Source organism: Gopherus flavomarginatus, chromosome 2 (genome assembly GCF_025201925.1).
Source record: "Gopherus flavomarginatus isolate rGopFla2 chromosome 2, rGopFla2.mat.asm, whole genome shotgun sequence".
In the NCBI taxonomy this organism is placed as follows: domain Eukaryota; kingdom Metazoa; phylum Chordata; order Testudines; family Testudinidae; genus Gopherus; species Gopherus flavomarginatus.
The window spans coordinates 208,553,809-208,697,987 of record NC_066618.1 but is presented as its reverse complement, the minus strand read 5'-3'; the positions used below and the strand labels follow the sequence as shown (position 1 = coordinate 208,697,987).

Here is a 144,179-nt window from a genome sequence, read left to right as displayed (position 1 = left end):
GCCTTTGTTTTAGGCCTCGGCAGTGTAGTAGGGGCTGTCTTGCAGGTGCATCTTACAGTGAGTATCATTGAGCAATACATTCTGTAATTACAGGTTATGAAGGTGGAGCTCCCCTTTGATGTGACTCTGTTGTTGCTGCAGCAGTTGATACAATTTGGCTGAAATATCAAATGCAGATAGCCATAAAATTTAATTAAGAAATCAAAGCTTTCATCTGGGTTTAAGAACTCAAGCCAACAGATTTCTTCAATCTAAAGAAATCATAGATGGGGTGGAGAGTAGAAGGCAGTGTCTTTGTAGTATATAAAATGTATAACCTTATTTTGATGATTGCTTGCAAAGATAAAGCTTTTAGCAACTGCTGTTCACTTCTGAGGCTTAGATCTTCTCAACAACTAGGTACTTTCTTAACTGTCATCTGTTTTATTTTAATCATTTAACTCTTTGTTGTTAATTCTTTGTTTATGGAGCTTTGGATTCCTTTATACAGTAAAGCATGTTTGCAAAGGTGATAATTTGGTTGTTGTCACCTTTGTGCGTGAAACCCAGGTTAAAGATTAACATTGACACTACTGCGTTCTCAAACCCTGATTCAGTTATGAATACGGCTAAGTATATCCCCTTTTCTAGAAAGTATTGAAGCATGTGCTCAACTTTAAGCATGTAAAAGCAGCAAAGAATCCTGTGGCACCTTTTAGACTAACAGACGTTTTGGTGCATGAGCTTTCGTGGGTGAATACCCACTTCGTCAGATGCATGTAGTGGAAATTTCCAGGGGCAGGTACATATATGCAGGCAAGCTAGAGATAATGAGGTAGTTCAATCAGGGAGGATGAGGCCCTGTTCTAGCAGTTGAGGTATGAAAACCAAGGGAGGAGAAACTGGTTTTGTAATTGGCAAGTCATTCACTGTCTTTGTTTAATCCTGAGCTGATGGTGTCAAATTTGCAGATGAACTGAAGCTCAGCAGTTTCTCTTTGAAGTCTGGTCCTGAAGTTTTTTCGCCAGAAAATCCTGGACGCCCCATCATCTTGGGCATTGGAACTCTCACTGAAGGACTGTCTGGATATGTGGACTCTCTACTCAGACCCTATGCCACCAGCACTCCCAGCTATCTCTGTGACACCACTGATTTCCTGAGGAAACTACAATGCATTGGTGACCTTCCAGAAAACACCGTCCTAGCCACCAAGGATGTAGAGGCTCTCTACACAAACATCCCACACACAGATGGAATACAAGCTGTCAGGAACAGTGTCCCTGATGATGGCACAGCACAACTGGCTGCTGAGCTCTGTGCCTTTATCCTCACACACAACTATTTCAAATTTGATGACAATACATATCTCCAGATCAGTGGCACCGCTATGGGCACCCGCATGACCCCACAATATGCCAATATTTTTATGGCCGACCTGGAACAACGCTTCCTCAGCTCTCATCCACTCATGCCCCTTCTCTACCTATGCTACATTGATGACATCTTCATCATCTGGACCCATGGGAAGGAGACTCTAGAAAAATTCCACCACAATTTCAACAGCTTCCACTCTACCATCAACCTCAGCCTGGACCAATCTACACGGGAGGTCCACTTCCTAGACACCACGGTGCAAATAAGTGATGGTCACATTACCACCACCCTCTACCAAAAACCTACCGACCGCTATGCCTACCTTCATGCCTCCAGCTTCCATCCTGGGCACATCACACGATCCATTGTCTACAGCCAAGCACTGAGGTACAACCGCATCTGCTCTAACCCCTCAGACAGAGACCAACACCTACAAATCTCCACCAAGCATTCTCAAAACTACAATACCCGCACGAGGAAATAAGGAAACAGATCAACAGAGCCAGATGTGTACCCAGAAGCCTCCTACTGCAAGACAAACCCAAGAAAGAAACCAACAGGACTCCACTGGCCATCACATACAGTCCCCAACTAAAACCTCTCCAACGCATCATCAGGGATCTACAACCCATCCTGGACAATGATCCCACACTTTCACAGGCCTTGGGTGGCAGGCCAGTCCTCACCCACAGGCAACCTGCCAACCTGAAACATATTCTCATCAGTAACTGCACACTGCACCATAGTAACTCTAGCTCAGAAACCAATCCATGCAACAAACCTCGATGCCAACTCTGCCCATATATCTACACCAGCGACACCATCGCAGGACCTAACCAGATCAGCCACACCATCACCGGTTCATTCACCTGCATGTCCACCAATGTAATCTACGCCATCATATGTCAGCAATGCCCCTCTGCTATGTACATCGGCCAAACTGGACAGTCGCTGCGGAAAAGGATAAACGGACACAAATCAGATATTAAGAATGGCAATATACAAAAACCTGTAGGAGAACACTTCAACCTCCCTGGCCACACTATAGCAGACCTTAAGGTGGCCATCCTGCAGCAAAAAAACTTCAGGACCAGATTTCAAAGAGAAATTGCTGAGCTTCAGTTCATCTGCAAATTTGACACCATCAGCTCAGGATTAAACAAAGACTTTGAATGACTTGCCAATTACAAAACCAGTTTCTCCTCCCTTGGTTTTCATACCTCAACTGCTAGAACAGGGCCTCATCCTCCCTGATTGAACTACCTCATTATCTCTAGCTTGCCTGCATATATATACCTGCCCCTGGAAATTTCCCTACATGCATCCGACGAAGTGGGTATTCACCCACGAAAGCTCATGCTCCAAAACGTCTGTTAGTCTATAAGGTGCCACAGGATTCTTTGCTGCTTGTACAGATCCAGACTAACACGGCTACCCCTCTGGAACTTTAAGCATCTGCTTAACATCCATTGAAATCAATGGGATGTAAGAATGCATTTAAGGTTAATCATATGATTAACTGCATTGCTTAATAGAGATGGCTTGCTCAAATGGGTCTTAGCCTTTATGTCTGCTTCCCACCAACTAACACTGAGAGGCAACTTGATCTAGTGATTAAGCACAAGCACAGGGAATCAGGAATTCTTGACTCTGACTCTGTCTACTTGCTCTGGGCCTAGGGAAGTCATGGAGGGCTGGTTTCTCAGACATTCATTTCCATGGGTTCAGTTTATCACAGACTCATAGAAATGTAGTGTGTGGGACCCGGAGAAGTCATCAAGTTCAGCCTCTGGTGCTGAGGCAGGACCAAGAATACCTATACAATCCCTGGCAGGAGTTTGTCCAGCCTATTCTTAAAATCTCCAGTGATGGGGATTCCACAACCTCCCTTGGAAGCCTATTCTAGAGTTTAACTACTTCTATAGTTAGAAAGCTTTTCCTAATATCTAACCTAAATCCCCCTTGCTGCAGATTAAGCAGATTACTGCTTGTCCAACTTCAACGGAAATGGAGAACAATTGACCACTATCCTCTTTATAACAGCCCTTAACATATCTGAAGGCTGCCATCAGGTTCGCACTCAGTCTTCCTTTCTCAAGACTAACCATGCTCATTTTTTGACCTTCCCCCATAGGTCATTTTTTAAAAACTTTTTCTCATTTCTGTTGCTCTCCTCTGGACTCTCTCCAGTTTGTCTATGTCTTTTCTAAAGTGTGGCATCCAGAATCTGACATAGTACTCCAACTGATGCCTCATCAGTGTTGAGTTGAGTGGAACAAGTACCTCCTATGTCTTACTGTCATACCTTTAGTCCCAGATTTGGACCTTAGCGTCCAAAATATGGGGGTTAGCATGAAAACCTCCAAGCTTAGTTACCCGCTTGGACCTGGTACTTGCTGCCACCACCCAAAAAATTAGAGTGTTTTGGGGCACTCTGGTCCCCCTGAAAAACCTTCCCTGGGGACCCCAAGACCCAAATCCCTTGAGTCTCACAACAAAGGGAAATAATCCTTTTTCCCTTCCCCCCTCCAGGTGCTCCTGGAGAGATACACAGACACAAGCTCTGTGAATCCAAACAGAGTGACTCCCCCTCTCCGTTCCCAGTCCTGGAAACAAAAGCACTTTCCTCTTCACCCAGAGGGAATGCAAAATCAGGCTAGCAAATCCAACACACACAGATCTCCCCCTGATTTCTTCCTCCCACCAATTCCCTGGTGACTACAGACTCAATTTCCCTGAAATTTCCCAGAAAAGAAAACTCCAACAGGTCTTAAAAGAAAGCTTTATATAAAAAAGAAAGAAAAAATACATACAAATGGTCTCTCTGTATTAAGGTGACAAAATACAGGGTCGATTGCTTAAAAGAATATTGAATAAACAGCCTTATTCAAAAAGAATACAAATCAAAACACTCCAGCACTTATATTCATGCAAATACCAAAGAAAAGAAACCATATAACTTACTATCTGATCTCTTTGTCCTTACACTTAGAAACAGAAGATTAGAAAGTAAAACTACTTCTCCAAAGCTCAGAGAAAGCAGGCAGACAGAAAACAAAGACCTCAGACACAAAATTCCCTCCACCCAAAGTTGAAAAAATCTGGTTTCCTGATTGGTTCTCTGGTCAGGTGCTTCAGGTGAAAGAGACATTAACTCTTAGCTATCTGTTTATGACACTTACATGCAACATTCCTGCTAATATACCCCAGAATGAGAGTGACATTTTTGCAACTGCACCACACTGTGGTCTCGTATTCAGTTTGTGATCCACTATAACCCTCAGATTCTTTTCAGCAGTAGTGCTGCCTCACCAGTCATTCCACATTTTGAAGCTGTGCGTTTGATTTTTCCTTCTCCAGTGAAGTACTTTGCACTTACATTTATTGAATTTCATCTTGTTGAATTGAGACCAATTCTCCATTTGAATTCTAATGTTTGCAACTCCTCCCAGCTTAGTGTCATCAGCAAATTTTATAAGCATATTAAGTGTATCTTCCACTCCATTATCCAAGTCATTAATGACAGAATTAAATAGGACTGGACCAAGGACTGACCCCATGGGACCCCACTAGATACTCTCTCCCAGTTTGACAGCCATTAATAACTACTCTTTGAGTTCGGCCTTTCAAGTAAGTGTGCACCACGTTTATTGTTGGCATTTCCCTAGTTTGCTTATGAGAATGTTAGGTGGGACTGTGTCAAAAGCCTTATTAAAATCAAGATATATCATGTCTACTGCTTCCCCACTCCTCCCTCCTCTTCACATAATCCACTAGGCCAGTAACGCTGTCAAAGAAGGAAACTAGGTCGGTTTGGCATGGTTTGGTCTTGACAAATCCATCCTGGCTATTCCTTAACTCTTCTATCCTCTAGGTGCTTACAAACCCGATTGTTTAATAAGTTATTTCAATATCTTGTCAGGTATTGAAGTTAGGATGACCAGTCTACAATTCACTGGATCCTTTTTGCTCCTCTTTTTAAAGCTACTACTATGGTTGCCCTTTTCCAGTCCCCTGGGACCACACCTGTCCTCCATAAGTTTAGGTTATTTTGATGTGGAATCAGGGACTTAGATTTGTAAGTGGGCCTAAACTGTGTGTGCAAAACTTCTTTTGGAATTATTTGCACCTCTGAAAATGGAGACCTAATTAAAGCCAGGCTGCAAATTTGACTCTTAGCTTCTATATCACAGTCTCTTCATCTGTAAATGGGGACAATAATGCTAACATTTAATACCGCCTAGTGAAGTTGTAACAATAACATTAGTTAGATCTGGAGACTGACTGCCTTATTCACATGAGTCGTTCAACTGAACTCTATGGGATAACGTTACTTTTGTGAGTCAGATGAGCAAGATTTGTGCCCAAAGGCAGGTCTACACTAGAAGTGCTACATCAGTGCAGCTGCACCACTGTAGTGAGTGTGGTGAAGAGTTGTAGTAGTCCTCAGAAGAGTGTCCCCCGCTGACATAGTACCAGTGTGGACAGTACTTAGGTTGCTGTCACTTGCATCACTTGGGGGTGTGTGTGTCTTTTATACCTCTGAGCAATATAAGTTAGATTGACTAAGTGGTAGTATAGACCTGCCCCAAGTACTTGCATACTTTGGATAATTACTAGCGGAGATCAGATGGGAGAAGAATAAAAGTGCTGGCCAAATCCAGAAACGGTCTCAACAGCAGCCTTGTTAGAGGTTACTCATCCAAACAAACATAAAAGTGTCCGCCAAAGGGAGGGGAATGGAGAAAATTGGTAACAAGGGTTGGTCTCACTAAATAAATTTAATTTGAATCCTGATATCCACTTATAATGAAGTGTTACTGAGAAATTGTTTGACAATGTGTTTAGAAGCTGAAAACATTACAATAAAATGTTGTAGAATACATTTAAAAGTATGTCCTGTGGCATAGTTGAAAGAAAACTGACCATTATGCTCAGAGAAACACTTTACAGTCCATCAGTTTGACACTCCAAAGATAAAAAATGCTCCTTAGCATGGCATGAGTAAACTCTAAATAGTTATTGAAAATAGAGGGTCTGCTTTTCAGTGAGTTTCTAGGTGCAGATTTGTGTTTGTGTCCTACAGAAGAGAGTACCAATCTTGGATTGGCTCACACATTCGGTGGTACAGAAGCCCAAGAAGCTTCCAGTACCACTCAATTCACACACACAATTCTGAAAAATAAACTGTTGAACTATCTCGTAGCAATGGTGTCAAAAACTTTCAAAGGCTGCAACTGGAGTCAAAAGTTTAAAAAAGAAGAGAAAAAGTATTTGCCATCTTTTGTGTTTAAAGTAAGCAAATTAACTTCTTGACATTTGCACTACTAATTTTGATGCTTTGATACAGATAATTTACTTTGAAGCCCTAAATTTCACCTCACAGGATAAGAAGAAAAGAGGAGAAATTTCAAAGTGAGTAATTACCTGCTGCTGCTGCTATTTAAAACTTCTGGCTGAAGATTAAAGCCAATCTTTAGGCCGTTAATAGCCTGCAGTAAACAACTAATGAATTAGAGAACAGAAGTAAAAGGAACTAATGCTGAAGGATAGTCCCATTAATACAGAAGGCATAGTTGCAGCATACTGATACCCTGTGTAATAGAATGAAATACCTTCATTTGATACCATGGTGTAAGAGAGTGTGTAAGTAACATATATGGTACCAGTTTTCTTCAGTGGCTGTTGCAGCTACTGCTAGTCCAACGTTCATATGGTGAGATGAACAGAATTTGATCTGATGTCAAGGGCTGTGCCACTAAGAACTGTAGCTCATTAAGTTGTGGGAACACTGTGCTCCCAGAGAAAGGGACCGTAAATAACAAAAGCAAGACAAAGGAGAGGAAGTGGAAAGTAAAAGGGAAATGACTGAAAACAAAGAGCTGTGGACAATAAATCCTAGACAGGGATATCTAGGATGATATCTGTTATTGATCAGTTGAGAAATGAGAGAAAGTATTTTGAGAAAATGAGAGAAAAAGGAAAGCAAGCATTTTTATGGGCAAAAGACTATTTGAACATTGTATGTATTAAATGTGCTTTGTCTAATCCCCTGATAAATGAAGTATGGGCTTATTCTGCAGCCCTCACTCGCACATACAGTCCCGCTCACTTTGTTGGCACTGCCCATGTGAGTAAGGGCTGCAGGCCCTAAATTATTATAAAACACCAGTTAATGCTGTTCCGAGAGATATTAAAAGGGGGAGTGTGTGGCCACTTGCTTTTATTTAAATGAACAGAAGTGGTGTTCATTTTTTGAACTTTATCTTTTTCATTTTTATGGAATAAACTTTTCCCTTTAACAGGAATTTAAGCAGTAATATAGCAAACAAGAGCTAAATACACTGTAGGTTTGAAATCCCTTAGAATGTTATTTAGGGGCATTAGGATAAGTGACTCTTCATCTCTTATCAGCCCCAGGCTCTTTTAGACTGTAGATTCACATGGCTACATTTGGAATTTCAAAGCGCTGCCCCGGCAGCGCTGCAGGAGCGCTGCCGCGGCAGCGCTTTGAAGTGTGAGTGTAGTCAGAGCGGCAGCGCTGGGAGAGAGCTCTCCCAGCGCTGCATGTAAACCACATCTCATGAACAGGGTATAAAACTTGACTGAAAATATGGGGACATAAATGGCATATAGACAGTGTGGAATGTAAACATTCATCAAACATCATAGAGTCATCACAGAGTCAAAGACTTTAAGGTCAGATGGACCGTTATAATTGTCTAGTCTGACCTCCTGCACAACGCAGGCCACAGAATCTCACCCACCCACTCCTGTAACAAACCCCTAACCTATGTTTGAGCTATTGAAGTTCTCAAATCATGGTTTAAAGATTTCAAGATGCAGAAAATCCTCCAGCAAGTAACCCGTCCCCCCCACTTCTGAGGAAGGTGTAAAACCTGCAGGGCCTCTGCTAATCTGCCCTGGAGGAAAATTCCTTCCCAACCCCAAATATGGTGATCAGCTAAATGCTAAGCATGTGGGCAAGACTCACCAGCCAGACACCCAGGAAAGAATTCTCTGTAGTAACTCAGATCCCACCCCATCTAACATCCTATCACAGGCTATTGGGCATATCTACCGCTAATAGTCAAAGATCAATTAATTGCCAAAATTAGGCTATCCCATCATACCATCCCCTCCATAAACTTATCAAGCTCAGTCCTGAAGCCAGATATGTCTTTAGCCCTGTCATAGTATAATTCCCCACTCTGAACCTTAGCGTGCAAAAGATGGGGTACCAGCATGAATTCCTCTAAGTTCAATTACCAGCTTAGTACTTGTAGCACTGCCACCAACCAGGAATTCCAGTGCCTGGTACACTCTGGTCCCCCCAAAACCTTGCCCGGGGACCCCCAAGACCCAGTCCCTCTGGATCTTAACACAAGGAAAGTAAACCCTTTCCCCCACTGTTGCCTCTCCCAGGCTTCCCCTCCCTGGGTTACCCTGGAAGATCACTGTGATTAAAACTCCTTGAATCTTTAAACAGAGAGGAAAATTCACCTTCCCCCCTCCTTCTTTCTCCCCCTTCCAGACTCTTCCTGAGAGAGAAAGTAATCCTAACACAGAGAGAAATTTACTTCTTTCTCCCTCTTCCCTCCTTTCTCCCCACCAATTCCCTGGTGGATCCAGACCCTGTCCCTGGGGTCTCACACCAGAATAAAAAAAAATCAGGTTCTTAAACAAGAAAAGCTTTTAATTAAAGAAAGAAAAAAACAATAAAAATCATCTTTGTAAATGTAAAATGGAATAGGTACAGGGTCTTTCAGTTATAGACACTGGGAATACCCTCCCAGCCTAGGTATACAAGTATAAATTAAAATCTTTTCAGCAAAATACCAATTTGAACTCCTCCCAGTCAAATACACATTTGCAAATAAAGAAAACAAGCATAAGCCTAACTAGCTTTATCTACCTAGTACTCACTATTTTGAATTTATAAGAACCTGTATCAGGGAGTTTGGGGAGAAACCTGGTTGCACGTCTGGTCCCTCTGAGCCCCAGAGTGAACAACAACCAAAAACTAACAGCACACACAAAATCTTCCCTCCCTCAAGATTTGACAGTATCCTGTCCCCTGATTGGTCCTCTGGTCAGGTGACAGCCAGGCTCACTGGACTTGTTAACCCTTTCCAGGCAAAAGAGATATGAAGTACTTCTGTTCTATTAACTCTTACTTATCTGTTTATGACAAGCCCCCACTACTCCCCTTGGAAAGCTGTTCCAGAACTTCACTCCTCTGATGGTTAGAAACCTTCATCTAATTTCAAGTCTAAACTTCCTGGTGGCCAGTTTATATCCATTTGTTCTTGTGTCCACATTGGTACTGAGCTTAAATAATTCCTCTCCCACCCTGGTATTTATCCCTCTGATATATTTATAGAGAGCTATCATATCTCCCCTCAGCCTTCTTTTGGTTAGGCTAAATAAGCCAAGCTCTTTGAGTCTCCTTTCATAAGACAGGCTTTCCATTTGTCAGATCATCCTAATAGCCCTTCTCTGTACCTGTTCCAGTTTGAATTCATCCTTCTTAAACATGAGAGACCAGAACTGCACACAGTATTCCAGATGAGGTCTCATCAGTGCCTTGTATAACGATACTAACGCCTCCTTATCTCTACTTGAAATACCTTGCCTGATGCATCCCAAGACTGCATTAGCTTTTTTCACGGCCATATCACATTGGCAGCTCATAGTCATCCTGTGATCAACCAATACTCTGAGGTCCTTCTCCTCCTCTGTTACTTCCAACTGATGAGTCCTCAGCTTATAACAAAACTTCTTGTTATTAATCCCTAAATGCATGACCTTGCACTTTTCACTATTAAATTTCATCCTATTACTCTTACTCCAGTTTATAAGGTCATCCAGATCTTCCTGTATGATATCCCTGTCCTCCTCTGTATTGGCAATACCTCCCAGCTTTGTGTCATCCGCAAACTTTATTAGCACACTCCCATGTTTTGTGCCAAGGTCAGTAATAAAAACATTAAATAAGATTGGTCCCAAAACTGATCCCTGAGGAACTCCATTAGTAACCTCCCTCCAGCTTGACAGTTCACCTTTCAGTATGACCCATTGTAGTCTCCTCTTTAACCAGTTCCTTATCCACCTTTCAATTTTCATATTGACTCCCGTCTTTTCCAATTTAACTAATAATAATTCCCCATGTGGAACCATATCAAATGCCTTACTGAAATTGAGGTAAATTAGATCCACTGAGTTTCCTTTGTCTCAAAAATCTGTTACCTTCTCAAAGAAGGAGATCAGGTTGGTTTGGCACCATGTTTTTGTAAAACCATGTTGGATTTTGTCCCAATTATCATTGACCTCAATGTCCTTAACTACTTTCTCCTTCAATTTTTTCCCAAGACCTTGCATTCTACAGATGCCAAACTGACAGGCTGTAGTTACCTGGATCACTTTTTTCCTTTTGCATCTCAAAAAAGAGCGGATATTTTGAAGGGCTAATTGTCCAGGAACTGTAAAGAATCATTATTTGTTTATTATGCATCAACAATAGTCTCATGCTGTACTAAACACAAACTATAGCATCCCTTCCCTGAAAGCTCCAATGTTGCAACACACTGTGCATGGATGCATTCTACTGAGCCTGTGAATCACAGGACCAGCACCTTAATAGGAACTATTTATTCTGAAATCGCTACTGAAGGAACAATATTCCAAATCACCAGAGCTAAATTAGAGATGGTTAAAAATTGTACTTAATTGCTTTCAGAGAAGATGCCCTAAATTAACCAAATATGTTTTGATATGTCTATTTCCTAGTAGTTATGAAGCATGATTTTTCAAATTATTTCTCTGCTACCAAGGTTCTCTTCTGCATCTATGTTGGGTCATTGCTTCTACCTAGTTACCCTTCTCTTATTGGTACAATTCCCATTAGAATATAATTGGTTCTTATCTCAGCTAAGGGTCAGTAGAGTGAACTTAAAAAGAAGTATCCTCAAGGAAGCTTGAAGGACATGGAATGAGGGAGTGAGCAATTCATTGCCAGCTGCTTTGCAAAAACGCCAAATGCAATGTGTGGCTGGGGGAGGCACCCTTCCTTCATGACAGGGAATTGCCATACAAGGCTACAGGCTACAGATGATTGTTAAGGGGATGGTGTACTTTTGTTTAACTGATGACATTACTGCATACTGTGTCTGAAAATTCAAAACAAACAAAAGGCGCTTTTCCCCTATAAGTTTTCCTTTTATAATAGGAATAACATTTGATTAAGAGCTGGGAGTATCTTCAGCTTCACCTTTGGTACTTGCTTTTTGGGCTTTATCTCTGAAATTACCATTTCCTAAATGTTGAGCTCCCATTCAGGAAAAAGAAATCCCAAATGAGCAGTCACTCAGAGTAGAGGAGAGCTTTAATACCACATAGTGGGAGTAAATGGGGTAGGGGCAGTTGGTTTCAGACTATGATATTTCCTCTCTTTCTTACTTGCTTTGATGAACAGCTAAATAATAAACAATGTGATATTTGAATTATCTACTCTGGCATATGAATGAGCACCAGTTGAAATAAATGAGGACATTCTGGGCTGTTGTTCCGGGTTCTCTGCAAATTCAGGCAGACATCTCTGCATTGGTTATACTTGGGTCATGTTTTCACATTCATGTTTTTACTTACATACGTGTGTGCACATAGACACATACAGAAAGAGAGAGAGAGAAAAGCGAGACTCAGAACAGTTGAGTTAAGTCCGTTTGCAATTCCCCAGCTACCACTGCCCCATACTTCAGAAGATTCTGCTATAAATGATGAAGTTCTCATCAGACATGTGTTCAGTTAAAAGTTAGCTGACTAAATCTTTCCCCTCCCTCCCATTTTCCTCATCCTTTTGGAGTTTAGTCTGACCACCTCTTTTTACTGAGTATTTTATGATTGATTTTCAGATCTCAACAAAATATCTTATTTGTTTTTCCAATCAATCCTAGTATTATTTATTCTTTGTATTAGAGCAGTACCTTAAGGCCTATTGTGCTAGACTGTACTATAGATGACTTTTTTTTCCACAAGCAGCTGTTTGTGTTAAGATCCAAGATTCAGTCTCACATTGACAATCCTGTCTTTATGTTCTTAACCATTATTCAGCTTAATGTGTTCCATTTAGCACTATCATAAGAACATTCTCTTATTTTTGGAAAATGTATTATAAACAAAAACCAGAAGATGTAGAGATTGTCTTATTAATGATGGCATTGATTATTCACAGAATGTCATCTCAAAATTTCCTTGTGTTTGGCCAAGAACAGGACATATGTTAGTAATTGGTAATGTGTGTTGGGCATCTCCACCATAAACTGTTGTTTCAAAATACAATTAGTACTAAAAGAAGTGGGTTCTAGAGAGCCTGGGAAAGGTCTAAAATGAGATGCAGTTTCAATCTGCTATGTGTAGTAGCCAAATAGCTTTGATTCCAAAGTTTTTCTCTGCATGTAAAATCTCAATCCTTGCCACATTTTTTGCTTACACTGCAAGATGGGCCTTCTCTTTGGGTTAAAAGGAAGCTGGTTAATTGAGATTTGATATGTTCAGTTTAATGCACTTGCCATGAGGAGCTTAGCAGTATTATTTCAGTGGCACGGCACAGTAAACCTCTTGTCAAAGACATGAAAATAACAATTTTATGAAATTTTACAAAATTGTTCATATTGAATGTTTCTCTTATTTTGTTTTATATATCGCCACAGATGTACATGGAGAGGCTCAATTGTGATCTTGCATCAGTTTTGCATGGGTATTAATTCACTAACTTTAATGGAGTCCTGACTGTCACCAGCATGATCAGAATAAAGCCCAATGTATCTACCTCAAGGGATTTACAGTCTAATGACCTGATCCTCCAAATACTGACACAGGTGGAGAAACTTAGTTTAGTGACATTAGCAAGACTATTTGTGTAGATAAAGTTACTCACGTGCATTCATGTTTGTAGGATTCACCCTTTAAAGTAGGCCAACCCCTGTAGCAGGGAATTCACCCCTCTTCGGCTCTGAAAGGATTAAAAGCCAGCCCTTGGAGAGGGCTGGGGCTGAGAGCCAATAAGAGTGGGCCTGAGGCAGCCAATCAGGGCCCGGCTCAGCCAGTATAAGAAGGGCTCCTGGGGAGCAGGCAGGGATTCTCTCTCTGGAGAGAGAAGGACCTGGCTGCCTTGGAGCGCAGGGTACTGGGAGCAGAGTAGAGCAGGGCTGGGGAAAGGCAAGAGGAGCTGGGGAGCTCCAGCCTGGCAAATCCCCAGGCTGCGGGCCTTGCTAAAGGCCAAAGCTGGTACAAGGGTTGCAGAGGGGCAGCCCGAGGTTAGGCAGAGGCAGCTGGTCTGACTCCCTTGCCAATGATGAGTGGCCTTTACAGACTGCAGTTTGCCCCAATGAGAAGGGGCTAGATGATGACTGGCAGTAGCCACTGAGGCAAGGTGGGTGAGAGGGTTGGGGGTTCCCCTGGGAGGAGAGACCCAGCAAGTGGGGGTACTGCAGTGGGCAGTAACCTGGGGTAAGGAGCACCAGGGTCTGGGAGGGACACAGGAGCCCTAAGGCAGGCAAGAGACTGGCCTGCAGAGGGCGCTCTGGGCTGGACAAGAGCTAATTCCTAAGATGACCATCAGAAGGTACCCCACCGGTGAGTCTGCGTTTGCTACACCTCCCCTCCCCCCGCTAAAACTATATAGCAGATGGTGGACAGTAAGGGCGGCCTAGGGAGAACAATAGTGTTCAAAAAGAGGAGGATGCCATCCTTTGGGAGTGAAGTATTTCCTGGAGAAGTGAGTTAAAAGCTGTTTGGTTTATCGATTTCATGTTAGTAACTTTTTTAAAAAATCACTTTTTTGTAAATGTTTATCCAGGTATCTTAGATTGTCAGTAATAGTGATGGAATATTGTTGCCAGGCTTTGCGGAAGAAGTGAATTTTAAAGAGGGAGCTGAATGAGGAGAGGATGGTTCCTTGGCGCAACCCAATTGTAAATCCTACAATCCATCTGATTTCTTTATTAGAATAATTTCCCCCTTGATAACATTAGTGAGCATAGTTGGACTTAGGTTTTAAAAGGGCTAGTGCATAGTAGGATACATGGGAAGCTGATTAGCACATTTGCAGCAAAAAGGTTTGACAGCTTGACATGGTTTGAGGTGCTTGTCAGAGCAAATTTGAGGATAAAAATCTCCAGCTCAGATATGGATAGTGTGTTGTCAGCTTTCAAGAAGGAAAAAGGTTTGGACAGTTGTGAAGGTGAATTGGGTCATGAGCTTGCTACCATTGGAAGGGACCGGGGAGGGATGGGATTAAAATTTCACTTTCAAAGTGGTGATTAGGTCACAGTGCTGAGCCTACAGTAGCAGTGGGTGTGGGCATGACTTGGAGGGAAGGGAGTGGATGTTATTTTCAGACGAGAAGCCCCCAAAAGCACGGTGTCCTGTGCAACAGCTCAGTTTCAACATTAGAGGTGACCCGGGTAATGAGTTGTTCCTCACTTGTGGGGTGATTTGGTTTGATAGTACTTTTCAGGAGGCTTCATTCCAGATTCTTTCTTGCAATGCAAGCACTAGCAGAGAGCTTGGGGATATTTTCATCTTTCACTATTAGTTTATAAATGGATCTTTAAATCTGAATTTATTTAAATTTTAACTATGTCTGAATGCCAGACATGTAGTTGTGCATATTTGATTCTGAATGTTGAAAGCATGAATCCATTTGGGGTGTGAGTATGTGTAGAGAAATGCATGAGGGCTACCTACCTTCCACTGGCTCAGTCTGGATAAGACGGGGGTAATAATGATATGTTGGGAAAGCAACAGGAAGATCAGCCCCTTTGATTGAGGGTGTCTCTGTACCATTTGTTATTAGAGTTTGCAATCTGGAGATACCATTGGATCCTTACCTACTCTTAGACAATCATATAGAAGCAGTGACCAGCAGCAGTTTGTCATCTTCTACTTTTGGCTAGGATGTTGCAACAATTTCTTTCAACGCAGATCTGGCTACTGTAATCCATCCTTTTGTCACCTTAAGACTAGGTTACTACAGTCCACTGGTTAGCTGAAGATAGACCATTTAGTGCAAAATGTGATGGGCTACATGCTATCCTTCTGGGAGCACATGACACCAGAGATTCATGATTTGTTCAGGGGGCCTGATCCAAAGTCCATTATAGTCAATGGGAGTTTTCAATTGACACCAATACCCTTTGAATCAAGCCGTTGGCTGCCTTTGCCTTCCAAAATGCATTGGTCATAAGTGATCTGGGACCTGCCAGTTTGACAGTCTGTGTCTCTCCCTTATGTGATACTCAGATGATGGTCAAGACAATCTGCTGCCCCAAGCAAAACTTCAGTGGGTCACCCTGTCAGGGACTAGACCAGCTAGGATTTGCTGCTGGCCTGCTCCCTGACTAACTGTACTGCTAGGCAACCAATGAGCCCAGCAGCACTGCCTTGGAACTGACAGTGGACACAGCCCCAGGTTGGCTGCTGGCTTAGCAGCCCTGCTTATAAGCCCGGTGCCCACGGCAGATCAACGACTGCTCAACACTTGCCATACCTGCAGCTGCACTTTCCCTTTTTCCAGTCCTTGCTCCTACTTTGTTCCAGCCTTGGTCCAACCTCTTCTAGTCACGTTCCTGCTTGTTCCAGCCCTTGTCCCGGTTTCTGCTCCAGCCCCTGCTCCCCTCCACCTTCAAACTTCTAGCTTCGATCTCTGGCTTATAACTCTGGTTCACCGTCTGGTTGTAGCATTTGACTTGTCTCTCTGGGACTGATCCCTCACTCTTCCTCTGGCTTATGACTCTGGTTTACCCCTGGGATCTGGCATTTGGCTTCTGTCCCTCTGGTACTGACCCTCTGCTTGTTTCCTGGACTCTGCCAACCCTGGACCCAGTTCTAACTGGTAGGCTGAACTCTCACTTCTGCCATTAGGCCTGATCAGCTATAGATTGACCAGTCAAATACAAAGACTGGGGTCCACATCACTAGCATGGACCCTACTCAGGCCATTTTCCCCCTGTCAGAGTTGTTGGGGGTGGGGTAGGGGAGGAGGGTCCATACAGAACTTGCAGGTGCAGGATGCAGCCCTACAAGCCAAGGCAGCATCACTGGCAACCCCAGCTCTTATTCCTGTGTGCTGATGGTCCTGCTCCCAGACAAGTTTAGTGGTGACTGTGGTCTGATTCGAGGTTTCCTAAACCAATGCTGGTGAGCACCTCTTCTCACTCTCTCCCAGTTGTTCCTAACAGAGCAGGCTTAAGTAGGGCTCATCGTTAGTTTGCTCACAGAGGAGGCCTTGCCCTTGGCCTTCCTCCTTTTTGGAACAATCTAGCTCCCTCCTGGGACTGTAGGAGCAGTTCACTCAGGCCATGCCGGTTATCTTTGGTGACCCCCCCCCGCCCTCCAGTGCAGCCCCACACTGATGAAGCTGTGCAGCAAATACCACAAGAAGGGCATTGAGCAGCTGCGTAATATGCTGCAGAATTCTGTTGCCTTTCTGTGGACACCAAGTGACATGAGGGCACACAGCATCATCAGTTTCAGATTGGGCTGAATGATATAAAGGATGACCTGGTGCAAGTCAAGCCACCATCCTGTCTTGACAACCTGATTGACCTAAGTATCAAAGAAATGACGACCATCTTATTGAGTGCCACCATGAATGTGCCCCCACCACTCAAGCCCTGACAATGCCCCAGCCTGCCACCTGTTGACTGCACACCCTGGTCCAGGACCCAGAACCCAGAAATGTTGACAAAGCCTGCCCACACCTGTCTGAGATTGAGAAGAACTGACTTTGAACTTCAGGCCTGTGTTTGTATCATGGGGACATATCTGCTGACCTACTGGGTGTGGTGCAAAGTCTGTCTATTCCCTCAGGCATTTGGGGAGGAGTATTTCTGTGAGGAGCGGGGTACTGCTTGTATTGATTTTTCATTTAGGGTTGATTATTTGTTTTAGAGAAGAGTGGTTGCTGGGTTAGTTTTGTTGGTGGTGATGATGGTTTCTTGTTTAGTTCATTGGTACCTTCTAGTCTCCAAACCACACAAAAAAAAATGGAGGATCTGATTCCTGTTCCACTTGAAGTCATTGGCAAAACTCCCATTGACTTCAATGGGAGCAGGTTGAGATTCAGAATGTGACTTGCCATGTGAGAGTGTATTTTGTGATTTGTGCACCGTACATGTAGATGGTCAAGCCAAAAAGAATTGTTCTCTGTTGGTGAAGTCGGAGTACTTTCTCTAGCAAAGTTCAGGCATAGGAATCACTGCCGTGAGAGTCTCTTAGAAGCCAAAAGAACTATTCATAGTAGTAAGCCTCAGTACTTCCAGGACTGAGCCCTTAATTTTCAGTTTCACTTTTCAGGACTTGTTTCCTTTCAATGCATTGTCAAGAAAACTGGCATTTCAAGCAGTTGTGCAAGATAAGGAAAATAACTTCCCAGGCTTTTATGGTCTCTACTCCTGAAGCCAATCCCTTTAAAATATATATACCAGCAACACATAAGCTGATTTTTGCCTACAAGCTGTATTTTCCAACAGAAGTCAAATCACTGTAAGTTATGCTGTTAATTACAGTCAAATATTGAAAACATAACTATTGACAGAAAATAGACTTTGTCACTGAAATCTCCAACATATTTGTTATATTGCAAATGGCTCCAGCCCTTGCTGTTTTTGTTTATTTTGATTGCTTTGCAACTAGGCAAATTTTTTTTTTTTTTTTGCAGTTGTATGGTAATATAAGATCAGCAGTAGACTAGGTTGGGCACTGGATTAGAAATCAGGACACCTTACCACCATACTTGGCTTGGTGACTGACCTGTTGTGTGACCTTGAACAAGACTTAGCTGCTCTTTGCCTCAGTTTCTCTATCTGTAAAATGGAGTAAACTTACCTTTTGTAAAGTGCTTTGAGATCTACAAATGAAAAACTCTTTATAAAGGAAGTGCTAGGTATCACTGATGATATGTCGTGTTCTTATATCGTAAGTATGCCTAACTGGGACATACTGATCTATTTTAAAAAAAGGCAACTTTGTATTTTATCAAGATCTCTGTAGCAATTCTAGTTCTATTGTGCTTCTCTATTCATCATGAATGTCAGGTCCTGTAAAAAGACGTTTCTGATTAAGCTGTGCATTCTGTTTTTCTATGTTTCCTGTCAATCTGGTAGTAGCAAACTTTTATTGTCTGTTTAGTCAAAAGATTAAAATGTCACATTCTGTTTTATCAGAAATCCTTGCTGTGGTTCTGGCATTTGACGGTTACTATTTGACTCTGCATTGTTTACTTGACGTGCAATAAAAAGAGGAAAAATAATCACTCCTTTTTCTTTTTAACTATGATTTTTTTTTTTTTAGTTCCTCCTCTGGTGGCTTTAAACCAGTAAATCACCAGCTTGGCTGATATTTTTGCTACATAGTAATTCTGCTTCAATATGAGCAGAATCTGGCCCCATCCGCCATCAAAGTCACTTGGGAATTGAAGTCAAGTATCAGTGGGGTAGCCATGTTAGTCTGGATCTGTAAAAAGCAACAAAGAGTCCTGTGGCACCTTATAGGGAATTGAAACCATCTTTCAGGCTCTAAGTAAGCAACCCACATTGATTGATCAATGCTGATTGCTTGCAAATAATGTGGCAGAAAATCCTGTTGCCCTACTTTTCACATATTTTGAGGTACAATCAGACTTGTGATGCCTCAGATTTTTTTCCTTTTTTGAATAATATTCCACATTTTAAAGACAATGCTCATTAAAACAGAGGCCTCAGAATGACCATATTTGGGGCTTTAATTTTTCCCAGATGAGAAATTTCCAGGCTAATTTTAGCAGCCTGATTTTTACTATCCCAGTTCCATCAAGACAACCCTAGCACAACAGCAAATTTAAAGTACAAGACTGGTTACTTCATATGGCATTTGGAGACATCCGATATGTTTTTGCAGAGCCTACCCTGAGGCTTCAGAATCACATGTTGTTTATTGCTACGTTCCATTTGTTATGGGTTGGTAGAAATTAAGACCTTGACAATAAACTGTCATTGATCTCAGTTGGAGGAACAAAGGGGGAAATACTCACCAAGATAAAAGAACCAGGTCACATTGGTGGGGAGAAAAGCTTTTTAAGTAATCGATAAACTTCTATAAAAAGTGCAGTCATTTTGTTTTAATTGCTGCCTCTCAGGTGTTCAAATGGAAACAGCAAAACAGATGTGGGGGAAATGTGCTTTAAAAAACATGGGTATATCTTCTCAACCCCCACAACAGTCATCCACTTTTCCCCCCAGCCCCCTTTCAGTTGTTCTCTTGTGATTCATTAACATTCTCTTCACCCAGACTCATGACTTCATCAATTACTGGCAGCCAACCAGGCTAGAATGAGAAAGAGAAGGAGTGGTGTGAGGAAATGGCAGAAGGGTTTACAGCATAAAACTCTAACAAGGAGTTTTCCTTTTTTGTTTAGTTTTATTTGATAAACAGAGATTTGTTTATTGGTAAAGATTTTTCTTTAAAGAACAGAAAAAATTCCCTCCTGACACTCAGCCTGCTTTGGAGCAGTAAAAAGTGCAGCTTCTATGGAAACAGAAGTTCTAATATGAGTCCCAGTTCTTTAGTTCAGTGACATACTCGGTGGCACAGCTGTCTTGCCATATTTCATACTGCGTTATTAAGACTGTGGAATGGTCTTAGAGCTATGAGTACAAATGGAGTTTGATGAGTGGCAATGATGTCATACCAGTAACAGTAATCCCATGTAAATTCATGGGCCTGACCTTTTCCTTTACTTTGTTTTGTTTATAATGTCTATTCCATAACAGTTATGAAAAACTCCAGGCAGTGCATTTCTCTAAAGTACTTGGGTAGCTGAAGTCTCTCAGCCTTTAGCCTTGTGCCTCACTATAAGACAGTTAACCACCGAAATGTCTGTCATGTCTTACTGCTTCATTGATGAGTCTTGGATTTCTCTGGGGACAGACACATTTATGTTGGCTAACATGGGATAGAACGGTACCTCAAGATCTAGTAAACCATCACAACAAATAAAAAGCTTTTTTAAAATTTGTTTTCCTAACATTGGTATCTGCACAGTACATATCCCATATTTTTAACTGAACCCATTCTTAAGACTTATCAGCAGAAGCAGGAATGCTAAGCAGGGCAGATTCTTAGCTGGTGTAAATCCGCATATCTCTGATTTACAGCAGCTGAGGATTTATCCCCCCTTTATGAAGCAAAGCTTTAGCCAATGTAGACTTCTTGTACCCGTATCATGTTTGTAGAACAGATAACTGAAGTTGTATATACAGTAGGTCTGAAGCTGTGGCTCTTTGTCTTTGTTTTTAAATGCATTGTTATTGTGCTTTTGCCTCTTCCAAGGTCATCCACTTGGAACCAAAGTGAACAGTTGCTTTCTGCCTCCACAAACTGAGGAATCGATTTGGTTAATATGATGGTGGTCAGCAGCTAGGGGCTGGAAAAACTATATGTGGAACAAACAAATTAATCAAGTACACCAAAACAGACAAAACAAAGCCTTTCCAAAGTGTTTTTCTCAAGGTAATTATTTAAAGCTTTCATGTGGCTTTCACCCACATTGCATGACATGGGGCATGACTGAGGTATACAAAGACATCTAGGTACTAGATCAAATGGGGAGCATGTTCCCCAAATTTAGCAGAAATCACTAGATATTGTTCATTGATAACATCTGCTTGTTTCCAGTGCTATACCACAAAACCCCACTGGGTGGGATGCAACATGTGGGGCAGGTTTCCCCCTCCTGCATAAAATCCCAGAGGAAGGAACCCTGTGAAAGGAAATAGGGCTTTCTTTGAGTTCTTTCACTGGGAATGTGGGATGCAGAAGAGGTTGGGGTCTTGGTCCTCTAATTTTCTGAGATCTGAATGGATCTTAAGGAAATCTGCTGACAGTACAGGTCCATCAGTGTGAAGATTCTGTGCCTGTGCACTGGCTCTAAGGGCCCCTCTCTCCTGAGCAGCCTGGCAGTGTGGCTCCACCAGTGCTTAGCTAGAGTTTGGCTGCCCTGAAATCCTCTAAGAGTGTTTCACAGCTCTGAGAGAGCGACATGAGAGGACTACATTGTGCATGGATTCCACATTGGCTGCTGTGGCAGAGGAGGAGATGGGACTCAAACATATGCAGATTAACACCAGCACAGAACTACCTTAGAAGAATGAAGGGAAGAACTGACCCATCTTGCATCTGCAACTGTGATTCCAAGGAATCCAGCCATTCCAAACCTTCTTCTCAGACTACTAGCCACTGATTCAGACTGGTTTACCAGTAGGCTGAATATGGGATGCTGCATCATTGGCTTTGTTTGTCTGTTCTAGTGGCCTTAGTCAGAGCTCAGATACATCAAGAGCCCTACATAGGGACAGAAGTCAAGGGTATTAATTAAATACAGGACAAATCCTTGAGCAAAATGAGAAGAATTTGGCTTTGGATTTGACACAAACGTAAACTTCTGTTGCTGATCTGTCAGCGGACACGAAATGCTAACATTTTTGTTCTGAAAATAGCTTCTCGAGTGTCATTAAAGATTGCTGTAGCTCTGGAAAGCAATAAAATACAGCAACAAGAAACAGGACAAATCCAGTTCCGCTGGGGATGTAGGAAAGTTTTATTTCAGAATGTCGGACTGTTGACTCCTCTGTGTACTTGGACAGTGCATATGAAACTAATTATGGTGAAGGTGACTGATGGCTGATGGACAAAGTTTACTGGCTTGTGTTGTACAGTCCAGAAAACATTACATGACCATTCCCAGCTGTTTTTCCAACTGGGTACCACCAGCTGTCACATCAAATCACATCACAAAATAAGAATAAAGAAATCCCCCCACATACTCCCTCCCTAAAAAAACTTTAAAGCCAGTGATTGATTTTTTTTTCATGAATGCCAATTCATCTGATTGCACTTTACCTTCCAGGAAACAGATGGTAAACACTGGGCAAACTCACTCCAGCATGCTAACCAGTAACTCTTGTTTTGAAAACTGCATTTAAGTTGCCAACTTCATTTGGGCAGCACTTGGCTTTGTCCAAAGATTCCTCAGAATACAGATTTTAAATATGTGAAATACAGTAAACATGGGCATTAGCTGAGCACTCGCTTAAGGGACGCTTTCCTTTAAATCCTTTTCCAATCCATTTTATCCAATAACTAAATCCCTTCCAAAATGAGAATCTGCACTGGACATCTTCCACAAGATAGTTGTACTAAACTGTGACAGTATAACCTAACCCCCCTGCCCTGCCCTCGCAGGTTCCAGCAGCCCAATCCAGGTAAAAGAAATTCTTTGGGGCTGCACTGTGTATAATTACCACCACCCCCCTTCTGGTCAGCTGGAAGGGCAGTCCCCCCGCACCTGGTCCAGCTGCTTCCTGCTTCTACCCAGTCTGTCTGGGTAAACTTTTCTCTTCCTACCTCTCTGCTACCAGTTGCCCAGGGAGCCATTAAAAAAGCAACAACCTCTTTTCTTTCACCTAGGTGGCCATGGACCCATAGCATACAGCTGCAGTGAGCACTTTACAAGTACAGCTGGTCAAATATATTATTCAGAAAATTGTGTTTATTTACATAAAACACTTCAAGTGACAAATTATGTTTTGCAGTATTCAGACAGCTCTCTACGCTGATCAAATGCTCTAAGCACTCTATAAGAACTTAGGGTTTTATTAATATTATCATATATAATGATAGTATTTACTGAATATATTATTTGAGGACTGTTTTTTCTGGTATTTGACCAACTACAGTATTGCAATCATCTTGAATGACTGGGCTCTAATTGCAATTTTAAATGCAAGAGTCATTTAGCTGCACAGCAATGCTGAGTTTCACTTAGTCAATAAGACTGGATGCTTTAACTTGGTATTATCTGGGTCTGATTCCAGCTCTTAGGGGGCCCAGAGAATGAGGCAACTATATTCCTGTCTTTGATCAGAGAGTTAAATGGAGTGATATTTGATTTTAGCAAAATTACAACAAGTCAAATCCTGAAGCTGTTCTTCAAATTAGACTCTGCAAGCCTCCCTCATGATGCCAAGTATTTACTCAGTTTAGATGAATACTCATGTGAGTAAATGCTCACTCACATGAGAGATGCTTTCATGATCCTGAAATCAGTTTTTATTCAGCGTTCACACTGACATCAGTGAGAGCTTTGCCTGATTCCTGACCGAGTGTCTTTATGAGGACATTGAGGTCTGGCCCAGCTGAGAAAAAATATTCCCTAACACTTAAATGCTCTGGACTTTCCTGAACTGAACTAAAAACAAATCATATCTCTTAACCTAGAACTGAAAGTGATAGTTTTCCTGTGCAGTATCTGAGGAGGAAAGGTTGGTGGCTGATGTTTTGAACTTTTGCCTAAAGCTGCTTCTGATAGTATTGGGAGGGATATGGGGGGGTTTTTTGTGCCAGGCTGTGCTGGCAATCATTACACAGTCTCTGGTATTAGTATGGAATTATTCACTTGACATCAACATTGACAACAAAGGCTGCCCAGACAAGAGATACTGTGCTGGAGACAGACACAAAGAGCATGGTTTATGGGTCCCCAGTGGCCATCTGCACAACTAAGAAAAGAAGATAAATGATATTAGCAATGACGCACCAACTTTAGAGGCAGTTCCAGTAACAGTCCTGAGAGTATCAAGAGGAGATAAGAATTAGTCATTGGCTCCTAGAAACTCAAGAGAAAAGTACATCTAACCTGGGTAGCAGATTAGTAGGGGTATAGAATACAGATGAAGCCTATTAGGAACTAAATACGGCAGTACTGGGAAATACAATGAGAGATTAATTTAGACTTCTATTTTGTGATAAGGGCAGGGTTGAATCCAGTTAGGTCCCACTACTGCTGAGCCTCTAATATAGAGGTTCCCAATATGTAGTTGTGGGAACACTGGTCTGCAACAAACTGTCTGGTTACCTGAATATGGTTCACCTTGTTTCCATCTGCTACATCACCATATTGACATGCACTACTTTCCTGTATTGGTTTTGTACAGAAGCAATTATTGGGAATGAGAGAGAGTCTCTCTGGTCAAGTCTGACAGCAAAGCATTGACTCTTCAGAAGGACACGGCACCTACTATCAGACTGAGCTACTCAAGGTCACAGAGAATTCTTTCCCAGGCATCTGCCTGGTGGGTCTTGCCCACATTCTCAGAGTCTAATTGATTGCCATATTTGGGGTCAGGAAGAAATGTTCCCCATGGTCAGATTGGCAGAGACTCGGGGTGGTGAGGGGAAGCGTTTTTGCCTTCCTCTCTGTAACCTGAAGACCTTAAATCATGATTTGAGAACTGGAGTAACTCAGCCAGAGGTTAGGGGTCTATTACAGGAGTGGGTGGGTGAGGTTCTCTGGCCTGCAATGTGCAGGATATCAGACTAGATGATCACTATCCTTTCTGACCTTAAAATCTATCAGTCTGAGTCATATCAGCATGATCTACAGATAAAACACCTGCTCTTTGGCCACCATGACACGCCTTACACTGATATTATGGGGGAAATTTTCTCTCTGAGTTAGGTGGACACTGATGGATACTGAGGTGTCTCATTGTTTTGGCTGCTGTTTGGTTTGTGGAAATGGTGGTAGGTACCACAAAGCAAGATCTGTAAAATATTGAAAGGGGATGAAGTTATTCTGGAGATTGTCTTAATTGGGACAAGTTATGCAATTAAAAAATGTGTCTGATTTTTGTAATGTTTTTATGGAAAGTGATAATTTTATATTTATATACATATAAATAAAATGGGAGGAAATGAGACCATTTCACTGATGCATATGTGAGAGTGAAAGTATGTAAATGTATAAGTGCATCAGAGGGAGGGCAAAATTTAAGCTCTCCATAGTCCACATCACCAAATCTTCACTCTGGGCTCAATTCTACCCTGGGATGTGCACAGTGGTGCCCTAGTTTGGGAAAGGCTTCAAGACCATGTTTAAGCATGTGCTCAAGTCCTATTGATTTCATATGCTAAAGTGCTTTCCTGAATAGAGAGGCTTTCCAGATTTGCGGCACAGGTTCCCACTGAAGATAGAGAGCCTCTGGTATATGCATCCAAGAGCAGAATTTCTCACCGAGGGCCTGTTTCTGCAGGCCTCTTACCACAACACACAGTGGTTACTGCAGTGAGTAGTCCCATGGAAGTGAGTGGAATTACAGTAGTAAAAATTACACCTTGCAATAAGTACAGAATCAGATCCCTAATTCTTACACCTGTTTAACTATTAAAAATACACACAGTAATTTTGCTGGTACTTTTGGGCAGCATTTTAGATGTTGATTTCAGTATAGATGCTGCAGAGACCACCTACAAACTTTCATTGGTTTATATTAGCTTAAATATAAGACTTTGAAAATTTGCATCTTGAGTAGACTTTGCTGTTTGTGATCAGATACCCACAAACCCTTAGTACCATTTAAAAATTACAGGGTCTGCAGAGAAAGCCCCAATATAGAGTTTATTGAGAGTGTTTCAAAGAGACCACAGTTATTATGATATCTGATCCAAAACATTTCACATGTGGAAAAGTTTAGAGAAAGAACTGTTGAGCCATATAAAGATGTAATACCTATAAAACCAGCCACATAAGCATGAGGTAGTAGTTGAAATGGTCAAGTTAACAAGACATAGTTAGGGCTAACTTGTTTCCCCTTCCCACCAATTCAAAATACCCATATACGGTTTTATAAATAAGAAACCTAGGAGGAGGGACCCAGTTTGAATTTACTGTGTCCTGTTTAACGCCACCTTTGGAATGGCTGAAACTTTCCGCAACATGCTTATTTAAAAATCATACCTTTTGTATAATTGAAATATTCTTTTTCATATGAAATATTCTGTATCAGGTATCCTTTGCTTTAGAAAAGTGATCTATAATCACATTTCTAGGAAGACATTGATAGTATGATATTACCTTAACTGGATTTGAATTCGTTACAGAAGTAGTGCAGTAGAAAGTGCATATTTTATGCATCAGGCTGAAAAATATTTTATGAGAGCCATGGAATTTACTTATTATTATATTAATTCTTAAACTTAAGTTTTAAATACAGGAAGGTTCCCTCTTGGTCCTGGGTGCAGCAGAAAGATATGAAGAATCGCACATAAGACATTAATAAAAATTGAACTCCAGAATGAAAGAGTTAAAGCAAAGCTTACACCCAAGTTCATAACAAGATCTTCATGCATGCAACTCTTTATGCAAATTAGACTTAATTTACTATTGGCCATGTTCTACCCTCACTTACACCTGTGCAATCCCATTGCATGGAGCTGCCCAGGTGTAACTGAGTGGTAGGCTTTTGTATAGTTCCTCCCATGAAGGTGTTAAATGTAATTATACTACACTCACTATACTCAGTGAATCAAATAGCTGCTCCTTGAAACCATGCTAAAACCATGCTAGCAGCAAAAATGTTTAAACACTGTTGTAGTTAGTACAGTTCTGCTCTTGGTGTGGAAATGGGCAAAAGTTTTAGGACTTTTTTTCTGTCCTCTGTTATACAGCTGTGGCTCCCTATGACTTACATAGGTGTAAAGGGGGCAGAATTTGGCCCTAAACATATTATTTGAGACGGCCAGCCACACATACCTGGCGAACTAGAAAGTTAAGCCCCAGCAGCAGAAGAATTAAAGACCTTTGGAAAATGATACACTGATTGAACCTGACTTGCTTTTTAGCAAGGAAAGAAAAACAATGAGAAAACAGTGTAAAAGAGAACAGATTATTTTCTGGTAACAAACCTAATTTGTTAAATGAACTCTCATGCCCCTGTGAAATTTTTTTCTTTTACTGGGTAAAACTTACAAATGTGCTTAGATTCTAATTTCAAAAGTGACTTAGGCACTAAGGCTCAGATCTTCAAAGGTATTTAGGTGCCTAACTCCCACTGATTTGAATGAGAGTTAGGTACCTAAATACCTTTGAGGCTCTAGGCCTAAATTTCAGTGAAGGTCATTGGGACTTAAGCGCCTAACTGCCTAAGTCACTTTTAAAATGAGGACTTTGGCTCTTAAGTGAATTAGATGCCTTTGAAAAGTTTCCCCTGAGATGTTGTTATTAATGCCATCCTAGAAGATCATTTATAAACCAGGGGACATCAATCGTTACAGATTTCTTGCACATTTACTTTGCCTGGAAACAGACAGAAATTCTGCCAATAAGCTCTCTGGCAGAAAGGGATACCAGCATGAAAAGCATTCGAGCTGAACAGTAGCCAAAAATCTACAGCGAAGGAGAAATTGGCAAAGACAGCCACAGAGGAAGCGCAGGGAATAACAGTTGACCCAGCTGTTGCAATGTATCACAGCACTAATTAATAAACTCAGAAGTATGAAGGATATCAAATGCCAACAAGGTAGGGGTACAGCAAAGGGGTACTCAACCTGCAGTGAACAAAACAAAGCTGACCCTGTTCATTCAGCACTTAAGATGACATCAGGTTAGGGGATTTTGCCCACACAGAGGTGCAACATAGAGAGCAGCTGGCCACGCTGGGGAAAATCTCTGGGGATTTGATTCAGCAAACTACTTTACAGGTGGTGAAGAGCATTGAGAGCAATGGGGGGAATGGTAATCTGTTTTCTTAGCAGTTATGTTTTTACATGTAAGTTCTGCACTGAATATGAAGAAGAGGAGCAAACTGGCTCTGGCTGTCATCGCTAAAGGCAAAGAGGAATGAAATACTAGTAAAGTTCAGGCTTGTTATACAACAGCAGTTACTACATGCTTAGAATCCTGCGGCTGGGTCCTGTAGTTCTATTCTGTCAAAACTCCCACTGAAGTCAATGGGAGATTTTCCAGAGACAGGACTGCAAAATCAGACCTGCAGCAGTTTAGGTGGACAAGAATCGTTAGGTAACTGAATCTATCCATGGCTACAGCAGAGCAAAACCCCTTATTAGAGTATGTATAGCAGATTTCAAAACTCAGGACCAGGACCTTAGCCTGACTTCAGCGGTGTTATGCCTATTTACACCAGCTGCGCATCCGGCCATGAATTCTGAAACAGCAGAATGATGATCTTTCGGAGAGACCCTGCCTTTGTCTCCTGCCACCCCTTTCCTCTGAATTTCATTTACTCAATAGAAAGATTAAACTTTTCTCATTAATCTCAATGGGAATTTAGCTTTCCTGGGCCGTGCCTCCCCTGGGACAGGCAACTTAAATTGAACTACATGGGAGCTGGGTGCCCATGCAAAGACAGTTTGCATTACAGCCAAAATCCTCTGCCTAGCTCATCCCCTTGATTATGCCACTACTTCTTGAAGTCCCACCTCTGCCTTCCCATTCTCTACTGCATCAGACAAAAACTTTTGGTCTTTACCTTCAAGACTCTTCCCAGTTTAGCTCCTCCTTGCTTATCCCATCTCTATCACCATGTCATGACCGTCCCCCCACCCCCCTTTGCTCAGCCAACCAGAGAGACCCATTTCTCCTACAGGCCCTTTTGCACCTTCTTCCATGTGGCCTCTTACACAAGGCATGCCCTCCTCAAGTCCACAGCCACTAATCTGTCCTCCTCCTCTTCCTTCTAATCCCTGAGATCCACTTGTGCTGTCATGCTCATGGTAAACCACATTAATAGCTCTTGCCCATTTATTTTATTGAAAAAACACTTTGAAGGCTCCAAGTTGTACGCTTAGCTAAAAGTGATGTTCACATCCCTGTTCTCTCCCACACGCCATTGCATTCCTCAGGCTGCTGCATCTAGCTTCTAGTTAGCTCCTGTCTCAAAGTGCTTGCCATCTAGCTTTTATTGTATGTTTGTACAGAGCTTTGCACAATGAGGCCTCGCTAATGACTAGACACAACCAAACTACTAATCCTGCTGCTAACTACTTGGGCTCTAAAATAATCTGAACAGTGAGCAGTCATATCAAGAGCGTATGTCAGGATAAGACCATGAGCTCAGGCACTGCCCTTGAGTTAACATGGATTTGACTGTGAAAAATGTGCATTTAGGACCATAAAACTAGCTCATGGAATAGAAATGTAGAACTGAAAGGGACCTTCAGAGGTCACCTAGTCCATCACTTTGCACTGAGGCAGAACCAAGTTTACCTAGACCAGCTCTGAGAGAGGTTTGTCTAACCCATTCTTAAAAACCTCCAATGACGGGGATTCCACAGCCTCCCTTGGTGTAACCTATTCTAGAGCTTAACCCTTATAGTTAGAAAATTTTTCTTAATATGTAACCTAAATTTCCCTTGCAGAAGATTAATCCTATTAATTCTTGTCCCACTTTCAGTGGAAATGAAAAACAATTGATCACCTTACTCTTTATAACAGCCTTTCACATATATGAAGACTGTATCAGGTTCCCCCTCAGCATGGGTGGCGGGAGGGGGAGGCTAGCCCCCAGCCCTGTCCTTTCTGTCCAAGGCCCTGCCAGAGCCAAGCACCCCCACCCCACCGCAGCCACCGGCCCAGTCCTGTAGCTAGTCCCCCAGACAAAGGAGCGCCAGGAGGGTGGGCAGCACGTGGCCCCAGCCTAGGGGCGGGAAGGGGTGTGGCCCCTGTCCCAGAGAGCAGAAGGGTGGGCGGCCCAACTTCCCCAGCCTGGAGGGCAGGTGGTGCACGGCCCCAGCATCCCCAACTCCGGAGTGTGGGAAGGCAGGTGGTGTGCGGCCCCAGCCCCAGCGCACCGGGAGGCTGGATTCAGAGCTGAGAAGACTGGAGCCGCACCTGCACACAGGGAGCATCAGGGCAAGGGGTGGGATTAAGCCTGACTGTTTTAGGAGGCAATGCCTCCCCCTGCCTATGCAACTCACCGCTCATGCCCCTCAGTCTTCTTTTTTCAAGGCTACACATGCCCAGTTGTGTTAACCTTTCCTCATAGGTCAGGTTTTCCAAATCTTTTATCATTTTAGTTGCTCTCCTCTGGAGTCTCTCCAGTTTGTTCACATATTTCTTAAGGTGTTCTGCTCAATAGTGGACACAGCTTTCCACTGGTGAGGTCTCAGCTGCGGAGTAGCGTGGGACAATTACCTCCCATGTCTTATATACGACACTTCTATTAATAGACCCCAGAATGCTATTAGCCTTTTTTTTGCAAGTGCATCACATTGTTGGCTCATATTCAATCTGTGATCCACTTTAACCCTCTAAACTTGTCAGCTGAGTTGCCTGTCCAGTACAAGGGCTGGTCAGGAACGTGGACTTTTGCAGTCTATGACAATTATCCCATCCCCATGCTACTGGGGGAAGACTTGGCCAACCATGTGAAGCTGGCCAAGAGGGTGGGAATGATCACACGCAGCCAGGCCAAGCAAACTTCCACACCCATCCCTGTTCCTGAGCTGTCCACCAGGGCCCTGTCTGTGTTACCAGAGACCCAGAGAGAGGTGGTGGAATCGGATCTTCTATCCATGAATGCTACAGCCATAGTGAATCCAGTCCAAGAACCGGAATGGCAAAGCAACCAGCACCAGAACCGTTGCCAGCACTGACTCCAGCGCTTGCAAACCCATCTACAACCCCAACACCAGAGGGCACCAGCAGGCCTGAACTGGCAGAAACAGCAGACAACCCTACCCAAGAGCTCAGCCAGAGCCTGAAATATCACATAGTGCACCAGCGGAGAGCGGTTCACAATCAACGAAAACAACTCCATCACCTACCTCGCTTCCACAGGGACCATGGGCAGAACACCTGGAGCACCTGGAAAAAGTCTTTGAGCACATCAGGCAGGCAGGACTAACTGTTGAGGCTAAAAAGTGTCAAATAGGCCAAAACAGAGTGACTTACTTTGGACACCAGGTGGGTCAAGGAACAATAAATCCTCTACAGGCCAAGGTGGATGCTATCCAAAAGTGGCCTGTCCCAAAGTCAAAGAAACAGGTCCAATCCTTCTTAGGCTTGGCCGGATATTACAGGTGATTTGTACCACACTACAGCCAAATCGCTGCCCCACTAACAGACCTGACCAGAAAGACACAGCCAAATGCAGTTAAGTGGATTGATGAGTGTCAAAAGGCCTTTAACCAAGTTAAGGCGACGCTCATGTCTGACCCTGTGCTAAGGGCCCCAGACTTTGACAAACCATTCCTAGTAACCACAGATGCATCTGAGCATGGTGTAGGAGCAGTTTTAATGTAGGAAGGACAGGATCAAGAATTCCATCCTGTCGTGTTTCTCAGCAAGAAACTGTCTGAGAGGGAAAGCCACTGGTCAATCAGTGAAAAAGAATGCTACGCCATAGTGTATGCCCTGGAAAAGCTGTGCCCATACGTTTGGGGACAGCGTTTCCAGCTACAAACTGACCATGCACGCTTAAGTGGCTTCATACCGCCTAGGGCAACAACAAAAAACTTCTTCGATGGAGTTTAGCTCTCCAAGATTTTGATTTTGAAATTCAACACATTTCAGGAGCTTCTAACAAAGTAGCTGATGCACTCTCCCGTGAAAGTTTCCCAGAGTTAACTGGTTAAATTGTCCTTAAAATGTGAAAAATCATGTAGTTTTACATAATTCGTAGTATCTGTAAAGGTTGATGCGTTTTATTAATCTGTTTATTCTAAAGTTCTAGGAAGAAATCACCGCCAGTGTGGTTCCACACTGTCTGAGATTTGGGGGGCGTGTCATAAACAGATGGTTAAGGGTTAATGCCTCTTTTACCTGTAAAGGGTTAAAAAGTTCACCTAGCCCAGCTAACACCTGACCAGAGGAACCAATGGGGGAATGAGATGTTTCAAAAGGAAGGAGGGAAGTTTTTCCTTTGTTTAGAGATTCAGTTTCAATCGGAGTGAAAAAAAATCAAGGAACCAGCCTCTTATCAGAATAGTAAGTTTTAAAAAGGAATAAATAGGTTTATGTTTATTTCTCTGTAACCTGTCTTATGCAATTAGAGGTAGAATCAAACCAGGGAAAAAAGTAGTGCTTGGGGGATGGTGGCAGTGATACCAGATCTAAGCTGGTAATTAAGCTTAGAAGTGTCCATGCAGGTCCCCACATCTGTACCCTAAAGTTCAGAGTGGGGAAGGAACCTTGACAATGACATTGTGACCAATTAACATACTGTCACCTATGGCCAGACTGTAGAGGCCTTTCTCATGTTGGTTAGCACTTACTTACACAAGTAATCCCTTTGTTGTGTATGAGACTCCTTGTGTAAGTGCTCATCAATGTGACCACAGCCTCCACAAGCTAGCACATAGCATAGAAAACTATAGGTGTACAATGGCTATGATGGGTGAGATTATGAACCCTTTTCTCAGAGTGGTAAGCAGATAAGCCCGGATCACAAATGTATTTAGGCTCCTAACTTCCTTTGATTTAACTTAGTCACTTGAGTGGTCTCATTGCAATCAGTGAGTGAGGGGTTCCCATTCTGGCTCACTGGATTCCATACAAGAGGGCAAAATACTTTTCAGGTTGTGAGGAGTTCACGTCATCCTATTTCCTTTTGTTAGAAAATGATACGGTGAAATCATAATTTAAAAAATGTGCCAACCTTTATTGTATTTTCATCTTTTTCCTTATTCCTTCCCTTCCTAGTTTTTTAAAACTAGAGCTTATAGTGCCAACCACCATAATAAGAATCAGACATGCCATATTTAGTTTTAGTTAGTACTGTAACATAAGGGCTTTGGGAATTTCTTCATAGTTTTGGAAGACAACTACAGCATGAAAAGCTACAAACTCGACTGTTCTGTTAAAGATTCTGGAATGAAACCATCTGCTGCTGTTCCTTTCTATCTGTTATTGGTGCTGTATTCTACCGTCTCAAACTGTTTGTTGATTACTGGGGATTTTTTTTGTCTGGCATAAAATTGTTCAATTTTGATTTCATTTTTCATTAAGTCATTTAGGGCCAGATCCTGATTCCTTCCTTCACATAGAGTGGTAGTTTACTCTTCAAGTGTCTACATTGGTAATGGAACTCCTCAGGGAGTTATGTATCTCTTGACATAAGTAAGGGTGTCAGAATCTGTCTTTTCTTGGGTATTACAGAATTATCTTTCATCATATTTAGAAAAAGAAACAAACAAACAAATGTGATCCAGTGTGCTACCGACAGGAGTCAGTAAGCCATCTGTTGTGTATGAATAAATGAAATGCAAACTTTACTTGCATTTATCAGTTGTGGAGGACAAATAAAAATTTGTGTCAGCAGATGATTAAGAACCTGAGTTGTTGTAACACTGCAGTGCTGTGTGTATGTGTAATACTTCACAATTGTGTGCTTTTAGCTGCACAGAATGGAGGTAGAGCCAGCTGAACTGAGGTGCTGGAATCAAAATAAACAGACTTCTGGAGGTCATTATAGTATCTCATTAAAATAATCTTTTTTACTTCTATGCAAAGGCAGTAATATGTCAAACTGCTGGAGCTCAATTCTCCTAAAAGTGTCTGTGCATTTTATTTAAAGTACAGTACTCAGAGCACTGATTCTAAAAACGGTTCCCTGCAGACTGCGTTATTTAACTTATTTGGCTGGAATTTTGCATGAAAAAATGGGGGCATCTAACCTTCCAAACTCAAATTCTTGTGACTGATTATTTCTCTTTTCTTTTCACTAATTAAGGACCTACAATACTGCGTTCATGTGTCCCTCCTTGCAGAGGCAGGACATTAGGTTATGGAGGCTAGATTCACAAAGGGACTTGGGTATTGTGTCAGGATGCCTATCAGGTGCCTAGAAAATCAATAGAACAACACTGCAATTCACAAAGCTTAAGTTAGGCACTCAGGCTTCCCTATGCAATGAATGAGACCAGGTGCCTTAGAATGTGATTCACAAAAGCCAGCATGCTCAGTGGGGAGCCAGCTAAGCTAGCCAATGGAAGATGCTGATGATAGGGGTGTTTCCTTCACCCAGTCCCTCTTACAGAGATAGGCGACATAGTCTGGCTTGTAGGGAGGCCTGTCTCTGCCAGTGATCTGCAGCAAGGAATCCGTCTCCTGCAGCCAGGTGCTGAAAGTGTTTCTCAGGAGAATGACTTAGGCAGGTACCTAACTCCTCACAAAACAGTGGGCAGAGGAAGTAATAGCGGTGGGCCAGAGAGACCAAGAAAGTGTGAGAACGCTGCTGTGGTCTGGTGGCGAGGACACCCACCTGGGAGGTGAGAGATCCAGTCCAATGACCATTTGATTATTTAATCCAGTGTGGAACAACTTCAACTGGAAATATTGAGGGAGTCCAACACAGAACAACTCATGGCTAAGGCTATGATTTAGTCACGAGTATTTTTGGTAAAAGTCCTGGACAGGTCATGGGTAATAAATAAAAATTCACAGCCCTCTGACCTGTCCAGGACTTTTACCAAATATATAATTGACTAAATCTCTACTTCTGGGGCCCCACTGGGGGTGGGGGCCTGTTTCAGTGCTGGGGTTGACTATCCCCTGGTCTGTGCTCCCAGGGACCACTCATGATGACTTCTGGGCACCCCTGGGGCCTCTGCTGCTTGGGCAATCCCCAGGACCACTGCTCGGACATTCCCCAAGGCTTCCCCCAGTACTACTGCTTGGGCAGTCCCCAGGACCAGCTGCACCAGCCCTTGATCAGGCAGTGACTGGAGCCAGCTGCCTGGGTGGCCTTAAGTCAGCTGCACCAGCCGCTGCGAAAGTCACAGAATCTGTGACTTCCGCAACCTCTGTGAAAGACTCGCAGCCTTATCCGTAGCCCAGTGGCTAAAGCACACTTCTGACAGTTGGGGGACCTCAGTTCAAATCCTTTCACCTCCTGAGGTAGGTGCAAGGGGAATTAAACCTGGGTCTCCCATATCGCAGGTAAGTGCTCCCACCACTGGGCAAAAAGTTATAAGATAGAAGGCATCAGTACTGTTGCCACCACCACCGGATTTTGAGAGGGACCCAATCCAAAAGGTGACCTCTGAGCTCATCTATAGGATCAGTTCCCGCATGCAAGGTTTGTGTGTGGATGCCTGTCTTCCCCTGTTCAGAATCCCTCTGGGGCTCAAGTGGGAGATAGGCACCCAGAGAGCTAGAGGGAGGCAGTAGTGCCCATGCTCAGAGGCAGGAGTCTAGGTACCCAGTGAATTCTGGTGCCTACAGGGTTAATGAGAGTTTTGTGAATCACAGTGGAGCTTAAAACTGTGACTTCAATGCTTAAACCTGGACTTAGGCACTTACGTACCTTTGGGAATCTAGCCCATAGAGTGAAAAGTTATACTGGGTCCAACTCTGCTCTGTTACACCAGCGTATATCTTATGTAACTCCATTTACTTCAGAGGAGCTACTCTAGATTTATGCTCTTCTAACTGAGATCAGAATCTGGCCCACCATTGCTTCAATAGTTTCCATAGCACTCCTCCTCCTCCGCCTAAACCAGTGCCTAGTGCGTCTTTTTCTCTCATTGCTATCTTCAGGCTTTATAGCTACAACTTCAGCTGTAAGTGGGCAGATAAGACAATCTGTCTGAAACCGTTGCCAGTGGAGTTCTAACACCCACGAGCTCTCTGCAGCCAATTTACTTGGCAGCAAAAAGTTCCTTCAACACAGTCTTAAAAATTCTTTCAAAAAGTATCCAGTCTTGTTTAGAGCCTCGTCCTGAATTCCTTTGTGCATGCCAAGCTCTGAGGGCCTGATCCTGCTCTGCTGGCTCCTGTTGAGTACTTCCTGACCCTGAGATGAGTCTGCCTGAGAGCCGTGAGACTGCCCTGGTGCTAGCTGAAGAGTAGAATACTGCTTAGGGTGAGTAAGGGGGGCAGACTTGGGCCCTCACTAATGGCAACCGATGAGAGCTGTATGAGTGTGAGGAAAGCAGGATTGGGCCCTAAATTTCAATGTGGTGTTACAAAAGCTGTAAAAATTGGTAATGCATAAGGGCCACAATCTGGCCCAGGCTGTACAAATGAACAGGGGCATAGGGGCAGTAAGACACCCACCTCCCACCATATACACATGTGTGCAGCCTTCCTGGGGCTTGGATCTGAATGATTAGGGGGAAGAGAGTGCCACAGGGAAGCTACTCCCCACCTTCAGCAGAAGGGCAAGGAGTCAGTGGAGATGACTATGGAGCAAGTAGAGCTGTAGCTCCATGCCCCTCTTTCCAGCATGCCAGCCAGTGCAGCTCAGCCAGCTTGGGGATGGGGATTGCTAATATATTAGGAGGCTACTACCCTTGGTGCAAGAGGAAAGCAGGGTCAGAATCGTGTTTATCTTGGGTGAGCCAGAGGGTCTCTATCCTCTAAGCTGATTGTGTTTAAACAAAGTACCTCAAAGCCCAAAGAGAAGTGAAAAAGTGCTGCAGCATGTCCTACAAAAATCCAGGGCAGTGGAGAGACATTTCTTTAAAAATACGCCTGTAGGTTTATGCAAAATATGCCTGTCCCCTGCTTATGAGCTACATACTCCATTTAGGCAATGCAAACCGAAGATTAAAAATATTGCTGCTTTATCTGCCTCATAGTCTTCCTATTTCTACTGCAAACTAGAAGGCCTATTTGAGAAGTCACTTTCTGGTTGTATTCAAATGTGAAGATACCAGAAATTAACCCTTTTATAGTGTGAGATTTTTGTCTAGATTGCTCACTGATTTATTGCTGTGTTAGAAGGAACCTCACAGCTGGATTGCCGATATAGTGCAAGACGTTTAAATAGAATGGTGGGCTGGAGAAAATATACTCTTTGGAAAGGGCACTTCTAGCCATAGCAGTAGCAGCAGCAGCAGAAGAGTGGGTGGGGGGAGGTTATATGTGGGAATGGTTACAAATTTTCCTGGCATAGGTCCTGATTCTGACCAGGTCCTCCGTGGGTTCACTAGCAGTAGGATGCTGCTTCTTGCATCCATGCCCAGGGACTGTACTGAATCTCAACAGGGTGCATAGTGGGAATAGAATTTGGCGTTTCTTTGCACTGCTTTATTAAACTGTAGGAATGGGATGGAATTGCCAGCCAGCTAGAAGAGTCAAAAGGTCAGAATAGAAGAAAACACCTATTCTGTTTTACAGCATAGAAAGGCATTCAGGTTGGAACCCACCATTCTCCTGACAAATGTGGGGAATGGCATACCAACCTCCACCTCCTCAGGTGCTTACACATGTTACATCTGGCAAAATTTCCCGTATAGCGCTGAAGAGCTATTTTCATTAGTTCATAAAGTTACAGCATATTCCAGTTCAAGGTTGACCCCAATATTTCTGTGGTTCTGGGTTTTCCATCTGATGTGGTTTTAGAGAATACTAGTGAAGCCTGGAAAAAATCGTTTGTTTCTAACCACAACTCATGGATGTTTTCCAGGAAGAATGGCAAAATTTGCTCTGAACATCCTCCTTCTGCTTTGCATTAAAGATTGATTGGTCCTTCTTGGTTTACCTTCCATTTGAACCATAGTATTGGGGCAAGTCCATATTATATATATAATCAAGTCCTTGTACTGAACTTTCCTATGACATATTCCTCTATGTATTAACGCTGGCATGTTCAGGCACCACCCACTTGCGATAGTTGTGGGCAGCTAACAAGATGTTGAACATCTCATGCAGAGAGAATCACAGAAACTGTTTTCAGTTTCATTAGGTCTGTTATACATGTACTTTCCCTTCCGACTTTGTGCATTTAAATTCCACTGAAGAGGGAATATCAGCTTTCCTGAAGAGAAGGAACATCGGCTACTCACTGAGCAACAGCTGAAAGCTATCACTTTGAGTCTCAGAATTTTTCGGACATTGGACATTTTCTCTGGAAGACACATTTTCACTATAAACTAGTTCCACTAAACTTCCCACAGCAAATGGGATGATGAAAGCAGAAGCTATTCCCAGTTTACAATCATTTCTTCAAAAGGTAACAATAATGGCTCTGTAAATGGTATTTAATACATCAGATGTTGCAAATAACCACAGACCTATTGTCCCCAGGAGAGAAAGTCACTTCAAGTTTAACAAAGCCAACATGTGACATTTTCCTGTGGTCCCAAGTGTTAGCACAATCAAGAGAAGTGAAAAAATTGGCTTCCACTTGAAATTATTTTGCTAGTCATTCTGCATAAAAAAAGTATTACAGTTAATCTAAAAAGATTTTCAAATCCTTCTTCGGCAATTATCTTTTGCAAGGGAGCATCTGAAATAATACTACTTTGCCCTTACAGAGCACTTTTCATCTGGGAATTTCAAAGAACTTTACAAACATTACTTACTTAATTCTCTCATTGCCCCAGAGAGGGTGGGTAACTAGAATAGTATCCACATTTTGCAGATGGGGAAACTGAGGCATAGAAAAGTGAAGTGACTTACCCAAGATCGCACAGCCACTGGGAGTGGGAGAATCAAAGAATAGGCTCAGGACTCCTAACTCCCACTCACATTTTCTAACCACTAGATCACACACTTTCAATTTAGGTGTTTGGATATGTGATTTTTGGCAGCATGGACTCAATCCTCCCTTCATTGAAGAAACAGCAACTACTAATGAATTAGTGTGCAATGCAGTCACTGATTTTTCCAGCTGTGTGGTGACGTACACTAGAAGTTTGAGGAGAGGAAGGGGCTCTCAATTGTTTAGGAAAGATTGTCTATAGAAGTATTTCAAGCACATATGTTCCCGTGTTGTAGAAAATAGCATGGGGGGATCAGAGAACTTCAAACAATTCATACAAAAGTAATGTAGAAGGAAAGACACTTATCTTGCCATCATATGCAATTCCTGATCGCTGAACAAACAGCATTCATAGCTAAGTAAAGCCCACTGTACAGATGCCAAACCTGTGGTGGATTCAGAAAAGGAGTTGGATGAGCCAGAAATCCATCATGTGGAATTGTTGTGGCTGGGTGGGGGAGGAGGGGAATACATGTAATTTTTGGGAGACTTCTGCTCTATTCATTGGTTATGATTTCTCATTTCTAGTCTGCCATTCTTCTTCCTGTCTAGAAACTATATACAGTAAACTTAAGTGAAAGCATCATTTCTCTCCTAAAATGTAATATACTCTGTTTCTTCCATAGTATTATGCCATGCTCTGAGGACAAGATTCTGTTACTTTTACTCACATGGAGCAGTATCTTTGAATTCAGTGAGACTACTCTTCTAGTAAGAGAGTACTTAACGTGAGTAAGAGTAGCAGAATCTGGCCCTTAAGTGTTAATAATTGGTGGTTGTCTGTTCAGAGAAGGTAGTTCAGGGCCATTTTCCAGTTATTGTTTCTGAGAGGAGGGCTTTCTCAAAGAGGTGAGTATTGAATTGTGTCTTCAAGTTTGCTGGATTCAAGCAGAGTCTGATTTCTGGCAATAGGGATTTTCATCGCTGAGGGCCTTTCGCCAAGGAGGCTCGGAGGATACAGGTCTGAGATCCATAGATAAATAGCTAGATCTGTATCTGAAAGGAAGGGATGGGGAAAAAGTGTTTGGGCATCGCTGCTATTTTGGTGTCCAGGAGCAGTAATGAATCTAATGAGACTTGAACTGGCAGTCTCTTAGTGGACTGGCAGACAGATTACCTCAGTAGAGCGCTGACCTGCCAGATCCACAGAACTCTCCCTTGACTGACAAACTGATTCAGTCCAAATGGTGCTAAATGCTTTATATATGTCTAGAGTGGAAACACTGAGAATATTGGAATACCCAACAATCCTCATCTTTGCAGCACCTTAAGCCTGGTTTTCACATCTTCACTTTCCTCACTAAAAAGGGGTATGTCAGGAATATAGCCGAAGCTCTATGTTTATCCCCAGTTTAGATGGCCTGAGTGCAATGACATATGAAGCACAACAGGATGTTGGATTCCCTTCACTCCTTGGTTCACGTCCAGCCCAGGCTGTTATGGATTAAGGGTCACGTGTCTGGAAACAGAGAAACTTCAGCATTTATTCTGCTGTGTACTAATTTCTGCTGTTGATATGTAACCATATCTTGCAATAGGTTTTCCAATGTATCTGAGGCAGGAACTATTGATGTCTACAAGGGGTGGTGGATAGTAATTTAGTTTCCCCTTGACTGTCTCACACTCTACCTGACCAACTTTCCATTTTAGCCCTTTGTAAAAATCAGTCCCATTTAAGATGCCTTAAGTTGGGTGACAAAAAATTGAGGAATTGAACATCACTACTCACCTCTGTAAATCTTGGCCTATGATTTTGACCTCTGAAGATTCTTTAGGAGAGCTCCTTCAAAGAAGAAAAACAACAAAACATCTGCAGGAGCAGAATATACCATTTTACTAAGTCAAAATCTAAACTATAATTAAAACAACCTTTTTAAAGAAAAGGCAAATGTTAATAGGACTATTTTCTAATACCTAGTGCCCAGTGGAATGTCTGTATTTTATTTTACCATTATTTCTATAGCATAACATGACCAGATGTTCAGGTCTTACCATCAGTAACAGGTTTTAAGCAGAGAGCTGGAAATACATTTGTGTGTCAAAATGATTTACTAATTAATTCTGCCCAATAATGAATTCCAACTTTAAATAAAACCAATAAAAGTTCAGAAATGTTTAAAAATATATCCACTGAGATGATTCCAGGTCAGTCAAGTTTTTCCAACCTCTCCACTAATTGATTAAATTCCAGGTCTGGACAGTTTTAATTGTAAAGGTGCAGAGTATGTATTTTGAACCTCTGTTCAGTGTACTCTAGCAAAGTGTATGATAGGAAGCAGATCATTTAATATCTTGTCAGGACACTTTAAAAACCTGAACAGTTCTTAGACTCTACACTGGACCTCTACACTGGAATAAAAGATGTGTGGAACTGCCATGACTGGCCTGAATCAGTTGACTCTGACTCACGGGGCTTGGGCTATGGGGCTAACAATTGCTGTGCAGATGTTTGGGCTCGGGCTGGAGTCCAGGCCCTGAAACCCTCCCTCCTCACAGAGATCCCAGAGCTCGGGCTCCAGGTCAAGCCTGAATGTCTACACAGCAATTTTACAGACCTGCAATCTGAGCCCAAGTCATCTGACCCAGGCCAGCCCTGGCTGTTTAACTGCTGTGTAGACATACCCATAGACTTTTAGGCCAGAAGGGACTATTGTGATCATCTAGTCTGACGTCCTGAATATTGTAGGCCACAGAACCTCACCCACCCACTCCTTTAATGGATCTCTGGCTGAGTTACTGAAGTCCCCAAATCAAGATTTAAAGATCTCAAGTTACAGAGCATCCACTATTTAGTTTTGTTTAAACCAGTAAGTGACCCATGCCCCATGCTGCAGAGGACAGTGAAAAACACTCAGGATCTCTGCCAATCTGACCTGGGGGAAATTCCCAAATACAGCGATCAGTTAGAACCTGAGCATGTCACCAGCCAGACACCTGGGAAAGAATTCTCTGTAGTAACTCAGAGCCCTTCCCCTCTAGTGTCCCATCTCCAGCTGCTGGAGCTATTTGTTACTCACTGTCACAGATAGGCCACATGCCATTGTAGGCAGTCTCATCATACCATCCCCTCCATAAATATATCAAGCCCGGTCTTGAAATCAGTTATGTTCTTTGCCTCCACTGCTCCTCTTGGAAGGCTGTTCCAGAATGTCACTCATCTGCTGGTTAGGAACCTTGCTCTAATTTCAAGCCTAAACTTGTTGGCAATCAAGCTAATATTTTTTTATTGATTTTTGTTATCTTGGTTTCCTGGATCACTCTAGAAAAATCTAAGATTGTTCACAATTTATTTAATTATTAGTTGAGCTACATTTCTAAGGCTGTTATCCTTATAAATTAAAAACATGCTAATTTCCTTTCAGTGTTTGTATATTATCTCTTTGTATAATAAGAAAGTGTGAAATTGAATTGCTAGGTCAAGTTCAATATCTTAATCTGGGAAAACTACTTCTTGAATAACATAGTGCAAAGGTTTAAACCAACAGCTCACACATTCAGAATATCCGTACCATTAATATGATTTAATTCCTGCCTTTTTCCCAGCAGCTGATCTTGATATCAGAAGTCAGGAAGTGATGACTCTTTAAACAGTGCTTTCAGATTAGCTATTTCTTGATGACAGTTGCTTGTGATTTCACATTTCCAATAATAATATAACATTGATTTTAGTCATTAAAATTAAACAAAAAGTAGTGTTAAAACTGGGGGTTTCATCCTGCAGATCCCCATTACTCACAGAAGTAATGCTTACTCATGTGACTGGTCCCTAGAAAGTCACTACTTGCATGTAAAAAGCTTAAAAATAAACATTGATATTATCCATCAAAAGTATATATAAAAAAATTGCATTGTGCCAAGTCTAATTATATAGGATTAGAAAACAAAGCAAAAGCTTCCAAATTTAAGAATGGATACAAGACCTCATGCTTTAGGGCATAAGGCAATTTCTAAATGAAGAGTTTTATGAATGATGTGGGTGAGTGAGACTCTGTGGCCTGCGTTGTGCAGGAGGTCAGACTAGATGATCATAATGGTCCCTTCTGACCTTAAAGTCTATGTGGTCAGATTCTACCACCCTTACTCATGTTAGGAGCACCTTTCCGTTTGCCTTACAATGTGGAGATGTTAATTTAGACAAAATTCCTATTCAGGTCATAGATGGAGATTTGTAAAGGGCGATAGCCAACTGAGATCTAGTCAATTAAAACAAGAGCTAAAAGTAGCTTCTGGTGTTACATCTGTCCTGAATCTCCCACCTTCGGACACTGGGTAGGGGTGGGGAGAAAAAAACAGGACCTACCAGCAAAGGAAGGACCCAGCAAGTCCTGGCAGTAGGCTGTCTCCCACCCATGCCAATCCCTGAATGCCAAATATGCCAGGTCCTAAATCAGGTTGAATGCTGGAAACTGTACTCATGCCTTATGGTTATTAACGAAGGGCAAATCAGGGGTGCAGCATTTTGATTTAGTTCAGGAATTTATTCAAATATATTTGAACCTCTTCTTGTGAGATTTTGTGTACTTACAGCTTTGGGTCAAATTGCAAATAATGTGTGAACAGACTTTCTAATGTTAGCCCAGCAGCATAATTTTGAGGAATGAGACCAGCGCTAGGTATCAAATGCTCCTAGCTCTGTCACTGACTTACTGTGTAGTCATGGGTGACTCACTTAATACTTTCTGTGTCCTCATCTGAAAAATGAGATGACCATAGCTGATGGGTATTATTAACTACCTGACAATGATGCCAATAATTTCCAAGTCTTAGAACATATGGAGAACTTGGAACTTCAAAGTCCTGTACAAACATCAATTGCTAATGTCTGACCAGGGTTTTGAAGATGCGAAGTACTATATAAGTGCTAAGTATTACTATGACTTCAGTATCTTAGAGCCAAAACCAGCAAGTGATAAGGGACTCAAACATTTGAAAAGTTTACTGTACTTCAGAAATGATTCTTATTTGATTCTTGTTTGGGATGAGTTTATGGGCCAGTTTTCTTGTTTATCCTCCAAAACTGCTTGCATACCTAAAGTCTACACAATTTAACAGTGTGATCAATGTTTAAAAAAGATCATTCAGCCTGTTAGACAAATGAGACTCTGTATATGTTATATAGTTGAGGAGATTTGCTCTTCATTACTTGTCTTGAAAATTCTGTAACAATCTATGTGGATTACTCAAATGTGGTTACTGATACATTCCCTGTAAGATTGTGGTATGATATTAATGTTAGTTTTAGGGCATCACTATTGATATTAGCTGGCATTACTCAGAGCCCTTTAATCAGAAGGAAGAGGTGATAAAGACATCTTTATGATATGCCAATGTACGATAAGAACGAGAAATATTTTTTTTTGTATGGAAAAAGATTAAAGACATAACAGAGAAAAGGGTCTTTGGCCTGTTAAAATAAAGTTGACCAGATGTCCTGATTTAGGCATAACAGACCCTCTTTAACAAAAAAAAAAAAAAAAAAAAAAGACAAAAAAAGCACATCCCTGTCTAGGTTTCTAAAACATAATAATTCAGTTCTGACTTTTGCAGACTACCAATATTTTTTTATATTGCTTTAAGGACTTGCTTCAGCAAGCTAGTTAAGTATGTGTCTCACTTTAAACATGTGAGTAGTCCCACACATGGTAGGCATGTGCTTAAGTATCTTGCTGAATTAGGGTTTCAAACAGCATCTACCATTCCTTTGAGATCTATTGGACTGAACTGGATCCACTACAAACAAAACCCAGAATATTCAGTGTACCAGCAGGACCACAGTGAAGCTGGAGTGAGAATAAGGCAGTGAATTCAGCTGCAGTGATGGGATAAAGCTGGGCGTTATCTGCATACTTTACAAATACATATTGCGTTGTTAAAGTAACCATGGAGCAAGGACCCAGAGAAAAGGAAACCCTCCAGTGTCAATAAAAGACAATCCCATGTCCCTTGGGAGTTTTGCAGTTCACAGGGGACAATCCCTCCCTCCCTTCACCTGAAACTGCCTGTTCCTCTTTGAAGCTCTGACGATCAGGTCACCTCACAAGTAACATACACAGAGATACCTCATTAGCATGCAATATTCTCATTCCACCAGTCATTCTGGTTTAAGAAGTTTATAAAGGTTAGCTATAGACATCTGTCTATGAAACAGCCTAGGCCTTTACACATAAGCCCACAGTGTGTTTTCAAGGACTTCAGATCATCAGCCTATAGGTATCTGGAGCTAGGTGCTCTGCGACTGGAAGTGAATGACAGACCCGTAAAATAAAAACCTTGCCTCTCTGCATACGCCACGTGGGATTCTTTAAGATCACTAGTCTCTGATTAAGGGCTTTGTCAGTAGGGAGAAGGGCACCAGTATGATTACATATTACAATGTTAAAAGTAAAACCTGCTCATTGAGTAACTACTCTGCCTTTGGGTCAGGCACAGGTTGTGGAACAATCCCCATTAGGTTTTGGAACTTAAAACTGGCTCTTTCTCTATCAGTTAACAATATTTCAGTGAAGTTAAACTTAAGACTAGAATTTGAATATGTACATTTTCATAACTAAAAATGTGTGTTGCTAAAAGAGATGTTTTCCATTCATAGTGGCCTCAGCCCAGTGGTGCAGGTTTCCCATTTAGGGCAGATAAAGCCCTAAAAACTAGCAACACCTTTAAAAACTTCCTTGGTCTTTCTGGTCTGCTTGGAAATCATCTAAATACATTCCAGGTGCTAAAGATGAATAAATAATAATTTTTCTATGCTAACGTTTGGGGCAAAGGAAAATGATTACATTTATATATAGGAGGAGAATGCACTAGCAATGGAAAGCTTTTTTAAAAAAAGCATTACACCTTGGGTGCTCAGTGATAAACCTAATCCACAGAGTGAAATGGAAGAACATATAATTGGTTTATTCAATAATTTGCCGTGATTGTTCTTAATGTCTGAGGAAGGATTTTTAATGCATATTTGGTAGTTATCAGCTTTGATTTAGTTAGTGATATTTAAGAGGACAGGTGACCTCTGGGTGTGGAAAAAGTCCTCCAGGATGAGAGGTTACATAATTATGAGACCAGACTAGTATCTAATCATTTAGATTCTTCACTTCAGTCCAATGGAAAAAGCAACATAGATAAAACTTACAGTACTGTTATTTGCTGACTTCCATTTCCAGCCTTCAGGACCATGACCAGGATTATGGAAAGGGAAGGCAGGGTGCTTTCCTCATTAAATTGTGTGCCTCTCAGTAGGGTTTCCTGTTAAGATAAAGGGAGCGGCATAGTGTTCTAAGGCATACAGGAACAAGCCAGTAATAGGCCCAACCACCCTCACGTTGCATAATCAGGTACTGAGGGGTGTAGCAGTGAATTTGATTGTGAGCCTTCTTGAAAGTACAGCAGACATCTCCAAGGGGTAGATAAAGACCATTTGGCACATTGAGGTGTGGCCTTTCTCCCCTGACTACTCTCTCTCTCTCTCTCTCTCTGGACAATGTTGAATTGAATTTCTAGTTGCATTTTCCCAGTTTAAAACTTATTTTTGAGTTTACTACTGCTGGGGCTGGTTTCATAGGTGTGAGGATTAACAGAATAATGTACAGGGAATTAATTTCCCTTTTAATAACCAGGGTATACTGTAATTAACAAAACAAACATTTTTGTTTCATGCGAAGAATGGGTTTTCCAGGATATATAAATGACCTGCTACATTCTGTTGGCAGAATGTTCTTAGTGTTTGATGTTCACCAGGGTGCAAACACATTTTGTGGGCCAGCTACCATTCACATACAACAACCATTAAATATTTGAATGAAAAGTTAAATTTTCTTAGGAGGCGGCCAGTGTTGGAAGTTGTCTTGCTGGGGCTGTGTCATTTCTCTTCTGTTGTGCTAACTGCTGCTTCTCTCCTGAACCAGGCCTTTCTGTTATCATCAGAATGGAAAAAAGATGTGCACATAATGTTTGTAAGGGTAAAATTCACCCCTGTGGCTAAGGTACCACCTAAATTCCACTTAGGTCCTCATAATAGGACTTAAGTGGGACTTAAGAGGAGAAGAGATCTGGGGCTGTTTCTTTGCACGGGTGTGAATTTCAGGCAATATTGTTTAAATGTCTGTTCTGAAGAAAAGTCTCACAGGAGGGGAAGATGCATGAACTTGGTGCTTTAAGACAGCTGCCAAAAAACAGTTTAACAAAAATGCTGTATATGACCACCCAGCTGAGTGAAAGAGTCTGCCATCTTTCTGTGGGTATTAGTCCTAACTCTGGAAGAAGTCTCATTGATTTCAAAGGTACTGCTACTTAATGTGAGTAAAGATGGCAGAATCTGAACCTGAGGAACAAGAGCAAAGATCTTTGTTTTGCAATCATTTTATCATGTGGCGCTTGGGTACCTGATCTCATTTTTATCACCGTTGCTTAGCTGAACCGCAGACCAGCCCTCCATATCATGTTCTGCAGAATGCAGCCCCCTGCAAAGCATCAGAGCATTCCAGTTTTAAGCCTGTTTTGAAAAGTATTGGGTCTCAGAGAAGGTATAGTGGTTTAAAATGGTGTGAGATTAGAATTAGGCTTTCTGTTTCTAATTTGAACAATACTTGGTTTAATGTGCCCTGGATCAGTCTCCTTGATGGGACATAAAATCCAGGCATTGGCCACTTCCAGTCTTTGAAGAGTCCATGGCTCTTTTTGCATGATATGGGATATTGACTCTGGTGTCTTTGCCAAATTCCAAATTCGGCTATTGATCACATCCTGTCCATTTAAATTCTCTTTATTGCTTTAACTGGACATGGGTTTTTTTCTCTTCCTGTCTTGAAGCTGTTGTGTAGTTCTATAGTTGCTGAAACTGTTATGTAGCTCCTGCCTGCATGTGTCTCTCTCTAGACCCCAGGGTGAGAGGAGTAGAAAGTGGGCTGTGGGGCACAGTTAGGAAAGGTGGCTGTGCAGCATATTCAGCCCCACCACGTAGCTATCATCAGTCCCTGTGGTTAATTCTACAAGAGTGGCACTCTCCAGGCAATCAGGGATGCGAGCTTGGGAGCAGGGAGTTCAGTGGTCTTTTTCGACCAGTCCGTCAGAAACAAGGGAGAAGATAATAACTCTGCTTTGCATAGCAGTAAGTAATGCTCAGTGCTTTTTGAGCACTGTTGAAGGGCCAAGTGCATGCGCTTGCCAGGAGGCAGGTCCCAAGCATAGTACTGACATTGAGTCCACCTTACTGCCAGTGCAAGTGTGCTGGAGAAGTGGAGAGAAGCTGATGATATCTGTGCCAGCCTGGAAATCTACAAAATGGTTTCTGTCTTTTCCTATGTCCCTGTTTTTCCCAGGGCATGATGCACTGCAATAGTGGGAGAGAATAGCTACAGAATATTCCAAGTAAGTGTTCTCTTCTTTGGGTTTATATGCCAAAAGTGAACATGGTGTCCAACATGCACGTAGGCCCCAGTCCTGCTGTGAAATGTGCATGGTTCTGCCCATCTACATCATAGTGCAGGATTGGGACCCTCACTGGTAGCTGTGAAAGGCTCTACCTCAAACTGATAAGTAATAATGGCTGCCTTCCTGTAAGGTGACCCACACTGAGTGGTGTTGGGACAAGCAGCATGGCTGGAGTTCACTGAAGGCTGCTCTCCAGCACTTTTAAAATGGTTCAGTACAATTTAGAATAAGGACAGTTCAGGGAACAACTAGAGAAAAAAAATATACATCTCCTTTCCCCCGCCCCACCCGGGTTAATCTTGCTCAGGACACATGAATCACTGAACTAAATAAAGTTAGAAAAAGGTGTGTTAAAAATCCTGTGCTATGCCCTATAATTCAGCAGGGAGTGGAAAAAAAAAACATCAAAAGTCCCCACTTCTTTTTATGTTGCTACTTGGAACATTTTTGCCTTTTTTGTAGTAGACATGAATCTTCTCTTTGGTGTTTTTTTTGTTTGTTTTTTTTAGTCCCTTTCATTTTGTAGGGCTGGTACCATAAACTTCAAGGCCTAATCCACATGCAACAACAGTGATGGAAAATGCCAACAGACTGCCCTGTAGGGGAACAGGAGACAACAAAGAAGGCTTTAAAAAGTTTTTATTGAGAGCTCACGATGTACACATGAAAAATGAATTTCAGGACGCAAGCCACTCTTCAGACAGAGCCATTTAAATCTGGATAATGTTAACATTCCTGGTGCATGACAAAGGTCCACCACTCCCAGTGCTGATACTCATCCTGCTCTAATAATATGGCAATAATATGTAAGGATGAACAGAGACTGTGGCACCAAATCCTCCTCACAAGCTGCACTGACAGATTTATCTTGGAACCCCTTAGCATTCCTTTTCGGGGTCAATTCGCCCTTGAGGGCTAGGCTGGATGGCTCTAGTCCTTTGTAGGACTTGAACTATTTCATCAATGTTTGTGCATGTGTATGTATACTTTGGCAGAGGAGTTAGTGGGGGTGGAGGAGGAGGACAGGGGAAGTCCCTGCTCCCAAAAGGAAAAGTACTAGGATTTCACTGTTTAACAGGCATTGTATATTCAGGCTGTCTCAGAAGAAGAGAGCATGATTTACTTACACTGAGCCATAGATTCAGTCACTCTGTACATTGCCTTGTGCAGACGTGCTAATAGTGCTGTGGTTTGGCAGTGATGGTGGATGCGTGGATCATGCTGCAATGACAGGCAGTAGGAGGCGCTGTGATTTTTAACCTGTTGAACACTTGCGTTCTGTAGCCATCTGGGTGCAGAGCAACATTTACCGTACAACAAACCCATCAACTGGGGAAGACTGCAGATTCTCTTTCTTGATAACTGTGAACATTGCCCCGTTAGGTGAACTTTTACCAGGTAGATTAAGTGATTTACATTGACTCACTTGAAGGAAATTCCCTCAGTAAAATTTCAGACCTGTCCTGGTCTTTTAACACACAGGTCCAGTTTCTCAGCTGGACCTAGCTTCCATGACTGTAAACCATGCCAGCTGGCTATGGTGCCCCCTAGAGTCCATTCACCAGCTGGGAACTATTCCACCAACTCCTTCCACCCACCCACCCCCACCCCAATACACCCCTTGCACTGAAGTCTGTGAAGATGGCAGCAAAGGAACCAGCTCTATACATGCTGGGGACATCCTCAGCAGGGGATTAATGACTGGAGGTTTCGGTTCTCTTTATGTTGGCTGAGCAGTGCAAAGAGTGTGAGGCAGGGCTGCGAATCTAGCTTAGACTCAGTTCCTCCACCTCTGGAGTTAGGCTCCTTAATCCACAATAAAGACAAACAAACACAGCCTCTCATTGGTTAAAATCCTGCCCCCCAGCACACAGCCTCAGCAGCACTGGGGAGTCCTTCCAAGGGGTGACGGGAAGGAGTCTTCCTCTTCAGATTGCAGAGCTCTGTGCTCTGCAGCCACTACTTCAGGTCAAAGCTGGAGTAGAGTCCACACTACTTGTATACTGCTTACAGAGGGCCAAATGGCTGGTGGATCTGCAGCTCCACTGTCCCCAGTCCTGCTCCCTTCCCATCCTGTCCACAAATCCCAGCTGGCCATCCAACAGCATGAAGGGAGCCTCAGAAGATCTGAGGTTACACTGGGTGCCCAGGTGTTGCCCCCTGTAAAATGGAACCAGACTGAGAAAGGGTCAGTATTTGCCCTGTTGGGAGAACAATGGGCTGCTAGACTAACATTCCCTATCAGATCCTGGCTGAGTTCACACTTTGACCTAAGTTTATATTTATGTCCCATCTATACCACAGTTAGTCCATTTTGAAGTACAGCTTATAAAATCAGTTCCTGATGACATGATTGAGCAGGCTGGTGTGGATGAGGCATAACTTTATTAAAGGGATCCAAAAACTATTTATAAGATTGTGTGTCACCTGTGTTAGCAGAATCTGTTTTTAAAACCATTTTTCTTACATACTGGAAACCATAACACAGAGAGTGCCTGATTTTGTGGACCAAGTCCTTAGTGGTGTAAATTGGTATAAGTCCACTGAAGTCAATCTCCATATGAAAACTGCTAAGGAGCTTGTCTATTGCATTTGATGCTCTGATTTAATGTGTATCTATAATACTAGTGACGTTTGACATCTCCTGCTTGTGAATCCCCATAACTGTGTGAGGAATCTGAGTGTAATGTCCAGCAGCCAATTTTATTTGAGATGATATTTTTATACAATTTTTTAAGGTCAATGATAGCTGGAAACAGATAATTTCTGATAACGTTTTGGTTCATGAATATTTCAGTAGCATCAAGGCTCCATGGACAGTTAAGTACTACCCGCAGCAATTCCCAAAACTGGCTGTGTTCCACAAGTGGATCATGACTCCAGTGCACTGTATATAAAGCACAGTATTACCACTGCTAAAATGGCTTCTTAAACCACTGCACAAAAGTGCTGGGCTTTTGACCTAAAGACAAAGGACTCTAGGCCAGTTCATCAGCACGAAGCCCTGTGCTCAGAAATGCTAGTTACTCAATGCATTTTTCTTTTATTCTCCCTCAGGGAGAAATTGGTGGGAAGACTAAAGGGAGAACTGTTTGCTGTTCTTGTGCAAGGCAAAATGACAAATGACAGTCAAAGAAGCATGACAACACATGTAAACTAGAACTAATAGAAACGTACGTGCTGTCTGCCTGGTTACTCAGACCTGGCATTGTAAACAGCTCCCATCACAATATGAGGGTTGTTTGTTGTAACAAGTGTATCACAAAGGGGTGGGCAACTATTAAATGTATTAACTAACTTTTTATTTAAAAGCCTTTCTGACCCATCTAAAGCTGTACCAAGGAGACAGATAATATTAAAATACTAGCTGGAGTACCTGTGTGTTTCTAGTTTGACTGTGATACCCACCTCTTTGTAAAAGCATTCCAGTAAGTATTGCAAGAACTCAAGTTACTGTGCCAGCAAATTAACATATAGAGCTCTGGAACATTTATGATTTGACATCACTACTGAGTTAAAGAGATCTGGTGTGAAGAAAAAAAAAGAACAGTGCTGTCCCCCTAGTGTCTCCTTTCAGAGCAGAAGATAAAAGAAAGCCAAGTGGCCCATCAGACTCCAGGCCCCTAATAGCTCTTCTGGCCCCTAAACAGGATGTCTTTCATGTAATATAAGAAAGAAATGAGTAGTCATTCATTTTGGATTAAATTCATCCTTGTAGAAACCTAGCGCAAGGCCTCTTCACCGCTTACATCACACATACTCTCTGAGACCGGGGCTAACATTAGAGCACAGGCCTTGTGTTGCCCCTCTGCACAGTGGTGCATGGCATCCCTTACGCATACATTGGGTGTTTTCTTGAACTTTAGATGAATTTGCTGTACATGCTGCTTTGCCCTCATTAAAATAAACACTCTAGTAGTCCACAGTAATAGACCTATGGAGCCCACTACCATAATAGTTCATTGAGGCTTAGTGGGAGTAAAACAAGGATTAAATACATATATGGATAATGAAGAATTCCACAGTTATGTTAGACAGGATTAAAAAAGAAGTGTCCAGATTTCACTGGGAAATCGCTTGAGCTTTATGGTGGCAAGTAATTCTAATGGTTACAGTGTGGACTGGAAGTGAGGATAGCTCTGCTCTTTGTGTTGCCACCAACCATCTGTGTGGTCTTGGCAAGTCACTTAGCCTCACCAGGCCTCAGTTTCCCCATTTGTGAAATCGATATAGTACTTATCTACTTCATACGGAGGCTGTGAGGCTTATTTGTTTGTAAAGCCCTTTGAGATCTTCAGGTGAAAGGACACTGCAGACATGTCCAATATATTTCTGTGCTAAACAGATATTTATTATTGTAAACATTGGGTATTTATTCCACAAACTATACATTGAGGAGGGAAATCATGCCACTCACTCTGCAGCAAGGCAACAAGGGGAGGGAAGCCCATGCAGAGGTCTCACCACATATGTACACCTCAAAACTCTGCCTTGCGGCAACCCCAGTGCCAGTGCAGCTAAGCCACGCAGATCCACCAGCCAATTCCCTCCCCAGTGGCGTTGCACTAAAGCAATGGTGTGGCACTGATGCTGCTCTAGGGCTTGTGATGGGGATTCAGTCTCTCCTAATTGCTCTGGGGCTCCCCTGCACTGAGCATAGGAACTGAGATTTAGTCTCTTATGCGTATAGCACACTGAGATTTAGTCTCTTATGCATATAGTACAGCATTGTAAAGAACCTGCCAGCCGTGATATGCTCCCCACTTCTTCAGCAGCCTCACTAGGTTTGTGAGCCTATGGAGAACTTAATTTATTGTTATTTTAAAACATGTTTCCTCCTGGTTTTAAGAGACTTTTTGGAACAAAGTTTGAGAATTGGTATTTGGAATCTTGGAAACCAAAGAGAATGGTTAAAAGTAAGAAGGTGCTCCTGGCATAAATCAAAATAATTTATGGTTGGAAGAGTGGACACAGAATGTGCAAAAGAATTCAGAAGAGAGAAAGAGTAAACAGTTGGGAACCTTAGTGGAGTATGAAATGCTTTCTAAGGTTTACTTTCAAGGGTTTGCACTTTTCTTTGTCTGCTCAAGAGGTCCTTGAATTGCCTAAGATCAATTCATTCAGCATATGCACAGACATCTGTAGGCAAAGAGTGGCTCTTTCAGAAGGTGTCTACACTAGAACTCAAACTGTGTCAGTCAGAACTGTGCTTCAGCACTGTTCTTGCTAGCAAAGAGCTAACAAGGTGTGCTTGGCCAACATAGACTGGAATGAATTGTTTTACAAAGTTTGAGCGGAATAGTTATAACATGTATTTCCTACATATTTACAGTGGACAGAAACTAGCACCTTGCTAGTAAGAACCATACATATAAATGGTTCTGAAGCAAACAGTCTGAACCCAGTGTACACAGAGCTTAACAACCAGACTCTAAATCATCTAAGCAAATAGATCTTGTGTTTTTTCTTTCATTAGGGATCAACTGGGGAGGTTTCATTGTTATTCTTCTTCTGGAACACTGAGACACCTCTTCTTCTTCCTGCTCACCCCATAGAAATTTTTGACAAAACTGCCACCCACATCCAGAAAGGCTGGGATTATCAAAGATGCCTGAGAGAATCAAGCATCCTGCTTCTGAGAGCCTGATTTCCTTAGGCTCCTTTGAAACCACCAGCCCTAAATGATAGATGGTTTTCTAAAGAGATTTGGAAAGGTTGATTTCATTTTAATTTCTCTCTCAGATAATACTACGTCAGAAATGTATGGACTTCAAGATCAGCTGGTTACTTGCCTCTGGAGGGTTAAAGCAAATAAACCTCAATCATTATAAAGTAATTCCCTGTCTGAAAGACACCAGGCTCGATTCCTGCTGGCAAAAGAACAAAGCCCCATTCTTTCATATGTATTTTTTGGACTCCCTGGCGTCTCAGATAAAGGACAAGTATCTACTAGTGGATTAACATTAAGAAGAAGTCAGAATTAAAAAAAAATCAGTGAGGGTGTGTAACTGAAGCTCTGAGCAGTTAAAAAGCTTAGGCCAGTAAGCTCCTAGCCACCAACTAATACATGCTATGGTCTGACAAGGCAGCAAAACTCTAATAATCACGGAAGCATATGGAGTGAGAGAAAGGGAGACACACATGGTTATTCTGTGACAACCACCAGAGCTTCAGATGCAGCACAGAGGCCTATTAATTTATTCCATTGCCCTGCCTAAAAGTGCTGACCTCCCCCACTAATCCTGGCCCTTCAGGGTTCTTAATTTCCAGGATTGCTCAGCCCAGTCAGACTGTTCAACAATTTCTTTTCTGAATTAGTCTCTTTGAAGAGGCCCTATTTTCTGTTCAGTGACATGAAAGAGATACTGATGCTGATTATCAAAGGCATGTGCTCCAAACCACCAAGCATCTAATGCCCAAGGGAGGTAATATTATCTCTGCCTTCAACTTTTACATCCTCCCGCTGAGAAGGGCTGGGTGGTTAACTAGCACATCATTCTCTTTTTTTCTTTCCTACTAATTTTACATGAGATATTAAGCAGAGGGAAAGTGAATTAATATTTTAAGCTTGTAGATCACAGTAAGGAAACATAATCTTCTGAACTGGCTACAGGGGTGACTGTTGCAAAGACGATTTCACAGTAGTTTGCAGAAAAGCAGGTTTATCTACATTTTGCTACTGCACTGACAGGAAGTTTCACTGCTTTTATTTGGAGTCTGCATCATCTTTGCTTCACATTATTGTAAACCCTGTAGCCTGAAGCTATCAAGGGCAGGGCACTCCCTACTACCATCTGTTGGTGAACGGGGGAAAACAGAGAGATGCTCCATAGGGAAAGGAGCTCTCCACTACAATCTTTAGTGAACAGGGGGAGGAGACACCTTAGGGTTGTTTGGTTTCCCAGCTGTTTACCCAGAACTCCAGAAAAACAGAAGCTCCATAAGGAAGGAGCTCTCTGCAACCCTGTACTGGCAAACAGGGGAAGTACAGATTCAGTGACAGCTTCATTTGCATAAGCTTTCTACACAGAAATCCTCCAAATGACACTTTGGGGAGTCCCCAGAACTGTACACAAACTCCAGTTTGGTTGGGTAATGGGATGGAACTGCAAGGAGAGGGAAGGAAAAAGGTCTCCTGACAAGGACTCTGTTCGAGGGTCTTATAGGCTAGGGATCCTTCTTCACTACACACTGTGCAAAGAGTTGACACACAAGCCACGAGAGATGATGCAGCTTCACAGTCAGAGACACCAAAGAGGTGGCACTTTGCTGAAGCCACAGAGGGCAGCAACAGTACTGAGTGAACTCTGGTAAGCAACAATAAATTGGAAATCACTGTAATTGGGTTAGGTGGTGGAGCCTGAGGACCAGATCAGCCAACTCTTCCCCTTGGGGCTGGTGACAGGCCTGCCTGGGTGCCTTCACAGTGCCTGGGACTATGCTATCCACTGACACCAAACATGAGTGGGGTATAGCAGAGAAGACGAGTAGGGGGAATGACATATTAAAGGGACATTTGCTCATTGGACATTCCTACCAGTGGGTAGGGAACTGAGTTAAGGGACGCCTGCCAAATATGCTGTAGGGATGGAGGTTTTATTTATCATTCTTTTAAGTGTGTCGTCACTGCACTTTCCCAAGATGATGCGGTGTCGTCTTGTCCCCTGTGAAGTTTCTCTTATTTTATATACAGAGTCAGTGCTTGTGAGTGGGGGAAGAATTGTCTGTTGAAGATACCCAGAGAAGGTGTTTAGTTTTACCCAGCTTTCTGGGTGGGGATTTGAGCTGGAGGAGTTAAAGTAAAGTTTAAGAAAAACTCTTAGGCTTTTGAATCTAGCCCTTGTTGCTGACAACATCTGGCAGAAGGGTTGCATTATCTTGCAATTAAATGGGAAGAAAATGTAGTGTAGCATTTATGATGGATATTTTAACGCCCACACGTCCTCATCCACATATGCAGATCTTTTTCAATTACTCTGTATGATGATAAAATTTCTTTTATACACAGCTTTGACTGATATGAGAACATTATTATTATAATCATTAGTCTCGTTTCTTATTTATATTACAGTAGTGACAAGTGGCCCCAAACAGACTCAAGGCCTCCTTGTGCTAGCCATTGTATATACATAGGAAGAGATAGGCCCTGGCTTGAAGAGCTTACACTCTTGATGAAGGGTGGGAGAAAGGAAATGTTACAGCTGGCCCCGAGAAGGGGAATTGAGACTGAGTTACTCCTTAGGGAGCTGAACCTTGATCTCCTGAGTCTCAGTCCATTGCCTTGACCACAAGACACTTTGTCCTCTCTACAAGCATAGGCTCAATCGCTGCACACAGGCAAACAGATGAGGATGCAGGGGTCTGCTAACTGGAGTCAATTGCAGGATCAGGGCTTTGCATTTCTTTACTTTTGTACAATTAAAAGCTCAACCAGAATATCACATTAACATGGAGGGTTGTTTTTTTCCAATCTATTTTCCTTGGTTAATCAAAGCAAAACTAAACCAAACATACAAAAAACCCACAGAGTGAACATCTTGAAATAAGCTCAGCAAGACTGATTTCAAGGTGCTACATGAGAGCTTTCCCTGACTCGATAAAGAAAATGACTTACTACGTACATGAGCAGTTTTCTGTTTTCATTAGTTAATAACTACTTATTTCTTAACCAACATATTGTAACTCAGCAAATCATGCATTCCTCATTTATGAAGGCTATATAAGAACCTAGATAGATTTAGGAACATTTAAGGCTATAAAGCGGAACTATTTTTGAGTTATATGACCACCGAATAGTCACGTGAGACATGTCAATCATCCCTTTTCACATTTGGATGATTTAAAAAATGTCCAGATGAAATTTTACAAAACTTTAAAAATCACATCTGGACACTGACTAAATGCTTAGATAGAAGGAGATGATTTTAACGGAAATCATAGGGGTTTAGAATGAATGTATCACCTCAACCACAATGACCATGAGACTGTAGTACACAATGGGTTCAATTTTTCATACCATTAGCTATGCAAATGCAGGTGCAGTTACTTGCAGTTATACACATAGAAGAATGAATTCTGCATGTGCAATTAGTGGATTTGCATGAAAACCTGTTGAAATTGATGGGGAATCTTTCTATTGAGGCTGGTGGGCAATTGTTCAGGGGGCTGTGGATCAGCCCCAAATGCACAGACTCATTATGGTGATCATTAGTTGTTGGTAAAATCAGACCCAATATGCTTTTTCCGAAATGACAGGAATATGGTTTATGGCAGGATGAAAGTTTAAGGTTGTAAACTTCAGGCATGCTGTTCATTGTTATTTCACCAGCTTTGAAATGTAATTTGAGCACAGATTCTAAGTAAGCTACAAATAAGAAAGCCTCCTTTTTGGCATTATTTCTCTGTTTCCAGAATAACATTGCTACCCACCAGTGAATAATCCATTCACAATTATACTAATAAGTATTTATCAGGAAACACAGAAATAGCACACAGGAACAAATTTTCACGATGTTGCTTCATACAATGCTTACATTTGGCTTTCTGGAGCAGAAGAAAGATTTTTCTTCTCTTTATTGTCAAAGAAGATAAATTGCTCTAAGGTCTGGCTAAACTGCCAGAATTCCAGAAGAGGCTGATTCCACTCAATGCTGCACGTATGTATTAATGGATTACTGCAGTAAGAATGAACATTATGACCACTCTTCCCATTCTATCAGTGATAGCATTTAGCGCAGGGGTTCTCAAACTGGGGGTCAGGACCCCTCAGGGGATCGTGAGCTTAATACATGGGGGGGAGTCACAAGCTGTCAGCCTCCAACTCAAACCATACTTTGCCTCCAGCATTTATAATGGTGTTAAATATACAAAGAAGTGTTTTTGATTTATAAGGGGGGGGTCGCACTTAGAGGCTTGCTGTGTGAAAGGGGTCACCAGTACAAAAGTTTGACAACCACTGATTTAGCCCCATGCCTTTGGAACAAAAACCAATCTTGATGGCCAGTGACCGATGGAGTGCTTATTAAAAGAACATTCCGATGAGGTATGCACAAACAGAACAAAATGATTGCTTCCCACCAAAAAAAATTACTGTTCATTTTTACCTTGCTTTGAAAATTTTTTTAATGATTCATCATTTACATCAGACTTCCACTTTTTTTAAAAAGTGTATTTAATGCTTTTGAAAAGTACCAGATTATTGTCACCGCATGGTAAGCCCTTCATTCATCCATAAATCAGGCAGGGTATTTGTAGGGGTAGTAACAAATCTTAGCCCTACAGGCTGATATCTGTTCCTCAACCCTGTCCTAGAAGGACCATGCTAAGCATGAGTGGGTACTTTTGTCTCCTGGCAGGAACTGTATTTGGCTTTTCTGATGCCACACCCAACAAGATTTTAAATTTAACGTCAACTCCGCTACTGATGTTAGTTTCTGTGATATGGATACCTATCCACATGGAAATCGACTGAGTTACTTTACTCACTTCTCCTAAGCTGCCAATCAGTTATGGAATGACACAATAAATTAGATCTATGTTACAGAATATTTTCCTGGCTCAAATATTCTTTGTTTCAAATGAATAATAAATACAAAATTTTTAGGCTAAACCCTGCAGCAATATATAAAGTTACCTGGATCTCACCTAAGCCACCTAGTCTACTTATCTAACAGCAAAGCTACACAACTAGTTTAGTACCTACAGATAATGTCTTAGTATAAGAACATAAGAACGGCCATACTGGGTCAGAACAATGGTCCATCTAGCCCAGTATCCTGTTTTCTGGCCCATGCCAGATGCTTCCAAGGGGATGAACAGAACAGGGCAGCCATCAAGTGAGCCAACAGGTTTTTTTAGAATGTTTCTTTTAGACTAGCTAAGGTCATAGGTCTCTTACATCAGCAGCATAGTAACAAGAGGCATACAGTAGCAATACAAGTAAGTCAATATGCATTCACCCATAGTATGTCACATACATACAAGACTTACCCAGTGGAAAGGCTTTATGACACCAGCTATATCCTGTTAGTTTAAATAATCTGTTCTATAAAGCCCTGCTTTGAAAACTTTTGAGGGAGATTTGTGGTTTCAAGGCCCATGTTATGTTGACAGAAGTATTAATGAACCAGCACTTTAATTTCAGTGATATCCATTAGCAGAATACCATTTTGTTGCTACCTTATGCTACATAGTCTGTCCGTCCCCCTCCCCTGGCCAAACACATACCTAAACTGAGGTTGTGGGTAAAGAAATTCATGTAATCTTATGTTGTGTCCACCTCTCTTGGATTTATATAGTCAAAATGCTTTATATTTTCTAATGTATATTATAGCCAGTACACGGATTTTCCCACTGATGCAATTCCCATCACTGAGTTTAACCATTCTCCATAGGTAAGTATGTCTCCATCTTTTGAGTGTCCATGGATTAGATGGTTAGCATTAGCTATTGCTGTCATCACTACCCATTTTGCCAAAGTCTGCATGTGTTTGGGGATCTCTGAGTAGCCACTGAATAGACGCAGGCCGGGGGTCATTTGTACATTCTTCTCCAGAATGGGTTCATGTTTTTGAGAAATTTCTTGCCAGTCTTTTGCAAACCCGCTCACATAAGTCTGATTTTCCATTGCCTTACACCAAGAAGTGTCCCATAGACTATATCTGTATTCCTTTTTTTCTTGCTTATTGCCAGCGGTGATCAGCAGCCCACAGAAGACTTTGCTACAATTCTTGGGAGTTTTATTCTGATTTTTAAAGTGTAGAAGTTTTAGCATGGCACCCCAGGTGATAGTGACCTTGAATCTGTGTGCTATAAGGTTTTGCCATTTCTCTACTTTGCATTTTTAACTAATGTTCAACTCCTGTGAATTAATTTTTGTAGCCCATGTTATTAAAGAGTTTAACACTAGAAAGATTTGGGGACAACTTCAGTGTTAAAGAAACTCCATTAGCTTCAATGAAGTTATCCTGCATATGATAAGATTGTTTTTGTAGGTTGTTTTATTATGGGATATGCAGGTTCCCTAATTATTCTCTTTTTTGTAGTCAAAGTTGTAGACTTTTCCAGCATTCAGAGCAAATTTGGTATTTTTTCTGAATTGTTCATATGATGTGAATGTGCCACCATTAACAATTTCAGCTAGATGCCCTGTGTCCTTCTCATGCCAAGTCTTCCTGCAGATCTCTTTGCCTGCTATTTTTATAGGGCTTGTTTTGTTGGGTGCATATTGAGAAGCGTGTGAGCTGTTAAATAAATGTTCCATGTCCATAATATTACTGGGCATAGGTGTGCAAGACCCTTATGTTTTATTTAAACTTGGAACTGATTTGGACAGTCTTCTTCCTCCCACTACAGTATTCATCAGCAGCATAGCAATGATCAGAGAAATGCTGGTGGTCTTGACCATGGATCTGTTTTTCCAGTTGTCAAGCCTTGATTGGAGTGTCAATTGGCTCGATCATTCTTTTTCTGGGCAGAAATTCTGCATACAAAGCAACAAATGTATCCTGTGGTTGGAGAGTAATGTGTCCATTCTCAGTCAGCTATTTCATTATTATGCAATTGTCTTCCAACACTGCTGTGTGGTATGAGATGACACACACTTGGATGGTTTCAAACAGAGATTTGTTTGTGTCCATTCTGATTTTTGACACAGTTTAGGACCAGTACAGCAGTAGGCATGACAGTTTGGTGAAGCCAGTTTATAAAAATTGATAAAATAACAAACTGTTTATCAAAATCAATCCTCTATGTTCCACACCATAGTATGTACCTCTCAGTTATAATTACAACTCTTAAAGGAATAAACCACCAAATGAAAACACCTTTAATTTTTTCATTGGTTTTGTTGTTTGCATTTCTGTCTCCTCCCCCAAATACCTATCAGGATGAATGTAGGGAACCACGGAAGACTGTGTTACGGCCTAACTAAGGGTAGTTCCGCTTTCTCGGCGGCCAGTCACTGTAGGACACGGCACGCCAGTTATAACCCGCTTTTAACTGGTTAGGACCAGTTTGCATGGCCCTCGGCCAAGGGGCGGACACAGCCTGTGGAAAGCCCCTATTTGCTTATGTCTGAGCTGTGTTTGTATTCCGTATATATAGCTGTATGGTCCCAGTCCCAGTTCCTTGGACTCCGTACCAAGCCGAGCTGCGGTGTGCTGGGTTCCCCACCTCCATGACAGCAACGCCAGGAGTCCCCGTTGCGGGTGTGTCACATTACCTTCATTAAAGCCAATAACTCACAATGTGTGTGGGCCTCGTTCTTGCAGAGCACCCTGGGTAGGCCCGTGGCCTCCCAAGAACCCAACAATGATGGAATGGGGAAGAAGAGAGGGAAAGGAGATTATAGATAGGTCTGGCCAAATTCTTATTTCAAGGCAATGTGATCCAGTGATTAGGGCTCTGGACTGGGATACAGGATACCTAGGTCACTTGGTAAACTGGGCACAAGCAAACTGTGTGTTTTAATATGGCTTAACCTAAATGTGTACATCTAGAAACAAAGAATATAGGCCATACTTACAGGATACAAGATTCTATCCAGGGAAGCAGTGGACAATCAGCTGAATACGAGCTCCCAGTGCGAGGCTGTGGCCAAAATGGCCAATGCGATTCTTGGATGCATAAACAGGTGACTCTTGAGTAAGAGTAGAGAGGTTATTTTATCTCTTTATTTGGCACTGGTGTGACCACTGCTGGAATACTGTGTCCAGTCCTGGTGTCCAAATTCAAGAAGCACGTTGAAAAATGGGAGAGGGTTCAGAGAAAGATTAAATGACTAGAAAACATGCCTATGGTGAAAGGCTTGACAGATTTATTTAGAGAAGGGTAAGGAATGACTTGATTACAGTCTAGAAGTACATAAGAATAAATATTTAATGATGGGCTCTTCAGTCTAGCAGAGAAAGGTATAACAGTCCAGTTGCTGGAGGTTGAAGGTACACAAATTCAGAATGGAAAGAAGGCATACATTTTTACAGTGAGAGTAGTTAACCATTGAAACAATTCACCAAAGGATCTTTTATCATGGACAATTTTCAGATCAAGATTGGAAGTTTTTTCTAGAAGAGCTGCTCAAGGAATTATTTAGGGGGACGTTCTCGGGCCTGTGTTATACAGGAGGTCAGGCTAGCTGATCACAGTGGCCCCTTCTGTCCTTGGAATCTATGAGTCTATTCCTGGCATTGCTACTGGCTTGCTGTTTGACCCTGGGAGAGTCACTTCACCTCTGTTTTCCCACTGGCCCTTAACTATTCAGACTCTAAGCTCTTTGGGCCGGGGACTATCTCCTACTACATGTCTGTACAATGCTTTGTACAACAGGGCCCCAAGCTTGGAGTGGGCTCTAAGCACTACTGTAATACAAATAATAAATAAACCTACCCCCATGCCACCGCACTGATTTTCCCACTGATTAATTGAAATCCAGTGCTGCAGGATTAATGTCAGGTTGGTAGCCTTCCCCAAAGCTGGTTCATCGGCCACTGGTGCACAGTGACCTAGGACAGGCCTGGAGAGTCTGTGACTTAGGCCTCCCCTCTTCCCTCCCCCTTCTTGGTGTACTGTTCCTTGGGGAGAGCAGGAATGAGCAGCCCCTGCACACCCAGTGCCACAGGAATACTGAGTCTGCTATTGTGGAAGGCCTTTGCCCAGTTCTGTAGGGAAGAGGAGAGGTTTCCTGCCTGACCAAGCATGGGCCTCTCACGATCTGGCCCATAGCATTTGCCAAGATTTTGTGTTTTATTATGTCTTCCACCACATCTGAGCTTTCATTTCAAAACAAACCTGCCCTATGGCATTACAGAGATAGCTTTCACAATGTGCTGCTGCCAGGGCCGGCTCTAGCCATTTCACCACCCCAAGCACGGCGGCACGCCACAGGGGGCGCTCTGCCACTCGCTGGTCCTGCGGCTCCGGTTGACCTCCTGCAGGTTTGTCTGTGGGAGGTCCACCGGAGCCGCGGGACCAGCGGACCCTCCGCAGGCACGCCTGCGGGAGGTCCACAGGAGCCGCCTGCCACCCTCCCGGCAACCGGCAGAGCACCTCCCACTGGATGCCACCCCAAGCTCGCGCCCTGGGTGCTGCACTGTCATCTTACCCTGGCAGAAAACCAGCTGCAGTTAAATGTCTGGGAGTAGTAATAACTTCAAAGCCTATTTGGGAACCCTTTATGTGCTAATCTAGTAAGCTGCAGGTAGTTAAGAAGAATACACTCATTTGGGGTTGAAACACATATGTTGGGCAAAATTTGTCTCTCAGTTATGGAAACAAGGTGGGTGAGGTAATATATTTTAATAGAACAACTTCTGTTGACGAGAGAGACGAGCTTTCAAGCTACACAGAGCTCTTCTTCAGGTCTGGAAAAGGTCTCTCTGGCCTGGTCTACACTACACATTTAAACCGATTTTAGCAGCATTAAACCGATTTAACGCTGTACCCGTCCACACAACGAGGCCCTTTATATCGATATAAAGGGCTCTTTAAACCAGTTTCTGTACTCCTCCCCGACGAAAGGAATAGCACTGAAATCGGTATTACCATATCGGATTAGGGTTAGTGTGGCCACAAATCGAAGGTATTGGCCTCCGGGCGATATCCCACAGTGCACCACTGTGACCGCTCTGGACAGCAGCCCGAACTTGGATGCACTGTCTAGGTAAACAGGAAAAGCCCCGTGAACTTTTGAATTTCATTTCCTGTTTGCCCAGCATGGAGCTCTGATCAGCATGGGTGGTGATGCAGTCCCAAATCCAAAAAGAGCTCCAGCATGGGCTGTATGGGAGATACTGGATCTGATCGCTGTATGGGGAGACAAATCTGTTCTATCGCAGCTCCGTTACAGAAGACGAAATGAGAAAGCATTTGAAAAAATCTCCAGGCTGTGATAGCCAGAGGCCACAGCACAGTGCTGTGTGACAAGCGTAACGGAAAGCCAAAGAATCAAATGGACGCTCATGGAAGGAGGGAGGGGGTACTGAGGACTCCAGCTATCCCACAGTCCCCACAGTCTCTGAAAAGCATTTGCATTCTTGGCTGAGCTCCCAATGCCTGTAGGGTCAAATACATTGTCAGGGGTGTTTCAGGGTATATGTCATCAATTTACCCCCCCTCCACCACGTGAAAGAAAAGGGAAAAAAATTGTTTCTTGACTTTTTTATATGTCACCTTATGTCTACTGCATGCTGCTGGTAGACGCTGTGTTGTGGTAATGAATAGCAGCATCCTCTCCCCTCCCCTCCCCAGTGGCAGATGGTACAATATGACTGCTATCCATTTTCATTATCAGCCCTTGAGTGCTCCTGGCTGGCCTCAGGTGAGGTCGGCCGGAGGCGCCTGGCTAAAAATAGGAATGACTCCCGGTCATTCCCGGTAGATGGTACAGAACGGCTCGTAACCATCCTCATCATAGCAACTGGGGGCTGAGTTCCATCAGCACCCCCCCTTTCATGTCTAAAGAAAAGATTCTGTACTGCCTGGACTATTATAGCAGTGGGATGCTGGGCTCCTCTCCCCGCCATCATTTAATGTCGTGCCTGGACTATCATAGCAGCTGGAGGCTGCCTCCCCCTCATTTTTTTTTCATTGAAAGAGTCCTGACAAAACCTTGAAACAAACATTTATTTTCTAGGGTGGATGTCTTTGCAGCTCCTGCTTTTTAGGTGGAGAAAGTTTCCTCAGGCTAAGGCTGGGATCACATGGCAGCAGAAATCTTAGCAAATATTTGACTCTTTGAAGCATTTTCCACTGTATTATGTGATTTGATCCAAAAGCGGATTCGCTTCCTTACCTGACAAGTGCTGTACATTTGGGGTGACCAGATAGCAAGTGTGAAAAAAAGGGACGGGGGGTGAGGGGGTGGTAATAGGAGCCCATATAAAAAAAAGTCCCAAATATCAGGACTGTCTCTATGAAATCTTGACATCTGGTCACCCTATGTACATTAGCTTTTCATCTAGACTTGATGTTGAGCATGAACAGCTACTTTTATCAGCAGGTTATAAAGTCATGTGCCAAGGATCTCATCCTCACCACCTACAGAGTTTGAGAATTTCCAAAGATACCTTCTCTTTCTTCCACATTATCCAAGGATGATTAAAGGTTAGGACTCTTGTTAGGAGATGGGAAGTGAAATACAGAGGAGGTGAAAGGAAGTGGAGTAAAAGAATCAGATTTGGAAGTTTGGCTTGGGAAAGGATACATACAGACGCATGAGAAGAAGGAGAAAGTGCAGAGAAAGGGGAAATTTGGAGAAGGGAAGGGAAGAGGGAAAGGTGGAAATAAGGGACAGGACCTTTTAGATTGCAGACTTGTTACGGCAGGCACGTGGTCTGCCTCTGTGATTGTACAATGCCTGACATGCCAGGGTCCCAATTCTGATCAGGGCGTCTGGAGGCTGCCTCAGTGTAAGTATCTCATAAGACAATAGTGCAGAGGCACTAGTCGGAGAGACCCAGGTTGAGAAGGAACTGCTAATCCCAGATGTATGATGTTGAGCAGTTGGGCTTTCTGAAGGGGAGGTGTGATCAGTTGGCTAGGGAGGGGATGGTGTATCCACTGTACATGTTCCTTTTCACTATTTAATCCCTGGGGCAGCCAGGACCATTATTTCAGATGAACACGGTTGCTTGTGTTCTCAGGTGGAGGCAAGGCAGCAGAGTGTGAGCTGTTTGAGGAGAAGTGGCTCAACTACCATACAGAAGAGGAAACTAGTAACCCCTAATGAAAGGGTGGAGTAAAATCTGGCATGAACCCATAAGAAAATATGCCCTGTTGCTGTGCTGTGTTGGTAATTGAAGGTTTGAGGAGGGATTAAATTAGGTGTCATGATGCTATTAGTCAACTTCTTCCTGCTCAGTCCCAAGCACAGTCCTACATCAGCTCCTGCTGTGTGTTCAGCTTTAAAAAAGAAGCAAGCTAGCTGAATGGCTTGATACATAAATAAGGCTTATACACAGGAAGAAATGGTAACAACAAAACCTTCATCAATGGGTTCCAATCTATAATTGTCCAATTAGGAAAATAAAGCCATTTTTCAAACTGAGTGATACTAGACCTGAGCAGGCCAGACAGTTTGAGGGAGCGGCCAAGCCATAGCAAAGCAAGCCAAAGATATAAATGAGGCCAATGAAGCTGACTAAATACATAGAGTATGAAAAAGAAAATACATAATTGATATATGAGGTCACTGTGACCGCCAGGAAGTAACGCCAGAGTATTCTCGCTGGCTTGGCTTTCCTTGGCTGAACCTGACACATCGATGCAGAGTGGAGCCTAAGCCAGGCATTCAGCGCGAGCCTGGCTTGAGCTTTCATTGGCTTGTGAACCTTCCCTTGATAGGCTGGGTAAACTGTTTTAATTTCATAGACCTGATCTTCCAAATAACTTCTGTACAGATACAAACTTCGGAGTGCATAGTCCTAATCTGATTCCCCTAAACCTGCTCTCCCTTTGAATTTTAGGCTGCTGCAATAACACTAATCCCCAACTCTGATTTTTTTTCTTTGAGGTCTGATTCCTGAGAGCCAGAGCTACTGAAAATAGTAAAATCAATCAGGTTTCTACTTGTTTTATTTTTCTGAACACGGGCACAAGGTATAGAGAGCAATAGATTTGAAAAAAAGTACTGAATGTGTGATAAATGACAGCCTGTCTATTTTCACAGGCTTTTCCTTTAGTGGTGGTCAGAGAAGACTGAAGTTCTTGCAGAGCTAAGGATTTGATAAATTTTTTATATGAGGTTCTTGGCTGAATGCTTTAGCTGGAGTTAGATCAATTGCAACTGGGTATTTTGTTGATGTATTTTTGTACATATGCTTAGTGACATCATTGACACATATTATATATTCAAGTCACCAAGACCTGATGAAATACATCCTAGAATACTCAAGGAGCTGATTGAGGAGGCATCTGAGCCATTAGTGATTATCTCCGAAAAGTCATGGAAGACGGGAGAGATTCCAGAGGACTAGAAAAGAGCAAATACAGTGCCCATCAATAAAAAGGGAAATAAGAACAACCCAGGAAATTACACACCAGTCAGCTTAACTTGAGGACCCAGAAAGATAATGGAGTAAATAATTAAGCAATCAATTTGCAAACATCTAGAAGATAATAAGGTGATAAGATCAGCATGGATTTGTCAAAAACAAATCATTTCAAACCAACCTAATAGCTTTCTTTGACAGGTAACAAGGATAAGGGGGAAGTAGTACATGTGGTATATCGTGACTTTAGTATAGAGGTGCTGGAACAACTTTCATAGTAGGGGTGCTGAGAGTTATTGAACCAAACTGTAAACCCTGTATATGATGGAAACCACTTCAAGCCAGGAAGTGCAGCAGCACCCCCTGCACCACTAGTTTCAGCACCTCTGTTTTTGTAAGGTTTTTATAAGGTCTAGCATGACCTTCTCATAAGCAACCTAGGGAAATGCAAGCTAGATGGAGCTCTTATAAAGTGGGTGCATAACTGGTTGGAAAATCATTCCCAGAGAGTAGTTATCAGTGATTCATGGTCAAGCTGGAAGGGCACATGGAGTGGGGTCCTGCAGGGATCAGTTCCGGGTCCAGTTCAATATCTTCATCAATGATTTAGATAATGGCATACAGAGTACACTTATAAAGTTTGCAGAAGATACCAAGCTGGGAGGGGTTGAAGTGCTTGAGAGGATAGGATTAAAATTCAAAATGATCTGGACAAACTGGAGAAATGGTCTGAAAAAAATAGGATTAAATTCAATATGGACAAATGCAAAGAAAGAATAATCAGTTCACACATACAAAATGGGAAATGACTGCCTAGAAAAGAGTATTGCAGAAAGGGATCTGAGGGTCATAGTGGATCACAAGCTAAATATGAGTCATCAGAGTAATACTGATACAAAAAAGCAAACATCATTCTGGGATGTATTAGCAGGAGTGTTGTAAGCAAGACACAAGAAGTAATTCTTCCACTCTACTCCGTGCTGATTAGGCCTTAGCTGGAGTATTGTGTCCAGTTCTGCATGCCATATTTCAGGAAATACGTGGACAAATTGGTGAAAGTCTAGAGAAGAGCAACAAAAATGATTAAAGGTCTAGAAAACATGACCTATGAGAGAAGACTGAAAAAAATTGGGTTTGTTTAGTCAGGAGAAGAGAAGACTGAGAGGGGACATAACAGTTTTCAAGTACATGAAAGTCTTTTATTCTCCTTAACCTCTGAGGATAGGACAAGAAGCAATGGGCTTAAATTGCAGCAAGGGCAGTTTAGGTTGGACATTAGGAAAAACTCCCTAACTGTCTGGGTGGTTAAGCACTGGAAAAATTTCCTAGGGAGACTGTAGAATGTCCATCATTGGAGATTTTTAAGAGCAGGTTAGAAAAAACACCTGTCAGGGATGGTCTAGATAATATTTAGTCCTACCGTGAGTGCAGGAGACTGACTAGATGACCTCTTGAGGTCCTGTGAACTCGTACAATTCTGATTCTATGATATTCCAAAGGATTTGTGAGCCTTCTGCACACAGATTCCCCCCTCCCAACATCGGAAGGGAACAGCTGCTTCTGTAGTAGCACTTCACTCTTTTTATCTTAGACCTGTTGGAGAGGACCAATCCATATGGCAGTGACCAGATCACATTCCCTGCTAACTCTGGAAGGTGGAAAACCAAGATATTTAATGGCCATTGCCATAAATGTTGACCAGACAGTTTTTACCTGAATACCAGTGAGACAGTGGGTCTTCTCTTATATTGCCATGACTGTTGACGAACAATACACACATGCCTCCTTTTTATGTTTATTTGCACTTATGAGGCTCTCCAGCTACCTTCAGACCCTATCCCTTACATTCATTATGTCTGCTTGTGAGGGTGTTCAATGACACTGAAGTAGTAGATTACAAGAGTCCAAAACATTTGGGGCACTAGAAAAATGACCTGGATTATATGGGGTCTTCCCATTGCCTTCTTTGGGCTCTGGATCAGACTTTTTCAGAATTAGAAATAAGCCCAGGATGCAACATTTGGCTCTGAATTTAGATTTCAAACATCTCAAGTGGGGTGTTCAGGTCTGGTGCTGATATGCAAAACAAATATTAAAATTATTATTGTTACTTTTGTAATAATCATTTTGCCCTGCAGAAATAAACAACAATTGGCAAAGATCAGAGCTCTGACTGATCTTTTCGTTCTGTAATTACCTTTATGCATGCACAATCACATGCTTGGCACTTGCAATTGATACTGTTTTATTGCTTGCTTTTCTCTGCATACTTTGCCTTCAATTTCTTTATCTGAGCTGAACAATGTCTGCTGTTTTTATGCAAGAGCAAAAGACCCAGTGGAGGGTTGTGGTTTACTTGCTGGATAATTTCAAAGTGATGTTGAATAGAAGATAATTCAAAAGAAATTGGCTGTTTTGTTGAGTTGTTTTCATTACATTTCTTTTCTAAAAATGTTTTTTTATGGGAGAAGGGTAGGAGGACATTCAGAGAGACCTCATTGGCTTATTTTCCTTTCACATTAGAATTCAAGCATTTCTCCATCTGCTGTCAGCATTAGAAAATGTTGCTAACAATTGTAAATACACCTCTACCCCGATACAACGCTGTCCTTGGGAGCCAAAAAATCTTATAGGTATTATAGGTGAAATCGCGTTATATCGAACTTGCTTTGATCTGCCAGAGCATGCAACCCCGCCCCCCTAGAGTGCTGCTTTACCGCGTTATATCCGAATCCGTGTTATATCGGGTCGCATTATATAGGGATAGAGGTGTAACTCTCTGCTTATTTTACTGTGAGCCTGATCTGCATGACTGAAGTCAGTGGTGATTTTGTCACTGACATCAGTGGAAGCAGATCATGCTTCGTCTGGCAATGGGAAGTTAAAGTGTACTTGCACTCTATAGTCCTGGGGAGTGCTTTTAGTGGTGCTAAACACATGTCCAGCTGCACTTTTCCCAACCCCAGCTTACCCTTTACGGGAAAAAGGCAGGGACAGATCACAAAAGATGGGGGTGGATACTATAGGAGGATAAAGACATTTCCACAAAACTTAGTGCTGCTGATGCAGGGAGGGGGGAAGCAGGTAAACAGATACAATTTCAGGAAGATACCTACACCCATGACCCTCACAAGAGATGCAGAGAATCTTGAGCCTCTTTTAAGGAGAGGACTGGGGTTTGGTGTCTTAAATGTGGCTCTACATACAGAACATATAGCAATACAGTAAATGTGTGTCCCAGCATATTTACTAACTTCATTTTCCACGTTGACTTAACTACATGAAAAGACACTGGGCCTGATTCGCATTCATGCTAAGGTCCCTTTACACCACCCTGGCACTGTAAAAGTGCCCTAATTTGCAAAGTCTTCTGACTGGCTGTCAGATTCTTTCTCTTTATATCTGCTGCTCTAAATAATTCTAGCCTACTTCAAGAGTTTCCTAAAGAGAGTAAGGACAATATCCACAAGAAAAATGTGTAGCCCAGATTTCTTAGAAGGAATATTTTACCTTCATATCAGAGCAAGAGCCTTAATTTATAATATGCTGTTGGCTCCCAATGTCAGCAGAGAAAACTAGGGATGTAGACTGTGGCCAAAAACTTTGCTCCTCTGAAACAATAGAACCCTCTGCAAAAAGGGTGAAGCTCATCTGGACAGGAAACAAAACTTTCTACCAGGCCGGTCCAAGACTGTGGAATGAACTCCCCTCGGAACGAGGGATGACTTCAGACCTCACCACCTTCCACTCCAAGTGCAAGGCAAGGTCAAAGAAATGTGCCTTGTCTAACGTAAATACATAACTACAGGTATATTTATAAAACAAAACAAATCCGTACCAAACAAGACATTCCACTGCACATACTTCTCTTGGGAAGAGGATGATTGGACAAACAGCATGTGACAATGTTAGTTGTGTGGCTTGATGCACTGCTGGAAGAGGCTCAAGTGTGCCATAAGAACCTATAGAGAATAGATGTAGAGCAGAATAGAATGAAAAGACAGGATTTTAAACTATTGTATGTCCCTCTTGTTGACAATGAGGAAGATTTTCAAGAGGTGCCTAATTGCCAAAATCTCCCAGCAGAGCTATGAAAATCAACAGGGCAAATCTGGCCCTGACTTCCACATCCCTTGCCATCCTGTTAGCTCTGCCGTGGTCAAATGGGCTGCAAATCAGAGCAGGGACCCAAATTTCCTGCAGGAAGACACAGTAACTTTTGTTGACTTTGGGAGAAGCTGGCCTCAGAACTTGACCCTATGTGCCTGACTACCTTGATCCAGACACTGATCTCATTACCCTGCACATATCTCCTCCTGAGCAACTCCATCGCCGTCAGTGAAGTTAGTCCAGTTTACAATACTGGTGTCGAGTGAGATCAGAATCTGTCAACCTGAGTAAAGTTCTTTTGTCCTCAGCTACAGGTAGTGGGTTTGAATCTCTCTCCCTTTCCCTCCTTTCTCCCCAGCCAATTCCCTGGTGGATCCAGACCCAGTCCCCTGGGGTCTCACCAGATTAAAAACAATCAGGTTTTTAAACAAGAAAAGCTTTTAATTAAAGAAAGAAAAACAGTAAAAATTATCTTTGTAAATTTAAGATGGAATATGTTACAGGGTCTTTCAGCTATAGACACTGTTGGGAGACTTGTACCTGGGCATAAATGAGGACTAACCAGCCCTGCTAGGAAACTTTTGTTTCTGTACCTTATGGGCAGAACATGCCCTTTGAGTCTATGCATGGAAAGTGGGGGTCAGTTGCATCCACAGAGGAATTTCCAGCTTTGCCTTCCTCTTCTCCTAGACCTTGCAGAGGGCTGTCTGTGGGTCTGGTAATCTACATGTGAAGGGGGCAAGGGAAGTGAGGGGGGAAACCTGTATCCAGTAGAGATAAAGGTAGTTCAGTACAGCTAGAACCTGTATTTGCTTCCTCTGGGAGTCCCCTCTATGGTGAACGCTCCCTGCCCCCTTAAATGAAGATCCCAGAGAAAGATACTGGTTGGGAAATCCCAGGTAATATAATTTCGATGGAGCCACACGGGGTTGGAATCCACAGGGTTTGTGGGCCAGACCTTTGCTTTCCTCTGCAAGGACGGATTCTCCTCTCAGCAGAAGGATGGTGAGGAAACTCCTTGTGGGGAACCTTGGATTGTTTCCTGGCCTGTGGTGTATTCAGTCCAGCTCTGTGTTATTATTGCTGCTTTATATTGCTTACCTTTAGTCTCTCTGTATGTGTGTGTATATATATATATATGTCTTTCGCTCCCACCCAACATCTCTTCATCTGAAAGTGTGAATTATGATCCACCACATGAATATGGATAAAAGAAAAGCACATCTAAAATCCCAAAACATTCGGGGGAGATCTTATCTTTCGTTACATGGAAAGGAATCTTCAGTATGGTTCCAATAAAGGAATAACTTAAAAGGCAGAAAAATAAGCAGCAGAACATCAGCTCTCACTTTAGCATGTAAACTTTAGAAAGGTCACCTGTCAGATCCCTGCTGGAAACCAGCATTTTGTTTGGCATCTGGCTGATTGCCAGGATGAAATCTTGAAGTGTTTGGAAACTTGTGGGACTTTCTTCAAAAGGCATCCTTCCCCTCCTCCTTCTCTAAATAATTAAATTTTAAATGTGCTGACTTGCAGTTATGAAAAGATAAGGCACAACTGCAGGATTCTCTCAGACACACTAGCTAATAGTGTGGGATTTTTTTAATTATTCATTTTTGCGTTCCTTGCATGAAATATGAAAAGAGATCACACCAATAACGCCTGATGTCTGTCCATCCCAAGGAGTTACTATAATAATACGCCTGATTCTGACCTCAATTACACAAGTGAATCTGAAGTAATGCCAATGAAATCTGACACAACTTCAGTGAGTCAGTGTAGTTACGCCAGTATCACACTGGTGAGTGAGTCTGACTCTGATATGTCTACACTACCCATTGGATCAGTGGGTAGTGATCGATCTATCAGGGATCGATGTATCACATCTCATCTAGATGCAATAAATCAATCCCCGAACACACTCCCCATCAATTCCGGAACTCCACCAGGGCAAGAGGCGGAAGCGGAGTCGGTGGCCATCGATCCTGCACTGCGAGGACACTAAGTAAATCAATCTAAGTCGATTTATGATTTGTCGACTTCAGCTATGCTATTCTTGTAGCTGAAGTTGCGTCTCTTAGATCAATTCCCTCACCCCCCAATGTAGACCAGGCCTGATCTTCCTAACACCAGTTTTACCCTATCATGACTCAAATGTCTCAGTGAAGTGACTCCAGATTCCAGTGACTCAGTGGATGTACTCCAGATTTACATGATGTTACCAAAGGCAGAATTTAGCCCGAAAGCTTGTTAACTGGGACATATTTTTTCATACTAAAAGATAAGAAGAATTTCAATCAAGATTGTTTGATGGGAGGTGTGTTTTGTTCCAATAGTTCATTTTCACCACTTTTCTCTAGCATTACATTTTGTTCCAATGTGCTGCTGGAAGCAAGTTACCTCATGATTTTAGTCCTCTAATGAATGCAAATCTTCAGATTAACACCACCTGTTGTATGAAGATAGAAGAGAGGACATTGATATTAGTGGCTTTCTTTATGATTGTGATTCTTTAAGTAGCAGGTGCCCAGTGAGCTTAATCCAGACCCATCATACATGTGCAGGACTCCCAGCAAAGCCAATGAGAGCCACAAGTGCACTTCTGAGGACAGGACTGGGCCCAAAATTTGTATGTTTTCCCAAGGATTGTTACAAAATGAGACCTCAGCATTGTGCAAAATCTCTCTCTCTCATTGTTTTGCGTGAATTTAATGTCCATGAAGAATGCTAGAATGACTGCCTGAAGGGACTGATACCCAAATCAATAGGAGTTAGGTACCTAAATCCTTTGAGGATCCGGACTTGAAATTCTCTTTATCCACAAAGCACAGAATGGACAGCAGTAGTGCAGGCTTTCCCCGTTATCCCACCACCCCTATGCCAAAGTGCCTCACCTCTTCCCTTGAGAGAACCTCTGTAGCCACTTTGATGCATCACTATTAGGGATGAGAAGATAGTGTTTATAGGCCCAATTCTGCACCACTGTGATCAAGAGGCCCACTTTCTCCCCAGAATTTGCTGTCCATATGTTGCGTAGCAGTAGAGGGGGTAGCACAGCCTCCAGCATATGTGGATTGAGAGTGGCTGACCATGGAGTAAGGGAGTAGGCTCAGCTCCCCACCTAATGCATTGGCGAGCACAGTTGAGTCAGTGTGGTAGGGGAAGGACTCTGTACCAAATATAGGAGCAAGGTGGAATCAGATTGTGATTCTCTGAGTTCCTGGTCTGCTTCTGGGCAGCACACAAGCTGGGCCTTACTCGGGACTGGTGACAAAGCCACAGTTGATCTTAATGGGAATTTTGCCATTGACTCCAATGAGAGTAGGCTCAGATCCTACTTCCATTAATCCCTTGGCTTTTGTGCTAAGAATACCAGCAATGGTGCCAATCATACTTGTGATGTAGACAGATGTCCACTGGCAACTGGACTGAGTTCACCAAACTCATTGCACAGACAACTGAATAGCCATCAGATGGTAACAACTTGTGGTCTCTAATGCTCTGGGTAGGATTTTAATCAGTAACCCTGAGCTATAACACATGCATTTATCGCAAACCTTTTTGAAGCAATCCTGGTTTAGAGTCTTTTAGGATCAGAGGGATAGCCGTGTTAGTCTGTATCCACAAAAACAATGAGGAGTCTGGTGGCACATTAAAGACTAACAGATTTATTTGGGCATAAACTTTCGTGGATAAAAAACCCACTTCTTCAGATGCTTGGAGTGAAAATTATATATTATATAGGCATAAATATATATTGGCACATGAAGAGAAGGGAGCTATCTTACAAGTGGAGAACCAATGTTGAAGGCCATTTTAGTCAGGGTGGATGTGGTCCACTCCCAATAATTGATAAGGAGGTGTCAATACCAATGTTTAGGGAGATTGAAGCCAGTAGGAGAATACTTCAATCTCCCTGTTCACTCAGTAACAGATTTAAAAGCAGCCATTCTTCAACAAAAAACCTTCAAAAACAGACTTCAGAGAGAAACTGCAGAGCTACAATTCATTTGCAACTTAACACCATCAATTTGGGCTTGAACAGGGACGGGGAGTGGCTGGCTCACTACAAAAGCCATTTTCTCTCTCTTGGTATTGACATCTCCTCATCAATTATTGGGAGTGGACCACATCCACTCTGACTAAAGTGGCCTTCAACATTGGTTCTCTACTTGTAAGGTAACTCCCTTCTCTTCATGTGCCAATATATATTTATGCCTGTATCTTAATTTTCACTCCATGCATCTGAAGAAATGGGTTTTTTACCCAGGAAAGCTTATGCTCAAATAAATCTGTTAGTCTTTAAGGTGCCACTGGACTCCTTATTCTATTAGGACTAACCCCTGAAGTCCTTTCTCTGTTCTTACTGAGTCTGTTGGTGTCAATGGGAGCTTTGCCTGAGTAAGAAGTGAGAAAAGCCTTCAGCACTTGACTCTAGGCCCTCATTGTTTCAATGCTGGTGACACTACTATCATTTAAAATAAAAAAAAAACAGAAACAAAAAGAAACAAATGTTACATTGCCATAACTTTGGTTTAATAGCTTTTACGTGTTAACAAATTAGGAGGAAAATGTTATTCATTGGGTGCTGCCATGGCCTGCTGGGTTACTGAATCTTTGGGAGACAGAAGACCCTCAGGAAGTTTCCCTTTTAATAGAATCTTTTGCATAATCCTGGACTCCTTACTTGAGCAAAATTCCCACAGAAGTCAATGAGAGCTTTCCTCGAGGTAAAGTCTGCAGGGCTTCACTCACAATTATCTAATTAAACAGCAAATGCCTCCATGGTGAAAGCACGCACACCATGAATCATCCTCCATAGATTTTTCAGAACCTTTATACTCTGATCTTCCTGATTCCACATAGAAGGGGTCGGGGTCAGAGATCACCCATCTTCACAGCACTATTTTCCTCTGCCCCATTTCTGGATCCCACAAGAGGGTGTTGTGAGGTTTGGGGGTCTGCTCTGGGGAGGTTGTTTGGGGAATGGTGGGCAGGCCAGAGAACATACACATTGCATTGGGGAGAGTAGGTTGGGTACTGGATGTTTCCAATAAAGATAATACATCCCAAGCTGCATTATCTCTTTTGCAGAAGAAGTTGTAGCCAGTGAAAATCCCTGGTAGCATTGCTCCAAGGGAATTATGCTGCTAGTAAGCTGGATGCGATGCTGCAGGCCAGAGGTGGACTAAAGGTACAGGGTAGAACTGGTTGGAAATTCTCCTACAGAAAGGTTTATTGTCAGAGAATGCAGATTCTTCTAAATCTAAATGTTTTGCAGAGATAGTTCTATTCAACAAAGGTCCGATGGAACCCAGGCAGGGCTCCAACAAAACTCTACTGCCAGGCAGATTTTTGTTGCAAACCTGCCTGGTTTCCTGCCAGCTCCCTTCCCTGGCTCTATGACAGCCTCCCTGGAGAGCTTCTGGGGAGCCCAGGTTTCTGGGATCCCAGTGCTTTGGCAACCCACCTGGTAGGCTGACAGGGAGCTGAGATCCTGGAAGCCCTGAAAGCCCCAGCTAAGCCAGGAGCCTTGGAGCTTGGGTGATGGTGCTTCCAGGTCCTGGATCCTCTTCAGCCCATCTAGCAGAATTTTATATCTACTTTATCAAAATATTTCAATTCTATAAAACAGGGTTGTTGGTTTTGTGTGTGTGTGTGTGTGGTGTTTTTTTTTTTTTTGCATTCTCTTTTGGAGGAATTTTGAAATTCTGAACATCTCTTGTGAAACAGAATTGTTGTTCTCCAGAACCTCTGCACAGATGGGGTTTGAGGACAGGCTTTGTGGTCTATTCCATGAAGGGAAAACCCAGCACAAATGGAACAATAAGGAAGGAACTGTCTGAGGATGTTTCATCATTAGGGCTATGGCTACACTACAGCCTATGTAGATGAAACTTATGTCACTCAGGGGTGTGAATATTCCACTCTCGCTGAGTGACATAAGCTACATCGACATAAACATTCATGTGCACAGCGCTTCTCCTGTTGACATGCTGCTTGCAGAGGTGGGTTTCTTATGCTGATGGGAGAGCTCTCTCCCATTGGCACAGAGTGTCTTCACCACACACACTGCAGCGCTGCTGTACATATAGACAGGGCGTAAAATTTCCTCCTCCAAAGCTTCTTCCTTGGGTTTTACTCCAAAAGGGGATAGCCAGTGTTTCCTCAACCTTTTTGATACCAGGGACTGGCTTGCTGCCTTCCTAAACTGTGTCAGGGAGATCTCAGGGAGCGCTGCCAGTCCATGGACCAGTTATTGAGAAACACTTCTAGACCATTGCAAATGTTGATACAATTGTGGGAATTAGGGGGTCCAGTTTACGCTTTCCTGGAGTGGAGTCATTCTGGAATATCTTTTCCTCCTGCATACTCTGAAGGGCGTGACTGAGTACTGGTCCAAAGATATCAGGAGTACTCAGTTTTTCAAACCAAAATGGCATAGTCTCTATTTTCCCCGGACAAGTCACTCTGGTAAGTTTTCAGCATGCTATCATTTAGTGGCAACAAATCTATTCTAAGGCTTTACTTTTGACTTTGTACTAATAAGCAAGAGTATAAAGGCCATTTCAAACTGAATGCACAATCTGTGTATTAGCTAAAGCAGGGAGAGGTTTCTAAAAATAAAGTGGAGCAGCACAAAATAAAATTCAGTGGATGATTGAGGGCTGATTGATAGTGATCTGTACATGCATGTGATTAGCCTGAGTACTTGCACATCTTTTCTGACCTTTATGGGATCACACTTTGCTAAGCTTGCTAACCATGTGCCCCAAAGCCTCACATTCACAGTTTTCAATTGAACCATGTACTATTGAATTAAAAGGCATATTCTCACCACAGGGTGCAGGAACGTACACATGCCAGGGTGCAGCATGACTTGAAATTCATAATTAGTATTGCTAGGTCCTCGTGTGCTGTGTTAGAATGTGCACATCTGGCTCTCAGTATGGATAACTAAAATCGGACATGTGCAGATGACTTAACTCTCGCAGTTTTGGGATAGCAATGGGGTTCTGTGTTACCATGCCTCGTGAGTCTGTGGTGCAGGTTACACTGAAACTGACACTGTAACTCTTCATCATGTATACTGCTCACCAGTTAGACTAATGGATTTGGATGTCCAATTCCCATGAATTATAATGGGAACATGGCCTCCAAATCCCTTAGTCAGCTTTGAAATTCCCACCCTAAAACTCGGTGGAGTAAAATACAATGATATCAGCTGGAGGTGTTAACATACCATAAGTCCAACAGTAGATAAGGCACAACAGATCAAGTCTTTCCCTGCAGGGTATAAGTGAAGACTTGCTGTGGCAGACTCTATTTTAGATACTTGTATCCCCTCATCTCCCACTACTGTAGTATCTGAATGTCTCAAAATCTTTAATGTATTTTTCCTCACATCACTAGTGAAGTAAGGAAGGAATATTACCCCATTTGACAGAGGGGAAACTGAGGCACGGGAGGCCAGATTTTCAAAAGCACCTAGGCTCCTGATTCCCATTGATTTTAATGGGTGCTAGGGACCCAAGTGCTTTTTAAGATCCCACTAGGTGCCTAAATACCTTTTAAAATCTGGCCCAGATAAATTAAATGACTTGCCCAAGGTCATATGGGAAGTCTGTTGTGGAGACAGGAACTGAATGCCCCCGATGCTTCCTCAAGTACACCTATCTATGTAGGGTGACCAGACGTCATGATATTAGGCGCTTTGTCTTATATAGGCAACTATTAATGGCCCCCTCCCCCATTGGGGGCATGGATCAGTGGTCATGTCACACTCTCTGTCATTACCCGGCCCAGGCCAAGGAAGCTAATGATCCACCCAGCAGACCAAATTCGGTGATGAATCCTAGTCAGATGCTGCCTGAGGCACATTGTGCATAGACTAAGAATAAGAACCCCAGTCCCGATTTTTAATGCTTGCTATCTGGTCACCCTGTTTTTACGGCCTGTGCTTACAAGGCCTAGTTGAACCCTAAGTAAGGTTTTCTGTACGTCTGTAGAAGATAATAAGGAGACTTGTTGTGACACAGTTTGGAGTTGCTTCCCCTATACATTGTTTACACTATCAGATTGCTGAGTTAGTACTTGCTTAGTGGTGGGTTCAGGCAGTGTTGCCATTCCACATTTTTATTTTATAGGAGAGCAGTTTTATCCATTCCTTCTTTATTCTCTTTTTCATTGTATTTAATTAATTTGCTTTGAAGTATAGCTCACTGTTGCATGAGCTCCTTTTGTCCTCTTCTCTGTTCTTTTGAGCTGTGAACTGGTAACACATACAAGAGAGCTACATTGAGAGCCTCAACCTCTCTGAATGCGCTTGGCGCATTCTCCTTCTTTGGCATTTTTTTCTAGAGTAGCCTTTCAATTTTTTCTTCTCAGAAGCACTCAGCTGTTTATTGATTTCAAATTTATTTTGACTCTGTGCTTATAGAACTTCTCTCCCCCACACCAATTCTTTGGGTCTAATCCTGAAATCCTTACTCAAGCAAAACAACAAGGATTAAGCCAAGCAGGGTCACTAAGAGCCTGATCTTCCAAGATTCTGAACACCCTCCATCCCAATGAAGTCAATAGAACTGAAGGCTCTCAGCACCTCATGGGTATGTGACCTAACAAGGTTGGTGCCATTAGAGATAGCTAGGCATGTGTTAAAACCTGATCAAGAACAAAAGCAATGTTACATCAGTAAGACATAAGCCAAGGCACACATGATTTTGTACACTAGAATCAACTGACCCTCCATCTAGACCCGTATTCTGCAACTTGGCAGTGGTCATAGATGCACCAGAGTCAGAAACCCAAATCCATGATGCACCCAGCCAGTTGTGCTATATTTTAACATGGCAAAGGAAATGTTTTCCTGACCTCAGGTGGTGATCAGTTTATGCCCTGAAGCATAAAATTGATGCCCCCCACCAACTTATTTGTATCCTGGTCAGCATAAATGCAGATGGTATTCTTATTCTCCTAGGTGTCTAATCTTCTTTTCAATCTTACCAAGGTATTTGACTTATCAATATCCTAAAGCAAGATATTAACTTGACTTTATTGTACACTGGTATAGCTTTTAGTAAGTAGAAGCTTGCCAGGTAAGAGTAAATAACTCAATGTGACCATAGGAAAGCAAGTGCTCTTTCTCCAGCTATATACACTCCAAGTATACATATATTTCATCCCCTCAAAGTCATAACATAGTTCTAAGAAAGCAGGCTACTGATTTTATCTTCAAAAAACATTGGAAACACTTTTAACTCCAGGTGGAATCATCTATTTTAGCAACTAAATATAAACAAATGTATGGGGACAAATATTCATCCTGTCAACCACAGAAAATTGAATATAGCTTCAAAAAGAATGGCAAAGGAAAGAAAAGTGTGAGAGAACTACTAAGGCAAAATACTGAAGTCCTCCTCCCCTCACTCCTGTGCATGGCGGTTCTGTGCCAGCTCGATTGGGCCTGAGGATGGATGGCATTAGGGGATGGATCAGCACTTCAGCTACTCAACCGTACACACCTGTGAAGCGTAGGGCTGGGGAACTTGTGCATCTGTGCTTCCTGACCCTTCAACTGGCTGGAGGTCCTGCCCATTTGGCTGAATAAATCCCATGGAGCCGCAGGTTGGGGAAACTGAGGGATCTGGAGAGATGGGCTCAGTCTGACCCTACCAGTCATTTTGGATTGTGAGGAATTGGTGGGAGGTGCGGGGTGGAGGAAAAATACCTCCCTCCCCGACAATTGTCCTGGCAGGAAGTGTCTTCAACCCGGACGTGCTCATGGCTACTGGCTGGCAGCTCACATCAGAACTGTGAGCAGGCTTCAGAGTCTTGGGGGAAGAGGGTTTCCCAATTGCTTCAGTATCCTTCTGGCTCTAAGTCAGCTGCGGAGATCACACCTTCCAGTGGGATCGTGGGAGAGTCAGCACCTCCCCGGACAACATACCTTTTAGACCCACTGCCACAGATGGCCAGGGGATGGAGTCCTGCAGTGTACATCATGGAAGTGGGCAGGCATGGGGGAGTTCTACAGTCACTGGTGATGGAGAAGCTGCTTGGTTGCGAAGCCCAGCAGGCCCAGAACTCACTGTACGCTGTGCTGAGACTGGTATTTGGTCCCAGAGGAGATTTGTCTGAATAAGAACTGACTTAAAATGGAGCAAGGACTTCAGGATTTGGCCCACATTTTGTCAGATAGTCTTAAAGACTACTAACAGAGATAGCCATCACCAGGGAGTGGGCGAAAGAGGCTGTAGTGTGTACAGTAAGTCTTGTTCTGGAATCACACCAAAGAAGATGATTTTAGGAACCAGAGAACTATTGTGCAAAGTGATCAAAGCTACAAAAGACAAGATTTATAAGGAGGAAGGTTAGACTACAGAAACACACACAGTACCCAGCCTATCTGTTCATAACCTCCCACTTTCAGTACTTTGATTGCCTTATATAGTGCTGCCTCTTCTATCTCTGGCACATCCCCAGCAAGGAGACTCCTCTTCATTTCTTCATAATCTGGAGTTCCCACCCTTCTTTCTTCATATCTAGCTGTCATAAAAATACAAATAATGTAAAAACTTATCTGCAGGTTTTACTGGAAGTCAATAAACTCTTACAAAATAGAGACCTGAACCTGCTGCCTTCATTGTAGTAAGAGGTCCCTTGACTTGAATGAACCTTTCAGAATTCATAGTTTAAATTATCTGTGTTAAATATAACCAAATGTGCAATTTTAAGAAAATTATTTTTCTGTTCCTAATTCTGCATTACTTAAGAGATAGAGCCAACAGCACTTTCTTTTCAAATCAAATCACGATAATAAATTCTCTTCCAGAAAGCTAATCTCTTAAGCATACTGCTATTGTTGGTCCCTATTTTTTCAATTCTTTCCACACTACAGTAATTCCATCTCTTCTTTCCTTTATCGATGATCTAATTTTTTACGTTTCCTCCTACCGATGGTTTCCACTTTTCCAATCCTTCACTTCTCTGCTGACACTGTAAAATAATAGAGCTAATAACTGTAGTTGACTTGTTTTGTGATTTTAATACTCATGCAATGTGGTGGATTGACACACACCAAGAGACTAAAATTGTCGTCGCCCACAGACATGCAGTGTAAGGAGCAATTTCTCCAAACTACTAAACCACTGTGGCTCAACTGGACCTAGACAGGACACCGCTATGAGGTGCGAATGTAATTCATTCCCCTTTCTCATTCAGATTTTGACTTTTGCTGAACTCACAAGTAAGTGTGCCACTTGTGGCACAGACACTTGGGAAATGAACTGAGAGCATCATCTACTTTTAAGAAGGGCACCAAATAGCCATTAGATTATAACATTAATAATTGAATATTATTATTGTAGCTGGATCTGACAGCATAGCTCATTCTTAAGGTTGCCTTCCCATTGTAAGCCCTGTTTTCAGTTGCTTATACCTTTGCCAAACATTAATCATTCAGGTTTAAGGTTTCATGAGCAACTTTCATTCTGGCATTTCTTCCTTTTGACTGCTTGACTTCGCAACCTTAACTTTTTTCATATACCGTTTTGGATGTAATGTAACACTTACATTGCAGTAGTACCTAAACACTTCCGCTAACTTAGGCCTTATTGTAATAAGTGCTACACAAACATATAACAAATAACAGTGCCTCTCATAAAGAGCTCACAATCTAAGAGAGAAGATCTGAGAGGTGATAGAATCAAACAAGCAGGATGAGATGGGCAAAAGAGGGCAATAATTACACTTAAGAGGATGCGCACAATTCTTCACTGGCCACTAATAGTAATCACAGCCCTCCACATGCTTAGCCATAATCAGGTTGCAGTGGTTTTCAGTTGTATTTTATGTAATTTTTCCAGGGAATTTATCAGCGTTTATGACCACAACAAGAAAAACAGGTGATAATCAGTGCAAAAAACTATTAAAAATTTTTCTGGGTAAATACTGGGGTTTATTTTGGTGGATGGAAAGACAGAGGGAAAAAGTACTGAATAGATTAATGCTTTGAATTCTGTTCCTCAATGTAGTTCACAGCAGAACTAAAACACAACTCAAAATGCAATGCCACCTCTGAGTTTAAGAAAACAATATCTCTCTAATCCCCAAATAAAACTTTTCATCTGAATAAACAGTTTGTTGTTTTAGACTTAGAACTATTAGTCTGTAACTATTTACATTCAATAACTGGGACACACCATTTGCAGCGCATACACTCAACTTCATCCTTTTCTCTTGTTTTTGTTTTTTAAAACTTTCAAATACTGTACTTCTTTGTGTTCTGAAATGTATTCTGATATGGGTTTTCATTTTCTTCCCATTTTAGTGTGTCAGATCTTTAAACCATTATCTGCTCACAGTTTGAAATGTGTACATGGTGGGCATGAGATTCATCGGTACATTCAGATGCATACAAACTTCAGAGCTTGTATGAGTGCCTGTTGGTCTATTGGTGTATCTTCTAGACCAATATATAGCCTTACTTCAACAGGCAGCTTTTCAGATGCACACAGATTAATATATAATTGTAATACATATATCTCATGCAATGTATTGTATTTTCCTAATAAAACAAGTTATTTTTATATATTTGAATGATACAAAAGTAGAGTAAAAAATGGATAATGCTTTTTGTAAAACCCAGGACGTTTTTGGTAAAAATCAGTTTAAATTGAAAACAGTTTAAACTTATGGGTACATTAGGGAAGAAATGAGTTTTGAGCAAGGTCTTGAAGGAGGATGAGGTGACAGCTTTATGGATTTTGTGTGCCAGCTCTTCCCAGTCATAAGGGACAGCATGGGAAAAGGCCTGAAAATCATTGCAGGCAACGGAGGTTGGCATAATTGATGGAGTAAAGGCAGGAATTGTCTTTATAATAAGATATTAGGCAGGTACGGCAGGGTGGGGCTATTCAGCAGAGGTCTTCCTTTCAAAGTCAGGATAAGAAATCTATGTTTGATGCAATGGGAAGAAGGGGAACCAATGAGGGATAATCTAGAGGTGAAAGGCTCAGTAGTCCATTCCCAGTCCCCCAGACTATCCAGAGTCAGTACACAACTAGCCCTAGGTTATGATACAAGGAATACAATTGAGGCCAGCATGAAACTAGCAGGCTAGTTAATGACATATGCTGGTATTTATGGTCCACATTTCTATTTCAGTTGCACCATTGTAAATAAAGAGTAACGCCATAATTTTCAATGGATTGATGCCGATTTAGGAGCTTGACCCTGTGCCATTACAGTTAATGAGTTTTTCCATTGACTTGAATGGGAGCAAGATCAAGCCCTAACTGAGATCAGAATCTGGACCTATTTCATATTATAAAAGTTGTTACATGATTTGGAAAGGCAACATTTAGAATTACAAACTTCCAAACACCTGCCTGAGGAAATGTACTTTTGGGATCATATTCTAAAAAAAGAGAATTTTGATTCTGTTTTGTTTTTGAGGGGAATGCTTGAGGGATGATTTTTTTTCCCTGGCTTGCTTGCTTCCGAACAGCTTCGTCCATACCCATTGATGTTGAGTGTTACTTTCTAATGGGGCTACTCATGGAGCATGGCTCCACTCCCCGGTCAGATTGTTAGCCCTGCTACAGTTGCTTGTGCCACACCAACAGCACAAAGCAGCCCCATACCATGAAGTATTCCTCCTGTAAGCTAGATTTTCCTAGACACACTGTATTGGCTCTAAACCACGCACCATCATAGATCCCTGAAGTCGGGTCCATGGCCAAAGTATCCCTGATCCCATCTGCCCTTGGGATCAGGACTTTTGGCAGCTGTCTGCTGTAATTTATGCTGGGTACTGGACCAACATTGGGTCACCTCTAAGGCAGGAAGATACAAAGGAGGCTTAAAGCAATCTTTGCTGCTGCCATTTCCACTTCTAAGCTGCGCTGGATACAGGCAAGGATTGGGTCTATGCTGAGCAAGCATAGCTAAATCCGGTGCAACGTAAACAAAGATGAAACTTTAACTGTGCGTGTGGGAATATTAACATAGTACCAAATAGCTGGATAAGCCTATTAGAGGGATTTGTTGATTTATATAATACCTTTTACAAGTAACAAAGTGCTGTACAGAGTAACAAACTATGGACATGTAGGGATCAGATTTACCCTTAATTGTTTGTAATTCTTGAACATGCCATTGCCTATAACTTTTCTCCCTTATAGCCACTGTGGAATAGTGGAACATGAGCCAACCTAGCTTTGTTTCATATATTCCTTATTTACATATCATTAGTGTTAATGATGACAGCACAGCTCTGGGAAGAAAATGATCTCTCTTCTCTTTAGAATATAGCAACTACCAGGATCAGTCCACCTAGTCTCATGTCTTGCCTCTAGCAATGGCCTATAACAGGTGCTCCAGAAAAATGGGAAACTCACCACAAAGCATCGTCCCAATTTATGCAATACTATGGTGGGGGAGGGGAAGTCTTCCTAATCTCCAGGGATTATAAGTTTATATACTGCAGCATGATCCGAGCAAAAGTATTGCTCTGCAGTATTGTGTGAAATTTTAAAAAAATGTCTTTGTGCCACAGTGGGAGATTTGGATATAATCAGGAAACAGATTATAGCAGTCCTAAAGTCAGTTTTGGAGCATAAACTGCTTGACAATGTGCCTTTAAACTAAACAAACAAACCACAGGGCTTAAACGGTATTTTCACCATTGCACTTGAACCCTGAAACTGTGTAAAGAGTTCTTGTTTGGGTTTATAAACAAAAGGATCACCCTTTGAAGCTGTTATTCAGAGGTAAAATCTTCCAGGTTGTTTTACAGTTTGTAGAAACAAATGGACAACACTGACTGATTTGCCTATTGCAACATTACAGCCTACCTAGTGTTTAGCAGAAGAAAGGCCAGGAAAGAGAGGAGAAATATTTAAGGGTTTGATACTCCTAAAAAGGAAATACAAAGGAAGTGTCCTCATATGTGCAGATCTGAACAAATACATCCATTAATGGAAGACATAAAATGAAAGATTTTTGTTAACTGCTAAATAAGAAACAAATGTGCCATTTTAAGTTTTTTTTTGGGGGGGGTGCCCTCTGTTATCAGATATAATGTACCAGTCTTTCTCCCCACCCCATATAATGAACTGAATCTAGCTTTTTACTTTTACAGACTTGTATTAGTGCCAGAAGGAAATCAAATGCCAAGAGGCCTATTTTAATTGATGACATACAACCCTTTTATGTTCAGTTTTCACGTAAGTTACACAAAAAAGATTGCAGCTCTCACTTCTTTTGGTAATTTTACATTGAACTGGAATTTATCAACACAAACTGTTTGGAGAGAAATAGGGGATGCTTGTCCATTATTATGTCAGGATGGTAGAGATACTGGGGAGTAGTACAGCCCAAAAAAAGGGAGAATCTGATAAGGTGACAATAAGACAACTATTAAACAAACACTTGTTCACAAACAAACAAAACCATGTGATCTTGTCACAAAAGGTCAGTGACAATTTGCTCAGACAAAGATGACATTTCCCTGGCAAATCACCTTGGCATTGTTACCTGGGAAATCCTTTCACACACCCAATGTCTTTTTTACATCCTTGCTGCAATGTTTCAAGCACAAATGTGCTTTCTTTTCACGAGTGATGGTGCTGTGTTAGTCCCAATTACAGAAGGAAGACATACATGGCACTCTGTACACACAGTCCCACTGTACAATTGTGTTTGAGCCATCCTACCTACTGATTCCACATTCATGTAAAGAACTGCACAATCAAGACTCTAGACTAAAGAACAATGGGTGGTGTGTATTTAATCTTTTAATCAGCAGCTTGGAAAAGAGCTGACTAAGGGGGGAAATGCTAGAGGTCTATAAAATCATGACTGGTATGGAGAAAATAAATAAGGAAGCGTTATTTACTCTCTCTTATAACACAAGACCTAGGGCTCATCAAATGAAATTAATAGGTAGCAGGTTTAAAGCAAACAAAATGAAGTATTTCTTCACACAACACACAGTCAACCTGTGGAACTCCTTGCCAGAGTATTTTGTGAAGGCCAAGACTATAACAGGGTTTAAAAAAGAACTAGATAAGTTCATGGAACACAGGTCCATCAGTGACTATTAGCCAGGATGGGCAGGGATGGTGTCCCAAGCCTCTGCTTGCCGGAAGCTGGAAATAGGTGACAAAGGATGAATTGCTTGGTGATTAACTGTTCTTTTTATTCCCTGTGGACCACCTGGCATTGGTCACTGCCAGAAGACAGGATACTGTGCTAGATGGACCTTTGGTCTGACCCAGTATGGCAAGTCTTATGTTGTTACGTAATTCCTTCTGTGGAATAAAGCTGAGTTTCATCTTCTTTCCATGTGAGGATTTGTGGGGGGGGGGTCACATTCTGTTCAGTGTTCATATCTGTGTAATTGAGAGCAATAATCTGGCTTCTGGAGAGTGGGACCAAGGACCCATTCCCCATATGTAAGTGCAGTGACTTCAGCAGCAGAGGGCAGCAGAGTAGCTTTACCCTGAGTAGGTAATTAGCAACACAAAGAGCAGGCACAACTGTTTTGAAGCAGTCCTCTTGCATAACACACTAGCCAAACTCTATTTAGCTAACGCAAATGGATGGAAGCTATTTACAGGTTGGAAAATACAGAACACAGTGTCCTTTAAATATGAGAGCTTCCCCTTATATTGTTGTTAATAATAATACATTTTAATGTATAGGCACCCTGGCCAAAAACAAATTATAACAAACATTCAAAAAATTCCAAGAGGGAGCAAATAAAAACAGCAAACCCCCTCCTACCCAAACAGCAACAAAACAAGGGTCTGATTCTTGGTATAAAGGGACCTGACAGTGCAAATAAATACAATGTATAACTTCTTTTAGGCCTCTTTACACTGGCAAAGTAGTATAAAAGGGGATTTGGTATAAATGAGAATCAGGCACAAAGCCTCCAGGCCTTCCCAGAAGGGTAATGAGGTTATACTGTCTTCTGGTATAGATGAAGGAAAACATGGTGTTTGCTTTACCCCAGGGCTTGCATATTGTGTATCTTGTATGCATCCAGAGGCAAACCCCATCTAGACTATGATGTGTTAATCAGTGTATTTGTTGAAAATGCATACCTTGCAGACACGACACCTGTCTGGCCCCAACAAGGAGTCATATCAAGTTAAAGATCCAATCTTCGGAAGGGGTGGGAGGGACTGTTGGATGAGGCTCCACGTATGCTACTTAATTTTTTGTTAAAAAGACTTTGCAGATGAAATACAATTTTTTGGCCAAGGTAAATCAAGATTGGAATTCACAGAGGTCAACAAAATGTAGGTAGCTCCTGGAGAATCTTATTGACTTAGAACATTAGCCTCTGTCGTGCACAACAGCGATGCACAGGATTAACCACCAGCCAATCCTGAGACTATTTTGTTGGGTCACAGCTATGCTCCCTGTCACAGTAACGCTTCTTATGTTGCACAGACTATGTATCACCATCTCCCATGGAAAAAAAAATCACTCCAACAGATATTTATGTAGGACAGTGTAATTATTATGCAAAATTAATGAGTTTTGTCCTCTCCTTTTGACTTGAAGAACACAAAATCCCACTAAAAGGAAACAGATGGAGTTGTTTTAAGCATTTCCAAAGGAAACTGCAGTAAAATATAAAACATCACTATATAAAAGCCTTATGTGTCATGGAGATGTTCTGATATTGTTTTCATTTGCCAGCTGTGTGTAAAGAGGGGGCTTATGCCTGTGGCCAATAGGTCTTCCCACATCAGAGCTCTAACAACAACAAAGCTAGGGAAATATTAGGAAAATGCTAACTTTACCTCCAAATGCACTTGATTTTCCTAAACAAGGAACATGCATTAGGAACCAGTCCAAAGGAGAACAGTCAAGGTTTATGATGCTGTATTGAAAAAGACAATAATGTGAAGAAAAAAAACATTATTAAAGTGACTCGATCTGCAGTCAGCCTGGCCAATGAGCAAGATATCAGCATCTTACTGCTGCTGGTCAGCCTCTTCAGCCAGGCTTTGCTAACCTCTCCCTTCCCCAGGGAAAATACAAACTAGTTTCAGCTGGGCAAAAGAGATGCTGCATAATCCACTGGAGTCTTCATGGGACTGGAATTCAAGTAATCTGAGTTCTATTCCTAGTTCTACCATTATCTTGGGGTAAATTATCCCAATTTGTGTAGAAGTAGCACCAAAAGGCCATAGCCTCATTGTGTTAAGCACTGTACAGATAACCAAAAGAAAGTTTCTGCCCCAGAAAGTTTAAATTATTCAACTGCTCTGTGCCTCAGTTTCCCCATATGTAAAATGGGGGGGGGGAGTTATACTTAACCAAAAGGTTTCTTCAGCTCTAGTTAGGGCTTTGGATTTATGTTTTATCTGAAAATTGATATCCTCCTTGCAGCACGCTGCACCAATACTACCTTGAGGGTACATCTACACAGGGATGAAAGATCTGTAGCACAGCCATGGCTGGCCCAGGTCAGCTGACTTGGGCTCGTGGGGCTAAAAATTTGCTATGTAGCTGTTCGGTCTGAGGCTGGAGCTTGAGCTCTGGGACCCTCCACCCTTGCAGGTTTCCAGCATTCGGGCTCCAGCCCAAGCCCAAATGTCTGCACAACAATTTTTCAGCCCGAGAGCCCAAGCCCAACAAGCCTGAGTCAGCTGACCCTGGCCATCTGAGGGTTTTTTATCCCTGTGTAGACATACACTGAGAGAACAATGATTCCCAGGGAAGATTGCCATCTACTAAATCATTAAAACCTTCCTTGTTTTTCCTTGTACGGTCCCCTATCCAAGTAGTGACCTGGCCCAACTTAACCTTTCTGGAAAGATCAGATGAGAACACAGACGAAGGTAATCTGACTGCAAGCTGTTAACAGGCACATAAAATAACTGGTGAAGGCTCAAGGGTCTTAAAAAATGTCTTTGAATCACACACTGAACCATGCAATAAAACTTTACAGTTACTAACTTTTTATTAAAGAAATACAGAACTTTTGACAGTGCAAGAGATTTTCTTACTTTAAGTATGAGAAGACAGGATGACATAAATATATAAGATAAGGGGATATAGCACAGTTGATGAAGTAAATGCTATTCTTATTATAAATGTTATGGCTACAAGTGTCAAAGAAGAAGTCAATGGGAATCATCTCCTATGGGCCCCTATAAAAAACTCTGCTACATCAATGATTTATTTTGTATCAGTTCATGCCACTTAGTCCATTTCTCCTCAGTCAGTTGTTAATCTGATACAGACAGTAATTCCATTCATTCCATTTCCCTTCATTCTTTCAATCTGGCCACTTGACACAAGAGATATTTGAAGGCAATCCTACAACTGTGGTGTTAGAAAAATGTCCTGATTTTCTGAAATTAAACAATGCCACTTTTTAAAATGACTATCTGGGGAAGGAATGTCTGGAAAGAAATTTCTAGTGACCCAACAAAGAAAATATACCCAACAATGACTCTTTCAAAGGACAGACAGGTTCATTAAATACATATCATGTTCATCAAAATGCATCTGCAGTGTTAATAAAATACAGGAGGCCTGTTAAAACTTACCTGTTAAGGATTAGCTCTGCAAAGGAGGCTTTTGTTTAATACAATGTTGTTTTGCCTTTAACAGGTTTAGACACCTGGGGCGGGGGAAGGTGGAGAGAAAGGGAGAACACTCATTGTCTTTTTGTTTTCTTGGACTATTTTGTACATGACCAATGTACATCAAAGGAGATCAGTCACTGTGGTATAGAAGCCATTGATATTTCCCCTCAGATCTTTGAGAGCAAGAGGTGCGAAATGAGAAAGCGGGTTGGCAGTGGGAGGCCTGGTCTACACTACGCGTTTAAACCGATTTTAGCAGCGTTACACCAATTTAACGCTGTACCCGTCCACACTACAAGGCCCTTTATATTGATATAAGGGGCTCTTTAAAACGATTTCTGTACTCCTTTCCGACGAGAGAAGTAGCACTAAAATCGGTATTACCATATCGGATTAGGGTTAGTGTGGCTGCAAATCGACGGTATTGGCCTCCGGGCGGTATCCCACAGTGCACCACTGTGACCGCTCTGGACAGCAATCTCAACTCAGATGCACTGGCCAGGTAAACAGGAAAAGCCCCGCGAAATTTTGATTTTTATTTCCTGTTTGCCCAGCGTGGAGCTCTGATCAGTACAGGTGGCAATGCAGTCCCAAATCCAAAAAGAGCTCCAGCATGGACCGTACGGGAGATACTGGATCTGATCGCTGTATGGGGAAACAAATCTGTTCTATCAGAGCTCCATTACAGAAGACGAAATGCCAAAGCGTTTGAAAAAAAAATCTACAGGCTACACAGTGCTGCGTCACAAGCATAATGGGAAGCCAGAGACTCAGATGGACGCTCATGGAGGGAGGGAGGGGGTACTGAGGACTCCAGCTATCCCACAGTCCCCAGCAGTCTCCGAAAAGTATTTGCATTCTTGGCTGAGCTCCCAGTGCCTGTAGGTTCAAACACAGCATGGTTCAGGGTATAGCTCATCAATTTACTCCCTCCCCCCACCACGTGAAAGAAAAGGGAAAGAAATCGTTTCTTGACTTTTTTATATGTCACCCTATGTCTACTGAATGCTGGTGGTAGACGCGATGCTGCAGCAGTGAAGAGCAGTATCCGCTCTTCTCCCCTCCCTGGTGGCAGATGGTACAATATGACTGCTATCCGTCGTCACCATCAGCCCGTGCTTCATAACTGCTGAATACCCCTGGCTGGCCTCAGGGGCACCTGGGTAAAAATAGGAATGATTCCTGGTCATTCCCAGTAGATGGGACAGAACGGCTGGTAACCATCCTCATCATAGCAACTGGGGGCTGAGCTCCATCAGCCCCCTCCCTTTCCTGTGTAAAGAAAAGATTCTGTACTGCCTGGACTATCATAGCAGCGGCATGCTGGGCTCCTCTCCCCCATACCGCTTAATGTCCTGCCTGGACTGTCATAGCACCGGGAGGCTGCCTCCTCCTCATTTTATCTCACTAACAAGTCACTGTTTGTTATTCCTGCATTCTTTATAACTTTGTGACACAAATGGGGGGGACACTGCCATGGTAGCCCAGGAAGGTTGGGGGAGGAGGGAAGCAATGGGTGGGGTTGTTGCAGGGGCACCCCCGTGAATGGCATGTAGCTCATCATTTCTGCGGGATCTGACATGGAGCGGCTGTGCTCTCTGATACACTGGTTCTCCAGTACACTTGCCCCATATTCTAGGCAGGACTGACTCTATTTTTAGAAACCATACAGGAGGGATTGATTCAGGGAGTCATTCCCAGTTTTGCTTTTGCGCCCCCAGCCGACCTCAGACAGGGCACCCATGATAGTAGCAGACAGTACAGAAGGACAGATAACCGTCATCTCATTACCAAATTACACTGGCTGCAGATGGTACAGAACGACTGGTAACCATCTCTGCTATCATGCAAAAGCAAATGAATGCTGCTGTGTAGCGCTGGAGTATCACCTCTGTCTGTGGCATCCAGTACACATACGGTGACTGTAAAAAAAAAAGCTGAACGGGCTCCATTGTTGCCGTGCTATGACGTCTGCCAGGGCAATCCAGGGAAAAAGGGTGCGAAATGATTGTCTGCTGTTGCTTTCCTGGAGGAAGGAATGACTGACGACATTTACCCAGAACCACCCGCGACAATGATTTTTGCCCCATCAGCCACTGGGCTCTCAACTCAGAATTCTAAGGGCGGGGGAGACTGTGGGAACTATGGGATAGCTACAGAATAGCTACCCACAGTGCAACACTCCAGAAATCGATGCTAGCCTCGGACCATGGACGCACACCGCCGAATTAATGTGCTTAGTGTGGCCGCGTGCACTTGACTTTACACAATCTGTTTTATAAAACCGGTTTATGTAAAATCGGAATTATCCCGTAGTGTAGACGTACCCTGAGACTGTCAAGTTCCTCTCCCTTCAATGGATATTAGCTCTGAGAGCAATAGGAACAAAATTAACCCGGATTATCCTCCGTTCTTAAGGTAAATATGTCAACGGTGATGATATTTCTTATATACAATAAGGAACATTTAATCAGCCCTGTTATAAAATAACTCCTGAACAAACATACTATAAAGTAGCACTAATGAAAAAAAAAGGATATGTTCCCAGTGCAGTATTTTGTGTGGTTCACTATAATACAGATACTTGTTGGACTCTTCAGTCTAAACTCCCATTACTGTATGTTGGTGTTACCCTATGCAGCCTTTGTTCTTGTGTAACATTACTAGGGATTACATCCTTTGTAAGCTTCTCGGGCTCCAGCGGATAACATGATGAATCATACACACTTTACAGAGGTCAATACTGTAGCCTGTAGGAATGTATTTCCTCAGTCATTTCACAGATTCTGACATCATTTTTATAGCTCTGTCACTTATCATACCATAAAGGATAGAACTCAAATGAACCTGATAATAATTATAATCTGCTGTATAATATTTTATATAGAATATCAGGGTTGGAAGGAACCTCAGGAGGTCATCTAGTTTAACCCCCTGCTCAAAGCAGGCCTAATCCCCAGCCATATTTTTGCCCCAAATCCCTAAATTGCCCCCTCAAGGATTGAATTTACAATCATGGGTTTAGCAGGCCAATGCTCAAACCACTGAGTTATCCCTCCCCACTATTTGGGGCCAAATTCTTGGACCTATCTCAGTTTGCTTTGTGCTGTGTTAATAACAAGAAGTAGGCAAAAAGTTGCCTTAAAGGATTCCCTTGACAGCCACCTCTATGCCACTCATTCCCTGTGATGAAGTGGGACTGTGCTTAATGTTTCCTCTGAATACTGTGTGGGTGCCTCAGTTTCCCCTATGCATTTTTTAAGTCTCCAGTGTGCATAAATGGCCAACCCTCTGTATCCTGGCAACAAATGGCTGGGGCCTTCCCCCCCGCAAGGGAATAGCTAACGGTGAACAAAGAGATCAGGTGACCTCCTGGCCCGAGAAAGAGACAAAGGCCAGAAAGGAGGGGCTGGAGGGGGTTGTAGTTTGGAGCTGGCTGGGGATGGGAAGTGAGGGCAGACAGGGTTGTCTGGCTCGCTGGGCCCCAGAATGGACCCGGCTGAGGGGTCCTGTTCTCTGTACCTACAAGCTCTGTTTTAGACCATGTTCCTGTCATCTAATAAACCTCTGTTTAACTGGCTGGCTAAGAGTCACGTCTGACTGCGAAGTGGGGGTGCAGGACCCTGTGACTTCCCTAGGACCCCGCCTGGGCGGACTTGCTGTGGGAAGTGCGCGGAGGGGTATATGCTGAGTACTCCAAGGTCAGCCCCAGGAAGGTGAAGCTGTGTGAGCTTCTTGCTCTGAAGACAGTCTGCTCCAAGGGAGAGGAGGCTCCCCAAAGTCCTCACTGGCTTTGTGGGGAGCAGTTCCAGAGCAATGCCCAGGGACTCCGTGACATTCCCTACCTTTATATAAGGTGTATGTCGGGGCAGAAAGTGATCCCTTACCAGTGTAGCAGTACCTGTGGGGCTCCTGTAGCCAGCCTAAGGGCTGCTCTGCACCCCCTCCCCTCCCCACTGATAGAGGAGCAGAAAGGCTCCTGCTCTCCTTTGTTGTTCTAAGTGTAAACTTGGTACAGCTAAGAATCTGGCCCTGAGTTTCTAATACAATACTAAAGTTTAAATTTGGTAGCACATTACAGATCTTTTCCCTGTGCATATAGTGCTTGTGACAGGTTGCAGATTTGAGGGATGATGGTTGGTCGTTAAGACACTAGACTGAGTTTCGGGAAATTTGATTCAATCCCTAACTTTGCCACTGACTTCCAGTCTGATTTGGGGCAAGCCACAGGAATCTCTCTGTTTCCCATCAGTAAAGTTTGGATAACAACACTTCCCTATCTAACAGGAGTATTTTGAGGACAAATTAATTAATGACTGTGAGGGTCTTAGACACCACAGTGATGAAGTCACGTTAATTCATAAACAGATAAGACTCTAGATACTGGAGAGGGAAGGTACAAGACAAGCAACGCATGTTTCTTCCATCCCATCCCACTCATTAACACAGACCAGAAGACATCATTGCCAGAGACAAGAGAATAGCTCCTCTCCATGCCCATTCATTCCTTGGCCTCTGTACTGTGACTGTCAGCAATGATGCCAGCTCTGGACATGATCATTTTTGTGATGGGAAAACTTGTGCAATGTGAACAGTACTGAAGCCACCAGGATGGGCCACTGAATAACTATCAGGTGGCGATGGTTTTTGGTCATTATCAGTCTGACCTGGAATCACTGGGAGATTAAAAGACTCTTGTCACAGAGCAGCACGGGATTAAATCCTTTGCTCAGTCTTGCTGATCTGAGATAAGATACTGAGTGAATTCTATGGTGAATAAAAGAGAGAGTCTCTTTCCCATAACAACCAAATCTTGCATTATGTATGTGAATATATATGTGTATAAGGACACAAGGATTCTCTTAAATGTGGATGGACTTGACTAGGCATAAAAGTACCGTAGAACTAAATAGTCCAACCAGGGTTGTGTCTTGGATGGGTATGTCCTCAGCGTGGCTAGCCCCTCCCACTGCTTGCGCCACAATGGCTGCACTCTATTTTTAGCATGTTAGCTCAGTCAGAGCTAGCACTGATATGTCTCTTTGAGCTAGAATTTACACATTCCAGCTTTACTGCAGACATATCTTAAAAGAGGGACAGAATTTATGACAAACAACTAGGGCCCAATTCTGTCATGTCTTTTCATAATGATTACTCTACAAACAGTTCAATGGAAATCAAAGAAAATGTTCACAGAGGCACTACTCAGTATGAGTAAGCATAGCATAATCTGGTTCTTAATGGAGTTTTTTATTACCTTAATGACCCTTCAAGATTTACCTTTTTGCACTGGTCAATTTAATTGACTTCTCCTTAACACTTTATTAAGGAGTCAGAGATGAAATAAAGGCTGGATTCATTTCCTTGCACTCAACTCAAAGTCATTATTTATAACAATCAATTTTGTCCTTGTCCTTCCAGACACATGTTTCTGGTCAGAGAAGCACATGTAAAGTACACTGTCATGCTTTGATATTATCTCTTTTTTCCATTACACTTACCAGGTGGACATACTTTTCATTTTGTGCCAATAAAACTTTTAATGGCCACAGGGCAATTTTTCTTTTCCTGAAGCTTTCCATGGCATTTTTTGTCAGACTTCAAGATTCTACTAGTGTCATTCTGTGAAAAATGTTCTACATTTTCCATTTTATTCTGCATTAGTCTATCAAATTTAGAATGGTAAACCCTTTGTTGGCTGAAAGACTGGAACTGGTCAACGCCAAAAGAACAGAACTGAGTGTGGCCCAGGAGACGTGGAAACTTCTTGTGCTCCCCTTCCTACTCAGAATATGTGAATAGAGCAGGAGGAGAGCCCTATGTCCATCCATATCTTGTGGTTGAGGAGGAGGACAGAGGTAGATGCTAAAGGTGGGGACAAATCAGCCTGGGAGTTAAGGGCCCATTGAAATTGGAGTTAGGTGCTGAAATACCTTGGAGGATCTGGGCCTAGGAATCTAATGCTGACATGAAGGAAGCAAAAGTAGTTGTGTGGGAACTGAAGATGGGATAGGGTATTGGACATTTGAGTAGAAATAGGGGTATTGTAAGGCTGGCTGGGGAGAGAAGGCTTTGTTACTGATGCTGCTAAAGGAGCGTCAATTTGCAGCAGAGTGGATGGTTTGCAGCTGATGAGGTAGAAGAGAGGTTGAGCAGGAAGAGTTATGTATGAAGAGTAGCATCGAAAAGGTAATGGGAGGTGCAAAACCTGGGAAGCTGAGACTGTAGAAAGTGCCTGAAAGTAAAGAAGGTTGGTCAGCTGACAAGTTATTTACTCCAAGGAGGAACAAAAGTCAGTTACTCAGGCCAACATTTGCAGCAGCAACATAGCATCCTCCTCTCCAGAAGACTATAGTGTTTATCATGCCCCCTTCACCTTAGACCCACCTACTTTCCTCTCTACACCCCACAAGGCAGAAGATGAGTGAAGTAGCCTTCACATTGTTCCTCAGCAGGAACAGTATGCTACCCAGCTAGGAAATATGCACACAATTTCCAATGCTTGGAGACTTCCCACGTAACACAGCGTGCCAGAAGTATTGCTGTTGCTATGTAAAATGTCAGCTACTAAGCGAATTCCTGGCAGAGGACCAGTGAGCATAATAGAGATCAGTTATGTGATAATATGGCAACCTTGTTATTCAAAATATCAATTAATAATAGATTAGTAACCTGATTAGTTAAATCACTTAGGCCAAGACAACTGTGTTTGGATAACCAAGAATTAATAGACAGACATTCAGCAGAATGGGAAGACACAAGGAGCATTCCAAAGAAAAAGAGACTGAGATAGATGAGTAGTTGGGTAATCAGGATTCCACTGTACTAATATTTACATAGCACATATCAACCAAATAATCCTAGGTGCTTTACAAATACTGATTCAGTGACTTTAAACATCTGAGATTAAAGATTACCCTGGGATTTTCCTGCATGTAGGATCAATTTTGTTTTCCTTGTATTTTGGAGCAGTTTTTTTAATAATGCTAAGCCCTATTCAAGAGAATTTTTATTTTATTATCCTTTGTTTTAAAATAAAAATTGTATTGTACAAAAATGTGGTAAAAACCTAGGGCCAAATACCACATTCATTTATACCTTACACAACGATATTGACTTCAATAGGTTTGCACAGAGCAGAAGCCAGTACAGAACTTTCTCCATCATATACAACATATAGGGCCATATTCTGGCATACTTTGCATGCTCCAGAAAACCAATACACACAGATCTGTGCTGTTGCAACAGTGCATGACAGAAGTGCCCCAAACTGCCCAGTTTGGCTTTGCTGAAAACCACTTGGGAGCCAGCTGTGATTGGGCATCTCCAAAATGCCGAAGAGTATGGTTTGTATGTTATGCCTATGTGTATGTGCAGATGCATATGTAGGAAGCCTGACCAAGTCACAACTCCTGCATGAAGCCTCCATGCAATTCAATGCTATTCAGAGAGTTTGAAATTCAACCCCGTGCAGAAGGCCAGCACAAGGTTTACATGTCACTTAAATCCACTTAAGCCCTTGAGGATTTAAATGGGACTTAAGTGGTGCATAAACCTTGAAGTCTTAAGTGGGATTTAAGTGGCCCATGGGCCATGTGTTGGCATAAGGGTCAATTTCACATCCAGAGAACAGAATGTATACAGGACTTTTTTTCAAACTGTTCACAGCTAGATAAAATACAGTTGCATATGAAGGAACTGATCTTGCAGCTTGTAAACATATCAGGGAAGGATGATGCCTGTTTACAGTGCTGAGCAAGACTATGGCACATAGAACATCATCTAATACCTACTATGCTAATACAATGTTAAATGACTAGGTACTGTAGCAGTGCCACTCTGTAGCTAAGGTGTATCATCTTTCATACATAACCAATTCTGAAGGCTTCACTCTTCTGATTCTAAAAATCTCTAGCCTGAACTTAGCAAACAAAGTTTCAAACTAAAAGGGATTTTTTTTTTGTAATTTAAGAAAATATGGTTGAGATTGTGCTTTAAAGGGACACATTTTTTAAAAGGTCTATTTTCTAATACAGCTCCCTTTAAATAGTTTGTTCAGCGTTGCTAGGTTTTTTTTCTTAATCTCTTTAAAAAGCAGTGAGGGCCTATTGAAGTTTATAGGAATATTTTTAGCAAAGCGAAACTAACTGACTATACAGGGAAACAGTTGATTGTGCTGTCAGTTTCATAAAGTAAACAAATTGGAAAAATAGAGAAATAATTGTTTTGCTAACTTCTTTCAGTTCCGTATTACAAGGGACCATTGGTGACTATAGTAGGTACAAAATTTTCAGACCGAAATTTGGTTTCCAAGTTGCCTGTGTCAGTGTGTGCATTGCACCAAATGAGAGCTCTCAGCCATTGTGCAGGAGGCATCTGGAACTATCCAAGCATGGGGAAGAAAGGCCCCATGTGCAATGCCATATGCAACCATATATTCTGTCCTCCTCCCCTAAGATATTCTTTCTACCACAGGATTCTGTCCAAGGCCATCACGGTACTACCTTCTGCTCAAGATTGTTACTTCCATCTGGAGCTACTCATGCTGCTTGACCTTATTTACCACTTCTTCCATTGCTCAGCTGCAACATTCATCCCAATGGCTGGATAAACAGTTACTCAATCTATCTGCCTCAAACTCCATCCCTACTTGTTAGCCTAACTAAGCAAAACTCAGCACTGATAAGGAATTTCAGACCCAAGATGTGGGCTAAAAATCTTTCAAACACATATCTACCACACTCACCAGCTCCTTAAGCCACACAGATTTCCCACCTCTGTTATGTCACAGAGATTGTACTTCCCTTAATCTTTCCCCTTTGCAGGTGCACAGCAAGTATTAAGTAGTAAAATGTCAGAAAGAAATCCTCCCCATGCTGTTTTTAGTTCTAGCATCGTTTGTCTCTTTTTGATGTGCTGAGGCTGACATGCTGTAGGGAACAAAATGTTAAGTTCTTTGTGGTTCCTCAAAATAGATTCAGTGATTGTACCTCTGGCTGTTTTATATACATCCTACATTTGTAACATGGATTTATAGAAAATCCATAGTTGTACTACACATAGACGTATTTCTTTTTATATTTCTGGGACACCCATCTGAAAAAAATATTGGGATCCTAGGGAGGGTCCCTTGCAATAGCCAATGTGGGCAATGGCAATTATACATAAACATCGGGGAGCAAAATCTGGTCTCAAGTCAACATTTTCCGCAGTACTGATATGAATTTAGAGCTCCCACTAAAGGTCAGAGATAATCTTGAACCAAAATCCTTTATCCAAACATTTTTGAAATTTGGGAAAGTTTACATCCAAATCTGGATCAAAACTTTGCAGTTCGTGCCCTATCTCTGTAATCAGTTGAACCAAAAGCCCACATCCAAACAGCATCAAACGTGGCAGAAATTCTGATCTTAGCTCAGATTCAAAGTCTGGGGCGTAGGCCCATCTCGACCAATGCCTGCAGCCCTGCCATTCTCTGCCTTTGTGCATGCAGCTGGGATTTTTTCAACAGCACCAATTACTATAAATAAAAGATAACCCACTTGCCAAGCACAGCATGTAAAAAGCATAACAAATTAATCTTTTCTTGCTCTTTACCTTGCAGTATTGACCTGAATGAAAATATTAGCTCTTCCTTCGGTAATACATTGACCTTGCTTTTTCACTAACAGAAGTTGTTCAAGAAGAAAAAAAGAAAAGAGCTAAGATCATTAATTATCATTAATAATTTCTACCCAGCTGATTTTTTCAAAAGGAAATAATAGACTGTGAAATAATAATCTGCACTAATAATAATAAACTGCAATCCGGAGATCCCCTTGTTATAAGATTTCCCTCCTAAAGGGCCTGTAAATGAAAACATTACTTGCTATTTAAAGGTAGCTTTATATTTCTTGACAAAGAATATTTCTGAAGAAAACCATTTATAGTGACATCTGTCTAAAGCCACCAGTATAATACAGTTGCCTGCTAGAGGTGGTCTTAAATTTAAGGCCAAACAAAATTATACTAGAACCTTGGAGATACTTAACAGATGGAGTTGTCTGTTGGAGATGGTCAAGGGAAGATTTTAGTTTGGTTTTAATGTTTGTATTGTATTGGGATAATTTTCTTTTCCAATATATGTTCAAGAACCTGTCTATAATTATTCATGCTAAAAATAACTCTTTGCTTCTGATTGCAGGTTGTTTTTTTTTTGAACACTATACCTTCATTACATGGAAGCACCCAGGTGTTTCCAAGTCAGTGCGTTCTAGACATAGGCTACGTCTTCACTACCCGCCGTATTGGCGGGTAGCAATCGATTGCTCAGGGATCGATATATTGCGTCTCATCTAGACGCGATATATTGATCCCCGAACACGCTTATATTGATTCCGAAACTCCACCAACCTCAACGGAGTTGCGGAGTCGACATGGGGAGCTGCGTACATCGATCCCGTGCCGTGAGGATGGTGAGTAATTCGATCTTAGATACTTCGACTTCAGCTACATTATTCACGTAGCTGAAGTTGCGTATCTGAGATCGATTTTCCCCCGTAGTGTAGACCAGCCCCTAGTTGCAAAAAGATTGTCTTCCTTATTCACCTTGTCTCTCTCTTCTGCATGAAGACACTGTTCCTTTCTTGTGGCTGAAAATGTAGGATGAGATCTCCACTCAGCAGAAAGTCATAAGAGGGTGGACAGCTATGGAAGACTTCCCAGATCTTCTGCATCTGGAAAATAAAGCACAGACGCATATGCTAAAGCTCAAGAAGACTTGTAAAATTCTGCTCCCCCAGTTAGGTTATTTCTTTGATGGGTGAGTAAAACATGATTTGTTTTTCATTATCATCATCACGGTAAAGGTTTTGCCTGGGCTGGAACATTTGTATGGCAATTACTATTTATTATGTACAGTGTAGTAGTTCCAAAGGCGCCAATCAGATCAGGCCTTGTTTTACTTGGAACTATGCAAAAATAAGGGAAGGCATGGTCCCCTGTTCTGTAAAGTTTACAGTCTGAGATTGCAAGCCTGGGCTAATGCACATCCATTAAACCCTACTTGTGCCTGAAAAGGTACAACCCAAACCATTTTGAAATATCCCCTTCCCCTGGGTTCTTCCCTACTTTAGTAAAACAGGGAAAAATTTGGATGCATAGAGAAGGAGAGAGCATAAGCCAGCTGCCATAATTGTGGCAGCTAAAATCTGGGAAAAACTATTTAATAAAGGATGGCAGAATCAAACATGAATGGTAAAAACAGGAACTTTACATTTTTGTGTGCTTTTTTTACTGGCCTGGTTGAGCCAGATCTTGCATGTTTTATTCCAAAGCTTCTAACTTCTAACCCTGACTTTTTTTAAACACAAAACAATAATAGCCAGAGCAGTGATTTTGTATGGAAAGTTTAATAGCAAACAGGCAGCTAAGAAGATCTCACGACTCTCAGTTGCAGTACAATTTAAGTTAGGCTTATGTAATGCTAACAGAGCATATTGTTTTTGTTTAGTACTACCCTGGATTCTTCCAAATATACATTCAAATTGAGCCCTCTTGTGTTTGCTCAAGTTCATTACAACACCTTTAATGAAATTAGAAAGCCCTTTTATTGACCCATAATGTAGATTCATAGATTTTTAAATCCAGAAGTGACCATTATATCTGACCTCCTCTTCTTCTGTAACACAGGTCACAGATTTTCACCAGGTAATTTTGGCATCAAGCCCATAACTTCTGACTGAGCTTAGCATATCTTTCAGAAAGATATCTAGACTCAAGTGATGGAGAATCCACTATAAGTAAGGCTAAGATTTAGTCATGGGTATTTTCAATAAAAGTCATGGACAGGTCATGGACAATAAACAAAGATTCATGGCCCATGACCTATCTATGACTTTTACTATAAATACCCCTGACTAAATCTTAGCTGCTCCTGGGGCCTGGGCTGACTGCTCTGGGGGGATCCTGGGGGCCAACAGCTGGCCGCTAGTCTGGCGGTGGGGGCGCAGCTGTAACTATAACCTAGGTTAGTTGTCCAAGTGGTTAATTACCTTCATTGTAAAAAAATGTGTATGACTTATTTCCAGTCTGAATTTGTCTAGCTTCAACTTCTAGCCACTGGTAAGAACCATTATGCCTTTGTCTGCTAAATTAAAGGAGCCTCTGGTATCAGAAATCTTCTCCTCATGAAATTACTTACACTGTGTGCTTAGCAGGCACAAAGGTAGTCTAGGGCAATTATAAACTGGGTCCTATGTGCTTTCTGTACTGACATTTCCATGCAATATATTTTCTTTCCTAAACCCTAGAGTGGGAATTCCAAAAATGCCTGTGTGACTTAGGAACACAAGTTCCATTGAATGCCAGTTGTGCTTCTAAATCATGTAGGCGTTTTTGAAAATCATACCCACGATAAACAGCATAATGACTTACTAAGTCATATGACTAATATATAAGGAAATGTTTTTATTATGAGTGGGGATTTCAACCACACAAGTCTCCATTGACTTCGTTGGGAACTATATGGCTATAACACTGCGTGCTGCTTTGACAATATGGGGGTTTTGTGACAATTCAGATACGGCATTGCCCAGACACCATGACAATCAGAGTGGCATAAGAATATACATAAATCAGTACTGGAATGGCTATTCAATATCAGTGGCTAGTTTAACTCTGAGGATGTGATGCACTGGGAACATTAACCACTAGAACACAATCATGTCACTAAAAAATCCAGGTCTCATCACATCTTCACTAACCCAAGTAATCATGAAATAGAAACACATATAAATTCTAGTGTGGAAATAAACACAATCCTTGTAGTTGGAACACAAAGCAAAGCTGCCTGCTTTCATGCAAAATGTAATGACTACTTCCTATCACATGGCATAGAGCGTAAACATGAAGCCATGCACTAAAGATCCTAATGAACCATCTTAAACACGAAGAGGTACAATACAGAAGAGTTTGCCTGCTAAACGTTGGGCCCACTGAGGTGGTGCCATTACGGCTGAAAGTAACTTAAAGGACTTATTGGTACTCCAGAGTCCTGAGCAGGGGCGTGGCCTCAGCCAGAAGAGGCGTGGTCTTTCAAGATTTAAAGGCCCTGGGGCTTTGGCTGTGGCTGGGAGCACCCAGGGCTTTTAAATCACCCCGGAACTACCAGCTGCAGAGGCGGCTGGGAGCCCTGGGGCTCAGAGGTGAATTAAAGGGCTCGGGGCTCCGGCTGCTGTGGAGCTCTGCCACCACTACCCTGGGGTGGCAGAGCTCGGGTGGGGATTTAAAAGGCCCAGTGTTTCTGCCACTGCGGGGAGCCCTGGGCCCTTTAAAGCGCCACCGGAGCCCTGCCACTGCTGTGGTAGACTTCACCCAAAAGAATGCTCTGTATTGTCTTTCCTCCTCCCTATGTACTTCTGTTAACATTAATGGGAAGGATGCCCATGTATTTAGGAAATTTAGACCTGTAAGTGTAGTGATTGTCATTGTTGTTACTTTGGGGTGGGGAAATGATTGTTAATGCTTTGAACGTTAAAAGAAATAATTTAGGGGAATCAAGAGGCTGTTTATTCTTGTAATACACAACATTTTAAGTTGGTGAAATGAGTGGTCTAATCACAAATCAACAATATCCTTTCCGATGTCTGCAGCAAAGAAAGTGAATATGATTTTGAAAAAGCAACTTCAGTCCATCCGGTCTGATATTTTGCTATCAGCGCTTTCAGATCAGAGCATGAAATTAAGTGGAATGACATTAATGTGTTTAACACAGTGCCTGTTCTTCTGATCACTGTGATCAGTTGTGACATGTACTTAAATTAAGTGCCGCAGTGCAGAGATTACCAAGTGTAACTACTTATTTGGGGTGGGGATGTCCCAAAAGCAGCTGATTTGATCTGCTGGATTACTCTCACACACTATTTAACATTTTCCATTACTGAGACACCCTCATCCCCTTCTTTCCATGCAGACTTGTCATTAATCATGTGTCCCATATATTAAACTGTACAGTAGTAAAGCCAAGCAACTTATTTCATCAAAATAAGACAAACAGAGAGGAAAGGAGGATTATTTGAATATCAGTCACTATAAATATTAGTTTTATGAGGCGCATGTAAAATATAAAACTTCCACTAAAGCAAAACAAAAAAATTGGTTAAGTAGATACTATAGGAAAGGAAATGTAGCATATTTGCGAAAGTTTTATCTGTAGTTCAAAAGGTATTCACAGAGATAACACTACTTATTATTCTGAAGGATTCAAGCAGGCTATTCTGTTTTAACTGCTGGTCATCAGGTTTAATGAGCTGCGTATGATATATTGGTAGTTTATCACTATTATGTCAGAGAGGCTAAATTCCTGAGATCACAGCCTTCAAATTCTTGAATGTTGTTAATAAATTCCAGCATCTTGGTAGACAAAAATGTCTTTTGTGATCAAGAATACGTCCACAAGACACAAACTAAGAGCCCAAGCTGTAAGTACTTAGTATCTACACACTTTAAACGTTCATATTGGCAGCTGGTGCAAACTCATTAAATTTTATGGACCAACCAGGCACTCCTGAGCTAGGTCACTTAATCTTCCATTTAAAATAGTTCCCCAATAAGAAAACCGGCAAAAGACCATGGAAATTAGCTCTGTGCCTCTTGATTCAGTAAGAAATTGGCTTGCCCATTGAAATCCTGTTTTTCTTTTTCGCCTTGTTTGATCTGATGCCAAGGTGTTTCATCCCTTAGTTACAAACCTTTTGTAACAGCAGCACTGTTCTGTGCCACACTTGGTGACACGGCAGAAGCACTACTCCCCATCTAGGCAGCAGTGAAACTTACAGGACTTACCGGTACTGCCGGAGTCCTGAGGGGGGCGTGGCCTCATCTGGAAGAGGCATGGCCTCATCCAGAAGAGGCGTGACCTCTCAAGATTTAAAGGTCCTGGGGAACCAGCTGTGGCTGGGAGACCCAGAACCTTTAAATCGACCAGGAGCTCCCAGCTGCAGAGGTGGCTGGGAGCCCCCCAGGGCTCAGGGGCAAATTAAAGGGCCTGGGGCTCTGGCCGCCAGGGGGAACCCCGAGCTTTGCGGGGCTGGGGCAGGGATTTAAAGGGCCCAGAGCTCCTGCCACTGGAAGCCCAGACCCCTTTAAATCCTGGCCCCAGCCCAGCCGCCAGAGCTGCGGCCAGGAATTAAAGGGCTCTGGGCTGCCAGCAGCAGCAGGGAGCTCAGAGACCTTTAAATCTCAGCCGTGGCCGGGATTTAAAGGGCTCAGGGCTGCCCGCAGCCGCGGGGAGCTCTGAGCCCTTTATATCCCGGCGTCAGACCAGCCGCCAGAGCCACGGCCAGGATTCAAAGGGCTCTGGGCTGCCCGCAGCTGCAGGGAGCTCTGAGCCTTTTAAATTCCGGGTCCAGCCCAGCTGCCGGAGCCACGGCCGGGATTCAAAGGGCTCTGGGCTGCCCGCAGCTGCAGGGAGCTCTGAGCCCTTTAAATCCCAGCTGAGACCTGGATTTAAAGGGCTCTGGGCTGCCTGCAGTGGCGGGGAGCTCTGAGCCCTTTAAATCCCCGCCCCAGCCCAGCCGCTGGAGCGGCAGCCGAGATTTAAAGGGCTCTGGGCTGACTGCAACCACGGGGAGCTCTGAGCCCTTTAAATCCTGGCCCCAGCCCAGCCACCAGAGCCGTGGCTGGGATTTAAAGGGCTCTGGGCTGCCCACAGCTGCGGGCAGCCCAGAGCCCTTTCAATCCCCGCCGTGGAAGTCGATGCGGTCCAGCACGGCGTACTGGCTCTTGCCAGTACACCGTACCGGACTGTACCGGCTTACTTTCACCTCTGAATCTAGGTTCTGGTTTGGACTTGAAGAGGGTATCCCCTATTCAGTTGTCCTCAGCATTGTCAGTGGAGAGTGGCAAACTAGCTCATTTGAGCAACTATTATTATTATTATTTATTATTTTATTTTTGTATTGTGGCAATGCCTTGAGGCCCCAGCTGAGATTGGAGCCCCATTGTGCTGAGCACTGTAGAAACACAATATAAAAGACAGTCTCAGCCCTGAAGAGTTTACAATCTAAATAGGCAAGACAGACAAAGGAAATTTTATTCCCAAATGTACAGATCGGGAACTGAGGCACAAAGCAATTCAGACTCATATGGAAAGTCTGTAACAAGACTGGGAATTGAATCCAGATCTCCTGTGTCCCAAGCAGTGCTTTAATTACAAAACTACCCCATGAATTCTTTTCTGAGAGGTAAGAGGATATGCCTTGGTAGGAAAGTGGCACAGAAAACCTAATGTATCCTATCTGCCTGGATGTTTTAAAATTTTCCTCCAGACTATTAATAAAGATCTTTTAATCTAACAATATATTAAGTTAGAGATGGGCCAAACTCAAGTGTAGTTAAAATATTAATGTCTTTATAGCAGCTATTCTTTCATATGTAGGAAACACAGTTTTCTGAGATTTAAGAAAATATTAAATACTAAAATCATTTCAGTGGATTATGGAGGAGTGTCCTGCCAAAAGGTGACTGGAAAAAATGTGTTTTGTATGAGTCCTGAAACACCGTCATTGCCTTCAGTTAGATGCTTATATTTGATATGCAGACATATACTATTGTAGAGGAGGAAAGCTTCATTAATTGTGGAACCATGTTATCAAATCCTTTCCCATACTTTATTATCTGACAGTACATATGAGAGTGTGGGTCAACAAGCTTTAATGCTGATGAAATCTGCAAGATCTATTTCCTTTGTCTCTGATGTTGGGACTTAGAACAATGCAGCCCAGTCCTGAGTCAACCTTGCTGTCCACTGCACTGATACTGAATTTAGTTCAAGAATTGCAGACTTGCCTTGCAAAGCCTACAAAAGCATATCCACAGGGACAACCATTCCAAAATAAATGTTTTTTTTCCCTGAAAGTTGTAGAAATACAGAAGATTCCAAAGACAGCTGCCACACTGTTTGTAACCATTGTAACGTGCATAATTTGAGCTGTTGTGCACACATCCTGCAACTGTGCAGTAACGATGGTTTATGTATGCAACAGTTAAGGGAATGATTGCATTAAGTCACTGGACATGTTAAGCATTTTAAATCCATTGCAGTTTCTGAAGTGCACAGTGTGCAGAGAGAAATAGGCCTGTTTGTCACTCACTGAATACAAAAAGCCACAAAGTGGAACTCTGATGTTATGTTAAGATGCCTGACTAAAAATAAATGAGTTTTGAATATGCATTATGCTCAGGAGTTAAATGTTCCATTTCAGTGGATTGCAGCTGAGGTACACTTAAGCAATTTGAACAGTTAACAAGTGAAATAAGCACAACAAAGTTGTTGACAAAGGCACAGATACTATAAAGCTGAAATAGTAAACACTTTTTTCATCATCCAAAAGTATGGAGTCAGAAGACGGTTTTTATCCAGGACCTTCTTGGCTCAGAAGCAAATAGCTAAGAGGAGAAAACAACTATACAGAACCTTGTTGAACCAATTATGCTGAAGAACACTAATGGAACCAGTGCTTACAAATTTAAAGCTAAAAACAGAATCCATGTTCATTCCTCTGACAATCTGCATGGGGCAGTGCCACACTGTAGTTGATGAGATACATGATCGAAAGCATATAAAGACTCTGATTGATTTCGGTGGTGTTTATATAGGCCTTTGGAGAGGAAACTTAGACTTGTTTCCTCAAGGCTATGGAGCAGGCATTGGCATCTGGAAGAACCATTCATTGTCCAGTTTGCCAACCTGTAGGAACAGATAATCTGTATTCCTAATTTGACAAAAACTTTCTTTTTCCTGCATCTGTTCCAGGATCCATTTCAAAGACTATTCATTTTGAGGACCCTCTGACAGTTTGAGGATTATGTCTGTGTCAATTTATGAATTCTATTTTGGTTTTGTGAATGCCATGTGTCATAAACAGATAGCTAAGGGTTAATGTCTCTTTCACCTGAAGCACCTGACCAGAGGACCAATCAGGAAACCGGATTTTTTCAACTTTGGGTGGAGGGAATTGAGTGTTTTTGTCTTTGTTTTCTGGCTGCCTGCTTGCTCTGAGCTTTGGAGAAGTAGTTCTACTTTCTAGTCTTCTGTTTCCAAGTGTAAGGACAAAGAGATCAGATAGTAAGTTATATGGTTTCTTTTCTTTGGTATTTGCATGAATATAAGTGCTGGAGTGCTTTGATTTGTATTCTTTTGGAATAAGGCTGTTTATTCAATATTCTTTTAAGCAATTGACCCTGTGTTGTATCATCTAATACAGAGAGAACATTTGTACTCATTTTTCTTTCTTTTTATATAAAGCTTTCTTTTAAGATCTGTTGGAGTTTTTCTTTACTTCAGGGAAATTGAGTCTGTACTCACCAGGGAATTGGTGGGAGGAAGGAATCGGGGAGATTTGTGTGTTGGATCGCTAGCCTGATTTTGCATTCCCTCTGGGGGAATAGGAAAGTACTTTTTGTTTCCAGGATTGGGAACAGAGAGGGAGATTCACTCTGTTTGAATTCACAGAGCTTGTGTCTGTGTATCTCTCCAGGAGCACCTGGAGGGGGGAAGGGAAAAAGGATTATTTCCCTTTGTTGTGAGACTCAAGGGATTTGGGTCTTGGGGTCCCCAGGGAAGGTTTTTCAGAGGGACCAGAGTGCCCCAAAACACTCTAATTTTTTGGGTGGTGGCAGCAGGTACCAGGTCCAAGCTGGTAACTAAGCTTGGAGGTTTTCATGCTAACCCCCATATTTTGGACGCTAAGGTCCAAATCTGGGACTAAGGTTATTACATGAGTGGCAGCTGGTGGGAGATAGACAGAACCCAGAAGCCAGTAGAAATATTATATTTTTCTTTTCTCTGCTAAGGGCTTTTTAGCAGAGAGAAACAGTTTGGTTTTAAAAGGGAACCAGAGAGAAATTTTTTTTTCTGCTCTCTCTGGCAGTTTGTGGCTTGCATGTTAAGCAGAAGTCGTTAAGGACTATTAACAGTCTTTTGTCACACAATAGCACTCCCATTGAGAGTCGTACCAGCACTTATAGGCATGCAAATAAAGTGGTTTTTCTGGTTTCCCTTCATTGAACATTAGCTAGAGAGAGAAAAGGAAAATTAGCTAAAGGCACTGTTGCTAGGCAGACTTCAGGAGGCAACAGAGAACCTGCAGTTCAGAAGATAAACACCGGAGGGCACCCCAACACAAGAAAACAGGAATCATGACTTCTAAGGCAAAAATTGAGGCCCAAGAGCAAGTCAGAGAAGCTGAACACAGGCGACAACTGGAAATAAAACAAACAGAGATGGAAATAAGAGAAAGAGAAAGAGAGGCGGCCCACCGCCGAGAAATGGAAAAGCACCAAAAAGAAATGGAAAAACAACAAAAAGAGAATGAAGAGAAGGAAAAACAGAGAAAACATGAACTGGAGTTGGCAAAAGCTGGGCTGCATGTGCCAGCCAACCCTAACAACCCGGCGCCAAATATTGCTCCACAGCACAGGAAATTTCCCACCTACAAGGCAGGTGATGACACCGAGGCCTTCTTGGAAAATTTTGAAAGAGCCTGTCTTGGGTACAGCATTCCCGAAGACCAGTACATGGTAGAATTGAGGTCACAGCTCAGTGGACCTTTAGCAGAGGTGGCAGCTGAAATGCCTAAGCACCAAATGAATGACTATAAACTTTTTCAAACCAAGGCCAGATACAGGATGGGGATAACCCCAGATCATGCCCGTCGGCGCTTCAGAACCCAAAAGTGGAAACCAGAGGTGTCATTTCCCAAACACGCCTACTACATTGCAAAAAACTATGAGGCCTGGCTAACAGGAAACAACATTCAAACCTTGGAAGAACTGAACCTCCTCATACAAATGGAGCAGTTCTTGGATGGTGTTCCTGAAGACATCACACGGTACATACAAGATGGAAACCCCAAGAATATCGCTGAGGCGGGGGAGATTGGAGCCAAATGGATGGAACTGGCAGAAAGCAAAAAAGCTACTGTCAAGGGGAACGATTACCCCAGGGGGCACACAGACCATAAACCCTACAACCGAGGACAGCCAAAGACCCCACATACCACCCAAGTAAAGCCACAGATACCCTACCCTTCAACCTCACCAGTCTCCAGTAACTCACCTCGGCCCAGTGACCCATCAGATGGAAGATGCTTTAAGTGTAATGAACTGGGACATATCAAGGCCAAGTGTCCCAAGAACACCATGCGAGTGCAATTCATTACACCACCATCACACCAAAGATCCCCAGGCCCGGATGCCTCTCAAATACCCTTGCAGCGAAGGGAAAATTTGAGAGTGGGCGGAAAGAAGGTTACTGCGTGGAGAGACACGGGGGCACAAGTGTCAGCTATCCACCAATCCTTCGTTGACCCCAAATTCATCAACCCAAAGGCCCAAGTTACAATTTACCCCTTCATGTCACAAGCTGTAGACTTGCCTACAGCTCAACTGCCTGTCCAGTACAAAGGCTGGTCAGGAATGTGGACTTTTGCAGTCTATGACAATTATCCTATCCCCATGCTACTGGGGGAAGACTTGGCCAACCAGGTGAGGCGGGCCAAGAGAGTGGGAATGGTTACACGTAGCCAAACCAGGCAAGCTTCCAGACCCATTCCTGTTCCTGAACCGTCCACAGAGGCCCCGTCTGTGTTACCAAAGACCCAGACAGAGGTAGTGGACCCGGATTCCATGCCTACCACTGAAACAGCCACAGCATCTCCAGTCCCAGGCCCGGAACTGGAACAGCAACCAGCACCAACAAGTGCAACTACATCTTCAAACTCAACGCCAGAGGGCACCAGCGAGCCAGAACTGGCAGAAGCAACAGACAGCCATACCCAAAAGGCTCAGCCAGAGCCTGAAATACCCTCAGGTGCACCAGCGGAGAGCGGTTCACCAGCAACGGAAACAACCCCATCACATACATCGCTTCCAGAGGGACCAAGCCCAAGTCCACAGTCTGAGGAAGAACTGGTGACCCCAGCCTCAAGGGAACAGTTCCAGACTGAGCAGGAAGCAGATGACAGCCTTCAGAAAGCTTGGGCGGCGGCACGGAGCACCCCACCGCCTCTCAGCTCTTCTAATCGATCCCGGTTTGTTATAGACCAAGGACTTTTATACAAGGAAATTCTTTCTGGTGGACACCGGGAAGAATGGCAGCCGCAAAAACAGTTGGTGGTTCCAACTAAGTACCGGGAGAAGCTCTTAAGCTTAGCCCATGATCATCCCAGTGGCCATGCTGGGGTGAACAGAACCAAGGACCGGTTGGGGAAGTCCTTCCACTGGGAGGGGATGGGCAAGGATGTTGCCAAGTATGTCCGGTCTTGTGAGGTATGCCAAAGAGTGGGAAAGCCTCAAGACCAGGTCAAGGCCCCTCTCCAGCCACTCCCCATAATTGAGGTCCCATTTCAGCGAGTAGCTGTGGATATTCTGGGCCCTTTCCCAAAAAAGACGCCCAGAGGAAAGCAGTACGTACTGACTTTAGTGGACTTTGCTACCCGATGGCCAGAAGCAGTCGCTCTAGGCAACACCAGGGCTAACACTGTGTGCCTGGCCCTAACAGACATCTTTGCCAGGGTAGGTTGGCCCTGCGACATCCTTACAGATTCAGGGTCTAATTTCCTGGCAGGGACCATGGAAAAACTGTGGGAAACTCATGGGGTGAATCACTTGGTTGCCACCCCGTACCACCATCAAACCAATGGCCTGGTTGAAAGGTTCAATGGAACTTTGGGGGCCATGATACGAAAATTCATCAACGAATTCTCCAATAATTGGGACCTAGTGTTGCAGCAGTTGCTGTTTGCCTACAGGGCTGTACCACATCCCAGTTTAGGGTTTTCACCATTTGAACTTGTGTATGGTCACGAGGTTAAGGGGCCATTACAGTTGGTAAAGCAGCAATGGGAGGGGTTTACGCCTTCTCCAGGAACTAACATTCTGGACTTTGTAAGCAACCTACAAAGCACCCTCCGACACTCTTTAGCCCTTGCTAGAGAGAATCTAAAGGATGCTCAGGAAGAGCAAAAGGCCTGGTATGACAGACATGCCAGAGATCGGTCCTTCAAGGTAGGAGACCAGGTTATGGTCTTGAAGGCGCAACAGGCCCATAAGATGGAAGCATCATGGGAAGGGCCATTCACGGTCCAAGAGCGCCTGGGAGCTGTAAACTACCTCATAGCATTTCCCAATTCCTCACTAAAGCCTAAAGTGTACCATGTTAATTCTCTCAAGCCTTTCTATTCCAGAGATTTACAGGTTTGTCAGTTTACAGTCCAGGGAGATGATGCTGAGTGGCCTGACGGTGTCTACTACGACGGGAAAAAAGACGGTGGCGTGGAAGAGGTGAACCTCTCAACCACCCTGGAACGTCTGCAGCGGCAACAAATCAAGGAGCTGTGCACTAGCTTCGCCCCATTGTTCTCAGCCACCCCAGGACGGACTGAACGGGCATACCACTCCATTGATACAGGTAATGCTCACCCAATCAGAACCCCACCCTACCGAGTGTCTCCTCATGCCCAAGCTGCTATAGAACGGGAGATCCAGAACATGCTACAGATGGGTATAATCCGCTCATCTACCAGTGCATGGGCATCTCCAGTGGTTCTGGTACCCAAACCAGATGGGGAAATACGCTTTTGCGTGGACTACCGTAAGCTCAATGCTGTAACTCGTCCGGACAACTATCCAATGCCACGTACCGATGAGCTATTGGAAAAGTTGGGACGTGCCCAGTTCATCTCTACAATAGACTTAACCAAGGGGTACTGGCAAGTACCGCTAGATGAACCTGCCAAGGAGAGGTCAGCATTCGTCACCCATGCGGGGGTGTATGAATTCAATGTCCTTCCTTTCGGCCTTCGAAATGCACCCGCCACCTTCCAGAGGCTGGTAGATGGTCTACTAGCTGGACTGGGAGAATTTGCAGTTGCCTACCTCGATGATGTGGCCATTTTTTCAGACTCCTGGCCCGAACACCTACTACACCTGGAAAAGGTCTTTGAGCGCATCAGGCAGGCAGGACTAACTGTTAAGGCCAAAAAGTGTCAAATAGGCCAAAACAGAGTGACTTACCTGGGGCACCAGGTGGGTCGAGGAACCATAAACCCCCTACAGGCCAAGGTAGATGCTATCCAAAAGTGGCCTGTCCCACGGTCCAAGAAGCAGGTCCAATCCTTCTTAGGCTTGGCCGGATACTACAGGCGATTTGTACCACACTACAGCCAAATCGCTGCCCCACTGACCGACCTGACCAAAAAGACCCAGCCAAATGCAGTTAAGTGGACTGATGAGTGTCAAAAGGCCTTTACCCAACTTAAGGCGACGCTCATGTCGGACCCTGTGCTCAGGGCCCCGGATTTTGACAAGCCATTCCTAGTAACCACAGATGCATCTGAGCGTGGTATAGGAGCAGTGCTCATGCAGGAAGCAACAGATCACAACTTCCATCCTGTCGTGTTTCTCAGTAAGAAACTGTCTGAGAGGGAAAGTCACTGGTCAGTCAGTGAAAAGGAATGCTATGCCATTGTGTACGCCCTGGAAAAGCTACGCCCATATGTTTGGGGACGGCGGTTCCAACTACAAACTGACCATGCTGCACTAAAGTGGCTTCATACTGCCAAGGGGAACAACAAGAAACTTCTTCGTTGGAGTTTAGCTCTCCAAGTTATATTTCAAACTCCATTTCCAATTTAACTTTTAGTGTGACTTTAAGCATTGTTGTAGCAGGAACTTGACACCTAATGGAGAAACTATGCCTGGAAAGCAAAAGCAAATGGTTCTACCCCAATGGAGAATTGATTTGCTACCAGCAGGGCCAATTACTTTGAACAATTCTCTGCCCAGGGAGCAATGGGTGATGGTACCTAGAAACTCCACAATGGAAGCACGGGGAAGAAAAGGAGTCAGAGGCAGGGGGGCCGGAGGTTCCTAAAAGCATGGGGAAGGAGGGCCCACAGCACCTGAACTGTGGCTCCACTCCTTTCCCCTGAGGTCTCACTCTTGCACTACCCCTTCCCCCAAAGCTCTGCTCCCGCACTGCCTCTTCCTATCAAGACCCCACCCCCTGATCACGCCTCTCTCCCCTTCCCCCCCCATCGCTTGCCCTTATTGTCAGTAAAAAGTTGGGGAGCTATGGGCCCCCTGGTCCCTCTGTTCTGGTGCCCCGGGCAGAGGCCATTTAAAAAGAGGTATGCTCTCTAAGCCAAAAGTATGTTTCACAACTTGAAACGCCGCTGTAAGGAGTTAGGCAGGGAACAAGTTTTACTGGTCTATTAGCAATAATGTTCTACAACTAACAAGATCTAACAGAAGGTCTAATTGTATCTACATTAAGTGAAATGGAATGTGTGAGACTATAGTTTGTTATTTCCTATCTTATTAAAGAAAATGTGCATTTTTTCAGAGAACCTGGCCATTTTTAAACAAGTTAATAACATACAGCTCACCATCAGAGATTGTGATATGAACATTCCCAGATGTAAAATCCACTGAAGAGCAACAGCTCCATCTTATAACTTCTGGGTCTCTTCAATAAAAGTTATCCAGGAATATCCTGTTTCATTAAATACTATCCTTGTGTAAGCAGAGTCAGGATGAGCTCTACCCTGACATCTGGTGGTGAATTGTGGCAAGTTGTGGAAAAGAACTTTAGGGGCTGGTCTTGTTTGCATAGGCACACCAACCCTGCCTAGCATGAGCCCACAGCCGCCCAAATGGTCACTTTGGCTGCTGTGGGATCCCTAGTTTCTCTGTTATTGGGGCAGGAGAATAAAGTGTTGTTACCCTGACTATGTGGATCAAGACCAGTGGAACTGTTTTATGACATAGGGACTCACCATCAACTAAGTAGCAGTCGCTAGACAAGGGACATGGATTCCAAAACCCAGTGAATTGAGAGAGGCTAGGGATAGGTATTTGTATATGGTGGTGTGCCTCTATTCCCTTGAAAGTCTGAAACACTAATTGCACTTCTTTCTCTCTCCATAGTTAAATAGCAAAGCTAATTTTGATTCTAATTATAGGCTGCCATGCTGAATTCATTTTGGGCCACTGGGGCTCCCCTGCTACAAGCTGAAATCACTATAGAACTGAGATCACTGAGTGCTGTGTTAACTAGTGGGGAAGCCTGAAGATATATTACTAAGTGGCTGGCAGAGCAGTTGGAGCAGCCCACAGGATGGCGAGTGGAGTGGAACAGAGCAGTTTGCAGGATGGCTGGAGCAGCCCATGGGACGGCGAGTGAAGTGGGGCAGAGCAGTTTGTGGGACAGCTAGAGCGGCTCATGGTAAAGGCTGAAGCAGAACCCCATGGAGAGGCAGGGCAGTCAGCGTCAGACCATGTAAGGTGCCCCTTAACACCCTGCATGCCGCTCCCCTCATTTCCACCCAGGCTGGGGGAGGGGGAAACTCTGCAGATAAACTTTTGAACTCTGGGGCTGCAGTGACCAAGGACAGAGACTTTTGGGTTGCTGGGCTCAAGAGCCTTTTTGTGGTGATCTTTTGGGCTGCTGGACTTAAGATCCTGAGGGAAAAAGGAACTGCCAAACTTACTTGAGGGTGGGTCTTTTGCTCATGGTTTGTGTCATGAATCCTGTTTGTGGTGTTTCCCCAACATAATGCTGCATTGTTTCCCTCCTTTATTAAAAAGATTTTGCTACACTCAGACTCCATGCTTGCAAGAGGGAAAGTGTTGCCATTTAGAGGCACCCGGGGGGGGGGGGGGTGGTATGTAATTGTCCCAGGTCAAGCTGGTTTTGCATTGCGTTATTGAAACGGAACCCCTAGATACTGAACCTGGCCCTTGTTGCTACTAACTTGGATAGGCAGAAGGGTTACACTTGGAAATCTTTAGCCTGGTCATTCTAGTAATGCATCACCAGATAGTGCACATAAGTAATTTCATTTGGAATTGATCAGCTTTTTATAACCAGAGAACAGAACAGTGTTGGAAAATTAAAAGTGGGGCTGGGTACTTCGCAAATATTTCAGGTTATTTTATGCCTACAAAACAGCAGCTCTGTGATCTCACATTTCCATTCACTTCCTTACAAACACAAACATTTGTTGAAAGGCACAGTAACTAGGATAGGTCATTCTTTTAGGACCAAATTGTGTCCTGACTGCCATAGTTAGGGAGGAGATATTTCTTGGATCATTCTCTGCTATAGGAATCTTGGCATCCAGAACCCACTATACTCCTAGATGCTACCAGTTAATGCTTGTAAGGAAGTCATAACCTTTGAGGATGCTGTGTGCAGGATGACCCACTAGCTTATAAGCTTTAATATAACAACCATCACTATAGTCAGTGGATTCTGACTCTTATAATACTTCTGGGTATTAATTGAGCATTATCATGTGATGGGATATTTAGAATCCTGACCTACTCTTTTTTTTTGTTGCTATATAGTTTTTCTCTCTGGTTTTCCTTTAGGCTCCAGAGACAGCAATGATCCAGATGCAGGTCTGGAGAGTATCCATCTTCCTGGGCTTTTAATCATGGCTCTATCCATTCTATTTCCTTTACTCTGGCACGTGTCTGACTTAAGGGAAAGAGGGGTGGGGGGGAAGAGAATGAAGGGGGTTGAGTATCTGTGGAGCAAGGTCCAGAAGTAAATACTTTACTGGGGCCTGGCTGGACAGCAAGTAGCCTTGTTATATATCTGCTAACTGATTTTAGATTTTTAGAGCTGAGGAGGGCATGGTCAGGCAAGACGTGGCTTGTTGATGTCACCCCAGTACAGCAGGGACACAGCGAGGCAGTTTGCTTGTGAAAGAGACATGGCCATTGACTCCCAATTACATTGTTTTGGGGGTTGATTGGTTTTTTCGGTCTTGTTTTCCAGACAAAAGCCCTGCGGAAATTAAACACAATAAAGAGGGGAAAAAGTTATGTTTTATAAATGACAACAAGGACCAACGTAGGTTGACATTAGCTTTGTGTCCTTCCCTGCTACACCAGACTTCTGAGGAAGGGGCAGGTACCACCCTGGCAGCTGAGCTCCCCTGCCTGCCTTGAAAGGGAAGATGAGAGGCTAGGCAGAGCTGGCACGAGCCAAGACTCCTCTTGGATTCCCTGCAGCTGGTTTTTCCAGCATCAGCTGTTCCTTGGAGTGGTCAGAGGTTATCCTGCTGTGTGGCCAGGTGCACCTTGGGAGGCCCCCTGGCAGAAGGGGGACTTGAGAGGGGTTGGACAAAGGGAGCACCACTCCCCTAGCAGGTTTGGGAGCCCTGCCTGGGCGAAGACAGCCGCGGGAAAGGCAGCCAAAGGGGGATGAGGCCATAAGAGCCAAGGAGAGAGCTGGACAGACCAGACAGCCGCAGCACTGCCCCTGTCCCTGACACTGCTGCCGCAGGCCCCGCCACCAGCATCCGGGCTAAGAGTCCCCTTACTCTGCCCTGGGGTCGACGACAGGCTCTCGACACATTCTCGCAAAGCCCCCTGCTGCACCACGTGGGCCGCGCGCCCTAATCCCAGTGTACCGGGGCTGCGCGCGCAGCTCAATCTCCCGAGGTCCTCTCCCTGTGCCGCTGCCGTGCGTCCACCGCCTCAAAAAACCAGTAGCCCCGCCCCTTTATTTTAGAACCCGATTGACTCCGTCGTCTACCCGCGCAGGCGCGCTGGCGTGCAGCATCAGGTCCCGCCCCCTGAGTATCCTGATAAGCCCTTGCGGCTTTCCGTAGCTGGTCTTCCTTTCCTGACGCAGGCGGAGCGCAGCGGCGGTCGTTCCTGTCAGGTACAGACAGGCCCAGCGAGATGGCGGCGCAGAAGATCAACGAGGCGCTAGAGCACGTCGCCAAGGCGGAGAAATAGTGAGCGCGGCGCGGGAGGCCGAGGTCCGGCCGGGCTGTCCCTGCCCAGGGGGCCGCGGGCCGGGCTGTGTCCGAGCTGGAGAGTGGCTGCGCCGCTCGCTGCTGGGAGAGGGCCGAGGAGGGGGACGGGCGCTGTTCCAGGTCCCGGGCGTTCGGGGAGCAGCCGCTTTCTCCGGTTTCCCCGTGGCTCCGGGCTGTCATCGGCCCCAGCCTCCCTGGCTCGTTCGCAGGGAGAACTACAACTCCCAGCGTGCCGTGCGCGGGTCGGGAGCCGCGTGGGGAGGGGCGGTTAGGGGGACTGTGGGGTTCCAACGTGAGGAGGGAGAGAGGCCGCGCCTGCTCCCGGGAGCATGGCAGCCCGGGGGAGGGGCGCTAGCCAGGGGTTCATGGAGTTTGTGGTGGAGGAGCAGGGCCCTAGTGTGACCGTGGGCAAGTTGCTTGTCTGTGCCTTAGCTCCCCACCTGTAACACGGGGTGCTGTGAGAACAGCCCCATTAACAGTGGAGAGTGTGGTCACAGAAATATCGTGCGTGGATAGCGGGGCCCTGAGCTCTCAGAGTTCACCTAACTCTAGATGGGGGCAGTGACAGGCCCCTCAGCTAGAATGGCTGCTCACACCTACGGGAAGCCTCTTCCACTCCCCAAGAGTTTGAAACAGACACTAGAAGGCTGATGGAGAGAAAAGGGAAGCTGCGGCAGGTGAATGGGAGAACTAAGATGAAGGAGAAATGCGTCAGAAATAAAAACTGAAAAGAGATGAGGTAGGAAACTTGTGCTTGGCGTTTGTTCAAGCAGTTTCAGTGCTCAGGACAAACTTATTTTGAAAGCAAATCATTTACATATAGCTACTTTTGCTGTTTGTTTATATATAGGATGATGGCACCAGAAGTCTACCAAGCAAACTGTTGTGTTGAGAACAGTATAAATACATTAGATGTAATCGTTGTTCCAAAGAGGTTGTGATTTAAGTAGCCAAGAGAGACAGACAAACACTGTAGAACAGTGGTTTTCAACTTGTGGTCTCTGGGGGTCTGCAGACTGTGTATAAGATTTCCAAAGAGCTTCTCACCTCCTTTCAAAACTTTGTAGGGGTCTGCAAATGAAAAAGGGTTGAAAACCACTGCTATAGACAGACAATATACGCCATGGGAAGTACAACACGTGATAGTTAACTTTCAATTCCAAAACCTCCATCCTGAAACAATTTTTTCCACTATTGCTAAATAAAAGTGCTTTGCTTCCAAACTCCTCACTCAGCAGAAATAATTTGAGGCTTATCCTGAAAAGAGAGGGAGAAATTACAGAATGTCCAAAATTGTCTAAACATTTGTTCCTGGTCTGATCTGGATGGAGCAGTGGGGCCCAAATTGTTGTTCCTTACTTACCAACCCATAGTCTGGCAGTTCTCTTCCATTTCTCTGTATTTCACATGGATGGGTGAAGATGGCTTCTGGTGAAGTTTCAAAGGGGATGGGAGGCAGTGGCCCCTTGCGGGCCTGCCTCCTCTTCCTCCCACGTTGCCACTTCTTCCTGCTCTCAACATATATAGATTTGTTTCTGTTGTTTTAAGAAGAGGTTCTTGTTTCAACCATTTATTCATTATTGATGGACTTTTGATTTGCATTTCAGCCTGAAAACTGGATTCTTAAAGTGGAAACCAGACTATGATAGTGCAGCTACTGAATATGGAAAGGCAGGTATGTATGACTATAAAAGGGAATGCATTTTATAGGTTTAAATAATCCAGTAATTTAATCTTAAATAATATTTTAGATGTTGACATTTGAAAACATTGTCTGTAAATCTGTAGATAGTTATGAGGGCGGGGAATAAAATAAAGAACCAAATCTTTCTAATTTACTATGAAATACATTTCAAATTGTGCTTATGTATTTTAAATATTTATTTTAAATTATTAGAACTAATAACATGTAAACTGCATCTCAGTGCAAATTACAATTTTAACTAATTACTTGCAAAATATGGTTGAACACAGAGTTAAACAGACTTTTGAATAAAATTGAAAAACTTTTATTGTGAGGCATAGCTAGACTTTTTTTTTTCTTCTGTTTGTAAATAGTCTGCGTATGAGTGTGTGCGCGCGCGTGCATGCTCATGTCCACTCTGCATGGGAATCCCTGTTGTCTTCAGTGGGAGCTCCATGCCAGGAGTGGCAAAAGAGTTGGACTTTGAGTGAGGAAGGGAAACTCTTAATGCTGTACAGATGCAAATAGTGGAAACCTCTGCAGAAGTGGCCTTGACTTTATTCATTTTTTGTCCTCTTTATAATATGTTCAATACTAATTTATTTGACAGACTTGACAGAGAGAGAAAGTTCATATGCAAAGTTTATCTGTTGGATACTTTGAAGGTGCATACTATTTAAAGGGCAAATATCCTCTCTCTTCCTGCTCAGTTGAGGTTGATGAGGATGAAGGGAGAAAGCTATCAGATTCCTCAAGGTTAATGCTTTGCTATTGGCTCTCTGACATACCCTGCTCCATTTCTTAAAAATCTTTTGGAACCCTTGGACACAGATGGTGCTCTTAGAATCCAGTTGTGTTTATATGGTGTAACTTTCCATTGGTATGCAGGTGATATTTAGATCTGTCTTGGCCTTCCTATTGCAATGCCATCCTGGTTTTGCCTGATTGCTGTCTTGGATACCACTAAACTTTGTAAAATTAAATCTTTTTGCACCATTTCTCCTTCTCCCCTGTCCCTCCTACCTTCCCTCTTGCTCTTTCCCCGTACTCCTACCTCCCTTCCCTTGAGCGCCCTGGGAACTCTTGTCAGTGGTCTTATAACACCATCTTCAAATAAACTTTGCTGCTTCAGATTTATTTTTGACAGCTATCTCAGTGTTCTGTCTTGAGTTTTACTTTGTTGAATTTAAATCTCTCAGTATTGAGACTCTTTTTTAGTAAGATTCTGAGCAGAAATTCTACTGAATGTTTTTGACAGCTTAAGTCTTGAGGATTTCTGCTCCTTATTTGCATGTATTCCAGAAAGTGTCACACTAATATAAAATGTAGCAGCCCAATTCTATTAGATTAATTTTTATCTAATCACACTATCCTCCTTCCAGAATCTATTTCTTCCACTAATAGCATCTGCAGCATACCTTTCTGGCCTAGTACACGTCATATTCCCAGTCACTCACTTAGATATTAAATTATTGGTTTTGTTTTCGTAAGTCATCAATAGCAACTGGGGGGGGAAAAGAATGTGTGTGGGTGCGTGCATGTGCTCCCCAGTAGTAGAGTTGAGCTGAGTCTGCTCTGATTTTTAAAATCCTGATTAAATGAGAAAACATTAGCTAGTTAGTTAGGTTTCTTTATATTGTAATGTGCCCAGAACTAATTGTGAAGGCTGGTATTTATTTCAGGTGCACTTCATTGTTGATGGGGATCTTGATTTAGGAGGGGAACTGCAATGAGGCAGCACTTCTAATGTTTTAGAACCTTAAAATAAACTTATTTGGCATCATTTCTGGTTAGTGAATGGAAAGGATGCTGAAGTGCAGGTATTCAGCTGAGAAGAGGGGCTGACTATAGTGAAAATCCAGTTAGTCTGCATTGTATAGAGGAAGAAAGTACTAATAATTTAAGAATGATTCTTATGAGCCTTGATATAAAGTATAATAAATTGATAAAGAATGTAATTAAATACTTTCATTATGGGGCAGATTTTTAAAGATATAGAGGCCAAAAGATGCAGATAGGCGCCTAGTGGGGGATTTTCAAAGGGGTCTAGGCAGCCACCTTCCATTTGAAAATCCCACTACATGCCCAGCTGCATTTTTAGGTGGCTAAATACTTTTTAAAAATCTGGCCTTGTGTGTCTTGAACAATAGATGAAAGAAGGAAAATGGCAAAACATAAACACTTTTTTTTTTTTTTTTTTTTTTTTTTAAATTCTTCTTTGTAGGTGTTGCTTTTAAGAATGCCAAACAGTTTGACCAGGCAAAGGACGCCTATTTGAGGGAAGCTGAAGCACATGCAAATAATAGAGCGTATCTTTTCACTGATGGTTAGTTCAGTATTCAAGGAATTGAATAACTATTTAGCAATCAGAACTGGACTAAGGGATGGGGTTGTGTGGAAAGATGTAAGAGACAGACAGACTAAATATTAAAAGGCTTCTTAGCTAATTTCCAAAATTCATTTTAAAGAAAGAATTCAAGCTCCCAAGAAAACAATCTGGTAAATGAAAAATAAGAAACCCCACGAAGCAGGAACCGTCTTATTTTGTTTGGCCAGTCACTAGCACAGTGGGGCCCTGGTCTATGATTGGGATGCCCAGGTACCATTCAGCACATTATTATTATGTTTTTATTATTTATTAGATTAACAATCATATTAACAGATTCTAGTGTTACTGGATTTAGTCCTTAGATTTCCTTGATATTTTTAGTTTTTGAGGGGGGGTTTTGTTTCTGGGGTGTGGGGTTTTTTTTTTGTTCTTGTTTTTATTTCTGCAAGTAGATGACATAGATGGGATCTCCTCTTTTTAGTTTGTAACATGGCTTTTCAGTTGAAGAAATCTCCCTTAGGGAATATGTGTGCTAATTTTTTTAGTTAATAATTTGTATGGTTTTTGCCATGCGGTGCCTAGAAATGGGTGGTGCACATTTAACATGTTGCTAAAAAGTTAGCTAACATTACACTATCTAACACAATGTAGTAACCAAAACTCTTTAATTAAATGTATGTAATCTAGTTTCGTCAGCTCTTTCATAGTTGGATATATATTGAATTTTATTTTGCCCTTACGTTTATTTAAAACAAAACAAACAAAAAAAACTAGCATGCATACTTATCAGATTAGTTTTGCCTCTGTATAAATTTATTTTTGGAACTATATTTAGATAAGTTTGGTTTGCTTAATCCTCCAATACATTATGTTTGATACATAATTACCTGTCAGATTTTTATGACTTGTATCCTTAACTTTTGCTCTGTTACTTCCAGTCTCTTCCATGCTGCCAAGTAAGTTTAAATTCCTCAGTTAATTTGATGCATTTCCCAATATGCTATGTGTATCTAAAGATGGGACTATTTAAAAGATGCATTCATTTGGGGCTAAGTCTGCTTTCATTTAAATAAATGGCGAAGTTTCCATTATTTTCACTGGTTTGTGATCAGACTTATTAGTGGCTGCATCCTGAAAAGCTTTTGAGACTGTGCAAATCCCACTGAAGTAAATGGAAATTATGACTTTTTAGCACTTCTCAGAATTAGTTCCAATATCTCTTGATTGATCATCCATAGGCTATTAGTCAGGATCTGCTTATTTCATTTTGAGGTTTTGCTTACTGCATGTATGATTAAGATAATAAATAATTTATTTCTCTTCACACACTTGACGTTTCTTCTGTGTTTCTAATTACCAGAATGGTGCCCTATAATATTAGCTGTTTTTAATTCTATTAGTAGTGTGTTTTTTAAAAATGTTTTTCATGCCACTGTGGTCTAGTCTGTGTAGTGGAAACACAGTCAGACATTTCCTACCTTCCCATTCCTCCAACTCATGGCAAATAATGAAAAGATTGTGTGATTAGTTTGAAGCACTGATACAAAATTTGCCACACACAGTACATGTTATAGAAGCAGGAAGGTATCTTTGGTCTGGGCTGGGAAACACAATGCTTTTTCAGTGCTTCAAATATAGTCAAAAGCACTTTATCCATAGAAGACAACACTGTCACGGTCTCAAGATTACTGCACCTTTATCCCCAGCTTGTGGTCCACTCCAGGCTCTGGTAGGCCATCATTCTTCCAACCCTTCAGCAGGATTGGAGCCCCGTTGGATAAAAGTGTCTGTTTGCTAGATCAAAAGAAGGTCTTGATACAAACACAGCTATTTATATCAAAGTCCTTTCTTTGTTGCTCAGTGTCTGGAAAACCCAGTTTGAATCAGTATATGCAGACTACCACTGGGGGTGGCATGTCTTTAGAGTTGCTTACGGTGTTAGTGACTGTCCTTAATCGTTATCCACTGTTTTAGTTCCTGAAGTGTTACCACAGCTGCTCCTCCATGGAGTTGAATACAATCATACATAAACTATTCAGGAATGTAATAAAGTGGTCCCCAAAGATACAGCACAAGGTTGCAATATCTATCACTAGCACACAAGTGAGAAACTGTCTTTTTAAATAAAAGCCATGTAAAATGTTTGAAATGTATGCGTCATTATGAGTCACCATTAGCTGATGAATAGTAACTCTTGCTACATAACGAGACATGTCACTTCAACTCAGTGAAATAACACTGTGAATAAACCTAATTTCTTTTCTCTTTGCAGAGCCTATGAACAAGCAGGCATGATGTTAAAGGTATTTACTGGTCACTTTGTGTTTCTTCTGTAACAATAAGAAGTCTCCTGTGGACAGTTGTATTTGCAATTATATATGCAATTTTCGGCTTGAAGCATTAGCATTAAAGTGGTGCTAGCACTTCCAGTGTTAACATTTATTTTTCCCCTCCAAGAATTTTAAATGATGCAACATTCTTTGGTGGTTGAAACTTGGTAAATCAAAATCAGGAGTGGGGAGGTTGAGTTTAGTATGTATGTATATATTAAGAAAAGAGAAATTTACTTCATAGTATCAGCTTATTTTTTTTGAGTTCAGGTAAATGTGTCCTGTTGTCACTTACTGGGGAGACACCATCAAAGGGGCAGGAAATTAAATTTGAATTTGAGATTTTCTTCCTTCTGCTCTTATGAGAGGGGAGGGGAAGTTCACCTGTGTAGAATAATCAGGGGACGCTACTCTACTCTGTCTCCTTCCAACGCTCCACAGAATCAGAGGGCTATCCGTGTGTAGATCCTGTACTTCTGTATTGGCTCTGCCTGCCTCTAGAGTTATTCTTCCATGAAATTTTTCTGATAGAAAAATGGCTAATAATGACAAGGTCATTGTTAACTTCTGAATTCCTAGTCGTTGGCAGGGTTGATGGTGTCGCAAAGAGCAACCAGTCACATGTTCTCTCTCATTTGTGGCATCTTGACTTCTGCAGAGGTAGCTCTGCTAGGTTGAGGGGGAGGGAGGAGTTGGTACCTATTTTATAGCTCTGCTCCAGCTCCACAGACATTCTACACTGTGTACAACAAGCTAAAAATATCAGAAATGAAAGAGTTCTTGTAAATGTTTTAGTTTTTCCTGTAGGAGGCATAGGTGTAAATTTGGATTAATTGATTATTCCCATAAGAAGCTGCAAAATAACATTTCAGCACCGGATCCAGAAGTGCTTGGAAGCTATGGTGTAACAAGACAGGTTCATACTCCATCCATCAAAGTATCTGCCGTACTCATTCCAAGGCAGATGCAATAAAGAACATACATCAATAAAAGAATCTTCTTTACATAGACAAACTCATTAGCTTTTGCTAGTTTTGGTATGGGACAGCCTACATGGTACATAATATTTTACTTCATGCCATTTGGGAATTACCATAAGGTAGAATTACCTTGCAGTAAACATACTAAGGGCTTGTCTACATCACAAAGTTGCAGCGCTGGTGGGGTTACAGCGCTGCAACTTAGGAGGTGTACACATCTGCAGGGCATCACCAGCGCTGCAACTTCCTGTTTGCAGCGCTGGCCGTACTCCCGTTTTGTCTCGGCTGTAGAGGATCCAGCGCTGGTGATCCAGCGCTGGTAATCAAGTGTAGACACTTACCAGCGCTTTTCTTGACCTCCATGGAATAAGCAGGTATCCCAGCATACCTGAGGAAGCCTCTGGTAATCAAGCTGGTCTCCTTCCCCGGTTTGCTCTCGCGTTCCCCGAACCCCGAGCAAGCAGGTCTCCTTCCCTGCGGTTTGCAGGGTGGTTCGGGGAACGCGATAGCAAACCGCAGCGAAGCTGGTCTCCTTCCCCGGTTTGCTCTCGCGTTCCCCGAACCCCCGAGCAAGCAGGTCTCCTTCCCTGCGGTTTGCTGAGTGGTTCCGGGAACGCGATAGCAAACCGCGGCGAAGCTGGTCTCCTTCCCCGGTTTGCTCTCGCGTTCCCCGAACCCTCCTTGAAGCCGCCCAACAGCGCTGCAGTGTGGCCACATCTAACACCACTTGCAGCGCTGGTTGCTGTAAGTGTGGCCACTCTGCAGCGCTGGCCCTATACAGCTGTACTAATACAGCTGTAACAACCAGCGCTGCAAAATTGTAGATGTAGACATACCCTAAGGCATTGTTAACTTCTTCGCCTATCCCTTGATGCGAGGATACTTGCTAAGGGGATTCATTGGGTTTTTAAGTGAGGAACCCAATTCATGCCCTGCAGATTTTCCCACAGAAGTGACAGGTGTAACCTTGGAAAAGACATAGTTCTTGGCTGGACTGTTTTTGCCCTTTCTTTCCTCCTTTGTCACTTCTCTGTCTCATGAGCGCATCTTTTCTCCTCAAAGCGAGCTCTGGCTTGGTGCATAATGTGGCGCCACTGTGTTCTGTTCCACGCCGAGACCTTCCAGTTTGCTGGATTGATGCCTCCCTTTTTAAGGTGTACTTTCAGTATGTCTTTGAAGTGCTTTTGCTGTCCTCTGTGAGCCTTTCTTCCCTGACTTAATTGAGAGAAGAGTACTACCTTCGGAAGGCGAGCGTCAGGCATACGTACACAGTGGCCAGCACAACGTAGTTGGTGTTTTATGACCTGTGCTTCTATACTGCTTACATTGGCTGCAGAAAAAATGCTGATGTTAGCTGATTCTGAGAATCCTCCAGAGGTAGCACTCCAGCCACTTGAGATGTCATCTATAGGGTACCCAGGTCTCGCATCCATAGAGAAGAGTGGGGATGACAGCTGCCTTACAAACCAAGATCTTGGTGCCTGTTTGCAGATTCCTATAACTGAAGACTCGTTTGAGTAGTCTTCCAAAGGATGTGCTGGCACAGCGGATCCTGTATTCAGTTTGTGTCAATGCTGGCTGTTTCACAGAGGTGGCTGCCAAGGTATAGAAAATGGTCCACATTTTCCAGGGGCACTCCGCTGATGGCAATTTGTGGAATACAAAGAATAGTTTGTGCAGGTAAGGGCTGGTAGAGTACCTTGGTTTTCCCGATGTTGAGAGAGAGAGAGAGAGACTCAGGCTGTGATAGGCATCTGCAAAAAGATTTAGGGTACTTTGCAGGTCGGTCTCTGTTTGCGAGAAAGATGCAGTCATCTGCATAGTGAAGGTCAGTGATGCCAAATCTCATGATTTTAGATTTTGTTTGGAGACGTTGGAGATTGAGTTGACCACCACCCATATGATACTCAATCCTGATTCGATCAGGAAGGCGGTCATGGATGAGAATCAGGATCATGGATGAGAATCAGGATCATGGCAAGGTAAATGGAGAAGAGTATTTGGAGCAGTGACACAGCCCTGTTTGACACCAGTGCAAATGATGAGTGGTTCGGTCTCTGAGCCATTGCACAGAATGGTGACAGTCATCCCATCATGATGATGGAAATGAATTTCTGTGGACAGCCAAACCTACACAGCACCTTCCATAGGGCTTCATGATTGATCTAACCAAGGCCTTTGATTCTATCGATGAACGCCATGAACAGTTCTTGGTGGTGTTCTCTGTACTTTTCCTGAATCTGTTATGCCATGAAGATTATGTCAGTTGTGCCTCTGGATGGCCTGAAGACACACTGTGATTCGGGGAGATGGAGGGGAGGGCAGTACCTCTGTAATTCCTGCACAAAGATTTGTCCCCTTTCTGGAATATTGTAAAAATGTTGGTGTTCTTAATGTCAGGTGGACTTTCTTCGCAGGTCCAGGTTTTGTTGAGAAGTTGGCAGAGTTTGTGCTGCAGCATTGTTCTACCAGCTTTAAAAGCCTCCATTGGGGTGCTGTCTGGGCCTGATGCCTTGTGATTTTTTTCTGGGAGTTATACCTGCGTCCTCTGTATGCTTGTTTGTACTGTGGATGTTGTAGCTTACTTTGCTGGGAGCTGAACTCTACAAATGTAACGCTATGCAATACAGAATACACTTCTACCCGGATATATAACGCGACCCGATATAACATTAATTCGAATATAATGTGGTAAAGCAGTGCTCTGGGGAGGTGGGGCTGCTCACTCCGGCGACTCAGAGCACATTGATATAACACGGTTTTGCCTATAACGCAGTAAGATTTTTTTGGCTCCTGAGGACAGCATTATAACAAGGTAGAGGTGTATTTTCATTTGGTCTTTTATATATTACTATAGTTCCTGACACTGTTGTTCCAACATTTTCTTACAGGAGATGCAAAAACTTCCTGAAGCAGTTCAGCTGATTGAGAAGGCCAGTATGATGTACCTGGAGAATGGAACACCTGACACAGCAGCTATTGCACTGGAACGGGCTGGAAAGTAAGCCTGCAATATTGGTAGCTAGGACAAATCACAAAACATTGATGTCATTTTTTTACAGACTGTTTTGTTTGAATCCTGTACTAGGAGAAAACTTTACTATTTGAGCTGAAGAATAATAATGCTGGCTTGTATTTATTTCAGGCTAATAGAAAGTATGAACCCTGAAAAGGCTGTACAGCTCTATCAGCAGACAGCATCAGTGTTCGAAGTAAGTACTACCATTTTAATTTGAACAACAAAGGAAATAAAGATTGAGTAGAAGGAGGAAGTGTTGAAGGTCAGTCAGTCTAAAATAACTCTTCACACAGATAGCTGTAAGGTGAGGGAGTTTTGAGCTCTATCTTGTTCTCTATTCATCCACTGCTGTGATAATGTTGCGCACGAAGTCACGCAGATCCTATTGGGATATTTAATGTAAAGGTGCAGTGTCAGAGTCCCTACCAGTACTCCACCCCCCACCGTATAGGATCTGATTTTAATCTCCTATCCAGCTTCCTCCCACTTCTTGGGCAGTCCAGAGGGAGAGAGCTCTGCTGAGTAAAAGTATTAAGGCCATGAGAGAACCCCACATTGACCTGAGTTCATGCCTTATGTTTATATTTCATTTATTAAAAAAACAAATAAATAAGAGAAGTAGCATAGAATTAAACCACAAACGTGTAAAACCTTTTGTTTTTGTTCTGCTCCTTTAGAATGAAGAACGTTTACGGCAGGCTGTAGAATTACTAGGGAAAGCCTCAAGACTTTTAGTCAGAGGACGCAGGTATAACTCTTTATTTTCTGAAAACCTAAGTTTTTTCCTCTAAATGTAATTGTAATCTTTACTGCTGAGTTTCACTGAATCTACGTATTGCCTTTTCAAAAGTCACTATCTGGAAACGGAAGATTATGTTGATACCTGTCAAGACTAAGATCCAGTTTTTCTACTGGCTATACCTGAGTGCTGAAAAACTCACCTGTGAATTTTCTTGTTTTGGTTTTTTTGGTGCTATAAAATTTTTAGTGTTCCTCCTAATAATTCAGTGAAGAAGATTTATGAATTAATGAGAACCTGGTGTGCTTCATCTCTACAATTCTTTATCAATGTGAATTATTCTCCATAACACTGGGTAGTAAGCACTTAATATTCTACCCAATTTACACATGAGGGAATCTAAAGTAGGGGAATTAAGTGACTTACCCAACCAAAGCAACCCATATACAGGTGTCTGATTCTGAATCAAGGGTGAAGAATTTGACTTTCAATCCTCAGGTTCACCTGTTTTTCTAATGCTATTGGTTAGTAGTACCAAATTTTACCATGATTTAGCATAAACATACATAACAACGTATAGCTCACTATAAGGCTGTCTTTGAGTCTGTGTTCCTGGTTAAATTTTGTCAAGCCTTGAGTGTGTGCTGTAATTGTGAGCAACAATGGTGATCTAAAAAGAAACAAGGAAAACCATTATATTACAGGGGTGGAAGGACTGTCAGGTGAGATGTGTACATTAATGTTTTATGAGGCTAGCTTGATTGTCATACTGATTTATAGAGGCCACGTTATATCTGATGTCACTTGGGGTTTGCAACATCCTGTAACTTGAATATAATTAAAGTGGAAATCAGTTATGAAGCATATTTTGTTTTCATTATCAATCACAACAGCAGACTTAGACATAATTTGTGTGAGCAGATCAGGGAGGTCCTACTGTACTTGTGTGGATGTCAGAAGAGTAGTCTAAAATATCAATATTTTTTGATTGTTTTGTGAGTTTCAGTGAAAGGAAAAACTTGGGTAGGGAAATGAATTATGTGAGATATGTTGAATCACTTAGCTGCCATGTGAAGTCCTCAATACATTCAGTTATAGTAAATTGCATCCAAAATATCTTGATTAGAGTATGAAGTTAGTGATTTATAGCTGACAAATGTAATATGAACCTCTGAGTGGCTAATGAAATTTTAAATTCTGTGCTTCTTGATTACATGCCTTTTCCAAGTCTGAACAATTCTTTTATGTTTAAAAATTTAAAATAGTAGACCATGAAGGTGAAATTCCAAAGTTCTCTTAAATGGCATCGTTTTTACATCCATGTTACAAAACACTGGCAAGTACTTTGATAAATTTTAAATGTATGCAAAACTTTAAAAATGCCTCTCCAGGATATTAGGCAGGATGATTGTTGTTTTCTGCAACCTGAAATCACCTACTGTTTTATCTGAAAAGACCCCCTCTTGTCCTTTTTAATTAAAAAAAAAAAAAAAAAAAAAAAAAAAACATTTGTGTTCACATTGCAAGTATATTCCTCAAGTATAAAAAGAATGGAGAACTTGGACAGTCCCACTAAAGTTTGAGTTTCATTAATTTTATATGTAGATTATGATAAGCATGTCTGTGTGGTTTAAAATCTATACTGTAGGTATGTGGGGAGGTTTTTTGTTAAATAAGAATCAGGGTAGTGCCAAACATTCTCAGATAAATTGATGTTTTAGTAGCTGACATTTGTCCCTTCCAGTGCCAAACTAGTACTCGAGCTTGATGCTTATACTGTGCTGTTAAAGGTGTCACCTTTTGGATGAGATGTTTCATCAAGATCCTCACCACGTCTGTCCTCAAATATCCAGTGTGAACTTTTTGGATCATTAGCCTTGATGTACTTTCTACCTAAACTTACTCTGAAGTTTTAGTTGGATACAGTATTTACTTCCTGTTCAACAGCTGTAGTGTTGTGTTGTGACTTGTAAAATAGTTGCTATATTTCAACAGTTTGTGCACGTACAACTGCTTGATTGGAAATATTAGCTCTGTGTGCACTTTTACTGCCTGAAATGATCCTTGCTCAACATAACTGATTACCAAGATATTTGCAAGTAAATAATCCATTTCCTTTCTATTTTGCATTATTTGGATTTACACCTATAGAGTGCTTAAATTCTTGCTGGATCCCACCAGGATGTTCAACGCCAGATTAGACCAGAGCTCAGCTCTTTACAGGAATGAGCCCTGTCCACTTCTTTTACGTGGTTTTGGGTACCCACAATTCATCACCATGAGGTGTTTTTATTTAAAAAAGTAATGTGCACTGGATTGTGACTTCCTTGAATGTATTGGGTTTACCTGAAAGATTACAGCTTTTGTTTTCACATCAGTCTGGGACCTGGCAATGACAGGGACAGAAATGCTAGAAATGTATAGTACATAAATTTATGGATGCTCTGATTAACATAAAACTAAACTTTTCTGGCATGTGACATTTATTGCTTTCACACTGAAGCACTGATTTCTGGATTTCACTCTAGTATTCTACCTAGTTACTCAAAAATAACAGGATTTTTGAAAGGTGTATTTTTTTAACCTTTGCAATGTTACAGTGATGCCCTCAAGATTGAAGACCAAATGAAAACTTTAAGACTTGATGATGGTTTAGTGTTTAGATTACTTTGATTCTTAATGCCAGTGGGTTTAAACAAAAATGGTGGCTTTTTTTCAGTGTGAAGAAAAAAATTGTTTAGAAGATGCAAATATGAACTCCTTTTTAATAAACTTCATGCGGACTACTGAATTATCTTTACAGCTCCGGTGCCTTTTTTACCACCTACAAACATTAAAATACACACATCAGAAGGCTCTAATCACTGGTTTCTTACACTTCCTTCTGTGTGTGTTCTCTTTTCTAGATTAGATGAGGCTGCGTTGTCTATTCAGAAGGAAAAAAGTATTTATAAAGAAATTGAAAATTATCCAACATGTTATAAGGTAAAGACCTGAATGAATGTTTCTTTCCTTTTTATAAAATAGAAATGTGCAAAGGGAAATTGATTGGCCTGTGGGTCTGCAGCACCTCTAACTGAATGGCACTGTATGCCTTGCAGTCCAGGATAAACTTCTTACTGGATGAGCACCTCCTGGATGGCTTTCCCCTCCTTTCACCCACCCCTTAACAGTTTTGAAAATGCTGAAGATAGCTGTCACAGATAATCAGAATGGTTGTTAGAGCTTTCTGATAATTATATTGAAAATGCTAAAAGACAAAATATCCGTATAGGTGAACCTGCAAATACAGTTAAATCTTTGGGCTACATGGGATAGGAGACATGTTAATTTATTTTATAAATTAGTGTTGATGACAGGAAGTAGGGCTAGATATTTTGAATGAATGTATTAACTGTTTGGACAAATGATAGGATTTTATGACGATGCTTAAAATAAGCAAAAAATTGGTTTGTGGTTTCAAAATTCTTGATAGGTTTACAAATTTAGAACTGAAAGACAAAATTATTCTATGTTCAGATAATATGTGATTACAACAGAATTGGTCCACTTTGATCTTTGCCTCTACACCACTTTTAAAAAAAATGAGGCTAATTTAGCTACGAGTCAGGAAAAAGATCTTGGCATCATCGTAGATAGTTATCTGAAGATGTCCACGCAATGTGCAGAGGTGGTCAAAAAAGCAAACGGGATGTTGGGAATCATTAAAAAGGGGATAGAGAATAAGACTGAGAATATATTATTGCCCTTTTATAAATTGATGGTATGCCCAAATCTCAAATACTGCGTATAGATGTGGTCTCATCTTAAAAAAGATATACTGACACTAGAAAAGGTTCAGAAAAGGGCAAATTAAAATGATTAAGGGTTTGAAGAGGGTCCCATATGAGGAAAGATTAAAGAGGCTAGGACTCTTCAGCTTGGAAGAGAGGAGACTAAAGGGGGATATGATAGAGGTATATAAAATCATGAGTGATGTGGAGAAAGTGGATAAGGAAAAGTTATTTACTTATTCCCATAATACAAGAACTAGGAGTCACCAAATGAAATTAATAGGCAGCAGGTTTAAAACAAATAAAAGGAAGTTGTTCTTCACACAGCGCACAGTCAACTTGTGGAACTCCTTACCTGAGGAGGTTGTGAAGGCTAGGACTATAACAGCATTTAAAAGGGAACTGGATAAATTCATGGTAGTTAAGTCCATAAATGGCTATTAGCCAGGAAGGGTAAGGAATGGTGTCCCTAGCCTCTGTTTGTCAGAGGATGGAGATGGATGGCAGGAGAGAGATCACTTGATCATTGCCTGTTAGCTTCACTCCCTCTGGAGCACCTGGCATTGGCCAATGTTGGTAGACAAGATACTGTGCTAAATGGACCTTTGGTCTGACCCGGTAAGGCTGTTCTTATGTTGTTCTTATGATAGATCCACAGCTGGTGTAGATCAATATTTTCAGAGCCCATCACTTTTTTTCATTTGGGAATGTGGAGCAGGGAACAGTGTAGACCAATTGGCTGCCTCATTGGTTCTAGTGTTCTTTTTACACCTATCCTGAGCAATCTATAGGACTTTTGGTATTGAATTCACTCTTTAGTAACCAAATATAAGAGATTTTACTTCTATTATGATCAGTCATTTCTTTTATTTTAGAAAACTATTGCTCAAGTCTTAGTTCATCTTCATAGACATGACTATGTTGCTGCAGAAAGATGTGTTAGGGAAAGTTACAGGTAAGGCGTATATTTGCCTCATTGTTTTCAAACTTAAATTTTGGTTATGTTGAAAATTAATTCATATCAATATTTATGAAAGAGCCATGTGGCAATTCTATATTTCCACATGTTTGAAGCCTGTACTCTGTTGGTTTGGTTTATGGACAACAATGCAGTGTTTTTTGAAAGACTGCCATTTGAAAAACAGTGTTATTGTTTTCAAATGGTCAGTTGTAGCTATTGATATACTATTGGTTTAATAGCAAGACATGCATAAACTTAAAATAAACAATGAAAGTATTTATATTGCTTTTCCAATTGCTCTAAGAAGAATTTTGTTCAGTTCACTACTCTTCCCTTTTCTGTTCCTTCTTCCCAGATTATCTGTTTGCTTAGCTTTAATAAAAGCTGAATAAACAATACAGGGTTGTTGCTGTTGCACTTAAAAAAAATAATTAATTATTCCTTTTAGTTACTGCTTCATTTTAGTATCTGTTTCTTTCATACACTGAACAGAGGTGAATTAGCTCTTGTAACTGTTCAGTACGGATAAAGGACTTTTTGATTGTCACCAATTGAATTTACTGTTTTTATTTTATCATTTTCTTGCCACTTTTTACATTGTAGTCTTAAAATACAAAATGCACAATATCCGAAGATGATTAAAAATGGATCATTTTAACCTATGTCTTTACCTTGCCTAATCTCAAACGCTTATGATTCCATACATGCAATGTAAAAGAAAAAATATTATGACTAGTTAACAGAAACTCATGAGGTTTAAGGCACTTCTGTCATTTGGGACCATGCAGACAACTAAATGTTTTTTAAAAAAAATAGATGAGATCTGTTAATAATTTACATGGTTAGATCATACAGTCAGAAATACATTTTCACGCCATTAGACATTTGTATTCAGCCTGGGTTTTAATACTTTTTTAAGCAATACCATAAAATTATATAAACACAGCTGCCTGTCCCTCTGCTCTTAATCGGTGATATGTAAACATAGACAAAGAGTTGAGTGCTGTGAGTGGACAAGTTAAATGTTTTAAACGAACTTTGTTTCCTTCAGTATACCAGGATTCAATGGAAGTGAAGATTGTGCAGCACTAGAACAGCTTCTAGAAGGATATGACAACCAGGACCAGGATCAAGTTTCTAATGTCTGTAACTCACCACTCTTCAAGTACATGGACAATGATGTAAGTTAACATTTCATATGGATTTTCCAAAACCTTTTTCCTGGTAAGAAAGAGAACTGTTTTGGCAGAAAAAAAACTGGAGTTATTGTATGTTTGTCCTGAATTTGCTCTCGCACCCTCCAGCTTCTTATGTTTTCCACTTAACTGCTCACCACTTGTACATTTCCACATTCCTCTGATCTTCTCTCTTATCTGGAAGGGTCAGATGAATGAGCAGCTTCTTATGGCATTCGTAAGTCTGTCTGAAAAATTGGCTGGAATGCTGTTGAATAGCATCTGAGTTCAGTTCCCTTCTGTCCCCAGCATGGGCTGAAAACTCTGCTGTCAGTGCTTCAGCTCAGAAATACGGTACTATTCATGCAAGTCCATTTTAGCTAGAAATCCATGGACTGGCCCTGAGAGATACTAAGCACCTTCAGCTTTTATTGATATCAAGAGGAGTTGCAAGCACTGCTCAGTTCTCGAGTGGTCCTGTAATTTTTACACTGAGTTACCATGGCCATTTGCTATTTTAAAGAAAGATGTCTTTTTTCCTTTCAAGAAAATACTTACTATTTTTTTTAAAAATACCTGCATATTTGCAAATTGTAGAAAAACTTAAGACAAAGGCAGTAATAGAAACTTCTGATCATCCTAGTGTAAGTTTTCTAACAATATTAATTTTCATCTAATATAACTTTTAAAATCTGAAAATATGATGCCATCTTAATTGAAAAAGCATCTGTAAAAGACCACTTATGTGGTGGTTAATAGTTACAAAATGCAGTGCTGCACATTTAAAAAAACTGCATTGACGAGACTTGCTTATTTTAAACTTCTAGTACTTCTGTACTGTGCAACATGGCAATGATTATCCTATAAAGGAGCAGAAATCATAGTACATGTTTACACTTTAGCACAGAGAATAGTACATGCGTTAGGTCTCCTTTTTATGCTATTGGAACAGAATGTTACAAAATAATTGTTGCATTTTGAGTGTAGTCAATAGACTGAGGCAACTCCTACTCACTTTACTTAAGAGTGTAGTCCCATTTAATTCAATGTGATTCTTTCTAGAGAAAGGCAAGTAGGATTTGGCCCTATGACAATGTGGACACTAAACCTGTCATCATTTTGTTGTTTGTTGTCAGTATGCCAAGCTTGCTCTTAGTTTGGCGGTCCCAGGAGGGGGAACTAAGAAGAAATCACCAGTTACTGCACAGGACAAAGCAGGAGAACCAGCTGCTGTTGGCTCTCACGCTGAGGAGGAAGACGATGAATATTCTGGTGGACTATGCTAGTTGTAAACATGTTCAATGTTAAATATCAGACTTGCTGTTTATGGATGTTGAGCATATTCACAGGTATCAGAATTACCAGCGCTTCATTGCAATCATGATATTGGAATGCTAATATAGACTTGACAGCTTTTGGGTGCTATTACAAAAAAGCATGATAACCCACCGTTTCTTGAAGCATTTCTGGATTCCATTCCATACATGGTAAGAACGTCCTGAGTGCACTGCCTTCCTCTGATTGAAATATATGAGTAATATTGTCTCTTTTCTAAAAGCACATGCGTAAAAAGAAACTAAATCAGATTGGGAAGATGTATTGAAACAACTAGTTTCAAATCATTGGATTCTAGAACATTTTGAGTGGTTCTTCTGGTTCCCTATAACATGTTTGTGATTTCTGTCCACTTTGGCAGTTTTAAAGGTTATTCAGCTTGGTGTAGTTTTTAGCACATTGAATATCTGAATAAAGAAGACGAACTCTTTACCAGATCAGATATTTGCACAAGTTTAAGCTTCTTGGGTGCGGACCATTCCATTTATTCTGAAAACATTTTTAACTTGTAGAGGGGTTTGTTTTAAATGCCTTATTTTTATAAGCATTATCCAGGAGCGTAAAAGGGTGTGGAAAATACTAAGACAACTGATATGAAGCCACCTTGCAAGTTTCTTCAGATAATCCCATTATTTTCCCATAGGTGCCTTTCATCTAAAGAAACAATATTCTCAATAGATCTTTGGTGGTACATTTGCATGCAGGGTGAGATGCTGTTTGTAATGTACATATTACAAAGAAGAAAGGAGCCAACCATAATAAATTTAAAAAAAAAAAAACTACAGATAGATGTGCTGTTTGCCGAATATAAAGCCTCTGCAGAAAAAGAAATCAGTAAAAATCTAAGTGAAAGGTAACATTTTGGAAATATCAACACTGTTCTTCAAAAATTTGAGTTGTCTGATTTGAATTTGGAATCAGCAGTACTCTTCTACAATTATTTAAACCATAATGTAGCCAGTAGGTGGCTTGTTTTGCATTTTGTAGCTTTGGCCCAAAGTTCCCATTAATAACACATCAAAGTTATTTGAAGAACTTAAGTGTAAATCACAAAAATCTAATGTACACTTCAGGATCAAACTAAATTTGACTACACCAGTTTTACTATTCCATGCCCAACAGGTGACCGTAGACTTCAGTTCTGCAGAAATTTCCACAGAAGAACCCATGAAGGCCTACTATAGGATGAGGTCATCCAGAATCTGATGGGAGGGATTCATGATGTGCACAGTGCACCATGACTCCTAAATTGCAGTGAGCGTTAGACCAGAAGCAAGGTATAAATGCTAATACTGTGGCTGTCACCATGTTAAGCCATCAAATGATCTCAGAAATTTTGAGAATTCTTGGAACAGTTCTGTTAAATGTACAAGTGTGAAAAAGCTTTTTGAGTTTTGATATCTGATTTAGGAACATTGTGAAAGTGTGCAAATTTTGAATATGTACCACATTGGTCAGGCAAAGCTAGTATAACATACAATGTTGATAGATGCTCCCATCAATGGGAGCGTCTATCAATCAACGTTAGTCTATGTTTTGCTGGGACAGATGTTTTTAAAAACTGGTTCTGTCAAAATTGTGTAGTAATGGACTGAAGCTTGGATCTGAAATGTGAAGTTGTTTGAAAATACCCTTTTTAGTGTTGAACTTTCCCCGTGTGTGTGTGTGTTGTCACTTTATACCAGGGACATGGATATTGGAAGTTTGCTCGCACACCTTGACTTCTATAAAGAATCAAAGATAAAATTTGGCAAGTGTGAGTGTTTTTTGCTTTTCTGTCAAGACTGGTGAGAGGGCTTTGAAGATGTGCAACTTGTCCTTTGAACAGCACTAATAAATGTACATCTTGGAGTAGCTTACTCTAATGAAGTCAATAACTTCTGTCTCCTTGACTGCTCGTGGGCATACACTATGCTCTAGAAGAGGGGCTCTTGTAGGATATCATTGATGTACTTTTTGTGTGAGGAGGACTTTACTGACTACACTGGGAATTTAAGACTACCTGTTACACGTAATCTGGGACATCTGAGGAAAGGGAGTGTGACATGCAGAAGTGAAGAAAATTTAGTGTGCTTCTATATGTTAGTAAGACACAAAGTACTGCAGTTTTTGTTTAAACTATCCCAGTGATAAAACGCTAACGTTGTGTAAGACAAGGCTACAAGTCTATGCATTCACTTCTGAAGCAAAGCACTTACGTAACATCTGTTTTTTGTGTTGTCCAAAACCAATTTTAGACACTAACCACTAATTTTTCAAAGTATTATGGTGAGGTTTTAGCTAGACAATTCTTCCCATGTTGGTAGCGATTTTCTGACTAAAACTCGTGTACTGATTAAGGAATGTTAAGGGCAAAAATTGTTTGTACTATGCAAGCAAAGCTCATTAAAATGAAAGGGACTTGTTTGCATCAAAGAGAATAAAAATTTAATATTTGATTGCAGTGTTGCTTTCAAGACTGAAATATGAAAAGATGTCTATGGTTGAAAACTAGATAAAGTCTAATTTTTACCATGTGTTCTCCCCTATTTTAGGTAATGAAAGTGTAATAGGAATGTTACTGCCTTTAGTAAATGTGTCATTGTAAACAGATGTCTATATCATATATTTAATGTTTGTTTCTGCTTCCCAAAACAGTTGGTACTTTTTTTATTTTATCACTTAAATAATAAGTTAAAGTGAAAATAATACTGTTTTGAAGTAAAAAAAAAAAAAAAAAAAAACCAAAATGATGCCAACTAGTTCAAAATAAAAGTAAGTTTGCATGAATATGCTGAAATATTATTCACTGTATGTGAAGTCAGATGATCTATAAATTACCTTTTAATATGACTGAATTTGTATACCCAGATCCTGTGTGAAATGTTCATACAATGTGAAATTGTGCTTTTATCCATACCTTGTCCAAACCTGTGAAGTGTATTAGAGTATGAAGCGTATTTGTAACAGCTCTGCAGATGCTGCCTCTTTCGGAAGAGGTTCTGTGTTTCACCAATAGAAAAATAAAACTTGAAATTACAAACTTATGCTAGCATTTCCTCTTGTGATGATCAGCTGGACTTCCAATTTCAGCATGAATTCCTTTGTTGGATAATCGCAAGAATCCATTTCTTCTAAATAGTACACAACTGCAGCAACTGTCATAATGCTGTATGAAAGATGGTAGAAAAATTACAATACCTTACATACTGGACACAAATAATTTCGAATAGCTGAATTCCCGACTAGAGTTTTAAAATAGTATTCTGTTGACTTCATTTGCCAGATCTGTAATGGACATAGACAGTTCTGTGATCCTAAAAATTACATTTCATTTGTGTTCTAAAAATGTGAAGAGGATTTTTCTTTTATAGTTAGTTTTTAAAATAGTGCTATAGGAAAAAATACACTGTTTTAGCTAGGAGGAGAATTCATTTTAAAAAGGTACCTTTTTCTGTATTAGTAAAACCAAATCAAGTTATTCTTCACGTGATTGAGTGTAGCTAATTTTTTTAGACGCATCTGGCCGATGCCGCCTTTGCATCTTTTTACATCAGGACAGCAATTACAAATTTGCTTTTATCTTCCAGGTACAGCCCTGCATTAAATAATTAAGATATTTCATTTTAATTCCTGCCTCTCTGCCTGCTTTCCCTTCTGGTGGCTGTCCTTCATATCTTGCTTCCCTTTCTCAAGAGCCCCTAAAGGCTGTGTTTTTAGTCCCCTTCTCTCTCTACATTTTATCCTTGTGTTTCCATCTGCTCCCATAAATTAAGCTATCCTTTCCACATTGACTCATAGATTCCAAGGCCATTGTGATTTATAGGTTGAAGTAGGGAAATGTATCTCTCTCACTGTCTCAACTAGATGGTTCACTGTCATAGAAGCTGTGGAGGCCTCTGCTCAGAAAACCAACTTTTGATGCTGACAGTCTTAATTAGAGACCTGTTTTTTAGCCTCCTGCTTTTATTTAATTTTGAAAGATTATTGAAAAGGTAGTGGCTTAGCAACTCTTGCCATTTTTGAAGTCTTCAGGCATCCTTAATCCTGGTCACTTGGGTTATAGCAGGGATTCTCAAATGGGGGGTCAGGACCCCTTAGCAGGTCGTGAGGTACATGTGGGGTTGCGAGCTGTCAACTTCCACCCCAAACCCCACTTGCCTCCAGTATTTATAATGGTGTTAGATCTATTAAAAAGTGTTTAATTTATTAGGGAGTTCACACTCAAAAGCTTGCAATGTGAAAGGGGTTGCCAGGAAAAAAGTTTGAGACCCACTGGGTTATAGGCATGGCCATGGGGTAAAAACTGCACTGGTGCATCATGCAGTGGACAAAATCTTCTGAATGAAATTCTATCCCCACTGAAGTCATGGAAATTTGCTCAACTTCAGTGGGGCAAGGAATTCACCCTTAGTTCTTTCAGAGCTGTCAGCAGCCTTTGATACCACTGCATGAGGCTCTGACCCATCTGCACATCCTAGCAAGGATGGATAATGGTCAACTTTCTATGAAGCCATGTAGGGTAATTGTGAGTAATTGTTTCTCTGCCTGAAGAGAAGGGTACCACAGAATCTGTCTTGGTGTTTTTCGTTATACAAACATTGATCACAAGGGCTTATGGCTCTGGGAGTGTTGGTGAGGAAGCATAGGCTCTGATGTAGTCTCTGCTGCTGCTAACCTGCTCAATGATGGTAATGTTGGAATCCTTTCATCTGTGAGAGACGGTGGGAATTGCAGCCTATGATGTAGATAGTCGTGACTGAATAGGTCAATCTGAGACTTGCATGATCTTTGGCAGTTATTGCAAATGTATGTATCTTGGTTAGGTGCTGCTTGCTTCCTTTTCTCTTGAAGCTGTTGGAGTCAACTCCTGTCATGGACTTTGATACCCTGATGGAGACAATGGTGCTGCTTGTTATGATCACTTGCCAAGATTTTCCATTTAGTCAGGGTCAGTTCCAAATTCCTTCATATCTCACTTGCATGTGTCTTTATAGCGAAGCTTGAGATGTCTTGTTGTTAGCTTCCCTGTATAACATGTCCTTGGGTATGCATCCATCTTCCAACCCACTCAGATGGCCCAGCCAGCGTAGTCATCTTTGCTTGAGCAGGGCTGTCACAGTTGGTAAATTTGCCCTTTGTGTTGGTGACTTACTCAACACCAAATGGCAAGATGATGTGGCATAAACAATGTAGGTGGAAACTGTTCAACCTTTTCTCCTGATGCGTATAGGTTGTCCATGTTTCCCCACCCTACATAAGAGTGCTGAGGACGCAAGCTTGGTACACTAGCATTTTGGTCTTGATGTTTCTTGCTCTTTTAGTCTTCTAAAAGTGGTGGCAGCCTTTCCAATGTGAATATTTAGTTTTTCATCCAGTGCGAAGTTGGTGGACATTGTAGAACCTAAATAGGTGAACTTTTGGACTACTTCTAGCTGGTTTGCTTTTAAGGTAATTGAAGGATCTTGTGGAACCCCCTGTCCTAATACAACTGTTTTCTTGATGCTGATGGTGAGAGCAAATGCCTGACAGGTACTTGAAAGGCAGTCCATGAGTTCTTGTAGTAATCTTCATTGTGGGCTATCAGGGCAGCATCATCAGCGAATAGAAGTTCCCTGATTAGCACCTTTTTGACTTTGGTCTTTTGACTTAAGTCAGGGCAGATTGTAGAGTTTCCCATCTGATCTTGTGTGTAGATACACTCCATCTTTCATATCTTTAAACATGCAGTTCAAGAGTAATGAGAAGATTCCAAAGAGTGTAGGGGCAAGAACACATCCTTGCTTCACTCCACACCACATTTCATCTCAAAGCTGTCTGAAGTGGACCCGTCAACCTGGACAGTTGCTCCCATGTTGTTGTGGAATGAACGTATAAGACTTAGCATGTCCCCCAACCCTGTTATCTTTTCTAGTATAGCAAATAGACCTGCTCTGCTGACTGTGTCGAATGCTTTGGTTAGGTCCACAAAGGCGATGTACAATGGTCGGTTTTGCGCTTTGCACTTTTCTTGGAGTGGACGCAGAGAAAATAATGTGTATAGTTGATCTTCCAGCTCTGAATCCACACTGATTCAGGGTAGACATGATTCACCAGCTGTTGTAAGCACACTAAGATGACTTCTTTGTGAAAGCTTTTCCTGCTATGCTTAATAGCGAGATACCCCTGTAGTTGTTGCAGTTGCCCTTTTTTTTTTACCTTTTTATTTTTGCAAAAAGTGATTTTTGCTTCATGCACCTCTTGTGGTACCTCACCCTCTTTCCAGCATTTTGAGTCGCAGCTGATGAAGATACGGTAACAGGCTGTCTTTTTCCACACTTGAGGATTTCCGCTAGGATGCTTTTGTTTCCAGGAGCCTTGCTATTTGATAGCAAATCAATGGCTTTGCTTATCTCTTCTACAGTGGGCTCCACACCTAGCTCTGGCATGATCTGTAGAGTTATTTGGTCCAGCCATTCGCTGGTGGTGATTCTTTCTTGTGCGTATAGCTCTGAATAGTGTTCAACCCAGCGAGACAACTGCTTGCTTTTATCTGTAATGATTTCACTGCTGTGTGACTTGAGGGGTAACCTTGTTGACAGTGAGACTTGGAACTTTCTTCAGGCCATCATAGATGACTTTGAGGTTTCCTGTGTCTGAGCCTGTCTGTATCATCTCTTCACAGAGCTTGATCCAGTAATGATTTGCACAGCATCTGCTTCCTCGCTGTATCTTGGTTTTTGCAGGCTGAAGTCTCACTTTGGTGCTCTCTGCTGGCTTCTTGCATTGCAGATAGGCTGTGTTCTTACTGTTGATGAGAGGTAATAGTTCCACTTCATTTTCTTCAAACCAGTCCTCTGCTGCTGCTAACCTCAACTCTGGTAATGAGGACTGTGTAAGTATCTAGATCAGGGGGTGGCAACCTTTCAGAAGTGGTGTGCCGAATCTCCGTTTATTCACTCTAATTTAAGATTTTGCATGCCAGTCACACATTTTAACACTTTTAGAAGGTCTCTTTCTAGAAGTCTATAATATATAACTAAACTATTGATGAATATAAAGAAGCTTTTCAAAATATTTAAAAAGCTTAATTTAAAATTAAATTAAATTAAAATCAGCTTGCATGCCGCCTTTGGCACATGTGCCACAGGTTGCCTACTGATCTAGACTGAGGCCACGTCCAGACTACCCGCCGTATCGGCTGGTTAAAATCGATTGCTCGGGGATCGATATTTCGCGTTTAATCTAGACGCGATATATCG

The 144,179-nt window shown here is 42.1% G+C and overlaps 1 protein-coding gene and 1 long non-coding RNA gene across 4 annotated transcripts; both read left to right on the top strand.

Annotated features, from left to right (window-relative positions):
* The first annotated feature begins 35,800 nt into the window (after positions 1-35,800).
* LOC127045745 (uncharacterized) lies at positions 35,801-104,622 on the top strand. Its single transcript, XR_007772811.1, has 4 exons — positions 35,801-36,053; positions 86,346-86,434; positions 101,003-101,273; positions 101,431-104,622. It is a non-coding gene; the product is annotated as an uncharacterized LOC127045745 (long non-coding RNA).
* Positions 104,623-118,374: 13,752 nt separating this feature from the next.
* NAPG (NSF attachment protein gamma) lies at positions 118,375-139,985 on the top strand. 3 transcript variants are annotated; one of them, XR_007772801.1, is made up of 13 exons: positions 118,375-118,613; positions 120,242-120,309; positions 122,543-122,627; positions 123,586-123,603; positions 124,920-124,950; positions 128,849-128,958; positions 129,103-129,169; positions 129,654-129,724; positions 132,622-132,700; positions 134,364-134,443; positions 135,501-135,630; positions 136,761-137,111; positions 138,082-139,985. XR_007772801.1 is itself a non-coding variant. In XM_050942178.1 (12 exons), exons 1-12 carry the CDS (start codon positions 118,558-118,560, stop codon positions 136,908-136,910), a joined length of 945 nt encoding a protein of 314 aa, XP_050798135.1. In that variant the 5' UTR covers positions 118,375-118,557; the 3' UTR covers positions 136,911-139,985. The 3 variants fall into 3 exon arrangements, 1 of the variants encoding a protein (XP_050798135.1); XR_007772800.1 differs by having other exon boundaries at positions 136,761-137,812; XM_050942178.1 differs by having other exon boundaries at positions 136,761-139,985.
* Positions 139,986-144,179: the final 4,194 nt, after the last annotated feature.

Excerpts from the sequence above, each read along its gene's own strand:
- NAPG (XM_050942178.1), top strand. The coding sequence starts at position 118,558 with ATGGCGGCGCAGAAGATCAACGAGGCGCTAGAGCACGTCGCCAAGGCG. Across the intron at positions 124,951-128,848 it reads AAGCAGGCATGATGTTAAAG|GAGATGCAAAAACTTCCTGA; the intron begins GTATTTACTGGT and ends ATTTTCTTACAG. Across the intron at positions 129,725-132,621 it reads CTTTTAGTCAGAGGACGCAG|ATTAGATGAGGCTGCGTTGT; the intron begins GTATAACTCTTT and ends TCTCTTTTCTAG.